The 127,720-nt window shown below is 33.1% G+C and overlaps 7 protein-coding genes across 10 annotated transcripts; 3 read left to right on the top strand and 4 right to left on the bottom strand.

Annotated features, from left to right (window-relative positions):
• Positions 1–12,020: 12,020 nt before the first annotated feature.
• LOC110997824 (dTTP/UTP pyrophosphatase) lies at positions 12,021–13,721 on the bottom strand. Its single transcript, XM_022266165.2, has 4 exons — positions 13,377–13,721; positions 12,963–13,204; positions 12,642–12,788; positions 12,021–12,287 (listed from the first exon to the last, which is right to left on the bottom strand). Exons 1-4 carry the CDS (start codon positions 13,464–13,466, stop codon positions 12,146–12,148), a joined length of 621 nt encoding a protein of 206 aa, XP_022121857.2. The 5' UTR covers positions 13,467–13,721; the 3' UTR covers positions 12,021–12,145.
• Positions 13,722–14,093: 372 nt separating this feature from the next.
• On the bottom strand, positions 14,094–37,562 carry LOC110997831 (zinc finger protein 91-like). Its single transcript, XM_045630430.1, has 28 exons — positions 37,431–37,562; positions 36,174–36,291; positions 34,677–35,897; positions 34,415–34,524; positions 33,594–33,677; positions 32,702–32,785; positions 32,017–32,066; positions 31,684–31,815; positions 26,510–26,574; positions 25,855–25,972; positions 25,599–25,643; positions 24,860–24,960; positions 24,223–24,399; positions 23,733–23,853; positions 22,872–23,027; positions 22,138–22,255; positions 21,509–21,650; positions 20,362–20,469; positions 19,826–19,958; positions 19,166–19,281; positions 17,587–17,679; positions 17,192–17,292; positions 16,673–16,751; positions 16,486–16,554; positions 15,516–15,630; positions 14,570–14,674; positions 14,298–14,394; positions 14,094–14,213 (listed from the first exon to the last, which is right to left on the bottom strand). Exons 2-28 carry the CDS (start codon positions 36,281–36,283, stop codon positions 14,200–14,202), a joined length of 3,864 nt encoding a protein of 1,287 aa, XP_045486386.1. The 5' UTR covers positions 36,284–36,291; positions 37,431–37,562; the 3' UTR covers positions 14,094–14,199.
• A 496-nt stretch (positions 37,563–38,058) lies between these two features.
• Positions 38,059–44,163, top strand: LOC110997828 (sentrin-specific protease 1). Of its 2 annotated transcripts, none has more exons than XM_022266170.2 (7): positions 38,059–38,278; positions 38,511–38,602; positions 38,671–38,936; positions 39,518–40,563; positions 41,108–41,294; positions 41,807–42,031; positions 42,546–44,163. In XM_022266170.2, the coding sequence occupies exons 1-7, from the start codon at positions 38,193–38,195 to the stop codon at positions 42,705–42,707; spliced, it is 2,064 nt and encodes a 687-aa protein (XP_022121862.2). In that variant the 5' UTR covers positions 38,059–38,192; the 3' UTR covers positions 42,708–44,163. The 2 variants fall into 2 exon arrangements, with proteins under 2 accessions (XP_022121862.2, XP_022121863.2); XM_022266171.2 differs by lacking the exon at positions 38,059–38,278 and adding an exon at positions 38,285–38,443.
• Positions 44,164–45,382: 1,219 nt separating this feature from the next.
• On the bottom strand, positions 45,383–66,967 carry LOC110997839. Its single transcript, XM_022266186.2, has 17 exons — positions 66,800–66,967; positions 66,484–66,630; positions 65,623–65,760; positions 64,700–64,832; positions 60,801–60,927; positions 59,260–59,385; positions 59,021–59,152; positions 58,100–58,234; positions 57,936–57,991; positions 57,122–57,274; positions 56,516–56,655; positions 55,340–55,514; positions 54,097–54,334; positions 53,108–53,210; positions 52,408–52,547; positions 46,075–46,252; positions 45,383–45,508 (listed from the first exon to the last, which is right to left on the bottom strand). Exons 1-17 carry the CDS (start codon positions 66,965–66,967, stop codon positions 45,383–45,385), a joined length of 2,415 nt encoding a protein of 804 aa, XP_022121878.2.
• On the top strand, positions 50,010–53,045 carry LOC110997838. The gene is made up of 2 exons (XM_022266185.2): positions 50,010–50,255; positions 51,235–53,045. The coding sequence occupies exons 1-2, from the start codon at positions 50,114–50,116 to the stop codon at positions 51,807–51,809; spliced, it is 717 nt and encodes a 238-aa protein (XP_022121877.2). The 5' UTR covers positions 50,010–50,113; the 3' UTR covers positions 51,810–53,045.
• Positions 66,968–67,717: 750 nt separating the features above from the next.
• Positions 67,718–119,188, top strand: LOC110997829 (long-chain-fatty-acid--CoA ligase 4). Of its 3 annotated transcripts, none has more exons than XM_045630514.1 (14): positions 67,718–67,869; positions 91,859–91,901; positions 100,881–101,016; positions 101,943–102,158; positions 103,074–103,251; positions 106,006–106,257; positions 107,148–107,366; positions 112,748–112,863; positions 113,582–113,725; positions 114,431–114,609; positions 114,992–115,091; positions 115,972–116,125; positions 116,943–117,218; positions 117,536–119,188. In XM_045630514.1, exons 2-14 carry the CDS (start codon positions 91,879–91,881, stop codon positions 117,688–117,690), a joined length of 2,148 nt encoding a protein of 715 aa, XP_045486470.1. In that variant the 5' UTR covers positions 67,718–67,869; positions 91,859–91,878; the 3' UTR covers positions 117,691–119,188. The 3 variants fall into 3 exon arrangements, with proteins under 3 accessions (XP_045486470.1, XP_045486469.1, XP_022121866.2); XM_045630513.1 differs by lacking the exon at positions 67,718–67,869 and adding an exon at positions 79,695–79,804; XM_022266174.2 differs by lacking the exons at positions 67,718–67,869; positions 91,859–91,901 and adding an exon at positions 93,530–93,626.
• Positions 119,189–119,463: 275 nt separating this feature from the next.
• LOC110997836 (venom serine carboxypeptidase) lies at positions 119,464–126,935 on the bottom strand. Its single transcript, XM_022266181.2, has 8 exons — positions 126,856–126,935; positions 125,682–126,148; positions 124,585–124,697; positions 123,007–123,177; positions 122,153–122,320; positions 121,075–121,337; positions 120,464–120,592; positions 119,464–119,876 (listed from the first exon to the last, which is right to left on the bottom strand). Exons 1-8 carry the CDS (start codon positions 126,888–126,890, stop codon positions 119,681–119,683), a joined length of 1,542 nt encoding a protein of 513 aa, XP_022121873.2. The 5' UTR covers positions 126,891–126,935; the 3' UTR covers positions 119,464–119,680.
• Between the last annotated feature and the right edge of the window lie 785 nt (positions 126,936–127,720).

Raw genomic sequence — 127,720 nt, 5'->3', positions numbered from 1 at the left:
GTTTATTGTAAAATATATTTTTTGGCGAAAATATTGAAGTTGTTCTTGCAACTTCGATTTTGTTCCTTTTGGAGTAATTAGACTCTTGGGGGTTCAAGTGCGCATGTGCAAGTTAAAAATATAATTTGCCGCCTTGTAGATAGCGGTGCTCCTAGAACTGGTGTATTCCTCGCAGAAACTTTTTAAAGCTGTTTTAATTTTCTTTTTACACTTATGTAGGTGAATATTATGATAGGGATGACGCGGATGACGCAGGCCTCGTGCGCCTCGCATAGATCGTAGTTCGATTCCCAGCTGTGAACCAATAAGCTTTCTATGTGTGCATTTAAAGTATGGTAAAGGAATAAATATCAAGATGTTTTAACTCGAAGGCGTGTGTCAGGCACAGAGGCATCACAGCTACTTACTTATTAAAAAAAAAACACATGATTACAAAACAGAGTAGCGCCCCTATTTTTTTTACTGAATGAAAAACTAACACAGAAGCGATGTAAAGATTTTTCTCGATCTCTTCAATGAACCTGTCTGCATTTATGTACTGTCAAATATTTTTAAACAAAAAATCTTATTTAAATAACTGTTTTTGTACAACATTGACAAATAAATTCGTTTCCACGCAAAAAGGTCTGTCATTAAACATTTGCGATCTTTTACCGATAAAAACTGAATAAATCATATAATAAAATTAAAGCGGTACTTTGAATATAGCAAATACAGTTACAGTCAATTGATCCAGTTTTTATCCAAAATGGCAACACTTGTGGAGGTTCCGTGGAAAATATTAAGTTTAATTTAATTATAACAGTAAAAAAATATAAGTATTTCCTCCAACGTCAACTTTGTTTCCTTTGGAGCCTCTTGCACCGTGGGTTTTAAGAAGCTAATTAAAGATATGAGTTGGCGCCTGTTAGACAGTACCAGTGACCCCAGAGCTGGTGTTTTCCAAGCTCAATGAATAACTAGCACAATTCAGCGAGGAAATGCTGCCAGCGTTAAAGTTACACTGCCACAGGGACCAAACTAATTAATTTTACTGTTAATAATTCCTGTCATTACTTTGTAGGTTAAGTTAAATATAATAGTAAAATTAAACATTTAAAACAAATGACTATTTCTTCGCAGACTTGAGTTTTGTATGGTTTGTGCAAGCCGCGCACTCCGCACCTAACAAACAAACTACAAACTAATATTGATTGCTAAATTTACCTTTCTTCTATCCTGATTTTTGTTGTGTGGCCTGAAACTAACTCAAAAAACAGGTGTCCTAATCGAAAATCACAATTTTGGTTATTATTTTTCAAAAATCAACAAGAAATACTAAGATTGTTCACTGCTTACTTGTGTTTTTACGAAACCACAAAAAAAATTTGCTGACCTCATCGAAAAACACATTTTTGTCAAGTTTCGTCTTTTGTTTTTTTATATAAACTACATTTAAAGCGATGATTGTACAAAATGAAATAAAACTCTTTGAGTTCCAAACTACAATGTACAGATTAATGAAGACTTTACTTAGATACCTCGAATCAGATATCTATAATTTTTATAAAGACTTATTATAAAAGAGTGGCGGAGAGTTTATTGCTAGTTCTTCTCTTCCGTTCCACGCCCTTGATTTGAGAACTGGCAGTAAATGTAAATTAGAGGCATTTTATGTATATTTCTTTCTTTTGACGTTCATAAGTGTACATTATGTTACTTATATGAATAAATGATTTTTGATTTGATTGAAATTTTACCGTAATCTTGTTTATATTGTTTTGAAATTTTTCTTACATTACGGGTTTGACAGTTTAACGGTCGGTACTACGGAACCCAATATCACATACATAAATTATGTAAATTTAAATCTTATTTCTGGTAAATAAAATCTACATTAGATTCTAAGAAAATTAAGATGTAACGTCCGTTCTAGTTTAGCGATTACAAATGGTGTTTGGATGTGACGATTCGATTACGATAGTTCAAGGACGTTTCACACTTAGTCAATAAACTGGAAATTTATACATCCGAAATATTTCTACACTAAAATTATTAAGAGGTTTGTTTTACTTTTAGACATATCTACAAAATTAAAGGACGAGAACCGAACTAAGTTTCAAATAATGCTAAAAAAACAATGAACTTTTCATTCGACTCAATATATGAACGTAAAAATTCAATATAAAACGAAAGTATAAGCATCTTTTGTAAATATTGATGTCACAACACAAATTCGGTGTTTAGCCCAATTCACAGACAATTTGACATTTATTATATTGAAAATACTATAATTTCGTGTGTGACTACGCAGACAAATTGTACTGACTTAGTACCTGAAGTCTTGGTATGGCCTTAACGCCCGAAGCCAATAATTAATCCACAATCTGATCTCAGATTAAAACAATGAATCGATCAGATCGTGACAGTCGATCGATCTACTATGTGCATCACAATAACCAAACCCTACAGGCTACACAGACAATCCATTTTTGGGTTGCATAGTGCAACGGCGAAGCTGTGGTCTCCTACGGCGGCGCGGATGGGCTGCGGCATCGACTTCCCTGGCCCTCTCCGCCCCTTTAGTTATCCCTACGCTTATATATGTCTAACTCTTTTGATCTAATGATGTGTTTCCGCCACACCAAAAGGAATAAAAATTATTACATTTCAGTTGGATTTTTATTAGTTGTTGGTAGTTAAGAGTCTAATTGTAATAATACAAATAAATATATAAATATATAATAAATAACATACGTATACAAATAAATAATAAATAACATACGTAGTAAAATTATCTATTGTTACCAAGACATTACAGAAAATAATCAATGTCAGTCTGACATTTCAAAATGGCGTACCCATCTCAGCCGCCGGCCAAGTTAAAAGTATGTGGCACTGTACAATAAGCTAATAATATTTGACTTTTGACTTTGATTATCATTTGTTTAGTCTGTGAAAAACCTTAACACTTTCACACTAATTACAATTTCGTCTAAACAATGTTTTAATGTGACCTTCGAGGCAATTTTCATTGTTGTTTAATAAGATGGCACCCAGATATACATTGTTAGATCGTAGGAAGGTTGAAGCGTGGGAGATGTGAAACTATAAAGTATAGAGTATAGAACAAAAAAAACGATTAATTTATGCTAAATAGAATCTATAAATTTTACCAGGTTGGGGGCCTACCATGTTTGTTCAGGCCGAGTTCGGGGCAGTATTACTATGGTCAAGTTGTTTGATTAATGGGTATTTCATAAAAATTTCATAAAAATAACAATATCTATGCCGTTGAGCTTAAGGAAGGCTAAAGTATGACTCCGGAATGTCAAAAAATCAATGTAACAAGCATATTTGGACTTTCGAAACTCCAAACAAAAAATTAAATATGTTTATTTTGGAATATGTTATACATATGTATCACTTATTCCACGTCTTGTCACAAAATCCCTACTCATCGGCAAAGAAGACATGGTGTAGGCCGAGAGAAAAAGCCGTTGTAAAAAACTCTCGGTACTCTTTTGAAATAGCAAATCATCAAAGAACACTTTTTTTAAACAAATATTGCAAATTATTAAAAGTAGCCTGCCTAGCACTAGTCCCAAGCCCTTTTATCAACAAGATAATCGTTAACTTTATAGAAATCCTTTTTACACATTTTTTTCTTTAATACATTTCTTAAATTTATTGAATGGCAGAGATAAAAATGCCTCTGGGATTTTATTAAAGAAGAGTATCCTTTTTCCTAAAAAAGAATTACTAACTTTAGATAGTCTAGTACGGGGAAATTGCAGTTGTTCTGCGTTTGTTCCGAGTAACTTTTTCGTTTCACCTGGAATCGAAGCCAGGATCTCTAGATTAAACGACACCTCCTAAAAGAATGGTAGTCAACAAAAAAGGGCTCTGTTATTATCATATTGTAAACCTGTCAACATTACATTTACCCAATAGATAAACAAAGCGGACACCTGTATCCAGTTGCGCAATTAAGATTGTCGCGTTCTCAGTACTTCGGCGATGACCGCCGGGAAATGAACCTGACACCGCTCCCACGCTGGAACTTTACGCTGTTTTATTGAGCTGATACCGTGGCACAAAGTAATCCGTAGGGTTGCCTGAAAGAGATCGCTTGTTAGCGATAAGGCCGCCCGTTGCACCTTTTGTAATTTTTATGTATTTTGTCATTTGTGTTTCTTTGCAACGAAGTGTGAATAAATTAAATAAATAAATATTCAATCAGCTTAAACGTCTTGTTTTTGACGAAGGCACATGTTTCAAGTACATAATATTTCATATATATTTTTAAGGCAATCGCGACTAAATAATTGGCTGAAAATCAATATATTGGTCAAAGAAAATTTTAGTACTGTTATTGTCTAAACATTATTATAATTCTTACACCTTCAAAATAACGCTGACCTATACACAAAATATGACACAATCTTTCAATCACCCGTGGGCGCCGCCCACAGCCGCCCTACAAGGCAATATAACCTTATGAAGTGGCAATATTATAGATAAACATTAACTTTATTGCTGGCAAACACGAATTTATAGCCATGTTAACTATTTTTCTCTGCTTTAATATTTTTTATGACTCCGTATATAGATGTATGCATAATCGAAGCAATGATTATTATTATTATTATTTTCATGAATAAATCCATATTTTTGTTAGTGTTCTAGCATTTTTAGTACAGCCCCTATAGGTAAAAGCACTCTACATACATTTCTTTGTCTTTAGTAACATTCATTTTCTTCGCTAGTTCTATTCTTATCCAAATTTTCTTTTGTCTACATCTTTCCAGCCCCAGTCCATTTTGTCCACCATCTTTATGATTATCGGTAAACAAGTACACTTATGAACGTCATACTTAGCACGTTTTGTTTTGTTACTTTTACTGTATTACATTAATTACAAGCAGCTAACTGATTTATTAAGAACGTTCTGGAAGTCCAGGCGACAATGCCAACACATGCTTTAAATGATTACCAGATTTATAAACGGTCAATTTATTATCTAAATAATTAGGTAATATTAAAACCGAGGTTAAGGGGTGATGAAGGTTATTCAAACTTGATTGGGGGCGGTTAAGGGCAACAGCCATCCAAATATGGCCTGGCAATCGCGTTGATATATTACGTACAATATTTTCAACATAACAAATTAAAGTGTCAATATTATCAATAAATTGGGAATTAAAAATGGACATTGTGGTTTACTTTTATTAATAAATTGATAGTTATTGAACATGTCTTTTAAAGGAGAGTTTCAATTAAGTTGAAAATTTAAAAATGAAACGCGGTTCAAATGAGGTAAAAAAAAAGTAAGTATAACTTCAAAAACTTATTTCGTCCAAAATTCTTTAATCTGAACTTAAACTGGAGATTTTATATTTTACAACTAAACACCTATTTACTACCTAAAATATGATCATTTTATTTACACTTCGTTACGTTAGAAAAAAATACATATCCATAAATTTATAAAGGATGCAACGGACGGCGTTATCGCCAAGAAGCGATCTCTTCCAGTGAACCCTAAGGAAAGCGACTAAAAAAAGAAATATGATGGATACAGTGAAAGAAGTGCTAACCAAATCTTATAAAAAAAAATACAATCACCGACCTTCACCTGAAATAAATAAATAATATAAATTAAAAAGCTAATCTCACGAATTCATGAATTGCTATGCTGCAAAACTAATAAGAAATACAAAAGTCACGACAAAGAACACGATAGGAATTTCAAATATTATATTATATTTGATTAAGATGTTTGTGATAATTCACACAAAAATTACATTATTACAAGGATAACCAAGACTTAATGTATTTGCAATTCGTTATTACAAAAACCACGTACGTAAATCGTAATTTGTTTTTGTACAAGATGAAGGAAAACCAGTAATAATGTTAGCGAACTTGAAATTATTATAATTTCTTATTACCACTGCACTTTGTATTGTGTTTTTGTTAAATGATATTCTCATGCCATATATTAAAAAGATTTTTAAAATCTTGAAAACAATTAAATTAAAAGCAACTTAATTGTATAAATAGAAATATGTCCACGTTTCAAAACTCACATCAAAGTGTCTGTACACGAAAAATCTTAACATCTTCTCGACCTGTCTTTTACAGACTTCTTATTGTGCAATAATAACATTTTTGTCTGAAGTACTATTAACTGTCAGAAGACTAACTGAAGTGTGGGTGCTAGACGTTACGCCCGAACCCAATAATTAACCCACAATCACAGATTGTTTTCAATCTGAGATCAGACCGTGACAGTCGATCGATCTCCTATCTGCATCCCAATAATTTCTCAGATTTCTGAATCTGTTTTATGATCATTTTTAAATCGAATAGGCAAGTAGGTGATCAGCCTACAGTGCCTGACACACGTCGTCGACTTTTTTTTTGGGTCTAAGACATGTCGGTTTCCTCACGATGTTTTCCTTCACCGTACGAGCAAATGTTAAATGCGCACATGGAAAGAAAGTCCATTGGTGCACAGCCGGGGATCGAACCTACGACCTCAGGTATGAGAGTCGCACGCTAAAGCCCCTAGACCAACACTGCTCTTGAGTTTAAGTTAACCACAATAAATATTATATATCAACGATTCGTTGCCTAGTGTATGTTTACAACCTTTAGAATGCAAGTACAAAATGTAATGTTTTTAAGTCAAATAAAGTAATTTTTATTTATTATTATCCTTCACACACTAGGAGTATTGTTCACAGGATATACCCCATCAGCAGAATCCGGGCACTGGCTAAAAGGACGCTGTTTATAGCTTTGAACAGCCACACATAATGTCCGACAAGATGTTTTTACAGTAGTTACAAAGTAGTGAAGACAAAATTAGATTCGTGTGTCGTTTGTGCTTCGTTTACAGTGACGACGGAGAAATCTTAAACAAGAATTTAGCTAAGAAATAACTGTGATACATAAAACACACCTACAATTGTTCATAGAGCCTTTATCACCCCCTTTAAACCTTAGTTTAACTACTAACTACACAGTCCAGGTAGCAGTGGACCAGTTTCGACTGGGATTTTTTTTGGTAGATTGACTAATGCAGCGTACGATGGTAGCGTGATATATTTTTAGTATGTCTGTTTCAAATGTTACTATTCTCATGTGACATGAGAATAAACTTGAAACCTAACTAGCGCCAGTTAGCAAACGCAACATTGGTTCCGTGAAACAAACATAGTAAACCCTTCACATCCGGTTCCTGCCAATGTCAAGTTCGCCACGTGTGCGTGTACACTTAAGTTTTCCTATTTCTAAAATCATCAATTTTGTACAATTGCTCATGTTTAAACGATTGTCACACAAAAATCTTGGCGATTAAAAAGAGTGGCGGAGAGTTCTCTTCCGTTCTAGGCCCTTGATTTGAGGACTGGGAGTAAATTAAAATTAGAAGCATTTAATGTATATTTTTTTTTTGACGTTCAAAAGTGTACATTGTGTTAGCTATATGAATTAATGATTTTTAACTTTGACTTTGTAAATCCCATACTCTTTCGTTACTGAACGTAATTTCTGGGTTTTTTACAAAACACAATTATGGTTATAAGAAACCCTTCATGCAATGTACATGTTACGCTTTAGTCTATTCTAGAAATTATCTGTAATTATAAATATGAATTATCTTCATAATTACAAAGACATTGTAGCTTCGTTTTGCCATTTGCAATTCAAATATTCACGTCGTTCGGCTATACTTTCTTAATTTTTTTGTAAATACATAAAGTTTTCTTACTCTGGGGTATGCAGAAGAAGAAGAAACATTTTTTAGTTTACTAAATAGACATTATAGTCTTCCATTTTTATATAAAGTACAGATATTCCTATTTTATAGGAAAAATCGTAAAATGATATGTAAGTTTCACTTCTTTACGACATATCATATTTCTACTATTTGCAACTTCACGAAAATGGGGTAGATAAGGCTTAAGCCTTAAGTAAACCAATTTTTTCAGTCATATTTATTAATACTTGCTAATTTTAACAGATTTATATACATTCACTGATACTTACAATCAAAAAGTGAGGTTAACCTCAAATAAATATTAAAATCATGCTCATACGTGTTGAATTTATAAAACGAAATGTATAATCACTCTCACTTTTCTTGTAAATTCACTTAAATTTGAACAAGTCTTTATATTTAATCACTTTCAAATTAATATACCTATTCTTATTCTTATTTCAAACTAAACTGCTAAACTAATATATTGTTGTTATTATTATCATATATTACATTATATTCTTTACGTCACTATACTAAACTTCGATAAAAAAGCAACATGGCGCGTAACCGAAAAACGTGACGTTTTCTTACAAAATTTCTCCCATACATAGTATAAAAAAGTTTCACTTCAAAAACTTTTAATATGACGCAAAGTGAATAATTATTTAGTTTAAAGGTTAATTTGAGGACTTACCTATGGGAATCAAACCTTACAAAACAACTTCACCAGTATATAGATAATATGTAGATCCATAATTTTCATATTGTTTTCAAAGCTCTAGAAATTTTACTTCCATTTAATTACGAATGTACCATTTAATTTCATTCTCGATCATCTTATTCCTTGACAACAGATGTACGAAGATCCGGCGCATAGCTTTGCATCTGTTCGCAGTTCCCACACCCACGGGATAATCATTATTTAGGTTTTTTATGCGGAAGTTGCTTCCTAAATATATTAAAATCTTGATTACTTTAAAAGCTTTATTAATAACCATATATACATCGTTGTATTGCATTTACAATTCGATAAACTTAGGAAGTTCTTCGATTCAAAGCTTGATATATTGTGTCCAGAAAATACAAATTGAGTAATTTTCTAACTTTACTTTAATTTTGATTGATTTTACATCAATGCTAAAGCCTTAAAATTCCTTAACATTTGTAAGACCCACATTTACAATTATATATTATTTATAAGAAACGCTATTATGTGTGAGATGGTTCAAAATAAAGACAAGAAGTATTGTATTGTTCCAATTTGTACGAAACCGCAAGAGGCTACTTAAAAAAAAAAACAAAGATATGCAAGCAAAAATAACTCTTACGGAATTGTCGTAGAAGATAAAATACAATGTCAATTGTCAAATTATAGAGGCACTGCGAAATGATGCAGCGCAGGTGGTAAATCTAGTTCCCACAGAGTACAATAGTTTTTTTATAATTTCACAAGTGGCAACACACTCTCACATGATGCCACTATAAAAATTAATAAGGCCAGTGATGGGTGCACAAGTCGATAAAAATCAATTTAAATTGTTTATATTTGTAATTTAAGTCTTTTTAGTTAATAATTTATGATTTATAAAATGGATACTTGATGATTAAGTTAATTGTTTTATATTTTAATATACTTATATAATATAAATTATATTCTTCCCTAGACATTAATTTAGAATATGGTTATAAATGATTTTATAAATCATAAAGACATGTTAGAGTTTTACATAATTATATGTTTTTAGCATAAAAATACACCTTTTTCTAGTCTGGGCCTCAGATTTCTGTACCTGTTTCATAATCATATGTCAATCTTATAGGCAAGTAGATTATTAGCCTTTTGTGTCTGACACACGGCGTTGACTGTTTGGGTCTAATGCAAGCCGGTTTCTTCACGATGTTTTCCTTCACCGTTCGAGCTAATGTTAAATGCGCACATATAGAGGAAGTCCATTAGTCTGAAATTTTGGGCAAAAATTGGGCTGAAAGTCTTACGCGTAAGCTACTAAGCCAACACTGCTCAAACCTATATACTACATAAATACGCAAACTTACTTCAACGCTAAAAGAATAGCAACCTTAAATTATGTTATTATCATTTTATCGACATTCTGTATTTTATCGCTGCAATCTCAACACTGTCGTTTATACCTTCCGTACTCCCACGCATTATGGCAGCAACCGTACATCATGTAGAAACCAGAACACGCGACAATACACGGAAAATAGAAAACAATATCTAACAGTCTGATAGATAGAGAAAATTACGGGAAATTTTACTTATGTAATTAGCACGGAGTACCGAGTCAAGTATAGACATGAGAACCCACAATACCACACAATAAATTGTAGATATGAAGTATATTGGGAGCATTAGATCAATATTACAAATCCTTTACGTTTTTAATATATAAATTCACTTGGCTAGCGCACTAAACAATTTAATATACATAACATGTATTACTTGTGAGATACATTGTGTTCCATGGTCAAGGCGTATGTTTTTAAAACATAATTTTTTTTTATCTCACAAAAGTTGTGAGATCAAATTGTACAAAGTTACGTAAAATACGGTAAAACTGATAGGGTGGCTATAGCAATTAAATAAAACGTTAGTAATACTTGTAACATTGTATTGACTTGTATAATAAATCTATAAACATAATCCAAATTCAAACGTAGTGCATCATAGACAATTATATGTGGACAGAGTTGCGAGAGTTTCGGTGGTGGTTGTTGTCGATATGTTCAGATATACTTATATTAAATTCAAACTTTGTTAGAAATCATGAGCTTATAACAAGAAAAAAATTAGGGGCTTCGACACTAGATTAAGAGCAAACTAACTTGACTTATTGAAGAGTTTTTAATCTATTGGACACTTATTTTGACACTGCTCACATATCTCACTATTAATAATAGTAGCCTGTATTTAGATACTTTAAGATTCAAATACGTTTCTAATTCTTATAGATAGATTTAGTCTTATAGATATAGTGTGCCTTTTTTGGCAAAGGCCTCCAAATCAAGCCATTCTTCTCTGCTTTGTGCCTCTTCTCTTCCATTTACCACCTGATGTTTTTTTAATTTGGTTTGTCAACCTTCTAAAGTTGTCTTCCTCTTTTCCGTTTGCTATACCTTAGGCACCAGTTTAGTCATTTGTTTTGGTACTTCTTTCTCTATTACTTATTTATAAATAAGCTTAAATAGATGTAGGTATTATCGATAGCAGGATTGTAACCAAGTATAAAAAATAAATTCATAAATTATTTGATGCACATTGCAAATTAACTGCGCCGTGGTTACAAGACCTTAATAAGAGTCGTGACCTCAGGTGCAACGCTCAATCTAGATTCAAACAATAGCTTGACTCATGGAAGTTAATCTTGATTTATTAGAACTAATTACACTCAATTAAAGGCTTTAATGTCCAAAAGGTGTTGAAAAGGGTCAATTTTTTTTATAGAACAGGGGGCAAACCGGCAGGAGGCTCATCTGATGTTAAGTGATACCGCCGCCCATGGACACTCTGAATGCCAGATGGCTCGTGAGTGCGATGTCGGCCTTTTAAGAATTGGTACGCTGAATAAAAGTACTATCGATTTTATAATTATTAGGTAAATTTTGTAGGTCGTAATGTTATTTATTTTGTAAAATTATATCTAATTTATTGGTCTGACAATTACGTATTTCAGTTGAATGTTGAAGTGGTCGTAGATTTTGTAGGATGACCTAGGTTGCGGGTTGATTGCGAGGATATTGTTTTTATACAAAATATATTAAAACCAACCGAATAGGTTCGAATTGGTATCACGATAGATTCTTTAAGTTAGCACCATCAATACAGTACATACCTTCAATTATTTTTTGGAGAATCGAGATATACATTATGCTGTATCGATAAATTCAAACAATAGAAATTACGAGTAACGATGCGCCTAACATTTACTCGTAGCAAAGATGTGTTGACAATAATTACGCTTTCAATAGTCATATATTTATAATACTCTTGATAGCATTTTTCATGGTTGGTAAAATTTTAGCCTTATCACCCGCATCCGCGACATTTTGTAAAACTACTTATTTGTACTCATTGAATACGGCGATCGAAAATGTTTTTATTTAAAGACAATATAATTTCTATTCAGGATAACAATTAGGTTGCAAATTCACAGAAGGCTTACATAACATAACACAATGTAAATTACTCAATCTATGTTACTAAGCCTTTATGAATTAATTAAGTAAACAAAAGCTGTACAAACTTTAATTTAAAAAAAACAAAATCAACTTTATTAACAACATTACAGGAACAATTAATAATTTGTCTAACAAAATATATACAGTGGTAACATTTTTTGGTAACAGTGCTTATATAAAAACAAAGACTTGAACCTATTTAACTTCTTTAAACATGTCATAGAGTATAGAGCAAAGTCTGTAAAGGGGCAACCCCACAACAGTAAAGTAATCACCTTCCACACGCTCTACAAAAGTACCACCAACTCCTTGAATACCATAACCACCAGCTTTGTCCCTGAAAACAAGAATATATTATTATTACTGGAGAAAAACAAAAAAACGTGGAATGATCTGGTTTAAACATCTGTGACATGACAATTCGAAACATACTTCATACATTAGTTAATATACTTAATGATAGCTTTATAATTATTGTTCGGGTTAATCAGTAAATAAAGATTATTTAATTACTCTTTATTTATTTAATAGAGATGTGTTTATAAGTTTTAAGAATTAGTCTAGACTGAAGCAATGATCATTAAAAAATTACTTGCTTGTGCCTTGCCATTAAGGTCACAGTCTAAATAAAGATTTAACGATTCAATAAAAATGTATCTATAAATATAATAATATAAATAATTAAGCTTACATTGGTTCACCAGTTGCAATATAACCTCGGATTTGTTCATCATCTAATTTACCAAAGTAGACATCAGTTTTTTCAGTAAATTTTAGTGTTTTTTCTAATGATTTGACTACCACTCCGGTGTATACTGTGTGGCTTCGTCCAGATAGCCTGCAAGTATATTTTGAGATTTTTTTTAACAGTAATGACTAAGTCAGAACAAAATAAGTCTTCCTTATATAATTTATAATCTTCATAATAATATTCATATTTTTCATATGTATGAGCAGTTGCATATGAATATTATATTGGGATATCAACTTTTGACATAAATACTGATCTTACTTTGATAACATATCAAAAGCTTCTTCTTGAGAAATTGGCTTGCCAAACATTTTACCATCAAGTGTCACCATAGTATCTGCACCAATAATAACATCAGGTGCTGCACCCTCTGTTTTGAGCCGATTGTCAACCTCTAAGACTTTTTGTAAAGCTGTCTCTTCGACAAACTCTGAGAAGGTTTCAAAATTTTCAGGATCCAAATCCTCTTTAAATAAAGATGGGCACAGCTTTACCTTTAAACCCTATAAATTAGAATAGTAAGTACATATAATAAAAAGTCCAATAGTTTGTATTTATAAATACAATATTCAACAAATGCCTACTAAGACTAAATATAATGTAAAGTGTTTTTATGTAATATATTAAATCTCAATTCCGATCTTATAAATAATATATAATTGAATAAGTACTTACAATATTTTCTATTAGCTCTTTTCGTCTTGGAGAGCCACTAGCTAAGATAATATGTTTTTGTTTTAATATGTGCATGACTGGTTGAAGCATGTTTGAAGAAATCACTAGTTATAAAATATAAGGTATTTCGATTGAAAAACGAATAGGCGTAGTAGTAATAAATTTATGACAACTTTAAGTTAAGATTTAACAATAAGGACAATAACATTAACATATGGTGGTATAATGTTTAACTAGTAACTACCTATTACCTATGATCATTGCCCGCGCTTTTGTTCATAAATCATAGACTACTTTCAACTCTGGACTATTAAAGTTGAGACAGACCTAGACGACAGACGTGCTGTGTGACCCACCTACGCCAAAAAAATGATATGTAGTTACTAAAATTGAATTTTACTCGTACATCTTGTTTTTTTTTATTAATAAAATAAAAGTATACAAAACACAAAATAACCCTAAGGGTTTTAAACCTTTGAACCTTAGGAGCTACACCACAGTACAGATTATAAATTACTTAAAGTTTAAAAGAATACAATTAATAAAAACGAAACAAAAACAGATAGACAAAAAAAAGTCAAGGCTCAACTCTGAGCTTTATATTTTAGGAGAGAAATTATTTACAAAAAATGTATAAGTATTAAGCGTGGATATAACAAATTTGTATGAACTTTAGTTAAAATAAAACTTCATTTACTTAGAACAAATTTTTATTTTGGCTTGAGTTTATTTAAGTTAAGGAATATTACGTATATTATTATAACTTGAGTAAAACTGACGTAGTTACTTCCAAAAGCGCCATCCTTTCAGCAAGTTTTGAACCTTAATTGGGTAGACCTAAATGAAGTAGGATGTAGTAAATTGATTTCATACATTAACAATGATAATTATTTAAAAAAATTATCTGTAATTTTTTTATACCTTCATTAGGCGTATCAAGAATTACATCAGTCCTTGGAAATGAATTGCTTAGCATTTCCAATGCCTGCGGTGAATTTGGAATGATGTGTGGGATACCCTAAAAAAACATATGTTTAAGTGTGATTTTGAACGCAGCCTTATTGCTGCCATTGTTTGTTAATTAATATAAAAATCTTTGTTTTTGATGGCAACCCTCCTTAAAATAAATAAATTATTACTTTAAGATTTTATAATATTTAAGTTGTAAACTTCATTTGTAGGCCAAAATTTACCATAGGAACGGATATGTAGTACGCCTTGGAGACGCTTTCTCGTGGTATGTTATGTAGAGATAATTGTTTCAGCACATCTTCACGTGTTAGGCTGGTGTTTTCTAACTGAAATTATTTAGTATTAATTGAGATTATTACACCCTTGGGACGCATCGATTAATTTACATAATAGTTGAAATTAAAGTTAATACTTATACTAAAACTTTTAATTCGATTCCAGATCTGACAATTTCAGTGTTGCAACATTATGAAAAGTACTAAATAGTGACGTTGCGAAATTATTCGATACGGAAACGGAATATTTCCGGATCGATTCATTCATTGGTTTATAGTACTAATACTTTAATAGAAACTAAGTATATCAAGAAATTAAATATTACTGAACGGATAATTTAGTTATGACGATTAATTTTATTTACTTTTTCAGTAAGAGTGAAAGCTTTTCGTGGACTTTTTTTCTTGGGGACAAGAAAACATCCACGTCTTTTAGTGATGTACTTGGCTGAGGATCCATTTTGATGGAAAATCAAAGCAAATAGATTCAGTAAAAACTATAAACTATACTATTATTAAAAACAAAAATATTTACTTTTTATAAAATAAATCAGCGATTACTAATTGATAAATAATTATGTAATTATTTAAATAAAAATCAATATTTAGTCTTGAAACGGGCAGCAGTCTCATCTGATGTTAAGTGACACTCATATTACTAAAAAGCTTACAAGCCGACTTTTCTAGAACTGTTACTTTTTTCTAGGGCCCCTAAGTTGAATTAGTTCGGAAACACTTCAGTGGGGAGCTGGTTTCACATAGTGGTGGCGCGCAAAAACTTCGTCAAGAAACGCACAGTTGTGGAACGACAGACGTAAAAGTAATAGTAAAATTTGTAATATAAAAAAATAACCAATAAAGAACTTATATAATTGCACATAAAATAAAATACCTCAATAACAATAGTAAAAGAGGGATGTTTGAGTCGTAAGTGCGCTTGTAGTTCGGACACTTGTCGGAACCTTCCAGAACACCGGGGACAGTTAAAAGTACGACGCATTGGAGGACTAAAATACATAATACACAAATGTAACAGGGAAATAAACATTCAAATGCGACTATTTATTTGGTTACGAGGGTTAAAGACAGATTAACTATTGACAGAAATAATATCACTCTTGAGACACTGGAGTCCTTCAAATACTAGCCACCCAACATTGTTTATGTTCGAAAATGGAATGCATTTTCGGGGTTACCTACACATTATAAATACACATACGCGCCGTGCGTAATTCACTTGTGTAATGTTTTCTGTCAATGTCATCGGAAACTTAGAATCATGGATTCATGAATTTTGGTGATAATGGAGGAGGGGTAGGTATAAATAATTGTAGTAAATCTGCTAAGTAATACTTGAACGGCCTAGACAAAACAAAGAGTGTGTGTACTTTTGAACACGCGTTAGAAGTTATATTCCTTTGGCGTATGGAAAAAGAAACTAATATGCAGTAGTGATTAACGATAAATATTAAAATTAATCAAAAAGAATTTATTTAAATAAATAAATTATTATTAAATACTATCACCGTGGTATATAAAATTGATTTAAAAACACCAAAGCAATATTTATTTATTTACTGTTTAATTGTACTGTTACGAAACACGTTTTCTAAATATAAAAATACTAGAATATACAACTTGAATATAGTTATCGATTTCCATGCCACCTAGACCTAACTTTACGATGTCGAATTTAGATGTTGGTGTGCGCGCGCATCGTAAAAATTCACTCTTACCATTTTCTCTATGTTGCCAAAAGAAGTATAACTTCAATATTTAGAATCATATGTATGAAAATAGTGTAGTCACAAATTATTATAACAATCATATGGGCACTAAACATTACAAAGATACATAATTACCGTCTTAGAAGGTTAAGAGAACGAATGGGTTCGTTGCGAACCGAATCATTTTGTATACCGTGTACTTCTCTGAAAAAAAAAACAAATGATATTTTATATTGAAACCCTACTCACACAAATTAAACAAGTGCAGTCGTTTTTATTAATATTCCAGAAATTTCCATAAATTGTAAAGCATTTTACTCACTTTAAATGTTTTTGGAGCGCATTGACATTATGCAAGTTGTGTCCACATTTTGGACATATTGTTGAATCCTTGATCATTTCTGAAAGCACTTCAGAATATTGAAAATCAAAATTTCTTTCATTTTTTCTAGACCTTATATTTATATATTTAGTACTTTACAACGGATTCGACACAACTTTTCCTTTTAGTTTTAACAGACAGCAAATATGGCGGTAAACAGAAAAAGATTTTAAATACATACGTCAATGATCAAACTAGTGAAACAGACTACTAAAATCTAATCTGTTGATTATTTTCGTTCTATATTTAGAACGAATATTTTTAAATATGGAATGTGACTAGCCTTTTGTGATTGACAGCCGGTACCGACTTACGTTATTTTCCCTATAAGCAAATATTCTTTATGCGCAGATAGAAACATCTAATGTATCCATTTAGTCTTTATTTTTTATTTGGAAATAAAATCCCAGGGTAAAGCCCGACAAAGATATAATATAACATGACAGTTATTTGAAGTACCTTCATAATCATCCAACGCCTCGTCACAATGTTCCTTCTGTCTATGTTTGTAGAGTTCAAATTTATTTGGCAAAACTTGGTCACAATCTCGACATGGTATTCTAAAATAAAATATCTCAAAAACTAAGAGAATGCCGATTAAAGTTATTATGAGAAGAAAGGAAAGATATAGTCATTTTTATCTGTAATGTTTGTCATTTTTGTTCTAGTAGGTAAGTACAATAATTATATAACTAATCTGTAATAAGTGTTCTGTGGAAAAGTACCTATGTAAAAGTGTGTATGTCTAAACTGAATATTTATTGAAATACTATATTGATTGCATATTTAGATTTAATGAACATGTCTACAAACTATCTGTATTAAAAAACTACCCAGGTATATAAACCGTATACCTATAGTAATCCTGTCTGGCTATTTTCGTGGTGCCGCCATCTTCATGTGCGGTTTTCCCGTGTATTTTCTTTCTATGATATGCAACGCTCCAGCTAAACATATAAGTAGTTATAGATTTCATAAAGAAATTACTTTCATAAATTATATACGCGATCGAGGTCAATTCTAAAGAAGTTACCTATATTAAAATCCATCACAATACTATATTAAATAGTGTTGCCCAAAATCGGTCTTGGTCTTGCAGTCTTGGTCTTGTTCTTGCATTTTTGCAAGACCAATACCAATACCAAGACCGCCTTATCGTAGCAAGACCAATACCAAGACTGAAGCCTGCAAGACTTGAGCAAGACAATACTTAAGCCTGCAATACTCTTGCGTCTTGCAGTTAGGACAAACTGAGATTTGGGCGTTATTAAATTTTCAACTTTATCACTAGAGAAATAAGGTTCAAGGTTGATTGGGAAAATGTGACGTTCTGCGAATAAACTGTTGGTCGGTCGGTGTATTATATACCTACATATTTGATAATTTACCGACAAAGACGCCGCGGTTTGCAACAAGTGTATCACAGGCATTTGACACGCTGTCTCGATAGTGGGTGATTTAAACAAATTTGAAACGTGGAAAATCTCCAAATATGAGCGACGTCATATTGCTTTACGCATTTGGTTTTAAAATCACACATTTCCAAAAATCGAGATTTGCAGTGTCGGTTTATCAACTTCTATCGTATCTACTCTAGTAGCTAGTAACCTCCATAAAAACAGCAGGCAACGTATAGTTCCAATAAAAAAGGAACATCATAAACAATATTATTTGCATAATTATCTACACTTTATTTTTGCGTAGGCACAAAACCTATTTGATTTTGATTCTGATACTTCTGTTTTTTAATCTTTCAAAGATTTATTCTATCTATCAAAGAATGCCGCATTTTTCTTTGTCGGTCTTCGGCTTGTGTGCTTATAAATATGAGTTTTTATTTCAATTTCAGTCATTTCTAATTGAGTTTCGCTTCGAGTCTATCTTATTTATTATTCTCGCCCATTTACCTAGCTAGGTACTCTAAATTCTTATTGCTTTCGGAGTGAATGTTTACAATTTGACATGAGTGACGAATAAATAGCAATAGGCTAATAGGTATTTGCAAGTCTTGCGAGACTTGCGAGACTCTTGCTGCAAGATCAAGACCAAGACCAAGACTGAGAGCGCAATACCAATACCAAGATCAAGACCAGGTGTATTGACGCAAGACCAATACCAAGACTGGTCTAAGTCTCGTCTTGGTCTTGCATTTGGGCAACACTAATATTAAATAATGGACGGAACGTGATCTATGATCTATGATCTTCGGGTGAACCCCTTAGAAGTTAGAACGTGAACTAGCTTGTTTTATTCACAACCCGCTTTCAGCGACAACGTCAGTTAAACGTCAATATCAAAACAACTGTGACGTATTTCCTAGAAACCTTAAAAGCCGGCATCGCATTTGCAAGTTGTCCATGGGCGGAGTACTTAACTGCCTGTTCTGCCGTTAACCATTCGATTGTACGTATACTATTAAATAGACTGAACTACCTGTTAGGAAATGTCAATTCACACTGGTTACACTTAAATAAAAAGTTTTCGTTGGCATGCTTCAAGCGGCGATGTACTTGTAGATACGTCCAGTGCAAGTAGGAACGACCACAGTCCTATAACGGATTTGGTGTTGAAATATATCTACTACATATTCATATATAAAACAAATGAGTGCTTACAAATACACATGCAAAAGTGAAACTTCTTTGTAATGTAATTATAACTAAAGTAAAAGCCAATTAGAATCACAATGTTGACACACTGTATACATACTAATGATAATATAAACAAAAAATCTGCGTTTATTGCACAAGAGTAACAAGATGTTACGCGACACAATTGCGATCTAAACTTCTAATAATGTAATTACTAAATGAAAATATCAACCAATAGCGTGTATTTTTTCTCGATCTTCCTTACAGATAATCATATTCCCCTCTCTCTCTCTCAATCTCTCTCTCTCAATCTTTCTCACTATATCTCCCTCCCACCTCTCACTCCATGGCACTGTACGTGATGCGATGTTCGCTCTATCTCACTCTGTCTCTCTAGATCTTTCTCACTAATCTTTTTTATTCAGCTACATAATTTCTAAGCCGTATTCAATGACAAATGGCGGATGACGTTTTTGACAGAAATGTCATAATCATGACATACCTCACACAAAAAGTGTTTGACAACAGGAAATCCACCATATCCCAAAATCCCAGCACTACTTGCGCTTTCCTCTTTTTTACCATCGGTTAAATTCCTTTTGTAAAATCCATGTGTTGTCTTATGGGTTGTACACCTATAATTTAAAATTAATTAACTAAAATGTTACCAGGTTTTAGTACGGGACCAACGAGAACATAGGTTGGTAATAACTTCTTCATCAGGAATTGAAGACCTGGTCCTGAACACCAGGTTGGTGTATTTTTGGAATACTTAAAACTGTTGCGGAATACGGAATTCCACCTGCATCACCTCGTCATTCCACACCTGAGCGTTTCTTAAGACGGTTCCTACCGCACACTACTATGTGGAATCAGCTGCTCTGAGGTATCCGAACCAATTCCACTTAGGGTCCTTCAAGAGCGTACCAGTTTTTAAAAGACAGTTTTTAACTCGCGACCCGTCTGCCATGGGTATGACTGAACATCAGATGAGCTACCTACCCGTTTGCCACCTGTTCTAATACTTTTCACACAAACCTGGAATATGTAGCAAAACTGACTTTGCAGACGTGACAAACGAACGGATTTTTGACACCCTTGTGCTGGATTCTGTGCGAGTTTAGAGCGCCTTCCAGATAGAACACGCTGTGAAGAAATTTCACTTTTGAAAAAATTACATAGTAATAATATTTGCTAAATTTATTAATTATTTAACCAATAGTAATTATTTAATTATAAATCTAATATTAAACTTATAGTGAAAGCTCAGTAAACAATATTTAATACATTCTACTACTTGAAACCTAACAAATTAATTTATAATATGAATTAATTTAATTTTAATATTTTTTTATTACAGTGATAACTGAAACAAATTGCTCAACATGGTAGCCCTTCTAATTATTTTAATTGTACTATAAGTCTTGCAACGAAATGTTTATTTACAGTTTAAACTCCAGTCGATTTAACGACAAACTCCCTAAAGCGTCGGAAAAATATGGCTTTACTTGGTTTAGCTTGTCTCCCATACACTGACACACTCTACATAGCATTTCACCTACTCCCAATAACGCTAACAATTTACTAATCAAGTACTTTTCAAGTTGCTAAAACTAGTAAAAGAAGTGTGTACATAGTACACGTTCTTTTGTCGCTTCATTAACCTAGCTCGCAATAAACTCGACTATCGGAATAATGCATACTACATTTCTAAGAAACGTACTTTTAAGTAAAAATCGGGATTGCTTGCAGAATGTTGAATATAACTAATAAGTTATGGTTTATATATGTTGTCATATTCTCAGCTGCTCACCAACTTTCAACATGGCTTGTAAACTACGTATTGATGAACTTTACTGATACGTGCAATAGAAACGGGAGCGAAGATAAGTTTATTCACTCCTTTTAACGCTACCTCTTTATAACGCCATAAAACGCATAGTCCAGTGTCGTTAAATACAGTTTTAAAGGCTTGCTAACGCTCGGCATAGTGATACATTTGGTACAAGAAAAATGAAATAAAACTAAAGGAAAATTATCGTCATAGTGTGGAAATAAATAAATTTAGCTAAACACATAGGCATAGATCCTACGACTTATATTGATAAACTATGTAATATTAATATATGAGGGTACATGAAAAAAAAGAGCACAACTATCAATATAGAACAAATTAAAAACTCACTCTTCACAATATTCACACCGAAACGCCTTTTCAATTCTAACAACTCGTATGATAGCTTTGCTCGACTCATCCAACTCCTTGAGTAGGGGCTGACTCTCTTCTTGGCTCACTTCTCTTGGTATTGGCTTGCTAAGAGTGGATTCTGTAATATTTTATTAATAATAATATTATTATTTCTATCAAATGGTGTTATCTGTATAAAGACAGATGACAAGGGGTGGGGCGTAGTAAGAAACATCTCTCCCCCCCATATTTAAACTCCTTTTAATAATAGTTACTTTTTTTAATGTAACGGGCAAACGGGCAGGAGAAAGAGGGCAGAAGGCTGGCAATTGCATAGAAAGACTTTAAAAGTAACCAGCTGTTGTCGTGACCGCCATTTTATTTTCCTTTATTAATCAACACTAGCTTTTGGTAGACCGATTATTATTAAACGTTTTCGACGATGTTTTATTTAAATCAAAATGCTAGCGACTTGATTAAATATCGATCTTTAATTAATTGTCTAGAGATTCAATTAACTCTCTGATTCTTCACTGCGACATATACATGATGATTAAGAACGAATGGATGATTAAGATTTTTAAGCAGCTAATGAAATTAACTAACAGTTAATATAATAGAATTACCAGTTTTGGCAGCCTGTGTTACAAGTCCACTTGTGGGAGATAGTCGTTCTGTGGGTTCATCCTGCTTTATGTCGTTAGCAAATGTCTCAATACATTCACTTGATTTTGTTAAGTGCTCCTAAAATTTTCATAATTATTATTTCGTTCGTTCCAGAAATATCGCGGCCTTATCGCATATATTTGAGCGATTCTAGGCAACCAAATAAAAAATATTAAATTGATAATATATGAATTTACTAAGAAAATAAGGACGAAATAAAGCAATTAAAACTTATGACATATATATATTATATTATGTAACTGTTTACAAAACAGACCGTGAAAGGGAACATAAAAAAGAAAAGGACACATCAACAATGGGTTCATAAAAAAGAATATGTCACATGAAATAGAAAAAGGCTGTTAGTAAGAACGTAAAGTTACGGACAGGTAATGCTAATGATGTAATTTTTTAAACCGACTCCAGACCCTAGTTATATAATTTCTTTAAGTGTTATATATTATACTATATAAAGTCTCAGGTTCAAAACCAGAGTAGTAACAGTAGTAGTAGTAAGTACGGTATAAACTCGTGCATAGTGTCGCCGCACAGTTGTGTGCACAAACTTTTAATAGCTAGGTGACGGAAAAATAAGAAAAGAAATATACAAAGATATAATCATCTAACTAGATTTTTTTTTAGAAATTCGTTTTGAGAATCATAACTGTATAGTGGTTGCGGATAATAGAAATACCTGCGCATCTGAATGGTCCCGAAAAGCTCGAGAACAAATACCACAGACCAATACAAGTTTTGGGGATAACTCCTCCTCATGCGCTCGTAAATGCATACGTAAGCGAGATCTTCGAGTCAACTGTTTCAGACATATGTGACATTGGAATGGTTTTATCTGGAAAACCATTTTTAATCACCGTTTTATACGTAAAAAATATTAAAGAGCTTGCTAGTGGCTTCAGCGTCTGACTCTCATCTCTGAGACTGTAGGTTCAATTCCATCATCGTGTGGCAAATTTCCTTACAACCAGTCGACGGCGTGTGGCGGGTGATCACATTGAATATTAGATTGACAAATGATTTGGAACAGTCAGAAATCTTAGGTTCAGATCTTCGTTCTTGATTTTTATCTTCTTAATGGTCGTAGCCGGTGATTTTTTTAATACATTAAACGCAAGCGAAGAATTAGCAATGGTTGTTATAACGATTAAAGTGGTATTCAAGTACTAATAAAGACGTAATTTTAATTAAATTCAGAGGATATAATTGCTATTAATACACTATGTGGTCCGTCCACAATACCTAAATCATATTTTAAAGAAACTGTTAGCAAAAACTGTGTTTGGAAGGCAGATAACTTTGAGAATAAAATTACACTTTAAATACACGCGGGTTTTAAAGCTACACAACGGGAAAATTAAGGAATGAAAAAGAATTATGTATCCGTAAAAAATAGGGGGTATGTAAAATAGGCTTCATGTCGAAAAGACTCGTAACTGTAATCAGGTCAGTAATGATTTGTCGAAAAGACTTGTATCTATACTAAGGTATGTAAGACATCCTGCCGAAAAAGAAAAGCATGAAGCCTATCAAAAAATACCTGTAAATGTGTGACTCCGTGCTCATCTAATGTCTGCTTATCAAGGAATCGCTTTCCACATGTCACACATACGTAGCGGCGTGTGTCTGTGTGCGTGCGACTGTGTTTCGTTAATGTCGCTCTAAAATGATAATATGTTTACTTTTCATATGAAGGTACTTTCCATACAAGGTTTTAATCTGAAACTATTCCTTATCGCTATGTCTCTTTCTATCACGGAGTTAACATTAATTGATTGAAAGAGACGACTTAGTACTTAGTGTTCTACTGTTATAGATTTTCATTAATCAAGCTTTTTTTTATTCCTAATGAAAATTCAGTTTTATTTAAACTTTTTTTAAGGTCCTCAGAGGGCACCCAAAGAACCGGATCTATTGAAGATTTTCTCCCTCTCTTTTTATTATTATTCGAGCATAAAAATTTATTGTGAATTTTAGTTATTCGATCGAAGTATTTTGGTTCAATTCATTAGGTTCTGTATTATACTAACCTCAAAAAGAAGGTCTTTCCACAATCTTTAACAGGGCACTGCCACCTTTTCTGTTTACTATGTTGAAAATGTATGTGATCAAATAATTCGGTTTCTGTTAAAAACGTCGTATCCTTACATTCGTTACATTTGTACAAACCATCTTCGGTTTGAAGAGCGCTTTTGTCGTGGAACTGCCTAGTAAAAAAAGTTGCGAATAAAAACCTAAATAGTCTTTGTGTATCACACTAAAAAGTAAGTTCATTTGTATATTATTATTACATTTAGGGTTTATCATGCTGCAAGTAATAAATCACTGTAATAAGAGCCCTACCTAAATTATGTAAGCAGTACTGTATATTATAACGCAATCAAATAAAGAAACGCTTGACATGATGAAGAAAAATTCTAACACGAAAATGAGACAGCATATATATAAAAGCATGTTAGTGAGCAGGACAAAATGAAGTGATGCGTCTGTTTTACATTATTTGCCACCACTCTTTGGCGGCAAGCAACAACTTCAGATGCTACAATTTGTGGTAGGAAACGTTTGTTCATCAAAATATAGACTATATTATTTTATTTTCAGTATGGGATTACATTTTGTTTTTATATATTTTTGTGTGAACTTGATCTTTTATTAAATATTACGTACATATGAAACTTGAGTCTGACTTTTGATGAAAAGGACTCATTACAGTTGTGGCAAGTGACAATTTGCGGACTATCAGACCGACTTCGTTTTTTACGTATTTTCTGAAAAAGAAAATAAAGTAGAGACAATAATAGAATTATTTGCTAAACTGTTAATAAAATGATATCTAAAATATTTGTATCTGTGCAAGAGACATTGAAACAATAGATGTTTTAAAAGCATTTTCCGAAATTATGTCATATCGTTTAATGATATTTCCATTAAATTTTTGTTATCATTAAAAATCCGCATTGTATTATTTATTAACACTTGTTTTCTCCAAATAATTTTCTTTAGCTTCTGTGTTAAAACAAAAATAACTTGTTTATTGTGTCCAGCAAAAATATTTTTATTAGAGCGTACTAATAAAACTTGGCGATAAAAAGAGTGGCGGAGAGTTTATTGCCATTTCTTCTCTTCCGTTCTACGCCCTTGATTTAATAACTGGCAGTAAATGTAAATTCACAATTAATTTAATTTTTTTGGCGTTCATACGTGTTCTTGTTTACCTATATGAATAAATATTTTTTTTGTTTTGTTTTGTTTAATTCTTAAACGGCCGGCAATGCACTTGCGAGCCTTCTGACAATGTGAGTCTATGGTCGGCGGTATCACTTAACATCGTCTTTGGTCTTCTATTACATAAAAAATATATATACATATCATAAAAATAATAATCTTTAGTATGTAAAAACCTTACCAATAAACTATCATCATTTGTTTGCTTTGGTCTTCCTTGCGCCCGCTGAGACAAAATATTATAAATATAAAAGGAATATGTTATTAAAAAAACGATATTTATTTTTTTTAAATTGGGCCACTTTTGTAATACTATTTTGCTGTCCGTCTCCCTATATATCTTTTTATCGTTAAAGTTAATATAGCATCATTTGTGTTCCTGATTTTCCGTACCTCGATTTGAACAAAGAAACTTAATACTTTATTTATATACTCACTTTAAAAAAGTCCTCTTTAGAGGGCACGCAAAGAGTAGTATCAGTTGGAGATTTTCTCTTTCTCCCTCTCTTACTACATTTATGAGTGTTTAGGGTTTCTGCATTTGGGAATATACGGCTGAAATTATATTTTAATGTGTTGTAGTATCCCTTTAACCGCGACCCAAAGTCTTAAACATTTAATTTACATTCTCTATATGAAACAAATGTCATTTCTTGGTGGTTTATTGGAAGTGACTCTACGACACGATTTTACCGATATGTTTTCATATATTATGAAATGTGACAAATCGGCTCGACTAAAAGGTGACCAAAAAACTACGTATACTATATTATGACAACGCAGAAAAAAGATTTCTTTTTTTCCAGGGGGATAACCGAAAAAAACTTTATTTTTTTCGAGGGAAGGAGTACAGGAGGATGATGTTAAGTGGCACCACTGCCCGTGGACACTCAAAGCATGAGGGTTCGCCGGAGCGTTGCCTATAAATTATGTTTATTAAATTCATTCATTTCAGTCGTCTCCCCAGAACTTTTTTAATCAGTTGTCTTTCTGTGAAATTGTGTCTACTCTGTGGTGACAAGAGACAAAAATACTTTAGCTAAAAAGCGTACTGATTTATAGTTATAAAATGGGAAATAAAAAAGTACCCACCTACAATTAAAACACTTATGCTTAATCAACTCATTAACCTTCTGTGATAGCTGAACTTTTTCATTCTGAAAAGGTTTATTATATAAAATTTGCTTAAAAAATACTCGCTTAAAATATACGATGCAGGTTTGTTATTTTTTTATACAATAGGGGGCAAAAGAGCCCAACGGCACGCCCAAGTCATTACAGCCCATGGACACCCATTCTTTTATTATATTCGATATCCCACGAAAGATACCCACCGGGAGTCGATTCCACAGTTCGCTAGTTCGTAAAATATTAGTAAGAAATTAAAAAGAAAAACGGACTTTATAAAAATAAATAATAATAAAATTTATTTATTTTGGAATATTAGATACAGGTTTCACTTATTTTACGTCATTAAATTTGAACCCGTAGGCATCTCTACTCATCGGAAAGGAGACAGAGGATGTAGGCCGAGAACAGAAAAGACGGCGTAAAAACTCTCGGTACTCTTTTGAAATAGCAAATCATCAAACAACACTTAATAAAATAAATAAATAAAATAAAATAAAATAAAATAAAATAGCCTTTATTGCTGAACTTATTTTTACAGTAATTTTTCTTACAAATACGTTTATAACTTTTAACAGTTTCTTTTCTTTTCATAAATCAGGTATCGGTAAACGGTCGTTTCTACATTTCAGCTTGTCTTTCGACATAGGCCTCCTCTAAAGATTTCCACTCTGTTCTATTTTTCGCTATGCGCGTCCATATTGGGCCCGCCACTTTTTTGATGTCGTCCTCCCATCTTCTAGTCTGTCTGCCTCTGTTTCTTTTACTATCTCGTGGTTGCCATTCAGTTATTATTCTCGTCCATTTCTCCTTCTTCTCTCTTATCATATGCCCAGCCCACCTCCACTTTAAGCACCTGTATGTTGTGTATGCATTCTTAAATTTTGTTTTGTTTTTGATACATTTTAGTTTAACTCGGTCTTTTCTTTTAATTCCTATTGTGCTTCTCTCCATTCCATTCTGACAAACTTTTATTTTCCTTGCTTGTTCTTCTGTCAATGCCCATGTTTGGCACCCATATAGTAAGCATGGTAAGATACACATATTGTATATTCTCCTCTTGTTCCTCATAGACATATCCTGGTTCTTCATGACTTCACTGAGTGACCAATATCTCTTCCAAGTATTAGTTATTCTTCTTTCTATTTCTTTTTGCATACATTCCTCAGTAGATATTAACTGTCCCAAATACACATACTCCTTTACATACTCTATTTCTTCATCATTTACTGTTATGGACTCTGTTTGTGAGGAGTTAGACATTACTTTTGTTTTCGTTAAGTTCATTGACAGGCCTGCCTTCTCACTTTCTTCCGCTAACTGTTGCAACATTTCCTTTAGGGTTTTCGGGTTTTCCGAAAATAAGATTAGGTCGTCTGCAAAGCGTAGGTGACTCAGATTTTCGCCATTTATATTTAGTCCTTTATTCGTCCAATCCAGATTTCTGAATATCATTTCCAGAACTGCTGCAAATATTTTTGGTGAAATTGGGTCTCCCTGGCGTACACCTCTCTCAACCGGAAATTCTTCGCCTATAGATTCTAATTTTACTTGTGTGGTGCTTTTTGTGTATACGTTTTTCAGTATCCGTATGTATTTTGCATGTACGCCTTGATCTTTTAGTGCGTCCCAGATAAATCTATGTTCAAGTGTGTCGAATGCTTTGTTGAAATCCACGAACCCTATGTAGTAAATTTTGTTATATTCTTTAAATTTCTGGAGTATTTGTCTAAGGGCGTGTATGTGGTCTATTGTTGAAAAATGTCTACGGAATCCAGCTTGTTCTTTGGGTTGATTTTCTTCAAGTGTGTTTGTGATTCTAGATAATATTATTTTTGAAAACACTTTGTAAATATTGGACATTAAACTGATTGGTCTGTAATTTGCTATATCTCCTTTGTCACCTTTTTTATGTAGTAGTATAATTGTAGATTTTGTCCAATCCTCTGGAATGTTTTCCGTATTGATAATTTCATTAAATATATCTGTAAGTCTTGGAGCGATTACTGGTAACGTTGCTTTTAGAAGTTCGTTTGTAACAAGATCAGATCCAGGGGCTTTATCGAGTTTTTGTGTATTTATTGCTTTTATGGTTTCTTCCTTCATTATTTCCGGTATATATTCTTCATTAGTTATTTCGTCGTTTTCTTTTATAGTGTCTTTCTCTTTTTGACTTCGGTATAAGTTTCGGTAGAATTCTGTAGCGATTTTTAATATTTCGAGTCTTTTACCTGTACTATTACCATCTTTCTTTCTCATACTTGGTATCCAGTCCTTTTTGTAGTTTAACTCCTTCAATGCCTTTTTTATTCCTCCTGTCTTTTCTATGTAACTTTTCATTGTATTAGATCTTTTAGTTTTTCTTTCTTTCCTAAGTTGTTCACTGATCTTTTTGCTTACTTCTGTTACTCTTTGGCGGTTTCCTTTAATTTCCTTTTGTCGTAAAAGTTCTTTTCGTTCTTGTAATAATTGTTTGATTGTAAGTGAGACTTCTTTCTTGATACTTTTGTTTGTTTTTCTGGTTACTGTTTTTAGTTGATTTAGTAATAGGTTGTACTTTTCTTGTATCGATGGATATTCTTTCTTCTCTAATTCCGCGGCATCTAGAGATGTTTGAAGATTATTAAGTAATAGTTTAGGGTCACCTGAGTATTGTACCGCTAATTGTTTATTTTGAAATCGTCTTGTTTTCTTGAACATTCCTGACATCGCAACTCGAACCATCCTATGGTCTGTGTGGAAGTTTAAATTGTTTATGATCGAAATGTTCTTGAAGGCTTTTCTATTATTAGACATAATAAAATCGATTTCATTCTTATATTGTCCATTGGGTGAGATCCATGTCCATTTTTTTGATGGTTTCCTTTTATAAAAACTGTTTAGAATACTTAATCTGTTTTCCAGTGCAAAGTTTACTAGTCTTGTTCCGTTTTTGCTTCTATTTCCATACCCATAGTTTCCTATGGTATTTTCTTCCCCACTATTTTGAATCCCAATTTGTCCATTAAAGTCTCCCATCACGATGACGTTTTTGTGTGCGTTATCAATAGCGTTTTGGAGATTTTCATAGAATTCCTCAATTGTTTTTACGTCCTCTTTTTTATCAGATTCAGTTGGTGAATATGCCTGTATAATAGACCATCTCTCTTCTTTATCTCCGTTCACGGGCAGTTTTATATTAAGGATTGCAATACGTTCCGAGAATCCACTAAGTTCTTCTATGTTGTTGACTAGATTTACTTTCACCATGAATCCAACTCCATACAGCCCGGGCGTCTCCCCTTTATAATGTAGTACGTATTTGCCATGGTTTTCTATACCTTCTCCAAATCTGCGCATTTCGCTAATACCTATAATATCCCACTTTAACTCTTCTATTGCCAGCTCTAGTTCTTGGAGTTTTTCAGGTGTTCTAAGAGATCGACAGTTAATAGTTGCTATGTGGATGTCATTTACTTTGTTTTTCATGTTAGTGTTATTTTTTTCCTTTAGAGGGTCGTGGTCATTTTTCCCCACGATGACCAGTCGGCTTGGGGAAGTATTTTGTTTTGTTATTTTATGTTGGTTCATGTTGAGCTGTTTATTTTTCCGTTTACCGACAGTTAATTGTTATTCTTTGTTAGTTGTTGTCTTAGCGGGAAGAGACGAAAGAGAATTAGCTCTAATCCTCATTACGTCGAAAGCATTTGGTCTATTGTTAATCGGCGGCATTAGAGTTTGTTGTTTCCTTGGTTGAGCATTGTTTTGTGGGGATGATGATGTTTCTCTTTTGCGCTTTTCCTTATTTATGTTAGTATTTTTTCCTTTTACTACTAGTTTGTCAAATTTCAGGTACGCGATATTTCCCTTTTCTCTCTCCTCTTTTAGCTGCGCCTGCAACGTTTTCCTTTTCTCTATTACTTCCTTTGTGTAGTCTTCTGTAACATATACATTTTTGAAGTTTTTCTTCTTTCCCATAACTTCATTCTTCTTCCATTCGCTCGTAAAGGAAATCAGAATTGGTCTTGGTTTTCCAGAAGACTTTCCCTTTCCTAGACGATATATTTTGTTTATCTCATGTTCTTGTAATTGTATGTCAAGGTCAGTTTTGAAAATATGTATTGTATTTTGTATTAATTCTTGTGTAGACCTTTCGCCTTCATTTACTCCAAACATTATCAAATTGTTTTGCTTCTTTCCTCTTTTTAAACTTTCTACTTCCTTTTCGAGATTTTCTACTTTTATTTTTAAGTTTCTATTTTCTGTTATAATAGGTTGAAGTTTTTCGTCTAATCTCTCCATTATATTATTTGTTATCGAATCTTTCAATTCTATTGTTTGGTTCAAGATTTCATTCTTCATTTTATCAAACAATAGTTGAAACTGATCCTCCATTCTTGTAAACTAAATCTGCGTGTTATGGAACGTAATTAGTGGTAGTTTTTATTTACTTGCTCTGGCAACACTAGTTAGCTGTTACTGTGACAAGTGTCAATGTCATTGATCTTTTGTCTATGCTCAATATGATTGGTGGATTTCTAACCTCTAATTATCACTTTTTGGAGATACTTTTGTTGAAATTCAAGAACTTACGTGATATTGTGTGAAATCGGTAGTTCCACTACACGGACGACACTTCAATTTGTGTTTTGTGACGTCGCAGTCTCAAGAACAGTGTACGAAATTATTTTTTAGCACTCAATAATACGGAGCTACACAATTACGATGCTTACAGTATGACAGCCCAACAAGTAGTTTTTCAAACAGTAGTTTTTAAACAACACTTATTTTAAAACAAATATCGCAAATTAGAATTAGAAGTAGCCTGCCCAGCACTAGTCCCCGGCCCTTTTATCAACTAGATAATCGTTAACTTGATTGTGAGCCTTTTAATACAGGTTTTCCTAAATACATTTCTTAAGTTTATTAAAAGGCAGAGATAAAAGAGCCTCTGGAATTTTATTAAAGAAAAGTATCCTTTTGTGGAAGACTTCCAGCCGTAGTTTATTTCTACGGATTTTCCTATACAAGATATAAAGTATAGGCTTAAAAACATTTTTTTTTATTTGCTCCGACTGTGATATACGAACACAATTTTGAAAGCACAACAAAATCTATTAAAATGACACAAAATAATTCAAATTAATTTAATAAATTACCTTAACTTCATTAAATTTCAACAGATTCTGCAACGGTTCATCAACGTCATCACCAGTGTGAACAATCCATATGTCTTCATCATCACTATCTAAGGTCTCTTGTTTTACTATTGTCTCTAGTTGCATTGGGGCCTGAATTAAGTATTTTCAACATAAATCTTCAAAAAACAGTAAGTATAAATAATTTGAGTGTAACTGAGAATGTAAAAAAATGGGCATGTCTCGCTTCTTCGCGATTGGTCAGAACGGCCGATCGTGTCAGGTGAGTAGACGAGAGAGGCCGTAAGTTTAAAAAGAAGGTAGTCGCAAATATTTTAACATTTTTTTACTTACCATGTTTCCTTCTATAATTGACTTATTTTCGTCGTTTTCGTCTTGCCCCACTAAAACAATTTTAAGAAATTTAGAGTATAGGTACAGAAAGAAAGACCGCAGAAAAATCTTTCAGTTCAGTCGGTACATGGGTAATTAATACTAGGTAATAGGTATATTTGTCATTCCTACAACATCTATAATGATTTTTAATTGAAACTGATGTACAAATCCGCAAAAATATCCCCATTAGATAAACCACTGATTTCTTATACATTATTGCAATAAATAGTTTAGTTCCGATTGCATTCAGTTCTTTTCTTGTTCTACGACCTTGACCTGAGAATATATATTAATTTTCATGTTTATAATTGTACATTGTGCTACCTTTATGAGCAAATGATTTTCAATTTGAATTTGAAAATGTATTGTGTACTTATTATAGTTTACTGAAATCCCCTAAGTAACGATACTGAAAAGAACAGTTACATTTGTGCAACGCCAACACTAAACTAAAAAATTCTTCCGTTCGGTAAACTGGTCAATACAAATCATATTATATCATCGTTACCAGATCAAATCTTATATGATATTGCATCATGATAAGCCTCTTTATGTGGACCATTTCTCGAGATAAGCCTCCTAGGTATAGAACAGATTATAACGAATATGTATATAAATAAAGGAATTAATTTAAAAAATCTACCGTCATCGCCCTTTTTCACAGCATTTCTGGTCCGTGTTGCGACTGGTGAAGACGTTTTTGATGTAACATCATTAGCCTCCTTATCTATACAAAATAAATTAAAATTTATAGTGGTACTTCCGAACTAATTCAACTTAGGGTCCTTCAAGAAAAGAATGTACGAAGATATTTATCGAAAGTAAAATTGGAATAATATAAATTTAGTTATTTAGTAGTAAAATATATTTTACATATTATCTTACAATAATTGACGAGTTTCATTCCATATGAAACTACCTTTTGGAAGGGGCAAATAGTAATTTTTACGCTATTGCATAGATTTTATCCGGCCGATCTGAAAATTCCGTAACGAAAAGCAGGACAGAACGCATACTGCGTCTCACATCAGTGTCGCGTGATCGGTGACGTACACAGGTGCGTTAGAGTGGGAAAGACGGCATAGTGCGTATTCACATCTCTCTGACGAGATCGATGACGTAGCGTAAGGACAGCCGGTACAGCTAAGGTACGCTTTAGAGAGACTCTATAGGCGTGTTAGTCTCGTAGATAGTGGTAGATTGAATTAATATCAAAGAATAAAATCGCATTGCATAAGTTGATAAAAATGCTATGCAATAGCTTTGCCGCGGCAGACCCCGAATGCCACACGTTTTTTTTTGTTAATGTTGGCCAAAAGTGATTTTACATGACCCTGATAAAAATAAATGATTTAACCTCGTGTTCGTTGATTCAACCGTTTCCACCGCATACACATAACAGCTTTCTGCTATTAAATTTAAATCATCTACAATCAATTTGAATATTTAGTAACTATTATATTCAAAAGAGCTATGTTATTATTATTAAAACTTTCAGGCAGAAGTTTGGTTTGGCTGTCGCTATAGGTACTTACCCTCACTGTGTGCATCTTTGCTTTCTTTAGGTGGTTCGTGCGCTGTCTTTACATGTCCCTTTAACCACTTTAAGTTCGCGTAACCTAAAATTTGGCATTAATTTGCAATTATATTTTTAAGATTATTTGCATTAGATTTAAACTTTACATAATAAAATCTATTAGCCTAGCCTTTTAACTAAATAGCCCCGTTTAACTAGCAGCCTGAAAGATATTCAGACATAGTGTGTACGATTTTCTTTTTTATAGAACAGGGGGCAAACGGGCAGTTGCGTTGGCGGCCTTTTAAGAGTTGATACGCTCTGTTCTTGAATTTAATAAACTGGCTGGCTAACGCTTAGGTAGATAGTTACAATGTCATATAAATAAAAAAAATATGAAACATCTGACATAAAAAAAATATTTATACAAAAATTTTATTGCTTGAGTCAACCTTACATTCTTTCATTCTAAAACTGAGATTATTATTCGAGACGTTACTATGGCAAACGTTTTTATGGGAGATTTTCCTGCGCAGCACCACTATGTGGAACCTTTCTTGACGATAAGAGCGCACCAAATCTAAACCTTTGTGGCAGTTGTGTCCATGGGTGGCGGCGGAACTCTCATGAGGATCTCATAACTCTTACCCGTTTGCCCCCCGTTCTACAACAAAAACTTATACAAATCTACTCTATGTAGTATCAAACAACCTACTTGTTGGAGAAATATTCAAGTAACGTCGACACTACAACTAAAATGACTCTTTTTACACAAATCAACATAAATTCTCTATCCACAACATATATTTTTTTATATCTACCCCCACACTGCATAAATACCATAATCACACAATGGACAAGGAAATACGGCTTCCTCGTCTAAATCATGCTTATGCTCTTCACAGTGATCCATCACTTCAGGTAAATCCACAAATTTTTTGTCACAAAAGCTATAAACAAATGTTGCAAATTATAAAGAAACGGTTGTAATATATATTTGAAGGAAGCAAACGACACTTTTGAAGATTTCAATACATATTTTAATATTTAAGTGTCCATTTATTTTATTTAAAATTTTAATTTAATTGCTTATTTATATTACCGGCACTTTAATTCCGCCAAATGCTTAGTCTGGTATTTTCCCAAGAATTCTTTAACTTCTTCATCTGCCTCATCTACATTATCTAACGCTTTATCGAGCTCTGTTTCCGGTTCTATAATCTCTACGTCACTAGAACATTCCTTTCCGCCATTTAATTCTGCTTTTGTTGGTTTGTCTTTATTTTGATCAGAGAATTTCTTTTTCAAATCAATGTCGGTTATATTTTGAAATATGTACTGTTGGTTATTTTTTATTACCAAATATTCATCGCTATTAAGAGATTCGTTCGGACTTTTAACCAAACACAATTTAAAATGGTCTTCTAGACATTGTTCACAGATAATTTTTAGCTGTACCGACGTTCTTTTTTGAGGTGAACATCTGTGAATCCTTTGATCTTCATTATCGAATAAATACATTTTCTCGTAATTATTACGGATTATCTTTCCACAGATACAACAGTCCTGATTTGGGCCTGAATCTAAATTGGATTTATACCAGTTTTTATGCACTATTCTGGATGGATCAGATTTTCTGGAATGTTTTCGTTTATCATAATTCATTGATTTATCATAGGGTAGATGAGTCACAGGCGAATCTTTAAACATGTTTAAGATATCCTCTCTTGTAAAAACATCCTTTTGGTTATCATCATATTTTTTGTAGTTGTCTTTAATAATGGTTGTCGGTGTTGCGGCTCTATTAACTGGGTTTAATACTGCATAACTTTTAGTATTAGATTCTAAATATTTCCTAAATTGCAGTTCATAATTAGATGTGTTATTGCATATAGACTTAAAAGGTAGGCTATTAATAAAGCTTTTGGCTCTTGTCGGGCTTGAATTTCTACTAGACCAACGTGATACTGGGCTATCAATGTGAAAATCTTTGATACTGATATTGTCATTAAAATCATTTTCTTCGACTGGATCATTTGTGTACTTAACGAAAGGTATCTTTTCAGCAGTTAAATCAATTAAAGGGTCTTCGTTGTCGAATTGAATTTGAGTTGCGTTTATTTGAGTACCATCATCTAGAACGTATACTAAATCGTCGTTTTCTTTTTCTATATCACTATATCCTGATTGCATATAAGTGTCAGAAATGTGTCTACTTACATTTTGCTGATTATTAAGAAAGAATTGATATATATTATCATCTAAAGATACTGGTTGATTGCCAGTGATAGAATTCAAATCAATATCAAAACCTAATTGTGATCTGAAATAATTATAATAATATAAACCGAGATATATAGAAATTTACTAAATACCTATGTATTTAAAAATAAATACTTAAACATTATCTTTGATATTCATATATTATAATATAATATATCATTATCAAAGATATAATATATTATATTATAATATATTATATGTATAACATTACAAGGCACAAATTAATCTCATCACTTAGAAATATGATAATAAAGAACATCCATAAAATCCAATGTTCATCAGTGATAAAAAGACAACCTTACAAATAAGTACTTACTTGGCTTTATCAAAAAATAGCCGAAAGTCATCATGTGGATCAATTTTTAAAGTTACTTCATCACCATTAATATTATCCATGCACAGGACCAAGGGTGGCGGATCTGCCATTTTAGCTTCTACAACAAGAAATGTGTTAAATATTAAGTAAAGAACAAAAGTCTGTACATAGTAAAATAACTATTTATTTTAAAATATTATAAATTTTAATTAAATTCAAATCAAATCAAATTACAACCACTTCTCAAGTCAAGGGCGTAGAGGGGGTAAGAAGAACTGGCAAGAAACTTTCCGCCACTCTTTTCAATCGCCAAGTTTTTAATACAAATTGTTAGAACTGGAGCAAATCAATACCAACGATTAGGGTCATTTAAGTATTTGTCACATTTATAAAAGGCTTTATTAATTAATTTACTTTTAACAAGGGCTTTGAATTTATTTAGTCATAGTTCTCTTTCCCTTGGGAGTTTGTTGTAAAAATGAATACAATTTCCAGATAAGGAGTGGTTTATGAAATGTTTAATTCAACGTTTACCTAAAAGTATGGAATAGATGATAAAGCAATATTGCATCAGCTACATTTACAGCAGGCTTAAATATCACAAGAAAGTGATACTAAAAGAAAAGATATTATGAAAGTTTGATATGTATATAATATATAAATAATATAAAATCATTCCACTAGATAATATAAGGCACACTCTCAGATTTCTGTTTCCTTGATTTTTATCTTATTTTTTAGCACCACTGATTTTTGAAATATTAAGTTCTATTATCATTTTTTCATATAAGCAACATAATGAACATGTTTGATGAGAATAGCAAGGGTCAACATTTACTCCCTAATTAGGTCCTCTTTATAGGAAGGAAAAGAAAGAAAATTGTTTATTTAGTTTTACAATGTTGTCTTAGAATTAGATTCACATTATGAAAAAAGTTAATTAAAGATATAATTGATGAGAAGTTATAAATAAATTTACAAGATAATAAAACAAAAATTTCGCTTCTGTACATTAATTAATAGTTTCATATAATCAGTAACAATATAATAAAACAGAGTCTGATCTAAAATAAAAACTAAATGAATATTGGATGTTTTATGCCTTTTATTTCCAGCCAAGCAATTATGTTGAAGTTGAAGACGAAATAGAAAAAAAACAGTTGTGTATGGCCAGTGAATGCATTCTAACGTAGTATAAGAAACCACATTTTAGTTGAAATGCCATTATTATGAAATAAAAACTAAAATTTTACTAACCAGTTCCAGGTTTTCATCAAGAAAATTCTAGTTTCTCATAAAGCTGGCAGAGAAAACAAATGACGATTTTGATTTCTGACTGCTTCGTTATATTCAAATTTTGTAAGTCGCGCCTCGAACTCTAAAACACAATTGTGACAATTGATCATATATGATATAATTAATCATTTGTCATTCCGTATTCAGCGGGAAATTACTAGCACATGTGTCATTTTTAGACACTTTCTTGAATAGTTTAATCACCGCAAATTGGTAACGCTCTTGGCAACTATTTTGTATAAATGTATATCTTTAAAAAAATACATATTAATTTTAGCAAGTACAAAACTTCATTCTGAAAAGACCTATTGGAATATTCGATGAATCGTTTAGCTTATGCATAAAAATAGGTTGCAATAATAATTGTTATTACTGTTACTGATTACGACAAGGAACGAGTCATGTGACATTATTTTAATAAAATGTATAATACAAAGAATTCCATTTATTTTGCAGTTCGTTTTAAGCATTAAGCAAAACTTAAACTATAGACAGATAAGAGATATTGAATTATATGAGCTCTGTGGATGAAAAATATGTCTGAAAAAACAACCTTCCAAGTTCCAACACAATTTTTAGTCTGTGATTGTGAAAGCAATTAATGGCATGGTGAGTTAATGGCAATTCTTGTCATTTGGTTCGGCTTCTTGACTTTATATCATATTGCTTTTTATTAACCCGCCTTAGTAATAATCGGTGTGATGGGAAAGTTTTTGTTCTAAAATGCAGTCCGTCGTATCTTACGTCCGTTCTTTGCTGGGCTGGACTGAAGAAGACGAAATTAAAAAGACTATTATAAAACGACACAGGTATGGCTTTGACACTTGTTTACAACATCAATCTATCTAGTTATGGCGGTAAAGTCGTTGTATGAAAACATATTTACTATGTTCTATTAATGTGAGCTGCAATTGAGATTTTGAAAGCAACGACATGTATAAAATACCATTAAAACTTGCGACAAGGTTTTGGAAGTAAGTTTTGGTTAACTATGAAACAAATTATTAATACCATTTCATTCTAAACTTTGTCATGTTTTAGAAATGATGCTGACTATTCTAATGATGGACGTCCGAAGAGACTAAAACATAATATTGAAAACACAATTTTTCCGGGAGTTATGACTTCAAAAGGTATTATATACTTCTAATTGTTGGTGTTCGTATGGGAAGTATTCAAATAAAAAAAATTTTTTTTTTAGATTTTTTTGAAGATGAGTCATATAAAAATGTGAGAATAGTACCAATAGAAATTGAAGATAGACGTCCAAGCACCTCAACCCCATATGTAAATCTCAATAAGGAGAATCGTGAAACGAATCGAGAAACCGGGACAGTGCCAGTTAAAATAATTGGTAGGCAAAATGGGTCACTCACTCCAATTAGAAAAGAAAAACTGCATGGACCAGGAAGTCGTGTAGTTCGGGCTGTACTTATTGATGATGATGATGCTGTTGATGAACAAGAGGTAGTTCCATTAACTTGTACATTGTTTATTATCTACTATATAAAATTATTTATTTATTCAGTTTTTTTACTGTTTAGTTGAAGTCTCTGTTAAAATTACTTTGTAATTGTTAAAATATATTAAGAAAGGAAAATTATATTAATTAGTATAATTTTAGTGTGAACTCAATTAAACTAATAATTCTCAAACATTGAAAGTTTTTAAGTTTGGCCTAACTTAATAATAATTAAAAAATTGTGCTTTTAATTTTACTGCTAGTTCTCAAATAAAGAAAAGCTGGCAACAAACTCTCCATCACTCCTGTAAATTGTTTTTAATTTTCACTTATAAGTATAAATTTTTAAAAACAACATAAATTAGAATATTAAATGTTATACCGTGGTTGGCAATAGGCATGTACAAATAGAAGGACACTCTGGAACAACACTGCATGGGTGTACGGGGTTTGTTGGTTCATAGTCTAAGAATAAAAAGCTTTTTAGAGAATTCAATTAAAGCCTACATTGTGTACGTAAAATTTATTAGGAATACTTATTACAGTAATGACTTGTGTTAATTATAATCTGATTTTCCTGTTCTAGGTTACATTAGTGGAAACTCAACCACCTAAAGAAAAAACAAAACTTTACATTAATTTAGATGATGATGATGAAGAAAATGATAGAGATGTTGTGTTTGTCAAAAAAGTTTCTTCACCACCTTCAAGTAAACCTTTCAAACTGGTTATTGATGATAATGATTTTGCTGAACCTACAAAATACAGACAATATCGTAAAATAGTTGACAGAGGCACGAATGTTTCACCAAGATCATATAGTATTCTTAGAAATAGTGGCGGTATTCAAAAATCATATAAAAAAGCTCCAACACCATCATTACCAAACTGGCTTTCAGCAAAGTCCACAATGAATCCGAGAACAAGAAACAACAATCTTAATGGCACAAAGTCAACACTTCTGAAACTTTTTAATATAGAAGAAAAGAATAACTTTAGAGAACTTATTAAAAAAGTCTGTAGTGTAAATCAAACACCACAAACACAGAAACCAATTGATATAATAAATTTAGCTGAGGAATCCGCATCATTTAGGCTGACGAGGAAATCGCAAAAGAGCTCCCTGAATGAAATCAAAAGGTTTGAAAATGACCTAAAAGGTAAAGACAGTGATTCTACAACAGAATATGATCCAATAACAGTAGCGTCAATTACCTCTTCAGATTCAGAAGTAGAAGTTATACCATCAGATTCTTCAGTCTCATCAACAAGAATAGAGCCGATAAATACATTGAGAGACTCATTCAGAGACAGAGATGTAATATCTAGTGATTGGTTAAGAAAATTAGACACAAAATATAAGAACAAAAAGAAAGACACACAAGTAAAGTTAAATGATGCCCGTCGAGAGTCGGATATTATATCAAAAGTGAACCATGAGCAATGTTTGGCACATTTAAGGAATAAGCTAAAGTATGAGTTGTGTATACCCGAAAGTTTGATTGAGGAGGAGCAACCAGCTGTTGAGTTACCCCCACTAACTGCGGAACAAGAGAAACTAGTCAGTAGAGCATTGGGGCCGGGACCCCAAGGACAAGTGCTTATTGAGAAATTCAATTTAAGGATAACAAGGTAAGTTATCTTTCCATCTGTAGGGCTAATCCCATTTCTGGATTTTAAAATGAATATCGTGTATTAATTGGTTACAATTTAACTTAGCATAACTATTTTCACAAGATTTAGATTTAAAAATAAGATTTTTAAAGCTATTTTTGCTATTTAACTTTGAAATGTAGTAATTTTAACAAGCATTTGAAATTGTAATAAATTATTATAATTAGATATTATATTTTTATCCAAATAAAGTATTGATTACTTTTTCAATTGACTGCATAGAACCAATATTATATTCAAGCTCTATGATATTTTTTTATCTTCAGAGTATAGTGATAAATTGTACCAGATTTAAATAATGACCAGAAACCTTAACATTCATTGTTAAGGTAGAGAACAGACAGGACTAAGAATTATTAAAATTATTATTTTTAAATTTATGTAGTCTGTATTTTTAACTTAGCTTGATATCAAAAACAACTCTATTTAAACTAATACAACAAAAAACCATTGTCCTTTTAATAAACTATTAGTTTATTAACAAATAAAAATTGATTTTCAGACGAGACCTCCAAACGTTATCAGGTCTGAATTGGCTGAATGATGAAGTGATAAATTTCTACATGAACTTATTAATGCAAAGATGCGGAGAACGAAAGGATTTGCCTCAAGTGTATGCTGCTAACACTTTCTTCTATCCCAAATTAATGCAGAGTGGACAAGCTGGATTGCGGCGGTGGACTAGAAAGGTATCTTTTTTTTCTTTTAATAATTTAAATTCAATATTTCTAATTGAAACTTCCTGAACCTAAAAAAGATGGTACAGAGACATTTGTAATTTACTGAATATTACTTTTAAAGGTTTCTGTAAGTAATCTGATTGGTTGGTATGTTGTACAGGGGGTTGACGACTTTTAACTCCAATAAATCCATAAAAAATAAATACCTATAAGTAATATATCCAAGAAGGAAATTAGACTTTTAAAACTGCTTTACACTTTACTTTACTTTAAACACAACTTTAAAACTAAACACATAACATTTTTTTTTCATTTATCTTTTGTTGTGCATTCTCTTTGTTTTCATGTAACTTGTCAAAAAAAAAAATTCTTGCTAATCTTTAAAGAACCTCATTTTGAAAGAAAAGCTAAAAAAAAACAAATGCTGTAGAACTTTTATTGAGAAAGATTCAAAATTAGAATAAATTTTTTGTATTGCAGAAGCCTCCAAAAATTTATTATAATCATTATTTATTGTTTAGGTAGACATATTTGCACACCAGCTGATGGTGGTTCCTGTCCACTTGGGAGTTCATTGGTGTATGAGTATCATCGACTTCCGGGAGAAGAAGATATCTTACCTGGATAGTATGGGAGGGAAGAACCAGGCGGCCCTGGTTGCGCTACTGCAGTATCTCCGAGATGAACATAAAGACAAGAAGGGACAACCCTTTGATGACAGTGGATGGAAGATTGAGTGCTTACGAGTGAGTATTTGACAAAGGCCAGTTTCTATTTCAAACTAACAAGTCGTTGCTTTTGCTATATTAAGTTTGGCACAAGCTTTTTACAGTACATATATCAAATAAATCTGAGTTATTTTATAAGGAATTTATTTATAATTTTCCTATAAAAAATCTGGCTAAAATTGATAGCCTTAGATACAGTAGTAGATGTCAATAATACAAACTTTCAGAAACTGCCATTAGCATTCAATATTTAAATTACTTTTTTTAAAAGTCAGCCTAGTCTTTTGACTATATTGCATAAAATGACTACATAAAAATCTTTCACTGAAATGTGCTTTAAAACTCATAATGATATACTCTATAGCAATCAATTTATATTTTTAATTTTTGACAATTGATATATAAATTGTTTTTTCGTTTAAAGTTCTGGCCAAATGACCAGGCCATAAAATTATTAAAAAAAAAAAATTCTCGACTATAAATTACGTCAATTATTTTGTCGTTCGAAATTTAAATAAATATAAAATTTCAGGATGTTCCCCAACAAATGAACGGCAGTGACTGCGGTATGTTTGCGTGTACGTTCGCGGAATTCTCGTCGCGGAATGCGCGATACACATTTACGCAGGCTGACATGCCGTATCTGAGAAGAAAAGCGGCCTACGAGATTTTACAAGGGAAGTTGTTACTATAAGTAATAGTCCATAGGTAATGATCAACCCACAGTTTACAGTCCTGAAAAGCAATAAAAATGTGTTTTTTTTTTTGTATTTTAACATTTTTTTATATCCAGTGTAATTTGCTGAATCTCTATGAAATCGTTTTAAATAGGTCTTGTGGTTCAATACGCAAATATGTATGAATATAACTCAACAGAAATAAGACAAAAATGTTAAAACGCTGAAGTTTGCAAATACTGTTCGTAATTTCTACGAAGCGTACGCGTTTTATTAGACTGAAACGTTCGTTGGCGAGATGGAGGTCTTGGGTTTGATTCCTGACGAATTAATAGCATTCGTAAAAAAATGGAGGTCCCGTTCAATTACAGTAACTTAAATTCCGATTCGAAGTTATAAATACTACTGGTTTTTCATTTAGCAACCCTTTGTATATTACAGATTGAAATGTATGTTAATTAAATACTTTATTAGGAGTATGACTTAAGAAATAATATATTAAACAAGTTCCAATATGTTTTTCATTAAATTTCCTGAAAATATGTTCCGAAAACTTACGTCCTATGCTATTACTGGAATTTGGATGTTACATTTTTATCTAACATTAATGGCCTCAAGATAGGATATTTGACATCATTAAAATCTAAAATAATTTCATTTAATTTATATGTTTATCTTTTAAATTCCAAGGGAATTGCCAACTTGAAAAAATTATAAAATTAATTTAGACTCAATTTCAAGACATTCGATTTATAAGATATTTCTCATGATTTTCAATTCCAAGGTCTAGAAGAAATTGGCACCAACTCTTGACGTCCAAGAGTTGTATCTCTTTGAGACTGAGCTATTGGACTTAATAACCAGATACAAATGTCAATTTAAAAGTTAAATTTAACTAAACAATCGGACGTGTAATAAGGCCAGCATACAAAACGGATAAACGTAAGATGCTATGGTCTAAAGACTCTGGCCTGTCCACGACTTGGGAGAATTAAAAAAACTCATTAACTGTCATATTGACAGACGGAAATGTGGACATATCGTAAACTATGTGTAATGGCGGGCTGAATCACGAATAACTATTTTGTACCATGAGATAGTCGATTTTTTTAATGAAAAAGTAAAAAGAAAGGACTTAGTACATCAGCCGAATAAAAAAATGATTTTTAAGGATTTTCAGTAAAAATACAAATTAGATGTGTAATTGAATTTGTATATAAATATGATCAAAATAGCAGTTTCGCTATAGGTTAAAAATGTTCCAGAGACTAAACCCCCTCGTTAATTAAATGGTCTGATTGAGCCGTTACTTATCTGTCTTCGTCACATAGTAAACACAATTTTAAGGAGTGCGGCTTCTGTTGCATTTAAAAAGTAAACTTATTAATATGCGTTTAAGATATTTTCGTTAGCAAAACCTTTGACTTATCTTGAGTTATTTTCTAATATAGCTCAACGTATAATAAAAGTGCCAAGTGCCTAAATAAGATGTGCCAAGACCTGCTAATGAGGCAGACATTTCTGTGTTAAATTTCCAAGCGATTGGTCAACATTCAACCAAGTGTCGACGACAAGTGTTTATCTTTAAATAAAAATTGTCAAATTAAAAACCAAAACAGGCATTGAGTCGATTTTCTTGATTGTCGAAATCCTAGCAAAGAAATTGTTTAATTTAATAAATCAAATCAAAAATGCCTTTATTCTTATAGGTAAACATGTATACTTATGAACGTCAAAAAAAACAAATTAAATTAATTGTTAATTTACATTTATAATACCAGACTATTCTATTTTATAATGGGGTTGTAAGTTGGATAATTTCTATATTATCCAACTTACAACCCCATTATATATGTACTATAGACTGGAAATAGTTCAGACAAATACTTCACCCTCGTAACTTGGCCTCAAAGGATCGTCTCTTTCTGTCCAATTGTGTTTACGATGTAATGAAAAGAGACAGATGAGTATTTAAGTTAAACTGCAATGACAGTGATTTTAAGAGGGTCAATGTCATATAGTACGTGATTTGTATTTAATATTTTATTTTAAGGTTTAATGTTAAGATGAATAGTATTTTTCATTAAAATCTGATTAGTTTTTTACTTTTATTTTGAATATTTTTTCATTTCAGTCTTGTTCAGGTGTAAAATTGTAAGGTATTTAAAAGAATTCCAATAAAATAACTTAAGACTTGTTATGAGTTTTATTTACGAAAGTTGCATCTTTAATTATGGGTGTCGCTATACATATTATCTATAGCGATTCGATTTGATTTCCTTCGTGGGCATTTTAAACATTTATAAATATAACTGCCTTATTCTAGCCAAATTTATAACTCGTGCCACCAACTTAGTTTCTATTAAAGTAGTAGTTGTTTAGATATACTATGAAATGGAATAATTTCGCAACGTCACTATTTAGTACTTTCATAACGTTGCAACACTGAAATTGTCAAATCTGGAATCGAATTAAAACTTTTAGTATAGAACTGGTGTTTACTAAACTGTTTAAATACTCTTAAGATTATATTATCTTTGAAACAGTTATTTCTCTGATTAAAACACAACGGTACACCACTATTGGTGTCCTTACAATTTGAATTTCGAATCGACCTCTTTTCTAGACTCTTCACCGGACCCACCTTTTTGTATATAAATAAGTAAATTACACAGTACTGTTATATTTATATTTAATCGTTTGAAACTCGAATAAGCCGAAGTTTTCCGTCTTCCAGTAATGCCAAACCAGAGTCATTTGATCCACCACAGTAGTGAGATGAAGAGAATACAGATACAAGGCGACCATTGAATTGTACCTGTGAATATTGGTATATATTAAAATCTAGATTTATCTGATCTGCCGCATAAAGGCACCCCAAAAAAAATGTGCAAAAATCCCTTATCCAACTAATTTTAAAGAATGGACGATGCCTAAACTGCTGGAATTATTCCTAATAGATAGAACACCAAATAAAATATGTCAGTGTTCAGAGGAGTTGTTCGCATTAATACCTGGAGCTTAGTTTCATCATCAGACGTCGAGGCAGAATACGGAATCCCACCTGTACTCGACGTCCGTCGTTCCAAAACTGAGTATGCTGCCCACTGAACTATTTTCGATGAATAGGGATGCCAACATGTTCGAATTTAATGACGTGGAATAAATGATACCATGATGACCTTATGTTCCAAAAAAAAAAGAACCAATCCAACTTAGGGTCCTTGAAGAAAAGAGCGTACCAATTCTTAAAAGGCCGGCAACGCAATCACGATCCTCTGGCATTGAGAGTGTCCATGGGCGGCCGTTTCACTTAACATCAGATGAGACCCCGCCCAATTGCCGCCAGTTCTATAAAAATACAAGGAGAACTAATTAAGGTACCATAAATCCGTTCTGTTGTAATTCATGAGCTCGCACCACATGGGACAGCTGGTTCGCCAGAAGGAATCGCTCTAGTGCGCTCTGCTCGAAGACGTGACCCGTGCCACGTTTATTGTTCACCGCGAAGCCTTCGTTCGCTGCCAGTTCCAGGGCTAGGGATGCTGTTATTTTATTATTTCTGAAAGTAAATTATCTGACTAGCACCACATTTGAAGCCATCATTATAAAATCTACTACAATAATATTAGTCTTTTCTTCTTCTTCTAGTCTGTGTGCCCATTTTTAACAAAGCCCTAAGTCTACTAAAACTCAACTCTACTTTGGTAGAGGCATTTTGAAATAGAACGTTGTAGGGACGTATAAATATATTGTCTTAAACATGACACATGTTGAAATAATTAACTTTTGACACTATGTTATAAAAAGGATGAACACGTGTTCAAATAACATGAGAACGCGCTCATCAGATCTATGCCACTTCCCTTCCCGCGCGAGCTAGTGCGCGCGGAGGACTCCGATACTTGAAGAAGTCCCTACGCATTCTCCACCCCCGCTGACACACAACAACAAGTGCCGCCTAGACGCTACACAGCACCTACAAGACCCAGGGCCGCTCCAGGCCCGCCACAACGATCGCCTGAACTGATACCCCCCGCAAGCCCACGGGCGTAACGGGGCTCCAGGCTCCACCCACGGGTGCAGCGCGGAAGACAGCAATAGTGTCTATGCCACTTCCTCACAATCGGGTAGCCCGCAATATTTGAACACACGACTCAAAAGGACTCTTTGTATTGAACAAATTGCATGGGTTCCAGTATCCGCGAATATAGTTAAATACATAATTATGTCCCAGCAAAGTTTCCAAAACGACTTGATTGTATTTTTCATCAACATGTTATTGTAAATCCTTTTTAATATATGATATTAAATCAGCCTAAGCACAGGTCTGACCATTTCATCATAGACAAATAATCATTTTTAGTTTAAAATATAAACGTCACATCTTGTACAATATCCATGGCTTGTCCGTCGACGCGGCGCCAACGGTCGCGTCTTGTCACCGTCGCGCCGGCGGTGTTACAAGCAGTGTTGCCAACTCTACGTCTTTTTACGTATTTTAGGACTTTCCTGAAAACTTCAATCACATAATCTACATAATATTTTTAATCAAATCGTTAAATGTTGCACATTATTCAAATTCCTTAGGCTGAATTCATAATATCTATTACTTTCGAAAACTAGACGGAGGAAGAGATAAGAGATGGTGAATGGTTGCTATTAACCGAAAACCCAATCAGAACAAGGTACAGCACAGTACGTAAATAAATAAAAATGAAATTTATTCGGTGATACCAGGGCCATTTAATTCAAAAGCACTATTAGCACAAATAGTTAAAAAAACAATTTTTTCAACCGACTTCAAAAAAAGAGGAGGTTCACAATTTCACTATGTGTAGGTAGATATAAATTATAATAATATATACTTATAACTTTCGAATGGATGAACTAATTTTGCTTATTCAAATTTGTTCTAGTTCTGAAAATTTAAGGTCGATTTAGGTTTTTATTAAAAACTAGCTGACCCGGCAGACTTCGTACTGCCTCATCGATAAATAAAAGACCTAATGTTTTGTATAAAATGATTTTAAAACTAACAAAATAATTATTAATGAAAAAGCATTTATTGAATAAAGCATGAAGTTTTATTATTATTTTCGATACATCATGTTGCTTACTTAGAAATCAGAGTTTTCCTGAAATACTGGCTATTTATAAGGTTTAAATTTGATATTCACAGACACACACTGTGAAAATACAGTCTGTTAATTAATTTAAAGCTTTCTCATAAACTATATTTTTTATTTTGTTTTGTGGTGCGTAAATAAACAAAGAAGACGGTTTTCCGACGCGCGAACACGCGACGTATAATTGTCCATGCGCGAAACAGGGAAACTCCAAGTTGATTCCACAAACTTCTAAAGACTTTCCTTGCGATTTATTTATGGTCATCGCAAAGGCCAGACGTACTGGAAATTGTAAGCGTTTAAAATCGAATGGTAAGTCCGTTGGAATCATCGGTATCCGCGGGATCAAGACATCCTCTCCTTTGTATTTTCCTTTTATGATTGTCGCCTCAATGACGTTATTCATCAGTCTTTTCACAGCCAGTCTTGTTCCATTGCATAGTCGAGGTTGATTAATGTTACGCAGCATGATGACAACTGATCCTACTTTTAACTGCAAATTGTGAGGTGGTAATCCAGGCAATTCCAGTGAATTTAAAAACTCAGTGGGATAGTTGATTACGTCATCCTGGTTCATTACGGTGTCGACTGATTTGAAGGAAATCAACTGTCCTGGAAGAAAATTCTGAATGGTCGCATTAAGATCCTCTACATCATTATTTTTCGCTGCTAATATTGCTCGTTCACCCAGCCAATTATGGTTATTGAACTTTTGCGCTATATCTGGGAAAACTCGCTGAATAAGCTCCACTTTTGAGTCTGTGACGTGACAGAAATCTGTAGGTAATGTGATGAATCCGGTCGAGGTGTCCACTGCAACTTTATTATTTCCAATGTCTAACAACTGCTTCGCAAACACATTAGCAGTTTCATCTTGTTGCAAAAATACTCGCATGTTAGTTGTTAAGTGGAGTGTCTTTACGTACTGCCACAAATTTGATGATTTTAGGCATGCATTTAGTTCATCAGCAACAGTTGATCGGGGAATAACTGGAAGAGTCTGACGAAAATCACCTGACAACAGAATCATGGCCCCACCGAAAATATTTTGGTTGTCACGAAGCTCTTTCAACGTTCTGTCCAGTGCCTCCAGTGACCTCTTATGGGCCATTGTGCATTCATCCCAAACAATTAATTTGCATACCTGTAGGATCTTGGCCATTGCGCTATTTTTGGCGATGTTGCAAATTGGTGTTTCGTCTTCTCCTCGGCATCGTAAATTGTAATTAATCAAAGTGAGAAAATTTCCCGCTCATTTAGCAGTAAAGTGTCACTATCACAAAAAAGAACACATTACTTGGAATGTCACTATCACAAAGGATCACCAAAGTAAAGAAAGTTCTCGCGCACGTAGCCACAAAGATAGATATAACGATAATATAATTTTTTCCGTGCTCTGAAATGCGACAGGATGGAATGACATATCAGTTGGTTGTCAAATGTAATGTCAAATACATATTGAGATTGCTTTCACAATTTAACTTAAGATTTATAATTTAATTTGTCTTTATTATTATTGATTTATCTTTCGATTTCTATATAGTCTTATTAAAAAAATAATCGGACAGAGTAACAACTTAAGTTAACTAAAATTGTGTTTATTTATGTACTATGTATTTTGAGACTATGCAATTTTGTCGCGTTCGCGATTCATTTTCACTTTTGTTGAGTTTCAGAACGCGATATTAGGTCCTCCAACGCGCACGCGAATTTGAACTTTATGCAGCGGTAATAAATTACAAATTGACTCTCCATTTTATTTAGAAAACGTTTGTATGGGAAATAGAAAAATGCTGTTTTGAGGATTTTCCCGGCAATTATTCGAATTTTTCTCACCTTTTAAACCTTCCCTAGACCTCCACGAATAATTCAAGACCAAGATAAGATAAATCCGTTCAGCCGTTCTCGAGTTTTAGCGAGACTAACGAACAGCAATTGATTTTTATATATATAGATATACCTAATTATGTAATATTACCTATTTGTGACTATTATATTTGGTCAAAGTCGTGCTAAAATCGTGTACAAATTTAATTTCCCAGAAAGTAATAATGAACATTAAAAAAATACTCTTCATATCACTCATACAATTATTACTAAATCTACGTAATTTCCTAATCTAACCTACGTAATTTTCAAAATCCGAGTTGGCAACACCGATTACAAGTACAGCGGGACGGGGCGTGAGCGGGTCGCTACACGTTGTGTTCTATGGATATTCGTTTTAGTAGTCAAACTGACGGACGGGTAACGTCGCGCCCGACGCGACGGCATCTTTGTATTCGTCTACTAAAATGGACATGGAAACAGTTGAAAAACTCATCGAAAGTGTTCGAGGCCACATTTTTTTGTATGATGTTTGCCATCCCCAATACAAAAATGCGAGCCTAAAATCAGCTATTTGGGAATCAATAGGAAAGGAGCTCAATGAAAGTGGTAAGTAACATTACATCCCTACATCATCAGTCACGTGCCATTTTATTAAAAAGGATTGTAGGTATTATGAAACCACGGTAAAAGCGAAACTTTTTTTCACATTACACACATTTAACTAATTTTTTTTTCTATAGTGAAGTGTATAAAAATCGCTTTACCAATCCTAATTTTATACTTGGAAAATTGGAATGATAATGGGATATAAAAAGTTTCACTTTAATAATTAACAACATTTGCAATAAACACTGACAGTAACAAACAAAATAGCGTGAAGCACTGGCACAAATGAATAATAGTCTATAAGACACTACACGGTCAGCTGCTGCAAACTATGTGCGCCGCCATATTGGCCTTGGCTGCTATGACGAGCGCCTTTCACTTTATCCCTACTTCGCGGCCGACCGTCACGCGACATGCAACACACAGACGAAAAAGTTTGAGACGATGTAATAAAAGTTTCACTTTAATAAAATTATATTAACTATTGGTAATTTATATTATTACTGGGTGAACCGGCAAAGGTCGTTTTGCCGTGAATATTATTTACAATAGATATTACCATGGATATTATTGATGAATGGAAACATTTTTTTAGTTTAATAAAAATTGCTTCGATGTTTCCGAGGGAGTTTCATTGGGCTTAAAAGAAAAAGACTCCCTTCTCTCTTATGTAGTATTTAGCAATATGTATAGCAGTATCTACCCCAGTTTATATAGGTCTATGAAAAGTCCGGTATTTTTGTGCCAAAATACCAAAACCGTTTTCAACAACTCTAGCTCGACAAAGTCGATAGTTGAAAGTTTTCTTTCTGTTGTCGTGTTTAACCGCTGCTCTAGGAATAGGCCGCAATAATATTCTTTAATAAAAAAAAAATATAAAATAAGATTCATAATCCATTTGCTAAATTAAAAAATCAGCGATAAGTAGTATTTTATATATAAACATGCTTGTTTAATATATACTTACTTCCTACCGTAGGTGAAGCCGTGAGGAGTAAATGGAAGACTGTAAGAGATGGCTACACCAAATATAAAAAACAACTGAGAAGTTCAACAGGTTCCAGCAGAAAAAATATCAGTTATACTTGGGCATCACAACTCGAGTTCTTAGACAGTTTTTATGCACAACGAGCGTCTTCTTCAAACGACTCAATAGATTATACGCAACTGTTTCCACTTACTAAAACTCTTACACTAGATTCTGACAAGTCACAATCAACATCGTCATCATCACAAGTTCCGCCATCTCAGGCCCTGCTTCCAGAATCGCCAGCTACACCTACAGCATCAACATCAAGAGTTTTCTATCGCAATAAGAGACGATCATCAGAGATCAGAAGAAATGATGTTGGCAGAGTGTTGCAATTTTTAAATGCAAAAAAGCAAAAAGAGCACGATGTCATCGATAATTTATTTCTAAGTTACGCTGACACATTCAAAAAATTTCCACCGCGAGAGCAAGCTATCGTCAAATTGGAATTAGCCAAATTGTTTTCGAATACCGAATTACAGTTGCTCAACAGTCAAAATAACTCATCAATAACTCAAAAATAACGACTGCGACATTTTTAAGTAGGCAACAACTGAATGGGATTCCAGTTCCCGACAGAGTCTGTGATATTTCCGATATTCATGACGCTTTTCATTTATATCATCCTCATCTGAATCACTCGGCATCTTGTTTCAAAATGCTAGAAAAACCGATTGTGACGGGTCGGCCGACGCGACGCTGGCATCATCATCTCCGCAGTGTGACATCCACGCTGCGTCGCCCGCGCCATAACGTCCGCTGTTTGACCAAACCTTTATGTATTCATAAATCTGAAGAAGTATTTTTGTAATAATCTATGTAATCTGTCCCTTTTGATCACAGCGTTGGCACATTTTGACAGAAAGAGATAAAAATATATTAAAATAAGGAGTATTCATTCAAACGTACAAGTAGCGGCACGAAACTCTAGCGCTGACCGTTATTGCGCAGAAGTAAAAAAATAAGGTGCCTGAGGGGGGCTAGCGGAATGAAGAGCGTCGATTGGCTCTCCAGTCGCATTCCGGCCCCCGCACCACAGTACACATGCGCAGCAATCCCCTCCCCGTATCGGCCAGCGCTAGACTTACGTGCCGCTGCCTATACTAGTTAAGTTTAGGTTACCTAATAGGATCATTCCATAGTAGTTCCCAAGCTATCGAGCTCTGCTCTGACGGACGTGGCAAAGGAACCGGAACTTTATCAATGGCTGATATAAGAGGGCACACCCATGGTGGTGGGATACCACCATGACAGCAAAATACCTGGGTAAAAAAGAAATAATAGTTTAAAATAAACGATTGTATCTGTTTTAGTTTAGTTTTTCATCGACTTGTTCCTAGATTCCTATTACGGGCAATAATTACAATTTAGAAGATTATTATCAATTTATAAAAAATAATGTGGGCTTCTAAGCAGGTAATAAGTAGACAGTCGACAATCAGCCGAGTGGAGTGGAGTGGAGTCAGCAAGGTTAAGGGAATCAAGATAAAAACCAATATCGACTATAACAGTGTGTATTACAGACTATTATAGTGTGTATTTTTTATCGATCTCCCTTTCTCACTCTCTCTCAATCGGTAATAGCTCTCTTCCTTTTCTTCGGCAAAAACGCTGCACATCTTCGTGACGTTTCATCCGTAATAATTTTACCCTCATGCGCCTAAAGAAGTTTCACTTTAAAAAGATAAATGATTTTAGCCTGCGAATTTTTAAGACCAACTGTTTGATAATAAGTTAAAAAATATATATCTCTCAGCAGGTAAGATATATGATATGTACCCACTGTATTATGCAAGTACTAATAATAAACGTAAATAGAAACCTTTCCATCTATAACAGCCGCTAGAGGTAACACGTCGAACACTTGATTGATGGCACTCCATATCCGCCCTCCGTCAACCTCACCATACTTCGTAAGGCACTCTCTGAGGAGTACATTTTGTATTCTTGATTTAGTTATACTATCGTTACTATTAATAAGCTTTAAGGAGCTACAAATATATTTGGATTCTTCAAATATTATATGAAACAGTCTAGGGAGTCTAGGGAGGTGTAATAGGCTCTAGGCTGAAGAGGATTGGATGATGAATTGTTTAGATTAAGTCAAACGTACCTACTTATGTAGATACACGCTTTACAAGTTATATTTCTATGTTGTAACGGGATCAAAGTCTTTTCAAATCCTTATTTTTTCGTTTGTAGAAAAAACACTAACAATAGAAAAAACAAAAATGTTGACTATAGCTGTCGGTTTTTTGTGACCCTCTCCCTAAACGAAAATACCCTCATAATTTTTCCCTAACGCGCCAAAAAAATATCTTCAATTTAACATTGTTAATTTTAAAAGAAATTGGTATATTATATAAAAAACCGCGCAATCAACCATATAAAAAAAATTATCAGTATAAGAACAGTTAAGTTGTTTATAATTGTTGTCAAAATACGATAAAAAGATATCGTTAGATATAAGTAACACAATTTTATAAGCATTGACTAGAATAATATGATTTATAATGTATGTAAAATTTATTTTAAGACAAAATTTTGAAAAAATTTTTGTGTGGCAGAATATGCTTTACAATTTAAACTGTTACCACTAAAACATTTTTGTACCACATTCTTACAATTTAATTATTTTTATTAAAATATAAATATCGCACTTGGTATATTTTACAATTTTCTTGTACACTTCCCTGTCAGGAAATATAACCCGGGGTTGTCAGCTCTTAGTTGGCTTATGTACTTTCGAAAAATTTCTCTTTGATAAATCGACTCGGCGCCTAAACAAAATCTAGAACGAAAGTCACGTACGTATGAAAACTGAACATCTTCTGGATATCCCGTGCTTCGTGGTTTCCTCTTATGAGGTAGACACCGGTGGGGCGCTGCAACTTAGCTGCGAAGAGATACGCCAGCAACTCCGTACCGTAAGGCCCTCTATCAACGAAGTCTCCCAGGAAGAGCAAACGGGCTGGGAGCATGGAAGGTCCATGAGGCCAGAGAGCGGATTCCATGGCTAGTAGTGCTGGTAGGTTGCCATGCAAGTCTCCTATAAAACGTATACTAATATATATCTTATTTTAACTGCTCTAATAAGGCCTAAGAGTACATCAAACGTTATATTATAAATATTTGTGTTTTGTATGTTTGTAAATTTTCACACAAAACCTACGAAACAAATTTCAAAATACACCATTAGATTAGCATCTCCACTGACTGACAGGCATTACACTTAAAAAATAAGGATCGCTAATAAAATGCAATAATATAACCCAAGGTGTGAAAGAATACTACTACTACTACACTACTAATCTATATCTATACTAATATTATTAAAAAGAGGATAGATTTGTATGAATGTTTGTAACGGCTCAAATGACTGTAAAGGCAAAGCAATCAAATACTTTCACCATTTGATTGCTACATTGTCACTGATTAATAAGTTACTTTAATGGCTAGGAAAAACCTAAACTACAATAATGTTACCCAATGTGTAAAAAATGCTTATAAATCATCTTTCATCGCAAGCACTGCGATATGATAGAACAAAAAATGTTTCACAATATTAAAGAACATATTACGTAATATGAATATCTACAAAATGATTTTAAAAATGTCTTTTAATTAAAATTAAAAAAAACTCAAGCAATTTAATTTTAAAAGCAATATTTTTTATTTCATATGTTTCATCTTTTTATTTTAGCCAACTTTATTACATTGATGAAAATATAGATGTTTTTTACAACAGTCTACCAGTCCTAATGTAATTATTGATGTGTATGTGTAAGTGTGTTACATTTGTGATGTCATATTTTCTTGTATTTTTTAGGCATACACATTGTTTTAGAATGTATATATAAAAAAATAAAAAAATAAATGACTATCGTACGAATAGATTAAGCATTAGCCAGCCAGTTTATTTAATGTTGTAACGAATGCTACGGCACAATATTTTTGAGGCCGCTAATTAAACGGCGCTTTTTAGTTAAAAGGCTAGGCTCAAGGCTGTTAACTGAACGGCTAATTAAGGTAGTTGGCTGCGACATATACATACCTATAGCATAAACCGGTGAGGTTAATTTCAGTAATCTTGGTTCTGAAGCGCAAATAGATCGAACAGCTTCCGCCAGTTTGAGAAGCGTGCTGCCGAGAGACGCTTCTTCATTAGAGTTTAACCAAGACCACGCTTCCTTGTTGATAATTATTGAACCACCGCCGGATGTCCGGCGCTATACATAATCCTAAGAATTTAATTCTATCCAAACTTTGGTATATGCTTATTTTAATGTTTAAAGAACTTTATTTCTCATTACAAAAATGTATGTTATTTACATGAGAAACTTAAAACGTATATACGAGCGAGTTACACGTCGCCATTAGCCGTCCCAATTTTAGTTTTCTGTTTTCACTTTAACATGCATCTTTAATGCCTGTAATGCCTTTAATTTGTTAAAAGCGCCGATATTGCGAATTTTAGACGGTTGGTAATTGATTAAATAATTGTACATTGCACATTATTTTAGGTATAGTCAAAGTCAAAAATCATATACATATTCATGTACACTTATGAAAAACAAAAAAGAAATATGCATGAAATGCTTCTAATTTTACATTTACTGCCAGTTCTCAAATCAAGGGCGTAGAACGGGATAAAAGAACTGGCAATGAACTGAACATGGTTTTGAGTCTTACAATTATTGAGTAGATACAATTTAATTTATTTTTTAAAGATTTCCGAAAGGATTGCATTATAAATGTTCCAATTCAATTCAAATGCTTCATCAGTTTTACTAAATATTAAAATATGTTCATAGATCGGGCATTAAATTTTTAGACTTTAGATTTTTATTACTTTTTATGTGCCTACGTGACGCCCAAAATTATCATCATGCATGGACACTAATTTTAGTGGGTGTGTTGCCGACTTTTGAGAAAGGAATATATTCTCTCAATAATCGATCAACAAACAGTTATATCTTCCTAGGAAGACCCACCGGGAGTAGGTTCCAAGGTTCGGTAGTTTGCAAAAGAAAGTGTCTTGTGAAGCGGAGACCAGAAAACTACCAGCCATCAAGGTGATGTGGATAGAATTTTGAAATAATACAAGATAAATAAGATGAGATGAGATTTTTGAGAGAAAGAAGATCATCTTCATGGACTCTATTCATCAGACTGGAAACCAAGCGCTTGACCAGATAAGCTTCAAGCTTATGAATAGTCTAGACCTTACATGAGCAGGTTTATCAACATGAAGAGCGAAGTAATGTACAGAGGCAAGTGCCTCGACAGGCATCGCTGCTGCTCCAAGGAGGTCCATTGACGCCAATGAGTTTGATATCAACCGTGTTGTGGAACTGCTTACTGCGTCTTCTGTAAAGAAGAAATTCTTTTAAGGAAATCATGACGTTTTTGGTCCTGTGAATTGTGATTGGTTTGCTTAAACGTGCAATAACTGTAGTCTTTCTGGATTAGTGTTATTCAACCTTTAATGTGCCTACTGTTTAATGTTTAGGGTTGCCTGGAAGAGATCGCTTGTTAGCGATAAGGCCGCCCGTTGTATCCCTTGTAATTTCTATGTATTGTGTTATTTATGTTTTTGGGCAACGAAGTGTGAATAAATAAAATAAATGTGCCGTGCCCCACTTTATGCTTTCTAAATTCGTATGCCCCCATAGCAAGATATATAATTTTTAATTTATTGATATAGGCAGCGGCACGTAAGTCTAGCGCTGGCCAATACGTTGAGGGGATTGCTGGGCATGTGTACTGTGGTGCAGTAATAATGGAGTAAATAATGTTCTAAATTTCTACTAATATTTTAGTGTTTTCAGTTTACCATCAAAACTCGTTAAAGCCAGAACTTCAGGAACTTGCTTCTTCTGCAGCTTAACGACACAAGAAGCGAGGGTATAGTTGCCCTGAGGATGTGATGGTGCACAGCTCACTTTACCATGGGATCCTGACGATTGTATGTCTGGCATACTTGGTGCTAAAAAATATATAGCCGCTTAATTATAATAGCCGTATCAAATGGGCACATACTTGGGTACCATACCCAACATATATAGTGTCGACGTCATCTGTCAGGCACAGAAAGCTGATCACCTAGAAGCCTTTTAAAATAAAATCAAGTAACATCACACACATCTGTGGCCAAAATTTGGAGGTGATTATTTATTATGTCCATTTTTTTTGTATTGTTCTTTACAACTTTTATGTCATCAAGTATTATTAAACCTGCCTTTGGATCCTACAAAACTGTATCCTGGAAAACTGATAACAATACATTAATGATGTAAATAATGAGCATGAGCCACACATGCACGGTACACAATTGCGAGTGATGAAAATGTGTAGAAAATAAAACCGTTTTAAAGTGGAGCCGTAATTCTACAAGTATTGCCGAAATAATTATAAGTAATGTGGAGGAAGGAAGTTGAGCTCTTTCTCCGACTTAAAGGGTGGATGCTCTGCCAGTTTAACGAATGTCCGGCCCGAAGGACCAATGGATCAGATCGAGAAGTTTATTTACATCTCGTTTCTATGTGCTAGGTGTAGGTTGCCCATTGCCGTTGCCCATTATAACCGCCATCTAGTATGAACAAATTTGCAATGGTGTTTATTTTATTTCATGAATTTGAAAAGTGTACCTTGGTAGTTTATTAACTTAGAAGTAGTCGCTGCTTTCATTTCTTGGTCACGTTCGCTGTAAGTTTTAATTGATTATATTTTAAATTATGTACTTTAATTCTTAAATTTAGCATTGAACCAGTTGGTTTCAAAAAAAAAACAATCATTTTAATTCAAAACTTACTGAAGATCCATCAAATAACCGGCGATACTTTTCGGTGAGCGTAACAAGGAGCTGGTGCCGCGAAAAAACATCTCTCCAACAGCACGAAGGAAGTCTGCCATCAGTAGTTGACAGTTCGGCTGGAGGCCTAACTGTCTAAAATCATATGTCCGAACGTAATGCTTACTCAGTGCAACTAGTTTATTGTTTAGGTTAAAGAGTTTCATTTAAAACGAATGTCACATTGGGAAAAAATATTAAGAACATAAAAATTAAAATATTTCCCGCCACCGTCGCTTGCCTGCCTCACGATGCGGTTACAGTGCGATGCGGCGCCCTAGCAGCCCTAGAAACATGTACACTGCTATTTTTTCCCGATTCTCAGGAGGTTGTTGTAATACTTTTTAGAAGAAGAAGAAGAGTTTTTTGTATGTAACGAATATACTAGTCAAATCCAAAAACTCTTTCACGAACTTATCATAATATATCCATAATATTTTTTATCTATGCCTTTTAATACATTTAAGAAATGTATTAAAGAAAAGCTGTGTAAAAAGGCTTACTATAAATTTATTTATTATCTAGTTGATAAAAGGGCCTGGGACTATTGCTGGGCAGGTTACCTCTAATTAATTTGATATATTTGTTTTAAATATTGTTTGATGATTTGCTTTTTTAAAAGAGTACCGAGAGTTTTTTACGCCGGCTTTTTCTCTCGACCTACACCCTCTGTCTTCTTTGCCGATGAGTAGGGATGCCTACAAGTTCGAATTGATTGACGTGGAATAAGTGATACCTAGATGATCTTATGTTCCAAAATAAACGTATTTTATTTTTATTTTATTTTATTTAAAAAATGTGTCCAGCTGAGGTCGGTAGAGGCCTTATAGACTATCAGACCCATGGTACACGATGGGTAAAATATCTGGTCCCTATTCATACCTGAGGCAGACGTCGGCCTCCCTAGCGACACTGAGTGGATCAACAGGTAACTCTCTTGTTGCGCGTGCGGCTCCCACCAATTCTTTAAACTCTTGGTACTCCAGTTTTTGATCTCGATTTGCATCGAAATACCTTCAAAACAGAGATTTGAAGGGTTAAAATACTGCATTACGAAAAAACTACAGTTAGAGCCAGATGGATCGCGAGTGCATTGCCGGCATTATATTTAATAGGACAACCTGAAAATATATCTACATCGCAGTTCAGCTGGTACGCCCAGGTGCTGCGTCATAGGCTCCAATGCTGCACACCACAACACCAGGTCAAGGAACGATAGGCCACCTCGGCATGAAATATCTGCAGCTCTAGAAATAACCATTTCAATTGTACAGTACCATAAAAATATAATACCTATCTATTGGGTTCTATCTAATCCTAGACCCAGGCTTAATATATATTGCGTAGAAAACCTCTTGGACATCTTGATTCCCCCAAAATTGGTTGAGGGGGGAACCCAGGAGGCAGGATAACAGCCCTTAATTCGTAAAACTTGGTTGAACTGAAAAATTTTCGTGAATCGTCTATATTTGTTTTAGCCATTTTGTTTTTTATTTATGTATAAGTTATTTATTTTGGTTGTAGTTTTACATTCCTGGCATTATTTCATAAATTTTTCTTTTTTTTTTCTTTACTGTCGTTGTATGAATCATATAAATGAAGAGTTCAATAAATACCTGTTAAGCCGGGTCCACATTTGTATTATTTCGGTGTATCGTATCTCCGTTGCGTGGCTTTGGCGCGTATCATGATCGCTAGTTTGGACGCAAAATGATACTCGTTAATGATACACGCCGTGTCTGATACGGCCCGATCCGCACTAACCACTAATCACGATCGGTAGTGTGGACGTATTTTGATACTGTATCGCGATACGATACATGATGATACACGGCGAACCATCCATTGTCGGTTTTTTCGCGATCATCAAAGGGAATACATGTCGTATCGAACAAGTTTGAATGTGAATGCAATTTCATAAACATTGTTGAACCAAGTATAGTAGTTGTTAGTCGCAGTGAAAAAGGAACAAGATGAGCTGGGAAAACGAAAGTTTTATAAAACTTATCAAGTTGTGAAATACTATTAATGATAATATAACAGGCGCAAGTCACCGCCAAATTGTCAGCAATTGCTGACATGGCTAAACCGTTTGAGAAGGAAGACATGACTGAACCGTACGAGAAGGAAAAGGTACACTGAACGACACGCGTATCAGGAAATGATACATCGGAAGAAAAGTGAGCGTCTATATTTGTAAAGCAAAAGCCGATACACTGACATGATACAGCTTATGCTTAGTATGGACGTGTTTTTTTACAAGATACGCCTTAAAGATACGACATGGACAAAATGAGCGTCCATATTTATGATACAAATAGTTGATACGATACGACTGGTCGTGATACGTCAACATGATACAAATAGAGACCCGGCTTTAAGCGTCAATTACCGTCAGACTAACGCCCGAACCCAATAATTAATCCACAATCAGACCGTGACAGAAAGAAATCAATACTACTACCATACAAATCCGAATTGAGCAAAACCAAACTATCACTAAAAAACATCTCATGTTTCTAAAAATTACTGCCTATACTTTAAATCGCCAAGAAAAGTTCATAACTTTCCAATCTGTTACATGCCGCTCCTAATGTTTTAAATATGTTTATTTATAAATAAATAAGAAAAACAAAAGAGCTTTAATATTGTCTATGGTTACCTAAATAAATTGGCACATTGCGTTTTCTGCCATCCAAGATCGGACATGAACTGCGTGAATATATTGGGACTCATGTAGAGGGCAGGATACACCAGCAGAATAAATTCGTTGTATAGCCGAATTTGGTCTAAAAATATAAATATTTAAAATATCAACAATAAGATAAAAGATTGTATGACAATCAATGTTTTTTTTTCCAAAAACATTCAATCTCCCTACTACAGTTTTAAAAGAAGACTTACTCATAACAATTGGAAAAAAAATCTATTAATATTATTTTAACCTGATTATTTATATTAATTTGATAACGTATATATTTAATAATATGATGATGTAGTGATAAATAATATGAGAATTGACTATAATCATATGAGTCGTAACTTCTTTTTAAAATCCAACCTTTTAAAACAAATTTGCACGCCAATATGTGTGACAGAATATGCGAACTTTAGATTGCACCTCCAAAACATTTTTATAACATATTCATGCAAAATTTTATTATAATATTATAAAAATATTATTATTATTATAACAAAATATTTGGTTCCTTTATGGGTAAATTCGGTAGATGTGAATAAAGTTATATTTATATAACTCAGAAGAAATGTTAAATATTAATGATTATTTGCGTGACATATTATAATTAACTAGCAGACTTGAGCTCCGTCAAGCTGGAACCCGCTTTAGAAAAAACTTGATTTTTCTAAATTTACTTTTATCTACAAACGATGCTAGTAAATGTAGTAAACTTTATTTTTTTGTAGTATCATTAATTGCGCCGAAAAAATAATTCATACCGCGCAAAGCAGGAAATATTACAAATAATTCGATAAAAAACTTTGAAACGGGTGCTAAATTGTTTGTAGTTTATTGTAGTGACAAAAAAAATTTTTTTTTTACCCCACTTTATTAAAAACTACAGAATAGATGCTAAAATAACGGAACTATGCAAAAGAAAGACACCGACTCAAAAACTACAAACGATGCTCATAAATGTAGTATACTTTATTTGTTTGTAGTATCATTAATTGCGCCGAAAAAATAATTAATACCGCGCAAAGCAGGAAATATTACAAATAATTCGATAAAAAACTTTGAAACAGGTGCTAAATTGTTTGTAGTTTATTGTAGTGACAAAAAAAATTTTTTTTTACCCCACTTTATTAACAACTACGGAATAGATGCTAAAATAACGGAACTATGCAAAAAAAGAGACACCGACTCAAAAACTACAAACGATGCTCATAACTGTAGTATACTTTATTTTTTTGTAGTATCATTAATTGCGCCGAAAAAATAATTCATACCGCGCAAACCAGGGAATATTACAAATAATTCGATAAAAAACTTTGAAACGGGTGCTAAATTGTTTGTAGTTTATTGTAGTGACAAAAAAAAATTTTTTTTACCCCACTTTATTAAAAACTACGGAATAGATACTAAAATAACGGAACTATGCAAAAAAAAGACACCGACTCAAAAACTACAAACGATGCTAGTAAATGTAGTAAACTTTATTTTTTTGTAGTATCATTAATTGCGCCGAAAAAATAATAAATACCGCGCAAACAGAAAATATTACAAATAATTCGATAAAAAACTTTGAAACGGGTGCTAAATTGTTTGTAGTTTATTTTAGTGACAAAAAAAAAATTTTATTTACCCCACTTTATTAAAAACTACGGAATAGATGCTAAAATAACGGAACTATGCAAAAAAAAAAGACACCGACTCAAAAACTACAAACGATGCTAGTAAATGTAGTAAACTTTATTTTTTTGTAGTATCATTAATTGCGCCGAAAAAATAATTAATACCGCGCAAAGCAGAAAATATTACAAATAATTCGATAAAAAACTTTGAAACGGGTGCTAAATTGTTTGTAGTTTATTGTAGTAACAAAAAAAATTTACTTTGTTTTATATTATTTTAAAGAATCGCAAGAATTTTACAGTTTTAGAGAGAGATTTTAAATCATTAAATAACACTTATTCCGAAACTACAAACGATACAGATGATTGTAGCTGAAATCAGTTGTTTGTAGTGACTGTCGAGCTCTTATTAGTGACGAGAGGCAAACAGAATCAAATGTTCAATAAGTCAATACACCTAGGACAATAATGAGCCTTAGATTCTATATCATTTGTAATTTAAAATAAAATAAAAATATTCACATATATATATATATATATATACTACAAAAAAATAAAGTTTACTACATTTACTAGCATCGTTTGTAGTTTTTGAGTCGGTGTCTTTTTTTTTGCATAGTTCCGTTATTTTAGCATCTATTCCGTAGTCTATACTAATATTATAAAGAGGAAAGGTTTGATTTTTTGTTTGTTTGTATGAATTGAATAGGCTCCGAAACTACTTGGCAGATTTGAAAAATTCTTTCACTGTTGGAAAGCTACATCATTCCTGAGTGACATAGGCTATATTTTATTTTCAAAAAAAATAGGCATCCTTACTAAAATTACGATAACATTAACATTTGTTTATTATTTGATACAATTCTAACAGATGGCGCTGAGTTAAAGGTAGTTTAGTTTGGTTTAGGTTTCACATAAGTTCTCCTACGGTTTCCCTTGATTAATTTACTACTATGTAATATAACAAAAACCTTAGCCACAGCAACGCTTGGCCGAGTCTGCTAGTTTTTAATAAAGTGGGGTAAATAAAATTTTTTTTTGTCACTACAATAAACTACAAACAATTTAGCACCCGTTTCAAAGTTTTTTATCGAATTATTTGTAATATTTCCTGCTTTGCGCGGTATTAATTATTTTTTCGGCGCAATTAATGATACTACAAAAAAATAAAGTATACTACATTTATGAGCATCGTTTGTAGTTTTTGAGTCGGTGTCTTTCTTTTGCATAGTTCCGTTATTTTAGCATCTATTCTGTAGTTTTTAATAAAATGGGGTAAAAAAAAATTTTTTTTGTCACTACAATAAACTACAAACAATTTAGCACCCGTTTCAAAGTTTTTTATCGAATTATTTGTAATATTTCCTGCTTTGCGCGGTATGAATTATTTTTTCGGCGCAATTAATGATACTACAAAAAAATAAAGTATACTACAGTTATGAGCATCGTTTGTAGTTTTTGAGTCGGTGTCTCTTTTTTTGCATAGTTCCGTTATTTTAGCATCTATTCCGTAGTTTTTAATAAAGTGGGGTAAAAAAAAATTTTTTTTGTCACTACAATAAACTACAAACAATTTAGCACCCGTTTCAAAGGTTTTTATCGAATTATTTGTAATATTTCCTGCTTTGCGCGGTATGAATTATTTTTTCGGCGCAATTAATGATACTACAAAAAAATAAAGTTTACTACATTTACTAGCATCGTTTGTAGATAAAAGTAAATTTAGAAAAATCAAGTTTTTTCTAAAGCGGGTTCCAGATTGACGGAGCTGCAGACTTGGCCAAGCGTTGCTGTGACTATTCAAAGGAAACGGTAGGAGAACTTATGTGAAACGTTGGTACTTTTAACACAGCGCCATCTGTTAGAATTGTATCAAATAGTAAACAAATAATTTGCAATAAAATTAAATTGCGACTATAATTAAAGATCTAAGCTATCCTATCTCTTAAGTTGAACCAGACTGCTCACGGTGTGCCAATTTAATTTAAAATCGGTTAAGTAGTTTAGGAGTCCATCGCGGACAAACATCGTAACAGAAGATTTATATATATTAAGATATTAATTTGACATCTTAACAAATTAATGAATGAATATTTATTGTATCTTTACGGAAATCTTTTGTTAAGTTTAGTTTAGTTTTCTTTTCTTTTACACGTATGTCGAGATACTACTGTATTTACAAATGTCTGTTTTGTTTACACAATCGTAGCAAATGCCTGCTTGTAATTTAATTATTACATAAAATACCTTCTTTTTTGTAATTAGCAGCTTGCAGCAACTGACAGTGGGGCGACGATAAAGACACAGAGCCCCCAGCTACGTCGACACCAATCAGAACATTGTCGTCACAAATCTCAACAATCATACCGGGCTCAAAATCCTGGATAAAGTTAAGGAATTTATTATATGACCTTGGGAAAGACAGGCTCACCAAGGTCATCCTGTAACTGCTAATTCTCGTATCTGTTTGTATCCACATTAAGATCCATATGCATATTATAGCATATAAATTAATATTTATACACATTCGTACATATTACAATGACTAGTCTTGGAAGCGATTTATTTTATTTAAATTGGACACTAACTATAACATTGAAGCAACAGAGGAATGACTATAATGCCCGCATCTTGAATATCCAAAACGCCAATTGTTTCCTGAACGTACTTTTACAGGTCAGCACATACCCAGAATTTTTTTCAGTATTCAATGCTAATAGACCCGACTCATCTTTATAAATATAATTTTTATTTAACTGATTACAGATACCGGCAAAAATCTTGAACAAATGTCCTTGCCTGCGAGATTTTTAGGTATCATTGGTGGGGAGGGGGGAGAGAGTGACGTCACGGTAATATAATAGACATAATATTACCGTGGTGACGTGTCGCGGCGTGAGTGTAAATCAGTTGACGTTTCTATCCCGCGCTGCGATACGATGCGCAAACTTTCCCCCACTCCCTTGTTTAATGCTCATGAAGTTAGACCGGCATCTGTACCAGTGAATAAAATATACACTGAAATATCTGTAGCCATAGGTCACAATATGATAAGTCATACTGAGAAACAATGTATTTATCATTGTCAGATGTATGATTATTTAATCAAGACTGGTAGGTATATATATTATATTAGTCTTGATTAAATAATTATTATTCGGTATTCATACCAATATATCTGCATCCTTAGGTACGTCTCCCAACGCCATTTGCGCGAAAACGGAAACTTCTGGACTACGAAGGTTCGCATGCGCTCGTAAGCGTTCTAACTCCACCATCGTGAACCATTGTAGACGATTTCGAATACCCTTAAATAATTTAAAGTAAACGAAAATAAATCAGTAATCCAACCAAATTACCTGTCTCTATTTAACACTGGGTTAACGCTTCTGTTAGAAAGCAACAGAAGAGTACTCATTTCAATGTTGTATAAAGCTTAGAGCCTATATTTAAATAACGCCTGTAGAAATACTATAGATAAGTATTGCCTTATTTTTTTATCGTTATTGTGAATTTTGTTAAATTACATCGCTAAACCTTGTATTTACTTTCTTAGTTAATATGTATGCCTACTGTCAAATACATTTACCAAATAAGTCACTTAAGATATATTTTGACGTGACAACGTCTTATAAATTGGTTTGCCGGGTGACACTTCAAGAAACTGCAGCGTTACGCTCCGCTCACGTTATGCGCTCACAATGAGAGCGAGTGAGAGGCACGCGTCCCTTCCACTCGGGCATGGTTAGCCCGCCTAATGAAATTTTGTTAATATGAAATTCAGTGCGAGATTCTTTGTATAAATTAATGTTTTAAATATAATTCTTTGTATAAATAAATGTTTTAAATTGTTACTATTATTTCATCCTTCTTCCTACTATACGAATGAATATTCACATTAAAAATTTTTTACCACTCAAAGTCGTTGTCACGTAAAACTTTCGCCCGTATACCGACTTTACAGGCAACCAATTTTTTTTTCAAATTAAATCGTCCTATAGCCCATAAGGCTAGCGTTAAAATGTACTTACCGCTCTTCGTTTAACCCGTTTTTTAACATCAGATTTTATGGATACTTTATATACGGCATGGTAAACACAGGTGCTAGGATGATCTGGGAGCCAAATTTTGTATACGCGCAATGGTTGACATTGGGCAGACGAATCCATACCGAATAACTAATACAAACAAGGTAATACAATATTACTTTAAAAATTACTTTGATATGTGACCCCGATAATATTGCTAAATCATTTTTAGAAATGCATGTGAACAAACTGTCTTGATTATTTTCCAACAAAATTGTCATAGTAGAAATTCTACTCCTAATTAGTAAAGCTTAATTACCTCAAAGTTCAATTTATGTGCGGACATTTTCCAGCAGTTCTTCTCGGTCCTACTTGATGGAATCCAGAATTCTCCATTGGATTCTTTAGTCAATAAATATGCTTTTTCCGCAGGACAATAAACTAATAATGACACAACATCACAAATATCAATGTAATTTTTGAACATTTTATAAAAAAAAATAATTTAAAAAATATAGAGTTTTGACCCAATCATGAAGCTATCAAAATAAAAACAGAATAATGTAAAGAATCTAGCACAGACATACTATCTATTTAAGATTCAAAATGAATATTTCATAAAGATTGTAATAACGAATCGTGTCACCTTTTAACTGAAATGAGACCGGTAAAATATCTTACCAACCCTATAAATTAATCATTTATTGTAATTTGCCACCTAAAAAAATAAAAACACAAATACTACATAAGGTATAATAATAACGCGACGGGTTAGAAAGTGTTTGTTAATTTCCTAAGTTATTAAAATAAAGAAATTAAATAATTAAGCCTATACCAATAGCCCGTCAAAGTTTGAAACTGTTATAGGTATAATATAAGAGGTAGTAGGTACTAACAGCTGTGACGTCGAGATCACGCCACCTTTTTCACGGACTAGCTTTCATCTGATTGGTTAAGAATCTCATCCCAAAGCAAGTTGTAACAGCGAGTCAGATTCGAGGGCAAATACGATCATAATCGACAACTCGATGGTAGCCACCAACCTTACACTTATAATAACATTAAATGAAATTTATGTATATCAATCATAATAAATAAAGAATACAATTTTGAAAGCAATTAATCTGAAGATAGTATGTGAAAGTTTTAATGAAAAATGTTTTAAACTGCCAATAATCGTGAGAGGAAAGATCGAGTAAGTTAAATCGAAATTGACAGACTGACATAGTAAGACAGCTCGATTCACTTCACTAGTTTTTCGGGTTGGTTGATTTTGCAGTCAACGTAAAAACAGAGAGTGCCAGTGTTTACTTCTAGTTTACTTAAAAATTCAGTGATAATTTACAAGTGATATTTTCCCAGTGAATACCAAAACCTAAGATCCGATTTGTAAGTATTGATTTAATAAACTGCTTCTATAATTTTCAATAGAATACACAGAGAGAAGTGTCGCATTTTCTAACCTATGTTGCATGCAATATTATTATTAATTTTAACTATCTTCTACCGAAAATAAAGGTTTACGATGAGCAATAAGTCATACACATTTTATATGTTAAATGTCGTTAAAATCTAATTAGAAGTTGCATTTTACCACGTCGTTCTTATTCCACCCACATTTTAATTTAATGGTACATTTAAAAATTTTGTTTTATTAATTTTACTTTATCTATCAAATAAATACCTTACAAAATGAGGACCAATTTAGATAGATAAGCCTATGAGAAGGCATATAAATATATTGAACATAATCATTGTAAATATTTTCATATGAAAACGTAATATTCATGTAAGTAATAGTATTGTTCTTTCTTTTTAGATTAAGTTTTTTACTTTCTTACTGCTGCAATTTTCTAAGTGAGCGAGAGATAGTGTCCCCTCATATATATAAAAAAAACACAAACAACAAATAACACATTATTTGATCTAAAGTTTTTTATTAAAAATATTCTTATTTCATTTAAAATTAATTAACAATTTTATTTAGGCAGTAATCACAACTACATTTCTAAATAAGTCACAATTTCCAAGTCTTTGTTTTAAACTATAATGGTTTAAGTATATTTTTTATGGATAAAAACTATATAATTCCTTATGTTTTCCTTTCTCTTATTTCTATAATCTTAAATGTAATAAACATAATAGTTATAATGATAATAAATATAGTTATAATCATAATATTAATATATACATTATAAATATTACTAAACATTTCTATAACAACTAAAAACATACATAAATCATAAGCTTAGAATTAATTTTTTTTCTTCATTAGTGTCTTAAAGTCATTATAGAACCGATTAACAAGTAGTTAGTCACACAGTGTATTCAATAGCCTTTATTATAAAACTCAGACTAAGACATGTATACAAATGCTAACGGCTTTTCGTACTAGAGTCCTGTGACACTGAAAACTGAATATATCTCTGTTAAACCAAAAAAAAGTTATAAAACCATTCATATAGGAAATAAAATTTACACTTATTATCATTAAATCAATGCAGTTAAATAAAATATAACTTTTATTTAAGTGTACTGCCAGTTCCTGAATCTAGTGTGTAGAGATCACAAGATGGCAATTAAATCTCTGCAACTCTTTTTATTGGCAGGCCTACTTGTAAGATTCTGCACCCATTATATGCTCTTAAGACTATTTTACTACACTATATCTATTTACACTATCTACTCCTATTTTAATCATAATAATGAAAAAAGGGTGTTAACTAACTTTATAGTAAAAACAACACTAAAATATATAAAATGTGATGTATAATCTTTTTTTAAAATTTTATAAATCTTCAAATTAAAGAAACTGGTTTGTAATTTCTTTTTTCTTAGTATAACTTAAACTATTTTGGTGCCTACATGTTGGCCTAGTAGTAGTAGTAGTAAGTAGTTTACATTCTGTGACAACATAAGGTATCTCTTAAATACCAATATCTCACTAACAATGTCTATCCATCAGATACCACTTAAATTAATATTTAAAACAATGTATAATTTAATCTTTGATAAATGGTAATCTAAACTCTAGATAGTAGTTCCATGCGCCATGAAGTGAGACTTAATCATTAATTTTTAATAGTTTTGATTTGTTTACGCCGTTTGTTGACCTTGTAATGCGACCTTGAGGCGAAACATCTAATTTGAGGGCAGGGTTCAGAATCCACTTACCTACCGTGTGTCATAACAATCAAATACATCATACGTGTATATGCTACCGATTCCTAGTTGATTCTAGTGTCTCCAGTTTGGTATTGAATGTGTGCTACCTATTATTGCTCAACAATGAATTTGTGTCTAATGCTATTTAAAGAATTTTACCAGAATATTCTTGGTTTGTAGTAAATCGTGACAGGCTAAAAACCATAGTAGAATACTTCTGTACATATAGTATTTTCATTTAGCATATCTGCATATTTCAACAAATGTGTGATATTATACTTACATTGACTGTGGACAATTAATGAGTTTCTTCAGACTTGTACAGGTTTACATAAATTCTAATTTATAACTAATATTCTGTTAGTTTTGGCAAACTGGACTGTTTAATAGCAACTATCTAGGATTAGAAAGTTTTGTTACTTTTCTTTATTTATATATTTATACAGAAGTAATAAGGACAAAACACATTCTTAAATATATTAAATTTAAAAATTAATCCTGACAGGCTGGATAATGGCTAATTTGTTTCTATTAGACCTTATACCCTTTTCTGAATTGGAATCAGAATTCCATTAACAATTATTAATGAGTTTTATTTAATTTTATCCATCTTTAACAAAACCGCACTATGAATAAGACATGTAATTTAAAAAAAGAAAATTGATTAATCTACCTTTATCAGACTTGTTAAAGCTATTAAGTTCAGTCATTTATAAGTATAAATAAAAAAATACATTTATATCGGAATATAAGATACAGGTATCACTTATTCAAAGTCATTAAATTTAAATGGGCATGCCTACTTATCATCAAAGAAGACAGAGATAGAAACTCTAGGTACTCTTTTAAAATAGTAAAACACCAAACAACATTTATTTTAAAACAAATATCGCAAAATAATTATAAGTAGTATCAAATAGATAATCGTTAGTAAGCCTTTCACACAGCTTTTCTTTAATGCATTTCTTATTTTTTTAAAGGATAATAGAGATAAAAGACTGTGGGATTTTATTAAATAAGAGTATCCCTTTTCCAAAAAATAATTACTAACTATAGTCTAGTACTGGGAAATCGCTGCCTGCGTTTATTCCGAGTATTAACTTTATGCGTATATTCTATTCTAGTAAACTTATCACTATTTTTGTATACATGCATAATATTTTCATAAATATATTGCGAGGGAAACGTAAGTATATTAATTTCCGTGAATTTATCTGTAAGAGAATCCCTATATATTAAATTATAGATTGCATGAATAGCCTTCTTCTGCAGGATGTTTCGACAATGTTTAATCCATTGACTAGGTATATTCGTGTACCCTTTCATAGACTAATCAATCTAATACGCATTAGGAACATGTGTTATCTCAAAAACAACACAATTGGTTGTCTCATGTGACCAAAGTCCACGGGGACAGACATCACGCGATGCTTTGTCCTACTTATTATATCTCTGCTATTATTTAACAAATTTAACGCCAACGTAGTCTAGAATGTAGTGTAGAGTTTCTCAAGTCTCTCAGTCCACGTCCCATGAAGGCAACTTGATTGTTAAAGAGGGGGCTTATTTGAATATTGATTAAAATTATTTGAGATTTGTTTTTTTTTTATTGTGTCGTGAACGTAGTAATTTCTTCGCAAAACCTATTTAGGTTTAACTTATATAATAATATTTTTTTTAGTATCAAAAATTATATATGTTATAAATTATAGTAAGGCAAGGCAAGGTTGGTAATTACTGTAGTTAGTTTGGTTAGCAAAAAACGTTAAAGAATTTATTTCTGAAGAACATCGTAGGTTGTCTACACTTAAATTAACTTATTTATTTATTTTTTATTTAACTTATATTTATTTATAATTTATAAATGTATTGATAAGAAAATGTTATATGATACGTTTGATCTGGATGAATCATGAGTAAGACTTGACACATTTCTGGGTTTCATTTTTTTACGGTGTAACGATAGTTACACCCCCTGCACATTTTGATTTCCCCTAAATTTGGGAGAAAACCCACTAAGTTGGCATCACAGTACTGTTGTACTAAACGTTGCTGACACTTTCTAGAAATAACTGATATTAAACAAATGAATTGCTATAATATGTGCAAGAGCAATCGAAAATATATAAACACCTGCAAATGTTGCGACATTTCGAATACGAGTAAAAACTATTTAAATGTCAGCATAAATTATGCAGCGATATCGTGGCCATGAGCTACCAATACGTCTTTTGTTAAAGTTATCTTTTTAATATGGTCCTTTGTTTTTGTAGTACATACACAATGAATTTCTCCGAGTCTTTGTTATTCACTAGTGACTAAGAATTGTAATTTTAATTTATTTATGTTTATTAAGTTACATCTTTGAATATTTATTTTAACTCCTAACTCACAATACGAGGAGGCTCGCAAGTGCGTTGCCGGCGTTTTAAGAATTGGTACCCTCTTTTCTTGATGGACCCTAAGTCGAATTGGTTTAGAAATACTTTAGTAGGCAGCTGTGAGATGGTACGGATTCCTTGACGTCCGATACTAAAAGTCAGCTGCAGGTAGTCTAAACAACTCTGAATATGCTCTAAGTCTCTTCTCTATAGTCTTCATTACTAAAGGTCGCGCTTTTTTTGCTAAGCCTTAATCGATACGTCGACTTACTCCCTCTATCACTCTATCCTCGACTTGTCTCAATGTATTAAGAATTGAGTATATTTAATACATTTTTGTGTTTAAGACATTCCGGTTTTCGTTGTTCCGAATGTTAAAAGTAATTTATTCTCATTAATACAATGAATTTTTTTTTACATTTAATTATTATTATCCCATTCGCTTTATTAATGAAATACAAGTTAGAAATGTTGGAATATTAAATAATAAACAAATTTAAGATTCCAACACACAGATTGATTGTCCATAGCAGATGGTTTTGGTGGTCTATTGTAAAAAGATACACCGGGGTGGGTCCAACTTCTCTATTTGTGCACTTCAGCATCTAACTATCGTAATTCCTATCATTAAGCATCATTGCGAAGCGAGTTTTGTACACAGATAAATATGCAATTTCGAGCATAACTACGCTCGCCGCTTCTAATTATCGTAAATCAATACGTAACCTATCACCCGGCTAACGGCGTATCCGTAAGCAGCTATCTCCGGGCAAAGAACACATCCGCGTTTATCAGCCCTGTTATGATAAACTATCAGGGACCTTCGGAGATAGCGGGTCTGAAGTTCATGTCTCGAAAGGATTGTTTATAGTGTTGGGAAAGATTCGTCTAGCGCAAAGTTTTCCTCCCATGTAATTCATGTTGACATCTTAGTGGGACATAGTCTTTATTTAAAATATTAAGGACTTTAATGTTTTATTTTGTGTAAATGTTTAAGTAAATAGTAATCGTACATTTTCTTAGTCAATACAAAGAGACTTAACAAGATTAATTTTTAGTAATCTATGAATAAAAGATTTTCGTGTTAATATTAAGTAGCCTTTATATTCCGAAATTCTGTGATCTTTAATATATTTTCACTTTTCGACTCTTCGCCAGCTGTAGTCTACTGTTAATTTGAGTTTATAGCGTGTGCGAGTATCTAGAATCTAGATTATAAGTTGGACAATAATTCTAAATAACTTACCTATATATGACTATACATATTATGACATTATGGTAATGTTTTTATGATATGACATTATAAAATTAATCTGACATTTGCATGAATGGCGGATTCGAGGATTTTAAAAATTTATGTATCTAATTGTATCACTTACATGGAAAATACATGATTTCATTACGTCGTCCTATATTCCGTCGATATTTTGCTCCATTTTTCATAACATATGACCAGTCCATCTCTATTCCATTTGGTCTTAGTGAATGTCTGTCACACCTGTTCAAGCATTTATGTCAGTGTTTCTTTGCTTGTTTAATTTTCTTATACTCAGCATACCATACTATTTATTAATTTTATCACAGATATTTATATTTATAACAAAATCTCGAGTACTCACCCCTTCTGTCTAATTGTGTTTTCCCCGTGATGTATTAAAGTACTGCGAAATTATGCTTATTTATTTTTAAGAAGTATTATAATATGTATTAATAGGTATTAACTGAATTAAGAAGTATTAAAATATGTATTAAAAGGTATTAAAATGTGATCAAGATACCGTATAAAAAATATTCCCATTTTTAATCCTATATGCAGTTCGTGATCTATTCTCGTCGGTCGGACTTCGCTCCCGTACATTATCCTATCCGCGCCTGCGGGTGCGCCGCCTTCCGCCCGCCTGCTGCCATCCGCTTCGGGTTACCATACTTTTATTTTAAAGATATAATTATCATGTAGTTTTACGTTTGTTTAAATTAGGTCAATATTAGGGCTTATCTTTCTAATCTATTACATAATACACTGGCGATATAATTCATTTATGTATATTAAATTAATGGAATGATTATAAATAAATGTTGTATTATAAATTCATCGGCGTGATTTTCTCTCACTTTACGCAGGCACATTGCGTCTATGCGTATTATACTAGATGTAATATGGAGAGCGTTCTGAGGATTTGTTTGGGTGGATCCTTCCTGCCTAAATTCAAAAACTAGAAACAGGAATTTAATAAAGTTTACCAAATTAAGAACTTGACAAATCATTTGAAATTTTACATAAATGTAAGAAATCTCCGCGTTGATGGGGGAATATACCGCGTTAGACGGTGGACGGAAATCGCGTTATAGGGCTACCGCGTTTTGGGGAGTTCACTGTATTACTCGCATTCTATTATAATGTCAAATTCCGATACATTTTTTATGTTCGCGAGTCGGACTTGCTAATAGTTTCTTATCTCTATCTAATCTTAAATCTTGGTCACCATAGATAGCGTTTAAACCAAGTTCTACACTTGGTTACTAGCGGTAAGTATCCAGTTGTTCAGCGTCGCTTGTTTCTTCTATTCTTTTAATTCAAATCATCAAAATTGAAGGTATGTTTTTAATAAATATTTTTTGGATTTATTTACTGCATTTTGGTACGAACTTTTAAACTTTGAACTTTATTTCTTAAGTCGTATCTCTGAAGTTTTATCAGACATCGAAGCGGATTACGAAATTCCCCGTATCACTTCGACATCAGCAGTTCCATAACCGAGTGTTTAAAAGGCAGTTTTTTTACCTGCACCACCGTGGAACCAGCTGCTCACTTGGTATTTTCGACTTAGGGTCTTTCATAAAACAGCATACCATTTCTTAAAAGGCCACTCGCGAGCTCTCTGGCAGTGAGTGTCCATTTATCTCCTGTCCTATATTTAACATTTCAATACTTACGTATTAACGCCACCGCGGCAAAAAAATAATGTTTAGCGTGGACAACATGACCCTAAATTATTGTTGATTAAATTTAAAATGAATCACTTTTTATAAAATCAAACCAAAAAGGTTTAGGTTAGGTTTAGGTTGTCAACATTGCTAACCATTAAATATACCTATATCTTAGTGACTAGTAACTAGAACACGCCAAAACCCACTGAGTTTTCGCGTGTTCTAGTTACTTTACTAAAGAATCTAAAAGATTGAATTGAGTAGATTTTTATTTATGGTTTTATATTATTAATAGCAGGTATTTTCAGAAAATGCATAGAAACAATTGCAACGGTTGGTCATCAACGCTTATTATCAAAATTAAATTACGAAAAAAATCAAGAAATCAATTTTAAATCAAAACTGTAATATTTAATTATTCTATATTATTTATGTAATAGAGCGTAGGTACTAATAGTAAAGATATTTAGTTAAATATGTGAAGTATGCTGATTTCATACTTATGTCATATCAAAATTGATAATACTAAACATATAAAAATTTAGTGAATTAACCCATACTAGCTGTACTCTCCAAAACATGGAAATAATTATGACACATTGCCAGTGTTTAATTAAGGTCGGGCAATTGTTGCCCGAGGTTTAAGATAATTATTTTATTACGTAATACAATAAATTGGGACTCCAAGTAAGGTAATGTTTAAGAAAAGGGCATATATAACGGTGAATATATTTATGTGATAAAACTGATAAAAGTTTAAGACTATTTTTGGAAATAAACATTGACTTCGCCACAACAAAAAAAAACAACAAATAAAAAAAATGCATTTTCTTTGCTAAACGCGTTTTATTTTTAAGATGCCTTCTCGCCAAACTGTCTTAAAAACAAAATTTTCAGTTTCGATTCAAAACTTTATATACATATTACATAACAGTCTTACGCCCGGACCCAATAATGTATCCATAATGTCGACTACACAAGAAAATAGTGATATTGTACGTAACTAGACTACAGATTACTTAGTTGTTATTTATTTATTAAGTTTACGACATCATACATAGTTCTAAATCTAATTATTATTTTACAAAATCTTCCATCTAAAATGTATCACAATTAAAGTAAACATAAGTTTTACAAAAAATAGAAATTAAGAATACAATTAAAACACATATATATATATATATATATATATATATATATATATATATATATAAGATGAGATAAGCACACAATAAATTAAATTACCAGATTGTTTTTGTACTTTAAGCAGAAAAAAATCATAAGCAAAATTTTTATCAAGAAAATAAATTTAAATGTGACAGTAGTTTGAAAAGCCAGACTACACAAGCCAAACACACAACCCATTAGAGACAGATAAGAAATTGCACTCAAATACGACATCAAAACCATGTCGTCTTTATTTAATGATTTAAAGATATGAAAGGCCAAATTTTAACTAAAATGTAATAGAACTATACGATTTAGTTATTTTCATAATATTATCCGAAAATCTTTGCTATCCATTATTCTAAGTACATTTTAAAATTATATTATCCCCAAACGCTTCAAATAGATGCGAGAGTAAGTGGGGAATGGGAGTTTGTACTTTGTTGACGCTGGGCTATAGTACCTACCTAAAAAACTGGCCAAATCTTAACTGTTGTTTTGGAAAAGGTCACTATCAAAATCACTTTTCAGCTTATCAATCGACTCATTCTCGAATATTCTACTGAAATTATTTACGAAAAACATTAAAAATGGGATAAAAATGCCAATTAAACATTGCATAGTATATGCCGTACAGTCTCATAATCTCTCCCAGCTTATATGATTTCTGTTTCGTTATGCTGAAACCAAATTTAATGATAATGGCTACAAACATCTAATGAGTCATCGAGAACTTCGTAGAGTATAGGCAAGGATAGAAATGTTACGGAGTTTCGACCTCGTAAAACCCCTTTTTTTCTTTGTCTCTGATATCTTATCCAACAGGTCGATGTATGTAAAGGCCCTTTGTATTGCGTATTTAGTACGATGTTTGCCGTTTGGGTGGCTGACCTTGCTAAAAATACTTCCTTTATGCATGTGCGAATGTAATGTTTAAGGAAAAATAAGTTTTGTAAATCTTAGATTTTGTACGAGATATTATGATGTTTTTAAGAGTTTCCCAATGTTATTGTTGATGAGACCTGGCTATTAATTTGTTGCATAACATCTGCTTATTATCAAAATGGAAGCGTATTTTTTATTTATTACTTCGTGGCAGTTATAACGAAATACAGTACAATTAAAATATATAAAAAGGAATCGAATAGGAAGAAATAGATAAGGACAAAACTACATAAGACAAAATTAATTGTTTTTTCCATTCAGAAAGGGATAATAAAAAAGGACTCGTGAATCACGATAATATCAAATCAGTAAGTACGAAAGGTAAGGAAACGATGATGCCAACGCCCGAACCTAATAATAAATCCACAATCTCAAATTGAAAACAATCAGACCGTTACACTGATATATATTAATCAATATAACACAAATAAAGTAACTAAAAAATACAAATAATATTATATTTTAATACAATATTATTTGATGTTTAAAACATATCCAATAGCTTTTTAATTATTTTAAAAACTGGTGTAAGTTAAAATCTTTAATTGGATATTGGCACAGGGGAACTGTCATTTTTATACAAAGGTATATGTATCTACATACACCGATCCGACGTTTGGTTATTGGCACACTTTTATCAATATTTGGATTAAGTTGTCTATCTCAGATTGTCAAAAATGGGTTGAGGTTATTGTCTTGGGTCTAACAGTGCAGTAGAGATAGAAATGAAGCTAAGCCCCTGAATATGAATTCCGTAGCCTCACTGCAGAGACCAAGAAAGAGTTATGAGATGGGATTTCAATGATATCAGAAGAAAGCAGGACATAGCTACCTGAGGCTAGATAAGTGAGGAGAAAAGGGGACGTAATACAAAATTTTATTGAAACCTGTGAAATAAGTTTGTTGACGTTTAAAAAAAATCGTTTGTAATCCTTTGTCTGATTCTTTATAGACGTGTTCAGCCTTCCGTGCATGACGTACCTACGTTATAATTTGGGGTCTAGGACACGCCAATTTCCACGCGATGTTTTCCTAGCTTACGAAGGTATGTTAATTTTGCGTTTAGGGAAAATTTTATAACCGAAATCGAACGCATGACCTCAGATATATATAACGGGCAGGAGGCACATCTGATGTTTAGTGATAACGGGCACTCGATGTCAGAGGGCTCACGAGTGCGTTGCCGGCTTTTTTATATTTTGTTTTTCTATTTTTTTGTTTGTAGGATAGGTTTTATTGTCTTAAGTGGCAGTTTATTTATATACCGTAGTTCTTCGAGAATTGTTTATATATTTAATATAAAAAAAATGTCGGTATTTTCAAGATATGAATTATTAATCCAATCAATAAGAAATATCAATTTCCAAGTAATTAAATCAAAAGTTTATCTATGTACATTGATTGATCTGTATTGTTTGTTATTGTGTAATATCTATTTTTGGATAGGGAAAGATAACCTTAAAAAGACCTTTTTAATCAAATTAGCAACAGACTTGATGATATTGGCAACGCTAACTTGTCTACACTTTTTACACCGACTTCAAAAAAGGAGGTTAACAGTTTGACCTGTATTTGTTATTGATGAAATTTCATAATATGTATTTGACCATTTTGTACTTCACAGTCCCAGTTTTATTAAAATACGATTATGAACAATAAATCTTACAACAATGTTTACCGTACTTACTATTTGTGAAAGGTATATTTCCGAATACCTCAAAAAACTTGCTGTTCATAGTAATTTAGTCCAAAATCCTTTTTCATGATAAGGGATGATATAGGATTCAGAGGAAAATTGGTTTTTCCTATGAGATTTGCTTTATTCACTAAGTACAGTTCGTGATTGAAAGTTACATAACCTATCTACATAGCGAGTTATGGTTCTGTTTTCAAACAAGTATAAATATGTACAGTGAATATCTGTTATAACGACATCGAAAGGTCTATATTCTAAGGAAAGGATATTTGGTCGTAAAAACCGATAGTAACCGTCGCTGGCGTTGTTATCACAAACCTAATACAATAGAATTAAGCCGGGACCTTTGCTTTTTGTCAATATAACCGGTATGCTGTTCTAAACGATGTCGTCATATACGGTTTTTACAGTAATTCCAAATTTGAAATTGGGTCAATGTCAAGTTAAATTTGTTGTCACAGATTAATAGGTAAATTGCGTTCTCTTTTCAAAATTTACGAAAGTACCAGAATACATAATTCCAATTTTGAAATTGCGTTAATGAAAGGTTATATTTGTTGTCACAGTCTATCCAATACGTAAATCGCGTTCTCTTTTCAAAATTTAAGCAAGTGCTAAGGTCTGTGCAGACTGTCGTGGGAGTTGAGATCGCATATGTAAACGTTTATGGTTATGTAGACACTGTCTTTACACAGTAATCATGATGCTTGGTTGTTTATAATTTCACCTGTATTACCTCGACATCCATCGTTCCACAACTCAGAATTCCTTCAAGAAAAGAGGTATCACATTAGGTGAGCCTCCTTTGTCCTCTGTTCTATATAAAAAAAATATATGGTATAAAAGGTATATGCATACGAACAAGGGGAATTGCAACGTAGGTTTCTCAGTTGTCGTGCAAAGTCCATTTGACGTTACCAGATCACGGTCACGGTTTAAACGCTAACTCAGTCTCCGAACGTTGGTTGTGTCGGATGCACGTGTACCTAAGTTTACTGTGGCTGTGATATATGTGACTAATAGTGATATTTTGTACTTTAAGGTACGTTTTTTTATGATATAGTACGTTTTTTATGGGCCTGTATTGTAACCAGATCGCGTCTTTTTCATTATGTTTTTAACACGTGTCGCTTTCTTTTGTTTATTGACAAATGTCATTTCTATCTATGACGTAGGTTGCGCGCGGTTTTGATGGGGTATCAGTTGCTGTCAAATATCTTAATATAAAGTACATGTAATTCCCAAACGATTTGACTGATTTTGATTATTTGAGTTTTACGACGTCTTTCTAATCCCTAATAGTAAATGTTTTGTCTGACAAACGTTAATAAGTTTAAAAATAATTTATTATCGTCAATTAGTCCGTCAGAGGTCAACAGCTACTGTTAGTTTATTTTGGCACTGGCATGTGCTGCAACAGATTTGGATTATTTAGTTTTATATTCTGGTAGGCCAGTCTTTCTTGTTATCGGTGTAAAGAAAAACAATTAACGAAATTCTCCATAAAATTTCATTGTAACGGCTTAACCAATTTAATATCGTCTGATTATATTAAATATTGTCGTATTTTGTGTATATGCATATGTGGCTAACTATCTTTATACCCTATAAGAATGCCTCCCGGAATGCTTCGCAGTTAGGTCTAATTAGAGCTAGGTTGGTTTAATTAGCCAGGACTTTACGCACTACGGACCAAAAGAGCATCTTAGTGCGGGAATTGTGTCCACACTACATACATATAGGAATGCCTGCCCTATATAGTGTAAATCTGTGGTCATAAATCAGACAATGATAATTACATTTTGGCTCAGTATGACTTTTTAATATATTGAGTGTTTCATATCATGCATTTATCATATTCTGACCTATGGCCACAGTTATATTTCCATGTAAAAAATCCAGCTGCTGAACAAAACCATTTTTGTGATATTTTGTATGCAATGTCTTTTAGCGTTTAAATCAAGCAGTTCACCATGAGATCCATAATTGGTTTCACCAAGACATGTATCGATATATCTTTTTGCCGATACGTTACCGATATCAACGCGTGTTGAATTAAAATAAATTAAGTTTATATATATATAGTAATTAGTTCTTATTAAAAACATTTAAACAGTCACAAACTTGAATTTATAGTAATTTGATTAAAATTAAATAAATAACTTTTAATAATTGATATTGATAAGTTTTTTGAATTTCTGTATTTTATTTTATTTGCTATAGAAAAAATGTTACTCGTGATAGTTAAAAGAAAACTAAAGTGTCTAGCGAAGTGGAACGCTCGCGTACAAAGCGTGTTAGAGAGATAATAAACTGAAATTATTCAGTTTACGGAGATTCCGCGGGCATACAGTCCGTGCCTCAAAAAATTTAATAGATGTGAGTCAAGAAGTCCAAACCTACATAAGATATACAATGACTTGGACAAAACTAATGGGATGGACATGTAAACAGTGAAAGCGACGAAAAACTATATCTTACGAAACAAACTCCTTCGATAAGTAGATCTATGGGCAAGACTCAGAGTGCAGAATTGGCGTTAAATATGGATTTAATTGGAAATCAAAATTTTGTTAAGTCGTCCACCTCAGTAAAAAAATTAAATTATGTGTTAAGGAGAAGTTAAGGTTTATATGAAGCTGCATCATTTCATCATGACATCTTGACTGGAAAAATGTGGCTCATTTTGATCTTGACTTATTTGTAGAACTTCAGTATTAACTTGTATAATGTACCTTTACACATTTATTAAAACGTAAGCATAATTTAAAAAAAAAATATTTATATGTTTTAATATATTACAAAAAAATATAGTATATGTCTTCATCAGGTGACACCTTATTACTAAAGGTTTGCTGTTAACAATTTTAATTGTCGGTTGTCTTATGCTAGACTTTGCTCTACCAGTCTCTTGCCTTGAACTTTGCCCATAATTTTGCAACTACAAGTCGTATCGACGATGACGCAAAACTTTTCCGCCGTATTTTAACACGCTGCACACATTCGACGACAGTCCCGATAGTATTGTATGTCAGAAAGGTATTTAAATTAATTAAGTGTATGACTGTATTGCATCTAATAATAATTATTGATTAAAGTCGAACCAAATATTTCTAGTTTCAATTAATTATCACCTATTTTTCATCACATTTAAAATTCATTAATTCGTTTTGATGTTTTAACAAAAATGTTTATATTTAATCCCAAATAAAATTACTTTTTAAATTGAGGTTATAAAATAACTATAATATACAATTATTATATTTCTTCGTATTTACCATGGAGGGTGTTTAGAGGAGTAGACCTGCAGGTGAGTTTCATCGTCGGACGTCAAGGCAAAATAGAATACGGATCCTATTTTCTATTCTGCCTACCTCGACGTCTGTTGTTCCACAACTAAGCGATTCTTCAGGTCTGCCGCGCACCACCACTATGTGGAATCAGCTGCTTACTAAAGTATTTCAGTACCAATTCTCAATAGGCAAGTGAGTGTCCATTGGCGGCGGTATCACTTAACATCAGATGAGCTTTACTGTTTCATATAAAAACCATCCGTCCCACTTTAAATCGAGGTAAAATTAAACAGCGATATACAAAATTATAAATATTTGATAATCACGCATAGATCACTACACTGAAGTCGCAAATCACGTTGTATTGATTATAATCAAGGTATTTAATTCAATATTGATTGTGAAATTATTAATTCGTAAAACTTGGTAACAATGATAAGTATTATCAATGTTTACATAAGATTTATATTGTTGCTAGTGCATTTGTAAGTCAAACAGTATAGGTGAAATTCAAAGTGGAACTATATGTCAGAAATGAAAGCGCGTACATTTATATATTTAATTATTCTTAATTAATTGATGATTTGCTTTTAAAAGAGTACCGAGAGTTTTTTACGCCGGCTTTTTCTCTCGGCCGATGAATAGGGTTGCCTACAGGTTTGAATTGAATGACGTGGAATAAGTGATACCTTGATGATTTTATGTTCCAAAATAAACGTATTTTATTTTTAAATGACATTCAAAATAAATTAATATCACCTATGTGCAACCTACCATCGTTTCATATATAAAAATATATATCTGTATTAGCGCAATTTAAGTATACCAGCTTTACATATACATATTATATTATAGTCGACGAAGTGTCACATTGATGGTTGGGTTAATGATAAAAAGGTTATCACTGCGACACGACGACTCAATACTTAATTGTTTAGACTTTGTAATGCGTTTAATTAAACGCAGTTATTAATAAACAAGTGCATTTTCTATATATATATATATATTATATAGATTAACTTATAGTAGCCAGATCTTCTCTTCCGTTCTAAGTCCTTGATTTGAGAACTGGCAGTAAATGTAAATTAGAAGCATTTACTTAATGTATACCTATGTCTTTTTTTCACGGTTTCATGTCATTTATAAATAAGTTCTGTTTACCACCCAAAACTATGGACAAGAGCACATAATAATATTTTAACATTGACGAAATTAAGCATTTTTCGTTTCCTGTAATGTTTTTTTCTCTGGACATACGAGGTTATCATTCTACAGCGACGTCATGCTTATGAAAACACTAACCGAAAGATCGATGCTTGTCAGGCAGTATCAAATAGGCATTATTATTAAATAAAAGTTAGTGAAGTTCCAATAGCACACAACAATAATAATCCAAACTTCAACCATTTAACAGCCAAAGATTATGCTTTACAACTATGTCTTACAAACTACTAGCGGACGCGACAGACGTTGTCCTGATGATATTTCAAGCGATATTATTAAAGTAAAGACAGCAGCGCCGTGCGCGCCATCCAGGGCATAACCCAAAACGCATACAAAAAACAATAATTGAAATCAGTCCAGCCGTTTAAGAGGAGTTCAGTACAATACACATGTACGGTAGAATTATATATGTAAGCTATCCAATCTGTGAAGTCGAATCAAACTGCATACGTGCGCAAATTTGATATATGGAAATGGGTTAAGTAGTTTAGGAGTCCATGGCGAACGAGACGCGTAGTTTATAACGTATTTTTAAAATTTTGGATAAGATCGCTCTGCGTAATAAAGGAAAAGGCAGGACACAGGAAATTAGTTTTTATTAAGTCCTATTATGTTGTTTTTGTCGCTCTAGTGCCATTTCCTATATATATAAACTTGACAACACACTGCTCATGAATATGCAAATTAAAGATATTTTGCTGAATAAAACATGTCTGTAATCAATACTTATGCAATCTTCTGAATACACAAAAAATAAACCTGTTTTTAGCTTCCGCATTAGTGTTGCGAGATAAGTCCAAAGTTTTATATACCGCACTGATGTTTTTATCGACGCGATTAAATGAATCCGTACCTAATTTTGATATTTATTCTGGATTTTATGTTTTGGGTGTAAATCTGGCCCAAAACTAGCTGCTAATAGTAATGCTACTAGAATACTAATTAAAAGTAATTTTAAAGAGTGCGATTGGTTTATAATATAGTCTCGAGTTAGATTATCTAAGCGATGAAACTAAGAAATGCCTGAATTTGCAGAAATGAAGTGCAATATTTTATTATAATAAAACATCATATTCTTGCAAATAAATTATTATTATTCAATTATTTTCACTACTGAATACTATTTGTAACAGACTGAAGAATATATTTTTTGTCTCGAGATCCACAACTGAACGCTTTTAACTGGCGGCTTTTTTTCAGTCAGTAGCAAAATACAGCGCTGTTGTAAGCAACAGTGCGGCCAGAGATTTGTCTAGCGTGATCACGCCTTGAACTCTGAGGTCACTCATGAGTTGCGATTCTCAATTTTTTTTGTTTATTTGTAAATAAGCCAAGGCAAGACCTAATCATATTATTCGGCGTAAATAGAAATCATAACATTAGTTAAACTATATATATGTTTATAGAACAAGGGTCAAACGGGCAGGAGGCTCATCTGTGTAAGTGTATCATATTGCAAGTGCGTTGCCGGCCTTTTTAAAATATTTTTTTTTATATAAAAGGAGGGCAACTTGGGCGTAGTTTTCTTTCCTCGTATACTATATTTTAAACAATAATTTGTAATTTAAGTGTAATATATTGTTGTGTACCTAATCTGCATTAATCGCTGTGTTTAAAACTTATTAAATTTATGAATAATGGCCAGAATTTTGTTCGGGCGATTTATTTGTGATTTGTCATTAAATATACCGCTTCTACTATATTTTTAATAGCGATAGTGTATATACAATACAACGGCCTGAGGCACAGATATTAATAACATTGTTTATATCATGGAATTATGAAAGTTGTATACTAGAATAATTTAAATCATAATTCGGAGCACCATGTCGCCCATGGACACTCACGTTGCCAAAACCCAGAGGCGAAACGGTTCGGAAATATTTCGGTGGGCAGTTGGTTTAATACAGTGGTAGTGTGGTGCGCGGCAAAAACTGCCTTGAAAAACGTTGGCAAGGAATGAAAAATCGTTGTTAAAACTAAAAAACCGAAGAGGTTAATAATAATTGAGATCTTCAATATTGTAGTCATGCAATTATCACATTGGACTTTGACCGTCATTGTAATGTTCGTTCTGCTTGGAAATTAATTGTCACGTTAATTAAACGTTGCGTGTGATTACAATGTGTATTTTAATCACACACACATTAACCACAAGCATCTTGAAGAGAGTTTTTTAAGACAGAAAACCAGTTGCCCACTAGTATCTGAACCAATTCGACTTAGGGTCCTTCAAGAAAAGAGCATACCAATTCTAAATAGGCAACGCAGTAGCGAGACTGGCAATGTGAGTATCTATACTTTGTTTTTATAGAATAGGGGGCAAACGGGCAGGATTTTCACCTGATGATAAGTGATACCACCGCCCATGGACACTCTCAATGCCAGAGGGCTTGCGAGTGCGTTGCCGGCAAATCTTATCACATAACATCAATGAGACCCCTCCTATATTATATATATATGTGTGTGTTTTCGGTAGAAACAAGAAAAATAAATATACGCAAGCAAGTTTTGACGAAGAAAAATATTGTGTATAATATAAAAGAACAAAGTGTATTTAATAAAGACTATACGAAGTGTTTATTGAACACTTTAAAGCCTAAATCGTAATGTTCCATGCTGAGAAAAGACACATGAATTAAACATATATACAAATATTGTTAGGAAAATAAATGCTAACGAAATTATGAACCATAAACAATATTACAACTAATAAAAGTTGTGTTTAATTGCCCATTGTAGTAGTTTTATTGAATGTATTATTGTAATATAAAATGTTATGTACGAAATTAGGTAATTAATATATACATACTTGATAATTTAGCTGCGTATTTAAATTTATTTTTTATTTTTAATATTCATATATTTAACAACAAATTATAACATAATTCAAATATGACTAGTCACACAAGAGAGTTCCTGTGTTGTGGGTAAGATAACAATGAGTCATTACGTGGTACACCATATATTTGTTTATACCGGTTTTTTGAGAAAAAGTTGGTTTAGTGCTACAACTAATCAAACACTAGTCTTATAAAAGACTAGCGGCCCGTACCGGCTTCGCACGGGTGGACATTTAGTTTTAAAACATTTTTGTAGACATTGATATGCTCTTTAATATTGGAATAATTTTTTGTTCTATCATAAATAGTTTAAACAGCGCATTGCATTGAAAAATATTTTATAAGCATTTTTTTTACAGCTTGGGTAACATTATTACAGTTTTAACAAGGATCCTTATTTTACTTGCAACTTAAATTGCCTATATTAATCGGTGATACTGTAGCATTCAAATGGTGAAGTAATTTATTAAATCGCTCCAGTACTTTGTGGGCCATTTCGTTACAAACATACTGACATACAAATTATTCATCTTTATAATATTCTATTCTATACTTAAGTATGTGTGAATGGGTATGTGTGCGCATGTATTTGAGATTATTGCTAAAAAATTTTATTAGGGTGCGCTGGGTTTCTGTTAGGATGTTGGTACATCAGATACCAAAATACGTAGTAAGCCTCTGTAGATTCAAAATCCAATTCAGCTGGCAAAATGATATATTCAAGTTTAAGGAATGAAATGTGATGTTAGCTTAATAATGGGATAATTAAGAAATTATTTCATATAAAAACTACTTACAAGAGTCATAGTTCTGAATCTTACCTAAAAGTAAGAGAACTCTTATTGTACTTTTCTGATAGCTATCGAGTAAAGTATATAGATGGTACATAACAAGTTACACAATGTGTTACATAATACGACAAAATAAAAATAAACTTGAGACTTTAGGTACTCGTAAAAATAACACTAGCGTATTTATTAAGGCATAAAATAAAGTCATAAAATTTATTTCTATACTAAAGATGTCCCATGAATTTTTTTATATATAACAATGAGTTGTTTTATTAGTGATAATTAAGTATATATTTTTTATTTATATTTATTTATTTATAGCCTTATAGCAGAATACAACATATATACATTAAAGCTATTGTTTTTCTTAATCTACGGTAAATGATTCTGTGTGCCTTCTAAATTTCTCTTTCTAATTTTTCCTTCTCATATCAATCTCATCTAGGTAAAAAATCCACCTCGAAAATTAAAAATAAAATAAAAAAGGGGAACCACCCTTAACATTTAAGGGGACGTAAAATAGACGTCCGATCAGCACATGTACACAAAATTTCACGAAAATCGGTGGAGCCATTTCAGAGGAGTGTAATTAGAAATACCGTCACACGCGTATTTATATAATAGAAAATATTTTTACTAGGCCGAATAGACCTATTTCTTCAACTTCCAGGCCATTGTTAAACGTCTTGGCAACGCTCCAAAGTTTATAAACTGTGTTCCCGTAAATAAATAATTGTGGAAAATGCATTACATTTGATATCGGGTCAAGGTTATGATAATGGCAATGCAATAAATGTTTACATCTTTCAAGAACTTTATTTCTCATTACAAATATTTATTATTTTAAGTGAAACATCTTTAGGCGCATGAGAGTAATATTTTTGCGGAATGTCACGAAGATGTGCAGCGTTTTTGTAGAAGAAAAGAGAGAGAGCGATTGAGACCGATTGAGAGAGAGTGAGAAAGGCAGATCGAGAAAAAATACTCGCTATTGGTTGATGTATTCGTTTTGTAGTTACATATTAGAACTTTAGATGAAAATTCTGTCGCATAACGTCTTGTTGAGTAAATGCAGATTTTTTAATTAATTTCTATTATCATTAGCACGCATACGGTGTGTAAATATCTATATCTATAGATCATATACTGGTACATCCTGTGTGGCTTTTACCTTAGTAATAATTAATTTACAAAGAAGTTTTACTTCTGACTTGTGGACTTTGTACGCACGCACTATTCTTTTACCTTACTTAATATTTAACTACGAGATACTCGACTCCATCAGCCGTCCTAATTCTAGTCTAATAGGCTTATTCTGATATGTATCATTAATACCCTTTTGAATTTCTTAAACGCGTAAATATGAATTTTAGACGGTAATTGATTAAACAATTGGAATTAAGGTCCTTCAAGAAAAGAGCTTTCCAATTCTTAAAAGGTCGGCAACGCACTTGCGAACCTTGGCAGTGGAAGTTTCCATAGGCGGTTGTATCACTTAACATCAGGGAGCCACCTTTTGCCTCACTCTTCCGTTTCCCGCTTTACTTTGAAATATCTGGTGATACAGCAAGTGCGTCCTCCAAGCCTATCCGTACTATCGGTTTCTTGAAGCAGTACCTACAGGATAAACTATGTAATAACTAAAGACAGAACGTCCCTTCAGTAGGGACTAAATTAATTGACCGCCTTGGTATTATGTGGATATCACAACTTTTTACGTTAGAAGAACTGTGATGCAAGACTTTATTTACACGATATGTTTTTGATGGTATTTAACAGTATCCTTTGCGGTATTTGTTAACTGCGATTCCTTATATAATGTGTATCATTGCCGGAGGTTATATTTTTTCTAGAAAATATAACATTATATACTTATTAAAAGAATGACAATAATTTCTAGTTACCTTGTAAATCGCCGCTCGTTATTGTCATAAATACAACATCGTTAAAATTAATTATCTTTGTATGTAGTATGGGTGATTGTTTGTGTGATTTACACACACACACACACATATATATATATATATATATATATATATATATATATTAATAAATTAATAAAACTGTTAAATTAATACAATGTCGCAACAAGCTTTTTGAAACATATTTTTTATATTTTAAAAAGAGATCTGGGTTAAGTACAAGAGCTTCTGGCATCAGACAGAATATGTATTATATAAAATTGTTATCTGAATTTTTTATCTTGTATATTTAATTAGTGGAACTGGTTTGAGCAGTTCAATGTTCTGTCTAGTCTGGATATTATTGTCTATGATTATATTTTAGCTGTTTCGTCGTACTATATTACTACTGCTCCATCTCTTCAGCAGAAGAGATGGAGCAGTAGTATGCTACCTAGTAGTATTAGGCTATAGAATTAAGTCTGCTGACTTCTTTGACCTCCCCTTTTCCCATTGATGCAATTCTAATACATCTTTTGCATATTTTTCTTTACTTCTTATAATTTATCCAGTTACATTTGTTGAAAGCTATAAATGCACGTAACCATTTAAATATTTCTCAAGTTTGCCCATTACAGCCGTGTATAATTAGCACATGGTCTCGGCTCGTATGTCGTTCACCTCTGCTACCATATTTTGTATTCTAACAAGTCTTGCAATACTACTTGCTATGCTGTTTGATACCTCCAAGCATATATGATGAATTGCTGTAATGTTTTTGTTAGTATGAAATGGAAAGTATCTTTTAAGCTCTCTTTATTTATCTATATTTGATGATTATTATCAACTTTTAATAATAAAACTTAACTTTATTATTTATTTACAAGAGTTTGCCAACTTTCGGCACACTGATACTTTGTAAAACACTTAAAGATTTCAAAGTATGAGGGTGGTATCTATGGATATGAACCAGCTCTATCAGAATGGTTCTTCTGAAAGAAGAGATAAATAGTATACCTGAGGAATACAAAATTTAAATTTAGTTAACATAAATAATAACAAAACATAAATAAAAATGTAAATTATATGGTATCAACGAGTTGTGTAAAAGAAAAAACTTGGCGATTAAAAAGACTTGCGGAGAGTTTATTGCCAGTTCTTCCCTTCCGTTCTACGCCCTTGATTTGAGAACTGGCAGTAAATGTAAAATTAGAAGCATTTAATATATTTTTTTGATGTTTATAAGTGTACATTATGTTACCTACATCAATAAATTATTCTTGAATTTGGGTCTCACTAAATTTAGGAATATTGTAAATCAAAATCGTGAAATTTGTATTGCAACGCTTTCTGTCATGTCCATATCCAAAGGCCTTATCACAAGTCAGGTAGGATGTTTTATAGTAGGGGAGCCCAAGAGGGGATTTCGGGATTTACTCAAGCGCGGCAGATTAATATACAGGGGGATACCTTGTACCCGGTTAAGTACCTCCACCAAATATGAGGCCCATATATAAGGCCGCCCGTGAAGGATACAGGATCAGATTAGTAAAAAAAAATTGATCATCAGACATTCTCGAGCGCGTCAGATTAAGGTAGTGTGAGTTAATCACATCCTAAAAAGTGTATATTCCACTAATCTGACAATTTGAGAGTGACGTAAAGAGAGGGGAGGGCAGCAAAGTTGTAAAAAAAAAACGTCATCTTGACATTCTCGAGCGTAGCTAATTTTTTTTTTATTTTGAATGAAATAATTCAAGAATATTGAAAAATATATAATCTGACGATTTCCGCAAGCCGAAATAACAAAATTTCGTCGATAAAATTCGTGCGATAAACGCGTGCAGCTGCGTGATGCCTACATTTCCTTCTCCGCGTTTCCCTCAAAATTAGATTTCATGTGAATTTGAACCGATGGGGACCGATAGATTTTGAGAAATTTTGAAAAATTAAAAAAACTAACAATTTGTTTTTTTGAAAGTGTTTTTTTGCAATAACTTTTAAACGGCTTTATCCATCAACTTCAAAAAACTAATCCATCTTTAAGCTTGAAAAACGACGTCGATCGCCACCAAACTGGTCAAAATCGGTTGATTCGTTCGAGAGATATCGTGAACGAAAGAAAACTGAAAAAAGTGTTTCTATCACATAACTTCGACATTTCATATCGGATTATCGTTTTTGATGAAATTAAATAATTAGAGCTTAAAAAATGCGTCGATCGCCGTCAACCGCGGGAAAATTGCTTGATCCATTCAAAACTTATTGGGGTTTGAAAATTTCAAAAATAGTGTTCTATGAAACTTCTATCAGACTTTCGAGCTGGGAGAACTCAAACGCATAGAAATATTATTTCTTTGAACTCAGCGAGCTCATAAGTACAATTTTAAGCGCCCAGGAATGGAATTGCAGGCATGGCCTTTAGAGTGAACCGTTTTTCTAATATTTTTTTTGTCAGATCAGGCAAATCCCTCTAGATAATCGTCAGATTATGAGACAGTACGTTTAGAATATAAATCTGAACCATATATATCTTAATCTGACGCGCTCGAGTATTTCAAAATGGCGATTTTTTTTTGCACATTATAATAATGGCTGCGAGTTTGCGTCAGCTCGAAATCGTCAGATTATTGAATGAGAGCTTTTTTTTTGGTGCACTTAACACCCCCTTAGAAAACCTGACGCGCTCGATTAAATTTTTTTTTTTTCATTTTTAACCCTTACGTACAACCACCCCCATCATGCAAATGATCAGATTAACATACGTACATTATTAAAAATACGTAGGACATTGATGCTATCAATATCTGACGCGCTCGAGTATGTCCATGCAACAGTTTTTTTTTACATATTTAAACATCTATAGCCGCTTTCCCCACCGATGAAAAGGTATATATCATTTAACATTTTTTTCTTCTTATCATCTAAGCTTTGCAACCCAATAGGTCTCCACGACGCTCGAGTAAATCCCCATTTAGCATCGTGGGCTCCCCTACCATAATTATGTTTTTTAATGAAATTAATTGATTTGTTTTTTTTTGCAGATTAACAATTAGGAGCTGAAATGTTTATAGACGAGAATGAGACGTAAGTACTATTATAATATGTTTAATGTGTAATAATTATAATAATAGCATTTATTACTGTATTTACATATTAGGTACATAAAAGTTTGAAATACTAAAAAACGTAATTACTACTGTCTTAATCGGCACGGGACAGTACATTAGGCGTGCTTTATGACAGTCAATAAATTATCGATTTGTGTGTTATTGAATTACTTAAACTTATCAAGTTTTCGTTTTCGTGTTGTGTAACTGTTGATAGTTGGTGCAGAGATAGATATGACAATTAATGTTTATAATAATAAACATTAAAAGCTTCCAACCACAGTTTCTAAAAATTGATTTAATGTAGTTATCGTGAAATATAATTAATATTAATTTGATAACGTTATCATATGTTTCAATAATACGATGATGTAGAGATAATAATATAAGGATTGACTATATTATGATTAATAATGTAATATCTATGTAAAATTCCTTTTAAGACAAATTTGCACGCCATTGTGTGTGGTAGCATAAGCGAGCTTTAAGATTGTACCAACAAAACATTTTTTTTATCATATTCTTGCAAATAAATTATTATTATTATTCTAGTATTACCCTTGAGATTTAATAATACACAAAAGCAAGTAGCAAACTACCTATAAATTGTCACAAAATTAATGAAAATAAAGTACCCACGGGTTGTCGGTGTCTCCGACTCACTAGAGACAATTTTAAGATTAAACTTAAAGTAAAATTTCTGTCTAAATAAAGGTTTATATAATTATTATTAACCAGTACTTAACGTCAGAAAAACTTTACGATGAATTTAAAACCACGTCAGATACGCAAACCTTGGGACTCTGTTGTTATCGGCATCAATTAGAAAGTATCTGCACTATTTTTTATAGAAATGGGCATCTGATGTTTGGTGATATCAGCGCCGATGGACACCTTCATAATCGAGAGTGAGGGCTCGCGAGTGCGTTGCCGGCGTTTTAAAAAGTACTTTTACGCACAAACCCAACTTATCTCAATGCATTTTTGACGATACGACATAGACACCATAATCCAAATATTGATAACAGTATGCCAATAATCTATCGACGGACTGTAATAGCCATCTGTCGATAATAGCTATCCCTGGTAGGTCGGATCGGTGTTTGTGAATAGTGTTTTGTATGACAATGACAGTTCTACTGGGCCAATATCCTATCTTAAGATTTAAACTTACACCTGTTTTTAAAATAATTAAAAAGCTATTTGACATGTTTTAAACATAGACATGTATATTTTAATACTATTTGTACGGTTTTATTTACTTTATTTGATTTATATTGATTATCAAATATGAGTGGAAAGAGCGAAGAGATTGCATTCTATCAGTCGCCAAAAATGGATTGTATTCGTAGGGTTTGGTTATTGCGATGCAGATAGGAGATCGATCGACTGTCACCCTCTGATCTCAGATTGTGTTCAATCTGAGATTGTAGATAAATATTGGGTTCGGGCGTTAGACGGAGTTTGTTGGTAATACAACTTTATTGAATAAATTTGTAATTAAACGTCTCTAACGCGGTTAAAGAATTTTATTTAAAACAAACATTGGTTATCGGTTAATAACTGATAGGAAATGTAGGTAATCTTTTGTTTATCTTATCGAGTCAAGAACATATATGACTGTTAATATACGAGTTGGTTTATTGTGTGTCAGTGCCTTGACGGATGTACTGTTTGTGATAATGAGTGTGTATAATAGAAAGTGAGTAATTTTAATTGTATTTTTTTAATGAAATAAAAAGTAGTTACTGTTTGTTAGAATATTTATGTTAGTTTGATAAACTCGTGGTTAGGGATTACTGCAGTAAGGATTTTCTCTTTCTTGGGCCTCCCGGGCTGCGACTATGGACGATAGATCAAAAACATATTCCACACTATTAAAGAACATATCAATCTCTACAAAAAAAAAAAAAATTAAAAATGTCCGCCCGTGCTAAGCCAGCATATAACATTGAAATGAAATGTAAATTTCTTTGACATGACATTGAAAACTGAATTACTATTCAATTGTAGTAATTAATATGTAAATTGTATTGAGATAGGTTCGGTTTTAATTTATAGCAAATTTTTATCATGTGGCATTTAAACATAATTTATTACTAGCAATCAATATACAGTAGGTATTAACAATTTTATTAATATTAATAACATTTTTAGTCTGCTTAAAAATGGCTAGTAGGTTTTTTTGTAGCATTTCTGCCATATATTTTAGATAATAGAGCTTGTAACATACTATATAGTATGATCTGGTAAATTGCAATAAATCAATAAAGGACAGTAATGCGTATCACTAATATATATATGCGTAATTAGATAGGAAGAGTTCGAAAACTAACATAGAAAATATTTTGTCTTTGGTATGTGATATTGGTGATAATTTAATAGCCTTCCAGAGCGATACAACGATTATATACAAATGGATACCATTACGATTTGTCTTTAGCCTGATAATATGCTTCAGTTTCGTTCGATTACCTCTTCATCAGCGCAAAATTTCGGTCCAACGAGCATTTTATTGAAGTCGGATATTCTTCGTTGAATATTCAAAGATAAAGAAAGAAAATAGTGTATAATACTAAGCCTTATAGACGTAACACACTCAAAAAGTTAAAGTGGAAATGGGCCGATCACATTGCCCTGTGGTTGTGATGATGAATAGTAGAGAAGAGAGACACATGGAAGGATTTGAAAGAGGTCTTCCATCTGTTTCATCTGTGTTCTCATAAACTTTACATAAACCTTAATATATTACTAGATTATAGGCTATTTTTATTTTTTGAAGTGAAGACTTTTTTAGCATCGTTGTGATTTGAAAGTCGATGAAATTAAAGTGATGGATGATAAGAGACAGATACATAAATTCATAAGATTTAAATTAGTTTAAAGAAAAGACTAATACTACATTTCGATTGTGAAAAAAGTCTATTTGATGTATTGTAGTGTCTATCAAAATTAATATTTGATATTAAACGTAAAAATTATAATAATAATAATTTTCTTGAAACCAATTTTTTTTAAATTTTCACTTCTACCACGTGTAAATTGCAAACGTTTTTTTACTGCCGTATTTTATAAGACGATATTTAACCGCTAATTAACGTTTATAAGTAAGACTTTTAAGACGGTTACTTAACGTTAAAATTGCTGTTAAATATGTCGTTGAGGCGAAAGTTGGCGGCGCGTTACCGTTTCGCTTGGTCGCTTGCTTCGACATTCGGTACTGGTCCGATGCTTGTTTGACTGGCTTTATGTAATGCAGACCCGTTTACAAGTGTTCTACAACTAAAATGTTTCTCAATACAAACTACTTTTATCCTTACAGTACATACATTTGAGGGGGTAGCTCTTTAAATATGAAGACCAAGTAATACACATTCTCATAAGAACTGTCTTTCAAAGTAGTAGTTGACTGTAATAGGCTTCCGGAAACTGTAATACACAGTGTGTGTACATACTGCAATCTCTTTGTACAAAAACAATAGGTTGGTTGGATATTTACTCAAAATACACGCGCTTATTAAGCTGCTAGTGTGTTTATCTCGGTTTGAATGACAGTTCTTATGGGAATTTGTATTACATTTAGTGGTCCTCATTAAAGAACTACCCCCTGAAACGTGTGTTCTGAATGAATTAATATTTTTTGTAAGGGGCAAACGATGCCACCGCCCGTAGACACCTTGACAGAGGGCTTGCAAGTGCGTTGCGGCTTTTTAATAATATCGGTACGCTAAGCTAAGGATATTGTTTACAAATTAAAACACATAGGATAGAATCGTAAACATTTGTTCAACCAGAACGTAGTACATTCAGGTAGATCAAAGTCCACGGCGCAAGGTTACATAGTGATTAGGCAATTATAGTGATTGAGTTCACATGGGATATAACAGTTGCGTCAGTGTTCTCGTCATATCAAAGGCTAGTACACTGAGGTTTCCTGAGGGTATAGTGGGACGAGTGTCACCAAGACTGGTATTTGTGTCACTTTATGATACTCCATAACGGATGGATAATTTGCAGTGCAAAGGGCATTGCAAATTATTCGTGCAAGCGTGCGATAGAAAGAATCTTGGTATTAAACTATGCGATAAGCAGAACAGTGAATGTATCCGTGGAATTATTGGTGCTGAGTAACTTAAATGGAGATGAGCCGAGTAGGCCTTTATACAGATGTATAAAGATTTATACCGTTTTATAGATATGTATAGGAATGGACTGGCCCAAAAGGAAGAGGAAACAAGGGTAGACTAATAGAGCGATGGGCTGACGGGATCGAAGCTGGAAAAAATTTCGATGTTACAAAATAAAATAGGATGGGAAAAGTTGGACGAGGCCTTCTTCCAGACAGCGGCCGCAGCTTAGAGTATTAATATATTTTTGCATTGTCTGAATAAAGCTTTCGTATTATTCAGGTAACGAAGATTTAAAAGCCATACGAACCTTCAGCCATTCTTAGAGAAAGGAGTTTTAAATTTGAATAGAAGGTTCTAGAAACATTATGGTTAATAGTGCTTTAGGAACGAAGACTTACGGCACCAGCTAGCTACTTTGTTTTATACCCGAACAGAGATTTGAGACCATGAAGCAAAGAGCGCAGTTTTCTTCGTACTTCATTCAAATTTGTCTGTCTACTTACATGCACCTAGAATAAAAAGTGTAGCTGTCTGAATAGATAGCTAGAACATATGAGTCGGATAACATCGGACGCAATGATGTGGCGTCATCGCTGTCCGCGTAACATATGACATGTTTGAAAGGAAATATCGAGCCAAGAGGTGACACAGTTTGCGGGTTTCCTCAGGAAAATTTAATATCAAAAGGAAAGTCGGTTCACGGACAATGCACCGGTAATCACGTGATCAATTTGTTATGACTGACGCGTTTGACAGTAAGGAACCATGTTACATAAGAAGCATGTAATGCCAACGTCATTATAAATTTACGGAGACCAGTGTTTCTAGTTATGTAAGGAATATATGATTTTGTAATAATTTTATACAATGTTATATCAACATCACAAAACACCTATTAGAATTTGGATTCGGGGATTTGGGAGAAAGTTTTGGCTCAGTTACGAGGGATACAAATATAGATGAACACTAACTGAATCCTTCTTTAAAGACTACTAAAACTGAGCTGTTGAATTCGACACAACAATTTTTCAATTTAAAATCCACGCGTATAAAAAGTGACCGGTTCACCTGTTGCCTAGGTTACAAAGGCTGAGCACTTTGGAGGTAATCTAGCTTCGCCGTTGAGGCTGTGGTAGAATGCGGAAGCGACCCTGGAGGTCTCCGTATGCAGTATGGTTGCTCATCCGGCTCTCTGTGAAGCAGAGGGGATGTACGACGACTCCCTGTATCCATGTGGTCTTATAATAATAATAAGGCTGCTGCCGGAACACTTACTAACATGTTACCATACATTTACCATATTATATGCATTGTATGTTATCTGAGTTATATGTCCAAACGTCAATTAATGTATAAAAAGCGTTGGATCAATAAATCGTAAATGGGATTGCTAGGTCAGTGTCGGATGCGTCTGTCATGGGCGACCGTGACCCGGGGAAAGGGGTGGGGGGTGCGCATGCGTTTTCATTCATGAGTTTGTTGTAATAGAATTCCGGCGAGCTCGTCTCATTGCATCCGCATTTGTGCATCTAAGTTGAATACAATTGATGGATTTCAACGTAATAGATTTACTTCTTAAGTAACTATTAATAACATTTCAAGTCTGAGTGAAAATATGTATTGTAATATTCTTTATTAGTACTAGCTGCCACCGCGAACCTCGTTTCTCCTTAATACCTAGCCAACCTTTTTAGTACATACCAACATGAAACATTTTGCTGTGATACCCCAGAGACTTCGGTTTTGCGGAATGATATCGTTTTAGGTTGTTTACTGAAATTTTCTCTACTCTGATAATAATTATCAGAGTTCAAGTCATAAGCTTTTAATTAACAAATAAAAAAATAGGGGATAATTATAGAGGGGTGAAAATTAAGGGTTATTTGAATATTTGTATGCCGTACCATAATATATGAAAACAAAAAAAAAGTCTAAAAAATAAAAATATGTTCATCCAATTACTGGTAATTTTTTGCTTAACAATTAGGTATAAGATGCTTTTTTAATTTCAGCTCACTAGCAAATATATCAAGTGGCTTTGTATACAATAATATTATTTAACCTTTGTGTGTCTAAGTGTTAATCGGTATTACTAATACATAATATTACGGAATAATAGTATTTATTTATAATCTAATTGTGATTATCGCTTCTGAAACTGGCATTTTAGGACGCGATAACGAATGGGTGTTATTCTGTTAAATGTCTATTTGCTTGTCTATATAAACATGATACATGTAGAACATAACTCTAAAGTTCAAGAGGACAGAATTTATAATCTGTGTCAAACTCAAAGTATCTATTGTACATACTAGATTTTATCTATGTAAATGGTTACTTGAGCTCTATACATAGACGATATTGGTGTTTTGTTTGATAGACGGGATGGAAATGTCTTTGCTTTTTCCCCATCATGGAGTTATGTGGGCCGAAATCTAGATGAGCCATTGAACCAATCTGTATGCAGGCTTCTTAGTTTTACCGTTGTATAAAGAAATGGTGCATTGCACGGCAACCAACTGGCGTTATGTACACTCAAGTACTTTATTGTTCCTAGATTCTCTTCTTGTGGGGTAATTTTTGGGTACACGCGCGGTCTCCACAAAAGCTTTTGTCGTGGTAAAAATACTGCGAAGCCTCCAGTATCGTCTTATACCTGTCCGCAAAAGGCGATGGTAAAAATTGTCTTAATTTAAATACCTTAGAAACGGTACTGTTTGAGTAAATTGCACAAGGAAATCTGTGTTGTATGCCCTTTGTCAAGTTGGAGGTTATTTACAAGGCTTATGCGGGCTGATTTAATGAAATAATTTACCTAAGGATTATATATATCTTTATTTATCACAATGGGTCTATTTATATGTAATATTAATTTATTAATCAGTAAAATCTAAAGTTCGCGTCTGACACAAATAGTGGCGTGAAAATTTGTCTTAATAGGAATTTTACATATAAGTTATATATGTATTGCCAGTAATTAAAAAATTGAAGTCAGTTTAGCTAATTTATAATTTGAAATGTCGTTATAAACAATCTATATGTGTATCTAGAAAATACAGTTCTAGGCTTAAATAAATAAATAAATAAAAATAGGAACCTGTACTATTAATATAAAATCGTTAAGGTAAAACTTTGCCATAATAAAAGGAATAAAAATAATACACTTTAGTTGGATTTGATAGCTGACTGGCAATGTTAGTCTGACATTTCCAAATGGCGACGGTAGTACCAACTTCAGCCGGCCAAGAAAGTAAGTGTCACGGTTCATTATGTGTCATGTCATTAAAGTCAATTATTATATACATATTATAGAGTCGTGACACCTAAAAGCTTTCTATTATTTGTCTGTATATTGACTGTTATAACAAAACATCCATTACGATAGCTAAATGGACCCATTATGACAAGTATCACATTACATATACTACATTATTTATGAAATTATCGTGTGTATATATATATATATATAAAATAATAATTCGCAGCATGGTTTATGTAGGACGTTTATGAAGGCCTCTCGTTGGCGCCCTTCTCACCTCTGGGCAGGAGGCTCACCTTACTTAGTTCCTTCAAGAAAAGAGTTCTTAAAGGGCCGTCAACGGACTCGCGAGTATTCTGGCATTGAAATTAATTTTAAAAATTAAAAATTCCATGGGCGATGGTATTACCTAACATCAAGAGAGCCTATAGTGTTGTCTTTTATTAACATAACTTTTACACATTTAAAGAAAACACTTTCAACGGATTGAATCTATGTATTATAAATTAATAATTATTTTACAGCGTGCGTGGTCACGTGGTCGTACGTGTTGAATGTCAAAACCTAACCCCTTCATCATTTACTCATAGATAATAACCTTTTCTTGAGATGTGATACGTTAAGGCCCGCGAAACGTCGGACAAATTTAAAATTATGTAAAATAATTATAAATTTATAATACATAGCTTCAATCCGTTAAAAAAGCGTTTCCTGCCCGTTTGCCTCCTGTTCTATAAAAAAGAAAGACTAATTAAGAAAGGATTTACAAAACTGTTTTGAGCTGTGCATTAGTATTTTTTATTTGCCATTAAAAAAACATATCTTCACCTTCACCCCTAACCCACATTTATAAATAATAATCTTTATGTCGCAAAACGTTGGACGGGACAGCTGGTAGTGTTTTTTTACAGATTTAATTATATATCTTCCGTCGATTGAAAGAGACTTTATTAAATATATATACATATGTACTTTTATTAGGACTATATTCCACGGTATTTCTAACCCTTTGGTGTGTCATTTATTACCTTAATAGTCAAGGGTTTACCTTAAAAGCCTCACAGCACGAAAAAACCACTGAGAAAAAAGACCTTGTGTCACAAAGAAGTTTCAAATAGCCACTTCCTTTTTATTTGTTTATAATTTAAATATTAAATTTTGTAATGCCGTTTTTTGATGGTAGCACAATGCTTTGACCGAGTAAATGGAAAGAGCTGCAAAAAAATATTTTTTACGGTTTTTTACGCATTTTAATAATTAACACATTACTTATTGATATTTAGCAATTATAATAAATAAATTTCAATTGAAATATGTAAATATTGAATCGAAATTGACCGTTTCGGATGTGGCTTATTGACATTGAATGATTATGATTGAATAATTGAAGATCAAGGTTTCTAATGCATACGTTTAGCCTTTGCATAACTGATAACAGCTATCTGCTTGAAGGATCATCTTAGTAAACGCTCCACTTTACGATAGAAATCAGTTATATTAAGTAAAACATTCTCTCATACCCAATAAGTTGGTGTGAAATGTAACTTTTATTCTCTTCTGTCCTCAGGCCGGAGTCCTTGTGGGTGTCAGCTGTTCTGCAGACCATCCGGATGGTAGTGTTCATGTATGATATCCTCTCATTCCCGGTTCATCTGGTGCTGCAGAGGCCATGGAGAAAACGGTCTATGTCGCGACGTATTAAGGTAAACGTTTACTTAAAATATTTTTATCTTTTATATAGGGTAGACTTAAGAAAATATCTGAAGATACGGTTATTATTAACACTGCAATATTCTAAAAGTCCTGCTAGAATCTTTTGTTGCATTTTGTTTTTCTCTATTCTTTTGTTTTCTTCATTACACGAATAATAATAATTGTTAGGTTCCTCGTAATACAGTATTGTGGATTAGTTTGGGTATGAAGTTCCACACTACATTTCGTTCATAATTAATGCATTAAAATTTATTAAAAAATTCTAAATAATTGATTCATATGTGTAACACAAAGTACAGAGAAATGCTTCTAATTTTACATTTATTGCCAGTTCTAAAATCAAGAGCGTAAAATGGAAGGGAATAACTGGCAACACACTAACTTAAATACTGGAATAACTGGTAAAAGAGTGGCAGAGCTCTTTTACAACAGTTTAATCTCACCAGCTTCTTAATTTTCAAACTAGATGTTTTCTAATTTGAACTCCTGTTTTATACTAGCTGCCCCGCGAACTACGTTCTCCTTCATATGATTTTTATACTATGCCTATAGTAGCTAGATGCTAACATATAGAAAATTTGCTGTGCTCATGGAGACTATACGTTTTTCCGGAATTTTCTCGGAAAATTTCTCGAATTGGTCCTTCTTTAAGTTTTGAGCTTAGCAACCTATTTTGCGAATCATGTATATTGTAAATTTCGAACATAAAAAAAAAAATGTTTTAAAGGAAGCACACAACAAGTTTCTTTGTTTCCGACTTAGAAATATTTCTACCCTCAATTTAAATTATTTATTTTAAAATCCACATATTCGGACAAGACAGAATTAACGCTGTTCGTTGTAAAGTAACTAGCTATGTTATCAATACCTAAACTGTAATCATTATGTACTTAAATGTAATATATTTAATTTTCAGGCACAAATCATAGATTCCACTCCAAACAGCGTGACAGTCCGATCCCTGTCAACACCTTGCAATCTTCACTTGCGTCTGGTGCGGGACAATGTCACCACCATGGAGGCCATGTTGCGTGCTGCGGCCGCCAGATGGCAGGACAAACCTTGTCTGGGAACTAGGACAGTTTTAAGTGAAGAAGATGAACCACAACCAAATGGACGAGTGTTTAAGAAGGTGAGAAATTTCAAAGTTTGTGAAAGATTTTCGTGTGTTCACAAATTTCTCTAAATGTCAGTCATGTTGATGATTATGTTTGAGGTGGTTGTTTAAGATATGTTTAGATTTAAATTAAACTTTTTTTGAAGCTGGTAAGCTGGCTTTAATCGTTTAACGCCTGAACCCAATAATAATCCACAATCTCAGATTGAACATGAACGGATAGAATGCAATCTCTTCGCTCTTTGTACTCTTATTTGATAACCAATATAAACCAAATAAAGTAAATAAAACCGCACAAATAATATTAAATATACATGTTTGAAATATATTAAATAGCTTTTTAATTATTTTAAAACTGCTGTAAGTTAAAATTTTAAGATATTGGCACAGTTGAACTGTCATTTTCATACAAAGCTCTATCCACATACACCGATCCGACCTGATACGATCCTGTATTCCTGTAGATCCTGTCATGTCATACCTGACATGATCCGACCGAATTGATAGCTTGTGTCGACAGATGGCTATTACAATCCGTCGATTGGTCAAAAATGGATTGAGATAGGTTATTGAGTTTGGGCGTAAATCATTAACCTAACCTTGACGACGACGACTTACGACGTGTTTTTTTTATTTTTATTCATGAAAATTTGTTTACGTTCGTAATAATCGTTTAATTTATTTGTATGGGGTTAAGAAGGATGCAATGGTGTACCATGCTATAATGTGGCCACCAAATATAACATGGTACACCATTGCCGATTAGTGAAAAATTTAAAAAAAACATTTGGAGCTGTTTTAATGTGGAGCTGAGATTAAACAAATTGACCTTTTTTCTTTATATTTGTTATCTATTGTTGATTTTAAGTCAACTGTTAGGACAGGATAGGTTTTTTTCATAAGTAAATAAAATTGGTAATTATATTTCAGTACAACATGGGCAACTATGAGTGGCGATCGTACACCGATATGGAGAACGAGGCGACTTGGTTCGCAGCTGGTCTGCGTGAATTGGGATGCCAGCCCAAGAAGAACATCGTCATGTTCGCTGAGACCAGGGCCGAGTGGATGATCGCTGCCCATGGATGCTTCAAGCAGAGTATTCCTGGTAAGCACTTTAAATCAATCATTTTTCATTATGACTTGATGCTCGTGTATTGTTAACACACTAAAGAAAATTGTGATCTGTGGAAGCACCATAGATCACAATTTTCTTCTTTATTTACGAGTTGATAATGCTATATACGTACTAAATTTTTTTAACCATCTGCAATCAGCCTCTTGGCTTTTATCAGATTTTAACACGGAAACATCTTCATTTGTATTGTTCCTTTAATTTCTACCTTGACAGTGGTGAGTCCCAAATTGTTATAGACTTCCGCAAATAGATGAGTAATTAATTATTGTATTGTTACAATTTATTTAGGTAAAATTATTAGTTTAATTTGTACGCAAACAAAACGACACACCTCTATTGGGGGCATTATCACTATAAAAATGACTCACATTCATATTTGCAAGAATATTTTATAAATTACCGTAACCTGATTAACATACGTGTTTCGAGGGTTTAATATTATTATCATAACTGGATTTACGAATTCAAGTTTAATTTACTAGGAACAGTTTTAAGCTTTACTATAGTCCCCCATCCTTTTTTGTTCCTTGCCTTACCCTTATATATACACAATTACATAACACGATACATAATTTAAAAAAAAATTGTTTTGTTCACTTGAGAGATATGTTTTAACGAACTCACTAGGAGATTGTAAACAAAACACTAAGTAAAATTTCCAAAACTTATTTAAACTGAAATACAAATTCCAAATATTTTTAAGCTATTGCATAGATTTTATCGCAGGCATTGAGTGCGGCGACCGAATCAAGAAATTCCGTAACGAAAATAACCTAACATACTATGACGTAATAAAGGTGCGCCCAATATGCATTAGAGCAGGACAGAACGCATACTGCATGTCACATCTCTCTGACGAGATCGGTAACGCGTGAGCGCGGCCGGTAAGCGTTAAAAACGAGACAGACTATATAGGCTTGTTAGTCTGAGTCTGGTCATTGAATTAATGTCAAAGCAAAAAAATACTGCATAAATAAAAAATAAATAAACAATTATAACTGCATAGGTTGATAAAAAAATGCTATGCGATAGCTTTATCGCGGCAGTCCCCGGGTGCCACACGTATTTTTTTAAATTACATCTGACATACTAGACATGCTTAACGTTTCGCCAAGTTCAAAGATACTTTATTTCTCAAAGAATTACATTCACTTAGCGAGAAAATTTAGAGTAGGTTAGTTATATTATGTGTATTTGAAAAGAAGCTATATACAATAAAACTATTAGTTTCTAACAATTCTAAATGTTATTTACAAAAATGCAGGTAGGTCGCATTGATGTTACAACATGCATTGTGTCTATTGAATAGTTATAATTTCTTAGACTCTCGTTCTTAGATATAAATTAATGCTAGATAGGTATTTTTGATGTTTTGTAAATATATATTTATTCCATTAATTTATACGATTTTTATACAAAGATTTCAAAATGATTTCGTTTGATAGAACGACACTATATACTAGTATAGAGAAAGGATTTGATTGTTTTGAATATGCATATATAAACATAGACTAAATAAATATTTTCAAAAACTATAGAGCTGGGAAACAATTCCAATATATCGCATATGCAACGGAAACTATTGACAATAGAGCAAAGTGATGTATTACAGTTTTAAAGAAGACATCAATATCTACAAAGTGGTATCATTATGTTATTACACGTTTGATAAAATAAATATGCGGAGTACATTAAAATACAACCTTGATAAGTTTAATAATTAAAAATGATTAATTTCAATCGAACAATGATTACTCAATAATAACCTCATTTCCGAGCTATTAAAGAGTTATTGTGATAATGATGTAATCAGCTCAAGTAGCACTCAATTATAATTAAATAATACTAGGTTTTTATACTTTGGAAACCTCGCGAATACTTCAAGCGTCAAGATAGGGTCAAGAGAGTTTCTTTGGTGTTCTCTAGACTATGGCGACTTGTTATATCTGGACTTATGCAATTTACAATGTATCATAACTTTATTCTTCTTTAAGTCCGACAAATTAAGAGCAAAAATCGGACAACGATGTAGAAAAAATAGTTACTTAAGTTTTTATTCATGTAAAGTTAACAGTCTTTGTGAGGTAGTACAAAAAGGGTGGCGGAAAGTTTCTTGCCAGTTCTTATTACCCGCTCTACGCCCTTGACTTGCGAACTGGTTGTAAATGTAAATTTTACAATTAATTGAATTTGTTTATCTTGACGTTCATAAGTGTACATGTTTACCTATATGAATATAAAGATATTTTGATTTTGATTTGAAAATGTTAAATATGGTATGTACGTGAATTACGGAACATTTTTTAATCGATAAATTTATTCTTAAATTTATATTTTCATACTCGTGAACGGGTGCTACTTGAGGTGACTGGTCGTACTTGAATTCGTGTATGCGATGATATTAGTTGTTTCTGCTACGTATTTGCGTGTTTTTTTCCCACGAGAATGTCAATGCGTGCTCCTATTTCACATAAGTGTACATTAAGTTACCTAAATTAAGTTAAATGAATAAAATATGACTTTGAATTGAATAAGAATAGTTTCCTAAATAACGAATGTTTTTAGCCACACTGACGTATTTCTTTCAAGCTCGTTAAATATTGCAAAATTGTTTTTTATTTGTACACAATTTAGATATAAATGTATGACCTACCCTCATAGTTACTATGTTGATTAGGAAACAGAACATTCAAACATATATATTCAAATTTTATATTTTTCCAGTGGTCACAATCTACGCAACCCTAGGCGATGAAGCAATAGCCCACGGAATCAATGAAACAGACGTTTCTACCGTCATCACTACACACGATCTCCTACCCAAGTTCAAGAAGATCCTTGCAAAGACTCCGAAAGTGGACACCATAATTTTCATGGAAGACCAGCTCAAAAAAACGGAGAGAGATGGATTCAAGCCTGGAATTAAGATTGTCGCCTACAAGGAGGTTATAGAGAAGGGAAAGCACTCGAAAATTGGTTAGTAACCTCTTCTTAAAAATTAATCTATTTGCATCGTTTCAATTACGGTCTCTTTTCAGCCAGTTAAATGACTTATCAAGAAAATCTATTGATTTGATTTAACGATTTAAGATTTAAGATTTAAATTTTGAGTTACACATACCATATAAACCCACGTAAATATATGCCCTTTTTTCCACACCATTTCACAATATATTTTATAGATTCATTCCTTATATTAATATTAGAAGCTTTTTGTATATATGTCGCAGCCAACTAGCTTAATTAGTCGTTCAATTAACAGCCTAGCCGTTTAACTAACGACCTAGAAGATATTCAGCCATTTGATTAAACAGTTTCTCTACTTGCCTAGCCTGTTGATTTTTAATTTAAATTTACTTCCACTCTCTGCCACTCTTAAACTCGAAACGAAACTCTTCAAACTGTCAATATGGCGTAAATAGTAACAATGGAATTGGAAGAGTGTAGTGTATAATAATGTGAATTTGACTCATGCAATTTAATTAAAATTTTGTATGTCATATGTTAAATCTTTGTTATTTATGCGAAATAATTACTATCGTACGAATCGCCTAAGCACTAACTAGCCAGTTTATTAAATGTTGTAACAAACACTACAACTGAATATCTTTCAGGCCGTTAGTGAAACGGCTAGGCTATTAATTGAACGGCTAATTAATCTAGTTGGCTGCGATATATACATACTATGTATTGCATCTTTTGCTACATCTACAATATTATTATTTTTGGTTGTACTGTATTATTTGTGTTAGCGGTAGGATTACAGCATAATAATATAATAAACAAATACATTTTGACAAATTAGGTTATTTTTTACATGAATGTTGAAATTTTAACTTTACTATTATAAATTCCATCTCTTCCAGAATGTATCCCACCAACTCCGTCCGATACAGCGATCATAATGTACACATCTGGTTCTACTGGGGTCCCAAAGGGCGTGGTCCTGTCCCACAGGAACATGATAGCGACGTTGAAGGCTTTCGCGGATGGGGTGCCGATGTATGATGATGATATGCTCATGGGATTCCTGCCTCTGGCCCACGTGTTTGAGTTGCTTGCTGAGAGTTTATGTGTCATTGGTGGTAAGTTAAGGGCTTTTTAGTTAGTTTTGTGAAATTCGATTCCTTGATCATTTTTGTACCATAGACAAAGATGATCCTTCTGTCTGGCGATTTTTGTATTTACCTGTTTTTTCACGGTCTCGCTTCATCGTACGAGAGAGTGTTAATTTATTATATAAAGTACTAGCCGACCCGACAGACGTTTTCCTACATAATATTTTAAGTGATTAGGATATTAAACAGCGTGATAGTACGGACTGCAGCGCCATCTGCCGGGCTGATTTGTGAATCTAAACAATCTAGGGCCCAAACACATACAAAAAATTCATTCCAGTCTAGCAGTTTAAAAGGAGTTAAGATATATACAGGCCCACAGTAGATAGAATAAAGATATTCTTAGTTCATGTTTCCTGTTCGATTTAATAATAACTAGCGCCCGCCCCGGCTTCGCATGGGTGCAATGCTGATACTAAATACAATACAGAAAATCTGTGAATGTTGTACATAAAAATGTGGGTTATCCATAAGAGATAGACATATATGTCGGCGCGAAGCGCCTGTAAATAACGAATCCAGATTTATTAAAGCTGTCATTAAATTATTGAAGATAATGACGTCAGTAATACTGGTGTCATAGATTAGTTTGTTGGCATCTGCCATTTAATTTCGACATTAGAGTCTACACTTTAAAGGCTTCTGCTTGGTTCGACCGCTCAATCGAACTGAGGCTCGTACCAATCAGTTCCTGTATTTATAACAACCAGAATTTGTAATAAACAAGGTTCGTAACATTTCGGGTACTCGTTCCACGACCGAACCCGAATAGACAACAGAGTCAAACAGAGTCATAAGAACGAGTGTCAAAGATTACTTTAATATTTATTGTTATCTAGTCTCCAATATTTAAAATTATGATAAATAACTTTCCATAATAATAATTATGACTATGGAGTCAGAATTATTATCGATCATTGAATAGTGATTAATTATAAGATCTAGCAACATTAACTAACACGCCATTGCTGTAACATAAATAATAAAGAATATAAAATTACTACAGACTATCATAAAATATGAATCCCAAACATTATTAATATTTTTCGTAACAATATATAAATTTGCGCCGATACGGCCATACTGACTCCAGCGCGTCCCTTGCGCTGCTTTACATTGCAACAACTTTAAACAAGGCATCACTCATGACGAGATCTAGCCAACACGTAACGCATCACCCATCCTGGGTTCAGCCAACAAGACCAGGATCAAGGATACGCATGGTGGCCAGCCAGCGTTTTAGGAAGGTTATTGGATAGGAAAACAAAAGGCATCACTCATTACGAGATCTAGCCCACACACAAGGCATCACTCATTACGAGATCTAGCCCACACACAAGGCATCACTCATTACGAGATCTAGCCCACACACAAGGCATCACTCATTACGAGATCTAGCCCACACACAAGGCATCACTCATTACGAGATCTAGCCCACACACAAGGCATCACTCATTACGAGATCTAGCCCACACACAAGGCATCACTCATTACGAGATCTAGCCCACACAAGGCATCACCCATCCTGGGTTCAGCCAACAAGACCAGGATCAAGGATACGCATGGTGGCCAGCCAGCGTTTTAGGAAGGATATTGGATAGGTAAAACACATTTTTATTTTTTCATAAACATGTCAATGCATATACATAAAATAATTATTACCTTTAATTAGATTAGTTATTCAGTAATTCAATGCAATTACCTAGATCCAAAAACGTCAGTAGAAGAGGTCGAGGCCTCCTCACATAAAACTCTCCGACAAATCTTCCGCCGATACGGTCAATTCGACTGAAGTATAAACTCATGGCGTTCAAAGAATTGCTCCAATTGGTTACTCAACCAACCACAACATGTAAACCGCCTCGGCCTGCTGACACCTAGACTAAGAATTATAAAGCAGTTCTTCTCAAAAGCAGTCTAATGACAGAATATACCGATACCCGTTCTCTTTAAAAAAAGATATATTAAAAATTAAAACCCACAGTAAAATGGTATCACAAAATACTTGATATATTTTTTTTGTCATCACATCAAATTACATTCATGCACCTGATGTTCGTCAAAAATATTAGAAGGTTTAATTTTACAATTACTTTTACAGTTACATTTACAACTTAAATTCAAATCTTAATTACTCATATCTGTAACGTATGGAATGTTTCGCTTATGATGGTTGATATAAAATGCACACTTAAGTTTTTAGTAATGGGCCAAACCCAGCAAAATAGAATAAGAACGAAAAGTGGGTAGAACGAATACGCAACGTACGGTAGACAAAAATCACTGCATTTTGATGTGTAGAATGTAACTGAGCTGAAGAGAAAGCGTTTTGGATTGAGTATTCATACAAAGTTGATATTTGTCATGACAACTATGAATAAAATTAAAATAAAACACGTTTATTTTGGAACATAAGATCGTCAAGGTATCACATTTTCCACGTCACCAAATTCGATCCCGTAGGCATCCCTACTCATTGGCAAAGAAGACAGGGTGTAGGCCGAGAAAAAAAGCCGACGTAAAAAAAACTCTCGGTAATTTTTAAAATAAAATAAGTCATCAAACAATACTACAACGCTCATAGCAAATTAATTAGAAGTAGCTTGCCCAGCACTAGTCCTAGGCCCTTTCATCAACTAGACAATCGCCGACTTTATAGTAAGCCTTTTTACACAGCTCCTCTTTTTAATACATTTCCCAAATTTATTAAAAGACAGAGATACAAGAGCATCTGGGATTTTATATTAAAGAAGAGAATCCCTTTTCCCAAAAAGAATTAGTAACTAAACCACTCAAATCAAATTTAATTTTTTTTTTGTGAGCAGTTAACGTCTCCAAATATTTGAATGTTCAAATTTATATTTACAACTTTGATTTGGATTTTACTTTGCCATATGTGCAAAATATTAGAGAATGTTTATAATGACCGATATAAAATTCTCTTTTCACTTTCAGCGATGACGAAAAGTAAAAATACATAAATTTACCGAAAGACATACGTAAATATTAAACACAAAAGCTGTTTTTTTTAATAGTGTCATCTGATTAGGGAATTCCGTGAAAGCCAGATGCTATATCTAAGCATCTGTAATATCGGGCTCTGCCTAATCTCTAAATTTGGTCTGCTAATATCTCTAACCGCACTTGAATTCAACACGCAAAAATCAACGCAAAGTTGGTCCGTCCCGTTCTTTTTCTCGATTCATAAAATTCATATCTTATTATGACTTTCTCGAATTAATTGACAATTTTAATAGTTTTAAAAAGTCTTATACCTTTCTTTGAACAATTAATTACATATTTTGTTGTAGTAAGTTTAATAAATGAACAATACTTAATAATTTAATTTAGCGAGTTACATTCGTCATTTTGACGGTAGTAGCAATTTTACTCTAGATAACCCACACAACGGCAGAAATCTCATTTAATAAACTGTGCCATGAAAACCGGTATTGTTGTTACTGAATTATGACGAAATAACGTTATGTTTAGACGAATTTCTCACTTTGCAGTCCCGGTAACACGACAACGACAAACGACCCGGTTTAAGAAAGTGAAACGAACGAATTGATATTTTGAAGATACCATAACACGGGATCTTTGTTATATCATTATATTTACTCTACTTTTGATTTTACGCCTACGAAATATTATAAGAACTGATAAGAATTTATTTAGTGAATCGGAGGTAATTCTCAGTTACTCAGATCGAAAAAACTCAGGGTAAATACCTGTGATCACCGCAACCATTACCTCGGCGTCGGCGTCGGTAGCATATGGTCGAATCCTCTTAAAAAAACGTCCGTGCCATTGTAGCATACTCTGCGTAACGGCTCGCTTGGTCCGAAGTGTAGTTGCGCCATTTCGGCACGTCAATCGAGTACCGAAACTCTACACGTCACTTACGTATGGATCAGCTCTCCCGAAGTCTCTTGGAGATGTGTGATCCCACCGCTGCTGTCGGCGCGAAGCGCCTGTAAATAACGAATCCAGATTTATTAAAGCTGTCATTAAATTATTGAAGATAATGACGTCAGTAATACTGGTGTCATAGATTAGTTTGTTGGCATCTGCCATTTAATTTCGACATTAGAGTCTACACTTTAAAGGCTTCTGCTTGGTTCGACCGCTCAATCGAACTGAGGCTCGTACCAATCAGTTCCTGTATTTATAACAACCAGAATTTGTAATAAACAAGGTTCGTAACATTTCGGGTACTCGTTCCACGACCGAACCCGAATAGACAACAGAGTCAAACAGAGTCATAAGAACGAGTGTCAAAGATTACTTTAATATTTATTGTTATCTAGTCTCCAATATTTAAAATTATGATAAATAACTTTCCATAATAATAATTATGACTATGGAGTCAGAATTATTATCGATCATTGAATAGTGATTAATTATAAGATCTAGCAACATTGACAAGTTAAATGAACTAGTCATATTAACGGTTTTAAAGAGATTTGACTTCGATGTCATTAAATGATAATGACAGTGGCAGCTGACACTAACACGCCATTGCTGTAACATAAATAATAAAGAATATAAAATTACTACAGACTATCATAAAATATGAATCCCAAACATTATTAATATTTTTCGTAACAATATATAAATTTGCGCCGATATATACCATCACGGACTTTTCTGTAGACCTTTTCAATGTGTACAATACTTAGTACATTATTTTGATAAAACTCGTAGGGTTTGCAATGTAAGCGCAAAAAATGTAATTACATTATTATATGTATATACATATTTACGACAACACATTAGAAACCTCAAAAATAACAGTACTTCTCCACTATTTAATGGATGTTATTATACATATAAACCTTCCTCTTGAATCACTCTATCTATTTAAAAAACCGCAACATAATCTGTTGCGTAGTTTCAAAGATTTAAGCATACAAAGGGACATAGGGAGAGAGAAAGCGACTTTGTTTTATAATATGTAGTGATAAGCTTTATTCTTCCACATCTTATTCCCTCAAAAGAAGAATGATAATTATTTACATATATTAATAAATACATAAGAGTAAATATGTATATTATTAATAACATACACTTAATAAAAATAGATATAAATACAATTTTAACTAAGGTGCAGCTCCTGTCCGGGAGAAAGCCTCCTCCAACTTTTTCCACCCTAATTTATTTTGTGCCATTGTTATCCAATTTCTTCCTGTTAGATTTTTATGACTAAATATTTGGAAATATGTTATATACCTAAAAACATTGTTACGAACCAACAGACTTTTCGAGATGAATAATTGTTTTTTTTCTCACTCACGACACAAGGGACTGTATTTATGAATATTTGTACATTAGCATTTCTATTGTAGGCGTACCTATTGGCTACTCAACGCCTCTCACAATGTTGGACTCTTCGAGTAAGATAATGAAGGGAACGAAAGGAGACGCCACAATTTTACAACCCACCTGTATCACCACTGTTCCTGTGAGTATACATATTTAAAAAAGCCTTACGGGTGAGAACTTTAAAGGCCTGAACTTGCTAAAAATTTAAAAAATCTTGGAAAAACCTTTTTTTTGCTATATGATGATGCATCGGGCGTGTCTCACTAAAACAAACGCAGTAGTATGGAAATGACCTGTGGTCAAGTAATTTTTTCTCAGACTCAAAATTTAAAAAAATCAGTAGAGCTACAATATCTTTAGGTCTGGGCCTCAGATTTCTGAATCTGTTACATGATCATTTTTAAATCTAATAGGCAAGAAGGTGATCAGCCTCCAGTGAAAGAAAATCCATTGCTGCCAGCCGGGTATCGAACGACCTCAGGTATGAGAGTCGCACGCTGAAGCCACTACGCCAACACCTGCTCATTTTAAAAATTAAATATGAAACTAAAAAAATACTATTATGTACTTGATAGAAAACAATCATTCTCGTGTATAAGTTGCAAAGTATTTATATGCTCGATAGTCGGGTAAAGCATGCCAAAAAATATGTCTTCAAAACGTGTTCCATTCGGCATACAGCATACATGCCAGTAGTCTAGAAAATTTCTCAAACTTTAATTACCTTTCATGAGTCAAATAGTTTCTTTCTATTTGTACTTTGACAGTGCTCAAGCGGAGATTGCAACTTGAGTGATCTTTTGGAACACGGGCCACAGTCCGCTATGGCTTCTGATCTAATTTAATATTGGTTTCAGCTAATAATGGACCGTATCAGCAAAGGGATAACGGACAAAGTGTCTCGCAGCGGTGAATTCGCGAACGCGTTCTTTAAGTGGGCGTATTCGTACAAACAGTCGTGGATGAAGCGTGGGTACGACACGCCTTTGCTTAATCGAGTGGTAAGTTGAATAAGAGAGAGTGCAAGTATTACGTCACGCAATTTTTGACCCGCCCCCCCATGTAACCCCCCCCATCCTCCCTATCGTCTTTTAAAACTTCAAATATTTCCTAACCTTATCATATCCTGATCAATCGTGACCTGTGTAATTCTTGTATCTCCTGTTCTTTTTGTAAATGTAATTCACTATTTGCTATTCTTGAATCTGTAAGATTAGCTTTTTAGTTTTAGTTAGTTATTAATATTTTTTTTATTTTCTCTAGATTAAGGTTCTATAGATTAATATAAATATATTTTGTTTTTTATATAACTTCTGGTTATGCACTTCTTGCACTCATCATTTTTTATTTATTGTTTTCTTTTCTTACTAGGGTTGCCTGTAAGAGCTCGCTTGTTAGCGTTTAGCTTGTTAGCTTGTTAGGATTGCCCGTTGCATCCCTTGTAATTTATATATATTGTGTTATTTGTGTTTATTTCTAGCTACGAAGTGTGAATAAAAAAATAAATAAAATAAAACGGTTCGTGACCCTTTACTTACTGGAAAGTCGAAGATTATATTAACAATAACCCGTAATTAAATCTCAACTGGAACTCCTCCAACCCCCCAACCCCCCTCCCCGCAATTCCTTATATAATACTTGGGCGTTTCAAAATCTTTTATTAAATATTAGTATTTTGTTACTAAACTTATAGTAAATAATTTCAGGTATTCAAAAAAGTCAGCCAATTGCTCGGCGGACGTGTACGTCTAATGATAGCGGGCGGCGCCCCTCTAGCGCCGGACACTCACACGCAGGTCCGGCTCTGTCTTTGCTGTGATGTTATCGCTGGTTATGGTTTGACAGAGACCACTTCCTGCGCCACCATCATGGATTTGCAGGATAGGTGAGATATTTAAACGAGCGAGCTATAATAGTTGACACATTTTTACCCAATTTAGTGTATAGTATTGTATAAGTCCCACAAAATCGTGCACCAATAACCCAAAAACGTACGAACCGACTTTGATAAAATGCGTTTTGTGTTAGAGAAACGTGATCAGAAGCCAATTTAAAAAAAAACAATTCCAAAAATATTTCTAAGGTCCATCGTATCTCAAGACCTCTTGATAGCTGTCAAATAAGTTATACAGAAAAAATTCGTTGACAGCTCCTAGATTTCAATTATTAATTATTTATAATGAATTCAATTAATTTTAATACTCTTTCTAGAGCTATTTTTTACTTCTAAAAATATTGTCTTTTAATGGAGTTTGTGTATTTTCCAGGTCAACGGGTCGCGTCGGTGCACCCACAACTGGAACGGACATAAAACTCGTCAACTGGGAGGAGGGCAACTACAGAGTCGGGAATAAACCTTTCGTACAGGTATGTCTTTATCTCTTGTACGTATGTGTGCAGTGGTCGGACGTAAATAATAAAATTAAATGATTTAAAGCAAACACTTTTTCAACGGATTGAAGCTATGTATTATAATTTTATACGTGATCACCGTACACGTACTTGCATACGTGCGTGGTTAGTGACCACGTATAATATAAAGTCTACGTAATATATAAAGCACGCGAAACATCGGAAAAATTTAAAATTATGTAAAATAATTATAAATCTTTCAAGCTTCAATCCGTTGAAAAAGTGATTTCTTTAAATGTGTAAAAGTTAATCAAAGACTATGAAATGATTTATTTGTAAAGGCAAAAACGAGACATATACAGACAGAATGCATCAAAGACAAGAATGCTCTCTCGCAATCTCTTTGTCGGTAGCTCATGTATGAGCGTGGTCAGAATGGAATCATCTAGCAGACAATCTGTTTCCACCGTATTTGTATAGTTCGGAGGACGATGAGCTTGATCCATCTCGTTGGTGAATGGTCACGTGATCTTTGTCTTTTGTGCCTCTGCGCATTGCACCGTCGGAGTATGAATTCGACATAGGGTAGCCAAGCGAGTCCGTGCATCAATCAAACTAGAGCTACTAAATTTTAAAATTCTTCATGATAATTTCCTGGAGGATTACAGGATTGGAAAACTTAAATAATATTTTTTATATCTTGGTAAACGGAAGATATAAAAAATATTATTTAAGTTTTCATGATATTATTGAAATCGTTGCTATATATATTTCTGTGATGTAAATCTTTACCATTTATTTTCGTATTTTTTTATACCTGCTCCCAGGGAATTGTTAATAGAATCCTGTTTTGCCTCTATTTACCTCAAAACGTTAAAAACATATCAATTTCCAGGGCGAGATAGTAATCGGTGGCGACAGCGTGGCAGAGGGTTATTACAAGAATCCCGAGAAGAGTCGAGAGGAGTTCGTGGATGTAGAAGGGAAAAGATGGTTCCGCTCTGGAGATATTGGGGAATTGCATCATGACGGCTGTATTAAGATTATTGGTGAGTAATGTTTCTATGTTTGCGTTAAATAGGCTCCAAAACTAGTTTGATTTGAAATATTTTTTCACTGTTAAAATGCTACATATCTGATAAATATAGGCTATAAATATTTTCAAAACTTTAAAGATTCATAGAAAAAACTTCAATAATGTAACGCCTACGCTACGGAAACTATCGACAATAGAGCAAAGTGATGTACTACATTTTTATAGAAGATATAAAACAAGTACATCAAAGAAATCATTATCATACCTACAAAGTGGTACTATATGTCTAAATATTAATCTATTTCTCAGTAAAAATTGCGTTAGTAAGAACATTCTGTCTTATATAGTGTTCGTTTAATTATTCAATACTAGTAATGTGAATGTTCTCGGTGCTCAGACAATGAGACTGATTCTCTCAGACGCAATATGCAGGCTGACGACATATACGATAAATTAAATAGGCTATCTACCCGCTCAACTATTTAAAAACACGGTCAACACGCCTTGCGCGTACGAGTTGGAGATGCCCTTGAGACCTAGCATGTAGTTACACATTACACTCACACACTCACGTGCACCCACACAAGCGTGTTTGTTACGCGTCGCGTGTACTATTATGAAGCTTAAAATTAGGAGAATTTGCTTTAAAAAGTAAAAAAAACCCTGACACTTAAAAGGGTAAAAAAAATGAAATAAAAAAGAGTTCCCAAATTGGTTTGCAAACTACATTTTAAAAGGGCTGGGTTTCTTTTAGGTTTGTTTCCTTTAAAAAAAGTTTAAAAAACTTTAATTACTAAATGCCAAATAACAAATTAAACCAAATATTTCAGACCGCAAAAAGGATTTGGTGAAGCTCCAAGCCGGTGAATACGTGTCTCTGGGGAAAGTGGAAGCGGAACTGAAGACGTGTCCAATTGTCGAGAACATCTGCGTCTACGGAGACAGCTCGAAGACCTACACCGTGGCACTCCTGGTACCGAACCCGAGACACTTGGCGGAACTGGCGACGAGGATCGGCCTCCCGGAGATGGAGTTTGAGCAGCTGTGTCAGAATGCGGAGGTTGAGAAGGCCGTGGTCAAAGAGCTGGCAGACCATGCGAGGAAATGTAAGTAGTCTAATTGGGTACAAAAACATTCATGCTGCAATGAAACAAAAAAAATACTGATTTCAGGCTCAGAGAATTAATTTTACTCTAAAGCTATAGTGTTGCCAAATTTATAAAAATAATATTTTTTTCGGCTTGCAGCATTAATTTAACCCAAACGCAATAATGTTGCCAAATTTAAAAATTTCTTTTTTCAGGCTCAAAGAATTAATTTTAGTCTAAACAGTGTTGCCAAATTAAAAATACTTTCCGGGCTCAAATAATGAATTTTACCTTTAAGCAATAGTGTTGCTAAATATAAAAAATACTATTTTCAGGCGGCCTTGAAAGATTCGAAGTACCCGCAGCGGTGAAACTTTGCACAGAAGTGTGGTCTCCAGATATGGGTCTTGTCACCGCTGCCTTCAAAATCAAGAGGAAAGACATCCAAGAACGATACAAGGAAGATATCAAGCGAATGTATGCGTCATGAGTCGCCATCACATCCGCGACACGATCACGCAATATTGAAATAGGTAACTTGAGAATCGGTTAATATTTGTCTAAAAATAAATAAGTAAACATTGTAAAAGACCGTAGAAAATATATAATTTAAATTATTATTATTTATTTATTTTGATATCGCGTGATCGATAATGTCTAGAGGCTTCGATCTCGGACGTTGTACTCAAAGTCGATTTTGCCGCTTATTTATTAGGCAAAATATATTTGAATTTTGAAAATATGCCTATTAAATACGCGGCCATGTAAATGGTTGTATAAAATGCTTGAGATTAAATTTTATTTGTATATGGGCATCACAATACTATAAGATGTAAAGGAATTTTACGTATGCCAAAAGTGTTGTGGATTGGCCAAATTCATAGATTACAGAGCGATGTGGATAAAAGTCATTTGATAGCAATCAGGAATGGCAGAAATTGAAAAATGTAATTTGGTCGGCCACAACTTTAGCCGTAGACGTCGTTTAGTTTAAAATTTGTAAATAGTGTAGAATATTCTAGGCTTTTCTCATCAGTTTTTAGATCTGAGGTTAAGGAGGAAAAAGTGAGAAACGAAGTGCAATTCGGATATGTTTTAAATTGGCCTAGTATTATCGGTTTTGATGCGGTTATTATAAGTAATGTTTTAGTACTTAGACGGGATGTGCTGTTGTATCTTTGGCCGACAGTTCAATGGTCGTTGGCGCTGCCTTTGCATAATCCATGTTTTATAGTTTTATTAGGCAATTGTACTCATCGTAAGTTCCTCTTCGTTTCGCAGTCTGATGCATTTATAAGTCTTTAATTCACGTGTTGGCATTCTGAAACGCATTTAGTATTTGGCAATTGCGAGTCCGGAACAGTTGTGTGATTGCTTTTCGAAATATACTCGTGCAACTCGTCGACGAATGGTCGGAATACTTTTTGAATAGGCGAGAAGTTGCACGAAATATCCAGTAGGGCCTCTCAATAATTTCGTAATGATAAACTTCTATTAACTTTGTGAGTGTTGGAATTCTGTAAAGCATTTAGTACTAAACGATTGTAATATGTTTCGAAATTTATTTTCGAAATTTACCGAAATATGCTCGTGCAACTAGGCGACGAAAGTTCGAAATATATTTTGACTTGAAGCGAGAAGTTGCACGAAGTATCCAGAAGGGGCTCTCAATATTTTCGTAATACTAAACTTCTATCAGCTTCGTGGGTGTACAAGTATAATTTTATAGTACATTCGGATAGCAATATGGAAGCGAGAAAAGCATTTTTTATTATCGTGCTGGAACACTGTATGATATGTATAATTCCATGTATTTAAGTATGTTACTATAATAGGTAGCGTCACTTTTAATGTTAATAATTTTGAATCGTAAATTTAAATGTTAATCGATGTTGTAGGAATTTTGCTCAGTTGGTTTGTTTAAAAATCTTAATATTCTGAAAACATTTTTTGTATTATTTATTCAATAAATAATGTTAATAAAATCATTTTATGTTTTTTTTTCTAACGCAGTGTGTTTAGAACATTACCTATCATTTTGATGAATAATATGCATGAATAGTAGATAAAACGTGAAAAGATATTAATTTTATCAATTTATGAACACTTTATTGCATTACATAATATTTAGGACTATAATCAGATTGCATAAATTAAGAAGGCGACGGGCTAACAAGCGATTGCTTCCAGGAAACTTAAGGAAAAAAATAACTAAAATTGAATAAAATTACAAATGAAGACTTATTTTTTTTATATAATAGGGATAATAGGGAGGCAAATGAGCCTGCGAGACGCCCAAAGAGGGCAGTCATAGACACCCAAAACCTTACCCCTGACAAAAACGTTTATAATACAGAAATAGTAGTATAGATAATATATATAGCATAGATAATCATATTATAGCTAAGGAAACAGACACTGATACATTTGACAAAGATCGGAAGGTTTTTAAAATAAGTTAATCTGTTATAAATTAAAAATCAAAAGTATGATGTTATATTTTTGAAAATTTGATTTAAATATGATTGTTCTGGAAACGTGTTTTCTCTCACAAGTGGTCGCTTGTATATCCAGTTGGTGACGAGGTGCTGGGCTCTCCCTGGTTGGTCTGTGGGTACCATATGCCCTGCACCACGTACCACTGCTTCAGTCAGATTGCCCCCACTTTTGTACCACCTGCGGATATAAAAAAATGGGCTCCAAAGGTTGCCAATTCCAAATGCCATGCTTTTTAATATTTAATTTACTTATATATAGTTATTCTATATGCCTAATTGCAATTAAGAGGGATTTATTTATTTACACCAAAAAGGATAATAAAGCTTTAATGTGATACAATGGTACATATCCATTGCACTCTCTTTGCGGACAACAGATACCAACAGATTGAAGACTGGCTGCCTGCAGCGACTAGAGAACTCCCCCGTACCCCCCTATATTAGCAGGGTACGAAATAAAAACACTAGGTGTCTTTTTTTGGCTTTTATTTTTGCGTCTAAAGGGGGCATTTGCCCCTAAAGGGCCTAAACACTACCTTCGCTAGGGAGGGTGTAGCACAAGCTACCACCTACCAAGAGCTGTATGTATTTTGTTTTTTTTTTGGGAGCCACCGCCTCACTTAATTTGTGTAATAATTCAACAAATTTTCTGTAGCCAAAGACAACACCAGATTGCGTGTGACTTCACAAACCTTATCAATCAAAAAGCACTATTGTGTCCATCAAACAAAACTTAGCAGTGATTACGAATTAAGAATTACATACCCGGCAAGTTTGTTGTTGTACATAAATGGACTTCTTTGGGAGTCTATGAACTTTTGTCTTCCTCTCCATTGCCATGTTCGGTGGTTCTCAGCTGACGATATGCACGGAAGAAGTTGGTCTAAATGGCCGCTATAATGAAAACCCTTGTTCACAAATCCTGCTAAATATGTACATACATATACACTATAGTAAACAGAATCGGAGTTAGATGTCTAGACCCCGAGGCGAATAAAGTATTGGAGGCCCCGAATAATATTCCGAATAAAATGAAAATAAGTCGAATTTTGAATCAATAATTGATTGTGAGCAAGTAGATTATTAAAGTATTTAACAAACATATATCAAATTACAATTATTAGTCGAAATTTAAATTGTTTTCTCCGACTATTGTGACCTCTTTAGTGGCCTCAGCCCCGGTTTCTCTTCCTTAAATCTCTTAAGGCTCTGAAGATGAACATAAAACATTCCATATTTATTGTGAATACGGAGTTAATATTAATATTGTCTAATTAACACTTGATAAGCCTGAACTCGTAATTAAGTTATTATATACCTATATATTATTGACAAATTAAAGACTAACAGAAAATTTTCCTTAATTCAATACGTACCAATACGATAAAACCCTGTAATCATTATCCAAAAGTTCCTCAAACAGATTCTGTGAACTGCTCAAAAAATCAGACGCCATTATGTTGTTAACTGTCAAATTTAAGAAGCTGTATTTTATATCTCCGACATGGATGGCCTTTTTTATTTCAGACGACTTTAAAACTTGTGTAAATCCTCCAAACGTTAATTCGTCTTTGAGAAAATTGTACGCTTGTTGTTGATGCGTTAGAAGCAACAGAACTGTTATAATTTGCGTCCATTTCTGAAAAAAATATCTAATACCTAAGCACAGTAAGAACTTCTTAGAAAATTGATTATATGAAATGTGAACTCATAAACAAATATACAATAAGGCGTTAGGCGTGGTTAATGATTCAAATATAGATAATTTAACGAAATATTATATAATTACAAAATTTCGCACCGTCTAAGATGGCGGTGATCGAAACGCAATCAATAAACAAGTTTTACCAAAGTGATATCGCTTCCCTGGGACACTCATATTGCCAGGCTCGCAAGTGCGTTGCCAGCCTTTTAAGAAGTGATACGCTCTTATTTTGAAGGACCCTAAGTCGAATTAGTCAAGAAATACTTCAGTTAGCAGTTGGTTCTACATAGTGCGCGGCAAAAACTGCGTGAAAATGGTCAGTTGAGGTGATACGGATGAAATTTTGTATTATGCCTTGACTGCCGATGATAAAACTCAGCACCCGAATATCTCCCCTGAAAACTTTTCATACTAAAAGCGTAAGAAGATGCAGTGAACCACATCTCTACTCAACGTCAAGGGATCATGAAAGAGACTGGTCGTCGACGATTTGAATTACTCTTCATTGAATACGGTGGAAGTGGAAGGAGCTGGTACTGTATTGTTAATCTGTTGTAAACCAGTCAGTCAGTTAGTTAATTGTATTAAATACTTTGCTTGTTTGTTCCCTTTTGTAAATCTTTTTGTTATATAATGTATCATGTATTCCATCTGTGGCTATGTTCTCGGTGTATTTGTTTGCTATTATATGTATTTTGTGTTAGCTGTAGGAGTACAAAATAAATAAATAAAAAATTGTAAAAACTTACAGATTTAGCTGCAACACTGTCTTTTGCATCGATATCTGCTTGGAAGGCAGTCATCAGTGGTTCCATGGCTTTCATCTGGTCTTCGTTCACTAGACCCATGTAATAGAAAACGCGGTTCACGTTTTTTATCATAGACGGGTCAACGTAAGCGTTGCCTATGAGGAAGCCCTGAAAAGCCCATCATTTCAGTAAAGTATCAGGAAGTAAAACGCGCAAACCGTGGTTAAAAAATAATATGATTTAGATAATGTATTAAGAGATTGAATTTAATTCGGCAGGTCGTTGGTACTTGTCATCAAAGCACTCTCCCGATCGATCAAAATTTTTAAGTATTAGTAAGACAAAAAGAATAAATTTCCGTGCTTTTTTTTTTTAGAGAACATGGGGCAAACGGGCAGGAGGCTCACCTGATGTTAAGTGATACCGCCGCCCATGGACACTCTCAATGCCAGAGGGCTCGCGAGTGCGTTGCCGGCCGGCCTTTTAAGAATTGGTACGGTCTTTTCTTGAAGGACCCTAAGTCGAATTGGTTCGGAAATACTTCAGTCGGCAGCAGGTCAAAAAGTCGACGGCGTGTGTCAGATCACGTGCCTATTAGATTGACAAATGATCATGACACAGATACAGAAATCTGATTTATTTTTATTCATTGAGGTTTGTTATGCAAAGTATAAATAGTAAAACACTTGTCAACTTATTAATGATATCCTTATCTAACAGATGGGTAGGGAGAAAAAGAAACAACGCGCTTACCACGAAAAACTAATAAAATATTTTACGTACTAGTACATATTTTGTATTGAATCATACAACATTAAAAAAAATTGTCGCAACAAAACAAAAACTTCATTTACCTGTAAATTAACATTTAGCGATCCATTTCGTTTCGCTCTGTGTAATTCGACGCCCAACGCAGGAACATATTTCCCTGCATACGATTCACCGGCTATATACAATGGCGCCGATCGCAACTCGGGAAAAACATGTAAAAATTGCTCCACAGTGCTGAATAAGTGTTTTGAGTACTGAAAAAGATGCAATGTTTACGTAGACCCTCGCTAGTAGAGCGTGAAGTTGAACCCCAACTTTCAACATCGTTAACCGAAAGAGTGAAAATTTATATCGTTTATTTCGATTCACTCACACACAGTGTACAGTAAGTGTGGTAGATCCAGACCACATTATGAAGTCTAGAGTCTGGGTAGTCTCGTAAAAACCATTATTTTATCAATTAATTAATTAGGGTGTTCCTAAATCTTGAATTTAAATGTTATTCAGTTTTATAACAACACAATAATTATAACAGGTGCAAAGGTACGCAAAATTAATATGAATTTGACAAATCATTTTCAATTCGCACTTCAGGTGAAATACTGCGTTATAAAAGTGACAGAAATCACGTTATACGAAAACGCGGTAATAGGGGATTACTGTACTTTCAAAACATTTGAGAAACTTACTTTGACCCAATCTAGAATGATACAGACTATAGCTGCAATTTAATTATTTCGATTCACTCTAAACCCTTAAAGCTTAAATTCCAGGCTTTCCTCACTTACTAGTATATTTCATGACAAGTGCGGAAAGCCTGTCATTGCAGAGTGAGTTCAGTTGTACTGAACAACTATTTTTAATACAGTTCCGAAAAAATTCAGCAATTTAACAAAACTATTTGTTTTTTTGCTCTTCGCTTCACGCAATAAATTCGTCGTACGTTGATATGTAGCGACTTTTTTACTTTTCCGGTAAAATGTTCTCCGAAGCATACAGTGCAATTATACCGAGTTCGATTGGTATTAATTTATTCAAATAAAATATCATCGAAATTACTCATGTTGTGCAACAAACAACTCAACTCGCAAGAATTTTTTTGAAAAAATAGCGCCATCCGTATTACAAGCAGAGATTTTTTCTTTTCTTCACCCATTCTGAGTAGGCAAAAGGAACTATGCCCATACATCCAAGTCTTCAGTATAATTTTATTATTGATATGAAATAATAAGAAACCTAACCTTACTTATTGAATCCAATCATTAAATCTGATATTGTAACTAATTAGCAAACTTTTAAGAAATATTTGCATATACCTATCATAAAAACATCTATGATTATTAATAACACCTTCGTGGTTGGTTTTTTCTTATTACTAGATATTGTTTTGACAGTTGGGAAAGAGAACGCACGAGTGCAAGAAAGGTGCAGAATATAGGTATAAACATAGACTTAGTATATACTAAGTATATATACTAAGTCTATTAGTCTATACTAAGTCTATGGGTATAAAGCACGAGCGTGTAATAGCCCACATCGCGAACGCTAAACGTCCCTGTTCTATTCCTCTTTTTGAGCAACTGTATTAAAAATAATGTCTTGAAAACGGCCTTCTGATGATCTGTAAATCTATTTAGAAATATGTTAAAAATGACACCTACCGTCGCCATATTCGAGGCGTAGCCATCCGGGTGGTTTGTGAAACTATAACCGCTGCCAATGGGATTATCAATAAATAATATTGAGTGGTTTCGTAACCATGTAAACGAGTTACCTAAAAATATCAAATACTTAATTTTTTACTTACATTACTTTTTTAAAGTGAAACTTCTTTACGCACGCTTGACTTGGGGAGTAAGCTGGCGAACGCGTGACGTAGGCGTTACGAAAAGTGTGATCGGGCAAGGCGAACGAAAGTTGAGTGGGGGATATAATTTCTAGATATCTGTCTCATTTTAATTCGAAATATATGTATTAAACAAATATTTCTCATACCAAAAGCGTATTGTCTAGGTTTTACAATCAACCACAGTAATTACTGATGTATCCAATATTGAAAATAATGAATAAAAGATCTATGCAAAAACATTAATTTACCAATGAAAACATGAAATAAATTTAAATATTTGTAGAAAATTAATATATGTATATGTACATACATGTATATATTGTACACTCACACACATTTATATATATACAATATACATACAGATGGAGCGAAAGAAGTTTCACTTCAGTCGTGTGTTCATAAGCACACTCGTTTTTTTATCTACTATTAGGTATTACATTATTTTTATTTTTTTACGTGTAAGGCGCAAACTGATCGTTGTGGTCTCTGGCAGAATGACCAGCGCTGTGGAACACACGAACACCTCTTCACACACGCATTAAATGTTCCTTCTTTAAAAAAATTGGGTAGGTAGGTAGTAGATGTCTTGAAACAGTCGAGTCGAACAAATGACAAATTTTGACAAATATGTCATTTGTTCTTAAATTCAGCGCGGAAACCGAGTTCTCTTAACAACCCTTGTAGAAAAAATTAATATCATACATATATATAGCATCTATCCTGATAGGAACAGTTCGTACCAGAATTGATCTATCATAAGGCATATGACATAAACCGTAATGTATTGTATATTATGAACTTATAGGCTTTCAATTAATATTACTACAGTCATCATAAAGTAAAAAATATTTTTCTTTCTTTTAGAATTCGTCTTAACCCCTTATTACTTAGATACTGACGAATACATACGTTTAATTGCACCTAATTTGCTGACTCTTAGCGGTCCTATCTCTTCAAACAAACCCGTAAGACTGGAAACACCGGGTCCACCTTGGAGCCAAATAATCCACGGAGTTTCATTAACGTGCTTTCCCTCCACGGGAAAATACCAGAAAAACGAGTTTGAATCATACTTTTCATCCACAGTAAAAAAGCCAGAATAACTTTTAACGCCTTCAAAAAGTTTTGGAGCAACTTCACTGAGTTTTCTTGCTTCTGCGATTTGGTCCATTTTTATGTAAGGCGTTAGAATTAATGCGGTTCCATTGTCTTGTACTTTAACTTCCGGACAATCCAGCATGCCACCTACGTCGTTAGCACTATCACATTTTGGTTCTATATTAGAATCCACTGGTGGTTTATAAGTTGGTAAATCTATGTGAGATGTAGTGTTCAGTTCAGTTATGTCATTGCTTAGAAGAACTTTAGCGTATGCACTGAAAGTGATAATAAACGTACTATGTTTAGAAAAGTGTCTTAATTAACAACATTTTATCAAATTTCATAACCTGGTCTATGTTAGGCTACACGATTTGATTAAATGTTTACTAATTATTATTATGGCAGCGTTGGCCTAGTGGCTTCAGCGTGCGACTCTCATACCTGAGGTCGTAGGTTCGGTCCCGGGCTGTGCACCAATGGACTTTTTTTTCTATGTGAGCATTTAACATTTGCTCGAACGAAATAAGGTTAAACGAATGGTGAAGGAAAACATCGTGAGGAAATCGACATGTCTTAGACCCAAAAATTCGACGACGTGTGTCAGGCACTGGAGGGTGATCACCTACTTGCCTGTTACATTTCAAAATGATCATGAAACAGATTCAGAAATCTGAGGCCAGCACCTAAAGAGATTGTAGCGCCACTCATTTATTTTTTAATTATTATTATATTTCCATTTGTGTTTCCTTGGTTAGATTTGTATTAATAAAACTAAGATTGTCTGTAAAACTTTTATCTGGATTTTAATTGATTTTCGTTGATAACTCGTGTTTCTTTCAAATAGTAAAAAGACACATTTGAACAACGATTATTGTGGCGGTAAGAAAGTTTTAATATTATTGTGCTACATAGAGAGTAAACTTCGTATTAAGAAGTTTTGAACTTTTAAAAGCACTTTAAAAAGTCCATGTGTCTAACTTACCTTGAGAAAATCAAGAAAATAATAATGAATCTCATGTTTTACGACACACGTGTTCACCCACTACGAAAACAAAACTTACTGTGTAGATAATGATGTTACTTTGAACTTTTTGATCTTTAGTATCAAATTCAAACCATTCTGATGTAAATGTATTATAATCTCAATAGACAATAGTATATACATTCTCTATGTAAAAACTGTATTAATTCCAGCTCAATTAGATGACATAGAAACATTCGAGATTAATTACCAAAAAACTTTTCAAAGCCACAATATTCTTTATTATTGTGTCTACTTATTTCTTTGATTACTTATATAAAATTTAAGAATAAAATTAAAAAATTTAAAAAACAGTAGTACATAAGCACAAACGTTTTTTTTTTAACGTTTCTTTGGCGTAGCAAGATAAAAATCGTTTAAAATATTATATTGTACGTTTTTTGAAAAAACAACATTCTTTTATTTTAATGTGTTTGATAATGTAGGAAAATTGCGCGGAAAATTTAAGAATACATAACCACCATATTAAATAAGGACTGTCCTGACGTTTGTTACGATAGCAAATTTATGGTGTCTTTTATAAATTCAGCGAAATATTACATTGCATTACATTTTCATATATATAATTCTACTGAAGGTGTGTATATCTCGGTACTCCTCTGACTGGGCAGATTTAAATTATTTTTTGTATGCGTTTGGGTAGCTCGCTGGATGGTTTAGATTAGTAATTCACAAAGTGGCAAAACAAAATATCGACCCCTAGGGGTCTATGACAACCTGCAAGGGGTCTACGTCAGAGAAAAAAAATTGGGGGTCCATAAAATGAAAATGGGGTCCGCGTTAGTGGATCTCAAAAGGTACACGT

Source organism: Pieris rapae, chromosome 12 (assembly GCF_905147795.1).
Source record: "Pieris rapae chromosome 12, ilPieRapa1.1, whole genome shotgun sequence".
Classification (NCBI taxonomy): Eukaryota; Metazoa; Arthropoda; class Insecta; order Lepidoptera; family Pieridae; genus Pieris; species Pieris rapae.
The sequence above is the reverse complement of the archived record's forward strand: the minus strand, read 5'-3'. Positions and strand labels throughout refer to the sequence as shown.

Excerpts from the sequence above, each read along its gene's own strand:
- LOC110997824 (XM_022266165.2), bottom strand. The coding sequence starts at position 13,466 with ATGCTTCAACCAGTCATGCACATATTAAAACAAAAACATATTATCTTA. Across the intron at positions 13,205-13,376 it reads AAGAGCTAATAGAAAATATT|GGTTTAAAGGTAAAGCTGTG; the intron begins GTAAGTACTTAT and ends TCTAATTTATAG. Across the intron at positions 12,789-12,962 it reads GCTTTTGATATGTTATCAAA|GCTATCTGGACGAAGCCACA; the intron begins GTAAGATCAGTA and ends ATATACTTGCAG.
- LOC110997831 (XM_045630430.1), bottom strand. The coding sequence starts at position 36,283 with ATGGCAGATCCGCCACCCTTGGTCCTGTGCATGGATAATATTAATGGT. Across the intron at positions 24,400-24,859 it reads GTCAGACTCAAGTTTCATAT|GCAGTTCCACGACAAAAGCG; the intron begins GTACGTAATATT and ends TTTTTTTACTAG. Across the intron at positions 19,959-20,361 it reads AGTTTTGCTACATATTCCAG|GTGTACAACCCATAAGACAA; the intron begins GTTTGTGTGAAA and ends TTTAAATTATAG.
- LOC110997828 (XM_022266170.2), top strand. The coding sequence starts at position 38,193 with ATGCAGTCCGTCGTATCTTACGTCCGTTCTTTGCTGGGCTGGACTGAA. Across the intron at positions 38,279-38,510 it reads ACTATTATAAAACGACACAG|AAATGATGCTGACTATTCTA; the intron begins GTATGGCTTTGA and ends GTCATGTTTTAG. Across the intron at positions 42,032-42,545 it reads GGAAGATTGAGTGCTTACGA|GATGTTCCCCAACAAATGAA; the intron begins GTGAGTATTTGA and ends ATAAAATTTCAG.
- LOC110997838 (XM_022266185.2), top strand. The coding sequence starts at position 50,114 with ATGGACATGGAAACAGTTGAAAAACTCATCGAAAGTGTTCGAGGCCAC. Across the intron at positions 50,256-51,234 it reads AAAGGAGCTCAATGAAAGTG|GTGAAGCCGTGAGGAGTAAA; the intron begins GTAAGTAACATT and ends TTCCTACCGTAG.
- LOC110997839 (XM_022266186.2), bottom strand. The coding sequence starts at position 66,967 with ATGTTCAAAAATTACATTGATATTTGTGATGTTGTGTCATTATTAGTT. Across the intron at positions 58,235-59,020 it reads GAGGCCGACGTCTGCCTCAG|ACAGTTAGGCCTCCAGCCGA; the intron begins GTATGAATAGGG and ends ATATGATTTTAG. Across the intron at positions 46,253-52,407 it reads CTATGGAATGATCCTATTAG|AAATAATAAAATAACAGCAT; the intron begins GTAACCTAAACT and ends ATTTACTTTCAG.
- LOC110997829 (XM_022266174.2), top strand. The coding sequence starts at position 93,541 with ATGACTGTTAATATACGAGTTGGTTTATTGTGTGTCAGTGCCTTGACG. Across the intron at positions 112,864-113,581 it reads CCTGTATCACCACTGTTCCT|CTAATAATGGACCGTATCAG; the intron begins GTGAGTATACAT and ends TATTGGTTTCAG. Across the intron at positions 116,126-116,942 it reads CGGCTGTATTAAGATTATTG|ACCGCAAAAAGGATTTGGTG; the intron begins GTGAGTAATGTT and ends CAAATATTTCAG.
- LOC110997836 (XM_022266181.2), bottom strand. The coding sequence starts at position 126,890 with ATGAGATTCATTATTATTTTCTTGATTTTCTCAAG. Across the intron at positions 126,149-126,855 it reads ATTTTCTTGATTTTCTCAAG|TGCATACGCTAAAGTTCTTC; the intron begins GTAAGTTAGACA and ends TATCACTTTCAG. Across the intron at positions 120,593-121,074 it reads TACAGGGTTTTATCGTATTG|CGGCCATTTAGACCAACTTC; the intron begins GTACGTATTGAA and ends TTTTCATTATAG.